Source organism: Zeus faber (assembly GCF_960531495.2).
Source record: "Zeus faber genome assembly, chromosome: 14".
In the NCBI taxonomy this organism is placed as follows: Eukaryota; Metazoa; Chordata; class Actinopteri; order Zeiformes; family Zeidae; genus Zeus; species Zeus faber.
In genome coordinates, this window is record NC_137200.1 from 23,400,297 (window position 1) to 23,544,475 (window position 144,179).

The 144,179-nt window shown below is 43.7% G+C and overlaps 1 protein-coding gene across 1 annotated transcript; it reads left to right on the forward strand.

Annotated features, from left to right (window-relative positions):
* Positions 1 to 43,151: 43,151 nt before the first annotated feature.
* On the forward strand, positions 43,152 to 100,678 carry galnt10 (UDP-N-acetyl-alpha-D-galactosamine:polypeptide N-acetylgalactosaminyltransferase 10 (GalNAc-T10); the record flags this gene model as incomplete). The annotated part of the gene is made up of 12 exons (XM_080013536.1): positions 43,152 to 43,310; positions 77,863 to 77,986; positions 78,233 to 78,371; positions 82,459 to 82,625; positions 92,633 to 92,818; positions 93,291 to 93,474; positions 93,921 to 94,038; positions 94,728 to 94,835; positions 96,726 to 96,947; positions 98,006 to 98,122; positions 99,389 to 99,538; positions 100,514 to 100,678. 12 exons carry the CDS (start codon positions 43,152 to 43,154, stop codon positions 100,676 to 100,678), a joined length of 1,839 nt encoding a protein of 612 aa, XP_079869662.1.
* Positions 100,679 to 144,179: the final 43,501 nt, after the last annotated feature.

Genomic DNA, 144,179 nt, shown 5'->3' on the forward strand with positions numbered 1-144,179 from the left:
AATAAAAATAAAAGCATGTGATGTGGCCTTTGATATGGTACATTCATTTATGTCTAACCTCGAAAAGGCATTTCCAGGACACTGCAGGACTTAAACGACAAAAAATGAAAACATGTGGCATGATTGAAGTTAGAAGACTTTCTTCTTAAAGGTGTTTGCTGTTATCTCATTAGCTAAATTATAGACAATAAATCACATCTAACTATAAAACTATTATTATGAATAATAATTAAACAATAATTATAATAAATGATTTGATCAGATTAAATCTGATCAAAATGAAAAGGGTCTGTGGACCTGATGCTCCTCGATGTGGAAAAAGTCGAGAGTCAATCGACTAGGAGCTAGGAGAGAGTCTAGGAGCTAGGGGACAGTCTAGGAGATAAAGGACATTCTATGAGGGGCGAGGAGACAGTGTAGCCATTAGGAGACCCCCGGGGGTGCAGTAGAGTGTGTGATAGAGCGTGTGAAGGTCGTGTTGGGGGTGAAGGCTCCGGGGTGACAATGGCCATCTGCCCACCGAGCATCCACCACCAGAGGACGGAGGAGATGAAGGTCAATATAGTGGAGCAGAGGTGTAGCTCTTTACTGAACTAAATGAAAAAGTCCAAGGCAAAAACATAAGACATAGCTCATATTGACTCTGATGGATTTACTCTTTGCGTTCCACAAAATTAATTTGTGGTGTTGCAGTGGGATTATTTCATTAACTTCTGTAACGCTGGTCTATAGAACACAGACTAAGTTAAAGGTCTTGTTTGTCATGCGGAAGAACACAACAGCGATCCGTCATCCTAATTGCGCCGCCCTCGATTTGAAATCATTTCGGGCCCCGTAGGGGAAACCCTGCGTCTTGTCTTCAGCCTTGGTCCCTTCTTCCACGTGCTCTAATTACGCTTTTTTCTCCTTCTTCAAACACAGCGTCCCCTAAAACCAACAGAAACCGAAGATAATGACTCTCAATTACTTGTGCATGTTTTTCTTTTCACTGTGAGGAAACCTGCTGACGTGTCATCTGGATCGGAGGTTGAACTGGTGGCTTGTTCAGACGTTTCTCAGCCTTGACCAGAGAGCCGTCTCCAAAGCAACATCTGAGCAGTAACAGAAAGTCTGAAGTACATTCAAATAGCTAAAGACATGACTAGGGAGGGGATCTAGGTCTAGGATACAGTCTAGGAGCTAGGTGACAGTCCAGGAGACAGTCTAGGAGCTGGGACGCTGTCTAGAAGATGTAAGACAGTCTACGATATAGGGGACAGTATGGGATACAGTCTAGGAGCTAGGACGCCGTCGAAAAGATGTGAGACGGTCTAGGATCTAGGGGACAGTATGGCATACAGTATAGGAGCTAGCCGACGGTCCAGGAGACAGTCTAAGAGCTGGGACGCCGTCTAGAAGATGTGAGACAGTCTAGGATATAGAGGACAGTATGGGATACAGTCTAGAAGTTAGGCGACAGTCCAGGAGAAAATCTAGGAGCTGGGACGCCGTCTAGAAGATGTGAGACAGTCTAGGATATAGGGGACAGTATGGGATACAGTCTAGGAGTTAGGCGACTGTCCAGGAGAAAATCTAGGAGCTGGGACGCCGTCTAGAAGATGTGAAACAGTCTACGATATAGGGGACAATATGGGGATACAGTCTAGAAGCTAGGCGACGGTCCAGGAGACAGTCTAGGAGCTGAGACACCGTCAAGAAGATGTGAAACGGTCTAGGATCTAGGAGACTGTATGGGGATACAGTCTAGGAGCTAGACTACAGTCCAGGAGACAGTCTAGGAGCTGGGATGCCATCTAGAAGATGTGGACAGTCTAGGATATAGGGGACAGTATGGGATACAGTCTAGGAGCTAGGCGACAGTCCAGGAGACAGTCTAGGAGCTCGGAATCCGTCTAGAAGATGTGAGACAGTCTCGCATATCGGGGACAGTATGGGATACAGTCTAGGAGCTAGGTGACAGTCCAGGAGACAGTCTAGGAGCTGGGACGCCGTCTAGAAGATGTGAGACAGTCTAGGAGCTAGGGGACACTATTGGATACAGTCTAGGAGCTAGTTGCTAGTTGGCTGAACTGGATTCAACATAAGATCCTGTGGATTATTGATCATTATTGATCATCCTTCACCTTATTGACTGTGGAGGAAATACACACTGGAACACCCGACGCCCAAATGACGGATTTGACTCTAACTCAGCAAGGAACAAAATTCTTTGAAAGATGAACTTTGAGACTGAAGCTGTTTTTTCTGGAGGATATTCTGTTTCCAGGAATGTTGGCAAACTCCAAAGTAGCAGCAGGTATTCATTTCATCATTCAATCATTTCATCATTTCATCATTTCATCACGCCATCCCTCCGCCCGCAGCGCTCCATGTTGTACACGAAGAAACCGTGACACTTCCTGGAAGCTGAGCGGAAGATCATGTGCACATAAAGACAAATAGAAGTCATTCATTATTCACTATTTCCAAGACTTTCCCCAGAATTCCTAGTGCTAAGATCTCATTTCAAACAAATGCCGGTGAGACGGAGAGAGAGAGAGAGAGAGAGTGAGAGAGAGAGAGAGAGAGAGAGAGAGAGCGAGATGGAGAGAGAGAGAGAGAGAGAGAGAGAGAAAGATTCTGCCGCCGTCAGAGGCAGATTAAATCAAATTGTTTTCTGCGGAGAAGGAAGGAAGGAAGGAAGGCAGGAGGGAGGAAAGGAAGCACCGAGGAATGGATGGAAGGAAGTAGGAAAGGGTGGAAGGGAAGGAAGGAAGGAAGGGCGGAAGGATGGAAGCAACTGGTACAGATACTTGGAATGATGTATTTATCAAACTTCTTGTACGGAATTACTTTCGACATGGAACATGCCCTCTTTCTGTACAATCAGTCGCCTGTTTCTCAATGCCGGCTCCATCTCTCCGCTCCTCCAGGTTGCCTAGCAACTCCATAGCTATGCAGGACTCGGAGGTTACTCATCAAAGTAGTGACTCCTCTGCTCTGAGGAACAGGGCGTTTTTTTGGCTGCTGTCTGGAATCTTTCCCTGAAACGCCGCCAGGAGATTGAAGTCCACCAGGAGAGATTGAAGCTCCACCCGGAGGCCGAAGCTCCAGCAGGACCTCCTTCTACTCCGAGTGACTCCCCATATTTAAAAGTTTTGTTCAGTACGGACAAATCGTTCCCCAGTCTTGGGTCACTAGTCTGTCGTCTGAGCGTGCTCAGTAGTTTAGTTCTATGCACTGAAGTCTCTTTGCTTGGTCTGTTTTAGTAACAACATGGATCCAGGTTCTGAGGTTGCCCGAGTAGCGTGCACATGCGGCGGTCTGAGGCCACGCACGATGACGGGTGATGGGGGAAACGGCAGACGGAGGTCCTTTGAAGATCCATTTTGATTCCCCGGTGTCATCAGAGGGAAAGCGCTGGTCATGGAGTGTCGTTGTCGGATCAGCTTTTTTCAACCACTGTGCCACGTAAAGGCATCGCGTTGCAAGATCAAAAGTGCAAGGCAGCACTTATTTATCCAGGCGATCAGTTCCAGCAGAACAGCAGCTCTGGGTTCAGCCAAGCAGGATTCACACTGAAAGTGATGAAAGGTTCCGATTTTATTTTGAGGTTTTGAGACTCAGACTTCTATTCTTTCCGGCTCCGGGTTTGTTTGGTTCGGTCGGTGTAACCCTCGGTGAGCGAGGGAGGACTTCCCGAACGATGAACGCGAGGAGGAAGCGTCGGCTGAGCTCTGAGTTGCGAATGGAGTTCTACGGCAGCAAAAAGTGATGACAATTCAAATGAAAAAGCGAATTAAAGAAAAGAAAATGCAATGACACAAATGCTTTTTCTCATCACTTGACTTGGATTAGATTCAATATCCAATTTGCACTCTCATTTTCATCGCCAAGTATATGCACATTCTATGACATATTTAAAATAGAAAGAAAACACATTTGCTTTATCATTTTCAAAAACTGCCGCGCTAAGTAGTGATCAGAATTCAAACCAACTCGAAAACGAAATAATGTGTGTGTGTGTGTGTGTGTGTGTGTGTGTGTGTGTGTGTGTGTGTGTGTGTGTGTGTGTGTGTGTGTGTGTGCGTGCGTGTGTGCGTGCGTGCACCCAACTGAACATTTTAAGGAGAAATTCCACCCCAAAGCAGCATTAAAATAATTGACTAGATCAAGGCATAACTGATGAAGTCACTCTATGTGGCTGCCAAAAGTCATCTCTGCAGAGGAACAGTCTCAGAGGGGCCTTTCCCTTTAAAGTTGGAGGGGAACGTCTCCCTTAAACAGTGCGAATGCGTATGCAAGAGAGCAACAGCGGGGTGCTGAAACAATCACACTATTCATTTGTAAAAATGAAATCTTGTCCAAAGTTGGTGTGGAGCCTGGCCACCTGCTGTTCTCAGGCTGTGATGGTTCCAGGCGTCCATAAATAAGGTACGTTGCCTCTGGAGTCGAGGCAGAAAACTCCAGCGGAGAGCAAAATGATGAACCTCATCATCGGGATCCGACGTTCCCGCTCTCTCAGGGCCTGGGAAGAGAACACGGAGCAGGTGAAGGACTTGTGTGTACGCGTCCCACCATGCGCGTTCCATCCCACAAAGGCAATGACATTTTGATTAAAAAATAAAAGTGATGGATACTGACAAACATAAAACGTGAAATGAAGCACTCTCAATATGATCCAAAAGCTAGAATGTAAAGTTTAAGAATACACTTTGGTCTGATTGCTTGGCAGTAATGAAAGGTAGTGTGGGGTAGTTAGCAGGAGTGTTTAAAATGTTAGGGCTTTAGAATGTTCAGGCTTTGGAATGGAATGCTCAGTTAGGGCTTTAGAATGGTGTGTCTCACTTAAACTGCTTAGGAGGAGTAGTGTAAACGTAAAACATCTACTATATATCCACGCACCACCTAAGTGGAGTTTCAGGGACCCCCAGCAGACAGACCACAGGGCTTTAGACACTAGTTTATTGGAGAGAGAGGGCTAGTTGGAATTAGGCCAGGGGAAGATGAACATGTGTCTGTGGCGGACAAAGGCACGTGGTCAAACAGCAACAGCACAGTTCCCTTTCCCGTGGCCGCCAAGCTGCCTCTAATCAGCCCAATCAGCGCCTGACTGGCGGTCCGACTCAAGGCAGGGAGAATCCTTAATGTTTGACTGTCTTGCGGAGGGGATAGGCGCAAGAGCTCGTCAGCAGCCCAGCAGCCAAACGCCATTCCTTCCTGCAGCCGGTGCTTGACGGCTGCAGGAAGTGCTTGACGAGGGCTCCTCTCCTGAGTGTGTGTGGGCTGGGAGTTTTACCTGCTGCTCATTAGACAAACCAACGAGCAACAGGTATGCAGCCACTCTGTTCCTGGGTCCCCAATTTCCCCCAGGACAGGTGTGGCTGCTCAAACCACACCATCCCCTCACACTAAACTGAGGCCAGGGAGAATACCTGGCTGAAGCCTACACGATACAGTACAGTGAAAATGTACCGTTGGTGCTGGACACTCCTTCCTGGACATTACATTTAGCAGACGCTTTTATCCAAAGCGACTTACAATTATTCAAACACCGACGGACGCAGCCATCAGGAGCAACTAGGGGTTAAGTGTCTTGCTCAAGGACACTAGAGCATGCCACCAGGAGGAGCCTGGGATCAAACCAGCAACCTTTAGATTACTAGACGACCAGCTCTACCTCCTGAGCTACCATCCTGTAATGTGCGAGTTGCGGTTCCCCCCCCAGTTTTCCACCATGGAATGGTCAACCTCAACGTCCTCACCACCCTGGTCGGAGCGTACACCAGACCCCGTCCCAAAGTGGGCTGACTGCACCCATGGTGCTCTCCATTGCCGCGGAGGCTCGGTTGTTTGTTGCAGCCGACCGATAAACAATCAAACAGCTGGAGCCGTCTATTCCGTCGTGAACGCCAAAATCTCCAGGTAATAGAGAGAAAAAAACAAAACATACACACTACAGATTAGAACTATATATTTCCTAACACAATTACAAGAAGAACACAAATAATATTAGTGTCAAACATGTGTTCAGGCATGTGTAAAGATTTAAAAAGAAGGCGAAGGTCTCCATGATCTGTTCAACTCGGTCAGGGGCAGCGGGTTCAGAAATGGTGTTGTGTTTGTTCCACCAGTTCAGCCGACTATAAGTATGCAGTCCTGAGAACGAACACCATGAGCTCACGATCTAGCCAACCCCTTTGATCTCCTTGATGCATTGTATTGTGTGCTCTGAGCTCTCCTCTCCACTGCTCCTCTCCACCCGTCTCTCCTTTCCTCTCCGCTCCACTCCTCCCCTCCACCCGTCTCTCCTTTACTCTCCGCTCCACTCCCGTACAGTGTCTCCGCTCTCGCCCCTGCTCCATTCCAGTCGAAAAGAGAGAAATGTATTTCTGAACGTGTACACTGCAGGGTGCATGCGCCACACACACACACACACACACACACACACACACACACACACACACACACACACACACACACACACACACACACACACACACACACACACACACACACACACACACACACACACACACAATTTGGTAGTGTAGTCAGTGAAAGTTAACAGTGCCGCTGACCTCCTCCTCTATTCTGACGTCACTTTCCTGCGCGCTCCACCTTGTCAGTTGCATTTTCGTTTTGGAGTGGGTTTGAATTCTGATCACTATTTAGCGCGGCAGTTTTTGAAAGTGAAAAAGCAAATGTCTTTGCTTTTTCATTTTTAAACTGTGCATATTTGGAGACGAAAATGCAAACGCAAATTGCAGGACTGAACTTGAAGTTTATTCATGAGTCAAATGATGCGTTCGTATTCTGAAAAATAAAAGGCATTTGTGTTCTTGCATTTTCATTTTGCTTCCCTAGAATTCCCCCAAGAATCGTTTAAGAATAAATCAGACAAATCAAATCAACCCAAATTATTTTTAGTCCTTTGGAAAAAAAGTTTTTTTGGGATCAAACTCAGTTACAAATACATACATTTTATAATCCTAATAAATAATAATCACATTAATTACATAATGTAAATATACATAAAAATGACCTTTCACTGCATATATGTATGAAAGTATGTATGTGACGAATAAACTTCTTGAATCTTGAATCTCAAATTTAAATATCGACCGACATATAACTTTTGTTTCACTCTATGAAATCATTTATTTGCACATTAGATCAGTCGTCCTCAGGAGTGAAAGAAAGGGGAGTGAGAAAAGAGAGGAGGGAGAGAGAGACGGGAGGGAGGGAGAGAGGAGAGCGATAGGGGAAGAGGAGAGATAGGAGGGAGAGATGAGGGAGAGAGTAGGGGAGGGAGGGGGGGAGAGAGGAGAGAGAGGAGGGAGCGAGGGAGGCGGGGAGGATGTGAAAGGGAGAAAGAGAGAGGAGAGTGTTGGGAGAGGAAGGGTAAGTGGGGGGGGGTAGAGGGAGGGAGAACAGGCCTGGAACAGAATCTCTCTAGAAACTGGGGTCAGAGGCACCTCTTGGTGTCGTGATGCAGGATTCACTGCCAACAAATCTTTCCAATGACTCAGGAGTCTGGAGTCACTCTCCCAAAACTGATCAGACTTTGTGGGTAGCAGCACCATTCATTTTGGATACACAGTCGCCCGCCTCCGCCCCCTGTTGGTTCGTCCTAAATAAAACGCTGCAGGTTCAGAGCGGGTGGGGGCGGAGCCACAGGGTTTTAAAAACATCAGCGGCCAATCAGATTGAAGAGACTTAACCACACTGCCGCGGGAACCCTTGAGTGGAGACGCGTCCTCACACTCTTCTAGCGCTGATGGAGTGATGGAGTAAAGGTGTAATGGAGTGGTGGTGTGATGTTGTGGATTAAGTGATTGTGCGATGGTGTGATGGAGTGGTGGAGCAGTGTAGCCATAGAGTGATGGTGCGATGGAGTGATGGAGCGATGGTGTGACAGAGTGATGGAGTAATGGTGTGGTGGAGTGATGGTGTGATGGTATGAAAAATGATGGTGTTATAGAGTGATGGTGTGATGGTGTGGTGGAGTGATGGTGTGATGGTATGATAAATGATGGTGTTATAGAGTGATGGTGTGATGGTGTGAGGGAGTGACGGTGTGAGAGAGTGATGGTGTGATGGTGTGAGGGAGTGATGAAGTGATGAATTGTGGAGTGATTGGAGACACGCTGGTCCTGCTTCTTCTTGATGGTGTAAATGTGTGATGGCGTGATGGTGTGATGTGTGAGGGAGTGATGGTGTTATGGTGTGATGGTGTTATATAGTGATGGCGTGATGGTGTGAGGGAGTGATGAAGTGATGAATTGTGGAGTGATTGGAGACACGCTGGTCCTGCTTCTTCAAGGAGGGAAACTGAAAATAGACGCTTACACTCCTCAGTGTTCTATTGTTGTCGTTGGCCCACATTTAACTCCTGAAGCATTCTGGGTAATTTACCATCGACCTCTTCTGTTTACTGCACACACCTCATTTCAGGGATTCAGACATAAAAGAGAACGTGAAACAGATTTGGACCAAGCAGCAACCATGACAGCATGAAGTGTTTTAAAACTGCAGTTCTTCTAATGGCCACATGGTCCATGGAGCTTCAGAAATACTCAGACTGGATGGAAGTCTATGGAAAAAGGATAAAACCTCTCGATAGAAATGTATAATACGTCAACAATATCACTTTATTTTTCTAGGGTGTCGAGATCCTAGTTTGCTTCCCCGCGATTTTGAAAGTTATTGTTCCATGAAGAAGATGCGAAGGATCAAATAGAGGTATATTTGGAGGGGTGGTTGCCTTGTCCGACAGCTCGTTTGTTGCCAAGACGGCTGCGAGCGTAAGGCCACACTCGAGGCTTCAAATCGTCTCTTCGGGGAAACCAACGGGTGACATCACAGATGCCGCATCCGTGTTTAAAAAAAACAACAAAAAAAAACGGTTAAAAATCTCTTCTGAAAAAAAACAGGAAGCTCTGGCTAAGCTCGCAGAGAGCTATGAAATGGATGAGAAAAATTGTTGAGCTAAACATAAGAGAGAGAGAGAACAGGTCAGGACCAAGCAGCCACCATGATGGCACAATGTTGAAGCCGCCGTGGCAGTGCTTTCAACCGCAGTTCCTCCAACGGCGACCGGATGGAGCTTCGGAAAACCTCCGACTGAATGGAAGTCAGTGGACGAAGAAAAGAGATTCTTTCCAGAAACACAACACACAGGATTTCTCACAGCAAAGTTTACTTCTTGTAGCGGGTGATTTTGAAAGTTTTTGATGGTGGCGGGCATGAACCAAAACGCAGGGGCTTCAAATTGTCTCTTTTAAAATATATTTTTCTGCGGTCGATTTGGGATCCGCTGGCTCAAATGTGGGAGGAATTAGTTGGCATAGCAGTATACATTTTGGGAGCCAACAACGAGAAGATGTATTTGTGTTATTTCATTTTAATAAGGCCTGGGTGGAAAAAAATAACAAAGCCGGTCCGGGACCACCTTTAGTTCTGAAAGCCTCGGGCCAAGGCGGTGGCAGGATTTTTTTGATCTTTATCAGTGGAAACTACATTTAGGCGACTGGTCGACAACTCATTTTATCCTGGAAGTAAAAAATAACATCTTTGTTTTCTGCAAAAAAGGAGTTTTCCTTGAAGCTCCTTTATCCTCTGAGCCTGCCGGCGAGCAGCACACACGACGCGGTAATATTCACAGATGGAGGCCATAACGGCACCGGAGCGAAGACGCCGATCATCGTAAAATCAAAAAATCGAATTCACCATTCATCCCATGCGGCGCTAGCGCTGCCCCCTGCTGGTGATCTGACCCGCTGCAGGTTCGGGCTCCGTTTAGCTCCACTGATCCCTACACCCTGCTCACGATGTTTCTTCTCCTGGTGAGATTATACACAAAGCGATTCCATGCACAGCATAGAAATAGAACTAATTAAAAAAAAAAAAAAATTGCCTAATCATACAAAAAACAACTAAAATAATCGCCAAATATAACAACAATAGCCCCCCCAAAAAAAACAATGTAGAACAACATACAGAGGACACAAAAGACAGTTCTCGGACAGGATAAAAAAAATTGCCAAGTAAACGACAATAGAAAAAAAACCCTCACAAAATAACATCCGAGGCTGCGGACGGAAAACCAACTGCGAAGGAGAAAAAACAGACGGAGAAAAACAGTCGGAGCCCAAAACAAATGTCGCCGTGATTTAAAAACAGATTTAGTTCTTCTAATTTGTCGTGTCTTCGAATAGTTTTGCAGGTACAGGGGGTCTGATCCGGTTGCCATGGCGACAGAGTGACAGCTCGAGATGCCGTGAATCAGACAGATAGGTGGATGGTAGGATAGATGGATGGATAATTAAACCAGATCGATAGATAAATAGATGGGTGGGTGGATAGATGGTAAAGCGAACTTAATCAAACAAACGAAGAGTCTGAAAATTGGAATAAAGTAGTCTCCTTCCACAGACTAGTGACCACCTGGATTAGTAACCCCACAGATTAATTACTCGGCAGAGTGGAAGCCCCACAGAGTAGTAATTTAACAGATTAGTTCTCACTCAGTGTATGAATGTATATATTTATTTTTCAGTATGATATATGTATATACTCATTACAGTACTCCATTATCTAGGCCTGTTGTCATATAGCAGCAGGACATTAGTGCAAATGTCACAGGGCACAAAATCAAACTTCAGAGGCAGCGTGTCGATCTTGTGGCGCAACGGTAGCGCGTCTGACTCCAGATCAGAAGGCTGCGTGTTCAAATCACGTCAGGATCAGGCTCCGTTTCCTTTGCTGCTTGGAAGAGAATGTTTGGAATAAAGTAGCTGTCACACCTGGGTTTTGGTGCTTTTCCATTATGTTTTTCCCTGTACATGTTTTTGTTTAGTTCTATTTTTATGTTCTTCCATTGTACATGTTGTTTGTGTCTGTGTTTATGTTTTTCCATGTACATGTTATTTGGTTCCATCTTTACATTTTTTCCATGTACATGTTGCTGTTTGGTTCTATGTTTATTTTTCTCACCTGTGGTGATTCTCCCCTCTTGGAGTAGTAATGATGAGTTGTTTAAAGACCAAAACATGGTAAGATAGTTCTCCAAGGAGGGGGATTGGTGGTGGTTCTGTGTTACCAAAAAACTGTGCTCTTGTCCTCTTATATGTCGTCCACAGGACAGAGTTATTGCAGCAGTTGTTGATGATTTAAGAATGAATAAAGAGTTGCATTGCAGGTTGAAAACATTAACTCCACTGGCAGACTAACTCTGTCCTGGATGCAATAGCACAGATGCTCCGTGTTGTATGCCCAACATGCTGACAGCACAGGTTACAAACTAAGAAAGAACAAGTCTGAAAATTTAACAAATCGTTTCACTGAGTCACTTGTAACACAGCTCTGTGTTCATCAGAACAACATTCACTCTGAAAGTGACGACTATTCGCAGTGATTAAAAGTTCGACTAATTTTTCAGATTTTGTTTTTGACGAGTCATTCTGTGACGAGCCGTTCCATTTGAACGATGGACGGAGAGTCAGAAGAGTCGTTTGGCTCTGAGTCATAAATGGAATTCTCACAAGAATCATTGAAGTATGTCACCATTATTTAAAGAGCAAATCGATCACATCGAATTGTCACAAATGCCCTTGGATGAATGGATAGATGGATAGACAGACAGATAGATAGATAGATAGACAGATAGATAGATAGATAGATAGATAGATAGATAGATAGATAGATAGATAGATAGATAGATAGATAGATGGATGGATGGATAGACAGATACTGTAGAGAGGTGGAAGTAACAAGCTCCAGGTCGTCTTTCTCTTCTGAGCTGAAAAGTACTTTTCATTGCAGGCTTCAGCCTGAGACGAAACAGCTTCCGGCTTTACCCAGAATTCCCCGTTTCCCTGCGCCCCCTCCCCTCCGCCCAAACTGATGAAGGTTAAAAACTACCGATGCAAGAATCCTGTCTGGAGTTGACAAACTGATGCTTCACAATTTGCTCCATCTCTCGGTTTTCTGCAGATAAAAGAGCGGCATCGATCCATTTTCCAACCTTCCAACTAGAAGCTTCCGTTTCGTGTTTTATTCATTTCCATTTGAATCGTTATTATATTCTGAAATTTACTGACGGGCTCTATTTGAACAGAATGTTTTTTTGATGAGAGCTTTGGAGGAAAATACAACAGAAATGTTCACAGTTGAAATGTACATGACAAGGGACCGACGGTGTCGGTCAACCGATTTCAGTGTCCTGGACAAACGGGGGAAATTCCGGTCAAATATTATCTGTTTATTGAGCTTAAAAACAATTGATCGGCAGGTTATATAGAAGAATGAATTCATGAAGGCATGTAGATTTATGAGATTTTTTTTAACTTATTGAATATTCAAATAAATATTACGCATATTACTGCTTGAAATTAAACAATCTCCACCCGTGAACAATAATTAATAAGTGCAGATGCTTAATTAACATTTCACTCCGATAAAATTTTGATCAAATAAAAAACGAAATATATTAGGCAAACAGGTCTGACTAAAGAACAAAGTTTGTGGTGTTTTATGTCTGGTTGACATATTTTACCACGCAGAGTATATTTACAGTCTGCTTTGGGTGGAAACATAAATATCCCAAAAAAAGGCAAATTTAGGCAGTAACCCCACAGACTAGTGACCACCCGGATTAGTAACCCCACAGATTAATTACTTGGCAGAGTGGTAGCCCCACAGAGCAGTAATTTAACAGATTTGTAACCCCACAGATTACTATAGTGTTCTTAAGGAAGTTCTCACTGAGTGTATGAATGTATATATTTATTTTTCAGTATGATATATGTATATACTCATTACATACTCCATTATCTAGGCCTGTTGTGCTATAACAGCCGGACATTAGTGCAAATGTCACAGTGCGCAAAATCGAATTTCGGAGCCAGCGTGTCGATCTCGTGGCGCAACGGTAGCGCGTCTGACTCCAGATCAGAAGGCTGCGTGTTCAGATCACGTCGGGATCAGACTCTGTTTCCTTTGCTGCTTGAAAGAGAATGTTTAACTCTGAGAGGACACCTACAAACCTCAGAGATGAGCTGCGTTGTGGGTGTCGTCATACATTACTTACCAGGCCAGCAACAAGCCCCAGCACTCGCCATGATAAGTGTGTGTTGATGACGTCTGCTCTCCCTGGAAGAAGTAATGATGGGAATAGAAACTTTTTATCTGATGTGGATTGAGTCTGTAGCTCAGCTCTTCTTTGATCCACATTATTAATGGATGTATGTGTCCTTGTTGTCACAGTACATCATCTTCCTGCTTCCCCTCAGAGTTCTGGACGCTGCGCTCCGCCTCCGCTCCGTGTGCGTCGACTGTGCTTACAAGCGCAACCTGTCCAAGGGGGAGGGGGCGGGGCTTAGTTCTTTATCAGCGACCGCGATGGGTTCGGTGTGAGGGGTCATCTTTGGATCGTCCAAACTGATTGGCTTGTAACTCGCCGAACGCGGAAATGAACAGATCTGCGGGATTTTTATCGAAATGATCGAGTCCGTTTTATTTTGACGTGGAGGGAAAATATATGGTGATAATTATCGTCATAGTTTTAGCGCCCAGCGCTAATTCAAATGGTGCTTAGAGGGAATTATACAACAGAGTTTCCTGGTTAAACACCGGTAATAACCGCATAACGGAAACTCTATAATATAAAACCCTACTCTACCTCTACCCTACTCTACCCGACATAAAGTATACCTCCACTCTACCCCTACATATAACTCCACTCAAGCTCTACCGCTACTCTCACTCCACTCTACTCCTACTCTCCACTCTACCTCTACTCTCCCTCTGCTCTACATATACTTCCACTCTACCTCTAGTCTAATTCCACTCTACCCCTACTCTACCTCCACTCGACCTCTACTCTACATATACCTCCACTCAACCTCTATTCTACCTCTACTCTACGTCTACGTCTACTCTACATATACCTCCACTCAACCTCTATTCTACCTCTAGTCTAACTCCACTCTATCTTTACTGTTCTATCTCTACTCTACATATACCGCCACTCTACCTCTACTACGTATAACTCCACTCTACTCCTACTCTCCCTCTACTCCTACTGTACCTCTACTCTACCTCTATCTCTACTGTTCTACCGCTACTCTACACACACCTCCGCTCTACCGCTACTCTACATATACCTCCACTCTACCTCTACTATAACTTCAGCAGCATGAAGCCAAGCAACTCTCGTCTCATCGCCAGGTCTCTTTCAATTCTCCGCTTAGAATGTGTTGAGCACAAACATTGACAACCACAGATTTTTTTTATATTTAATAAATGAACTTTTCTCTCTCTCTCTCTCTCTCTCTCTCTCTCTCTCTCTCTCTCTCTCTCTCTCGCTCTTCGCCGGGCGTGTCGGCTTAATATCGACTTGCTGTTGTCAAACATTTCAAACCCCTCTCTTTCCATTTTGAATATACATGATATAGAAAGATGGTGCCATGTGTCCTTTTTTTTTTTTTCTTTTACTCCACCTCTACTCCACCTCCACTCTACCAGTGGAGCCATTGCTGCATCGTTATTGATCCAAGTGATGTATTGGCTGTCAGAGTGATGCTTGCTATCATTCATCCACTAACAAGCTGGAAGTTCAGTTGAATTCTGACAGAGCAGAGAACGATGCTCGAGTGTTGTTTTTGTGCTTCCATTTCAAAACACATTTTTGAACATGATCCACAGCTGATCTCATAATCTGTGATTAATCTCCACCTCCACAGACAATATTCTGTTTATTTGCTGTAATTAATCCATCCTTAGTCGCCGAACAGAGATCAATCATTTGAGAAACATGTGCGCCATGAATCTGCAAAATAAAGTAAAAGTACAAACCAATATGAAATTAAAGCTGCTTGTTTCCCGTGTGATATAATGTCAATTTGTACAAATGTGCTTAGCTGCGTGAATCAAACGTCTCCCTCAGGATCCATCACTTTAAAATTTCAGGGTTCAAGTCCCAAAGCTGCTTCTCAGCCTGAATATTCAAATGAATCAAAATAAAACAATGACTACACTGGGGTTCGTTGTTTTGCATTTTTTTAGAGCAACATCTCAGGGTCTGTCTGGTTTAGAAGGATCCCGCCTCATCCAAGTATCCTTGAAGTAATGAAATGTTTTATTTATTTTGAAAAAAAAAAATCCTCGTATTTGATACTTTATCAGGCACTTTACAAGAAACCTCCATTCAGTGTAGTGTGAGTTATACATGCGCTCCTCTGATGATGTTTCCATTGTTGGTGGCGGGGTCCACCACTCCCGCCAAACAAACAAACATTGGGAAAACCCATAAAAAAAAACCAATGGAATTCGGGACTTGCAGTGACAATGTTATGGATTGACACTACAACTACCACCACTACTTCCACTAGTACTACTAGTACCACTACTACATTTACTACCACTACTACTATTACTAGCACCACTGGTGATAGCCATGACATAATGGTTTTTAAGTACATTTTAAGTATTATTACACTGTATAAATTGCATTTACTGTAGTTGCATAATTAGTAGTACTGAATGATATAATGACAGAGTTGAACTTAAATCAACCTGACCGATATCAGTCACACTCTAAGCTCCGCCTCCTCCTTCGGACCAGGCAAGGACAGAAATCATGGGTTGCCGTGGTAACCAGGATAGCTTCCAGCAACAACTATATCTGAGACGTTAACCAGGCTAGCGGAAATAAGCGGCGCTAACGGCGTTAACAATGTCTGGAAAAAAGCCCCAGGTGACAAAACCTCTCGACCGCAGCGCCATAGAATTGCTGTGCTCGGTAGATAAACACACACACACACACACACACACACACACACATACAGACACACACAATCACAGACAGACAAACACACGCACGCACACACACACGCATGCACGCACGCACACACACACACACACACAAGCTCAGACAGAGGTAGCACTAGCACTAGCAACGTTGAATATGTGTCCCCCTCAATGATCACTGCAGACAGCACCGCAGGGGGCATCACACACTCACACACCGAGCAAGCCATCACTGACCTTAAATGTCAGCGCACAGCAGACAGTGCTGAAGTGGGCTCATGCACACACACACACACACACACTTCAAACAATGCACACACAAACCACACATGCACACACTACGTGCACACACTCCCACGCACAAACACACACACACACACACACACACACACACACACACACACACACACACACACACACACACACACACACTTCTAGCTATCAGAGAGACATTATGCAGACAGAATACAGAGCATTGTGGAAGTAAACACACCGATAGCAATCTCCTCCACGAGGGCAAGGAAGGATGAGATGAAAGCACGAAATGAAAGTATTACATTTACAAAAACATCAAGTCAAATAACACATAAATATAGACGGATGAATTCATGAAATGACTCAATTACTAAATTAAATGAATTGCAAAGTTCATAAATAAACAACAATAAATGAATAAGTCAATGAAAAAAAAGAACTTTCCAGGGTTCCCACAGAGGAACAAACATTTTGAAGGAGCGGGGAAAAAAGACCAAACCTCCCTCCCTCGCTCTCTTCCTCCGCACAGAAACAATACGCTTTTTTTTTTGTGTGTGTTTTTTTAACCAACGCGCTTCAAAAGACGACGCCCGGCTTTTGAAACACGGACGGATTTCATCCGGTCTCTGATTACACTCAATATCAAACAGAATCAGACGGCTGATGCTCATGGTTCATGTTGGAATTTCCATTTGTCGCAGGTTTCCAGCGGACGACTGAAGAAAATAAAAGGAGGGAATAAAAGGAGGGATGACGGAGTGGAAGGAGACCCCACTCCACCTTGACTCAAATCCACCGCCGCCTTCACTCTACTCCTCCTCTATCCTAGATCTACCTCGACTCTACTTCTACTCCACCCCACCTTTACTGTGACTCTGCTCCACCTCTGCTCTGCCGTCGCTCTGCTCTGCATCTATTTGAATCATACCTCTCCTCTCTCCCTTTTCTTTACCTCTACTTTACTTCTACTCAACCTTTACTCCATCTCGACTTTCCCTCCACGCTACTACTCATCATACGATTTAAATATATGAAGATACAGTATATATTAATACCCACATTCTCCTCTCTCTCTACATCTCTCATTCTCTCCCTTTCTTTCGCTTCCTCCACCCTCTCTCTCTCTCCCTTTCTCTCTTCCTCCACCCTCTCTCTTTCTGTCCATCCCTTTCTCTCTTCTGCCACCCTCTCTCTCGCTCTCTCGCTCTCTCTCTCTCTCTCTCTCTCTTTTGCTCCTTTTCTCTCTCTTCCTCCACCCTCTCTCTCTCTCTTTCTCTCTTCCTTTCTCTCTTCCTCCACCCTCTCTCTCTCTCTCTCTTTCTCTCTTCCTTACTCTCTTCCTCCACCCTCTCTCTCTCTCTTTCTCTCTTCCTTACTCTCTTCCTCCACCCTCTCTCTCTTCCTTTCTCTCTTCCTCCACCCTCTCTCTCTCTCTCTCTTTCTCTCTTCCTTTCTCTCTTCCTCCACCCTCTCTCTCTCTCTCTCTTTCTCTCGCTCTCACAGACTGGTGTTTACTCAGTCTGCTGCTCATCTCTGGGGTCCAACTTGTGTCAGCAGAAAGAAGGAGGGATGTGGGGAGGAGAGCGGGATAGAAAGAAGGAGGGATGGAAGGCTAGAAAGACAGAGGGATGGAAGGATAGAAGGAAAGAAAGACAGAGGGATGGAAGGATAGAAGGAAAGAAAGACAGAGGGATGGAAGGATAGAAAGACAGAGGGATTGAAGGATAGAAGGAAAGAAAGATGGAGGGATGGAAGGATAGAAAGACAGAGGGATGGAGGGATAGAAGGAAAGAAAGATGGAGGGATGGAAGGATAGAAGTATAGGAAGATGTGGGGATGGGAGGAGGGTAGCAGGATAGAATGATGGAGGGATGGAACTGTGTGTGTGTGTGTGTGTGTGTGTGTGTGTGTGTGTGTGTGTGTGTGTGTGTGTGTGTGTGTGTGTGTGTGTGTGTGTGTGTGTGTGTGTGTGTGTGTTTTGTAAGCTTTAGCATCAATCAAATCAAACGTTAGCATCAATGTGCTAAATGTTTGTGTTTACACTCAGAAACTCGACAGGAATGACAGTATCATTCATCAGATGCTGGATGCTACGTCAGGCGCAGTTTGTCGAGCTTCAAGGTACATTCCACCCATGGTCTCCTCCTCTGTTAGTACAAAGTTTTCTAGAGAATAAAACAAGCTGGGAGACAATCTAGGTACTAGGGGACAGTGTATGAGCTAGGAGACTGTCTTGGAGCTAGGAGACAGTGTAGGAGTTAGGGGACGGTCGATGAGTCAGGAGACAGTCAAGGAGCAAGGAGACAATCTAGGAGCAAGGAGACAGTGTAGAAGCTAGGGGACAGTCCAGGAGCTCGGAGACAGTCTGGGAGCTATGAGACAGTGTAGGAGCTAGGGGCCAGTCCAGGAGCTAGGAGACATAACTCAGAGGCAAGAGTCGAGGAGCTATGAGACAGTTTAGAAGGAAGCTCAGAGACAGTCCAGCAGACAGTGTAGGTCTCAGATCTGAGGAGACGAGTTCAGCTTCAAACGACGCCTCGGGAGACGATGGGTAATGGAAATGGGTCCAGTCACCGGGACCAGCACAGCCGGGGATAAATCACAGCTAGCTTAAAGCCATCAGAGCTGGTGGTGGTTGCCAGGGGAAATAATTATGGGATTAATGTTTTTGGGGGAAGTGTGTTTTAGCACCATCAGCCAGGGAGATGATTAAAGCCATAAAAACCTACGACTTAGAGGAGACCAGGGGGAGGAGGGGAGAGAAAGAAAGAAAGAAAGAAAGAAAGAAAGAAAGAAAGAAAGAAAGAAAGAAAAGCTGTGGAACAGGCATGTGCAGGGGGCTTGCCCAAACACCTGCCCCCTTTGCCCTTGATGGCCCATGGTGCCCTTTATATCAGGCGCGGTTGCACCCGTGATTGCTCCGTTTCATTATGGAACGAAACAAAACACTGTGCGTCACGGGAACACTTCCTTGCGCACTGTCTCGGGAACACTTCCTCACCCTCGACGTCTCTACACTGGCCTGTTCTGGAACCTTCTGAACCTTCTCCACCGTCTGGCTATAGCTTCACTGGATGGATGTGAAGGACTCTGTGGAATCCCCCTTTAGAAAACTGGATATGGAGCTTCTGAGCTGTACTTTTGAAAACATCCCGTCCCAAAAAGGTTCTTCATGGGTCATGCCGTCTGTCATCTGTCAGCTCTCTACCTCCATGTTCAACCTCATGGAACCTCTCCATGCAAATCAGGGATTTTCTAAGCAACCTGGCTCCACAACTATCGACGGACACTAAAAATGTCAGTGACAGCCAATTATCCGTCCTGTCACACCAGGTAACGGAAAGCATTCAGGGCATCCACTGCGTGGAGGGTGACGGAAGGAAATAAACAGGAAATCCCTTTGGATCTGACCAGGCCTGTCAAGTCCTAGGAGCTTCATCCCTCTGGGAACATTCTCATTTTGTGACAGACCTCTGGACGGGGAATGAGGTTGAACGAGGATGAAAGGTTCAAAGGTTGAGCGTCCCACCATAAATCAAACCACCGGCCTGTGAAACCCAGACACTCATACTGAAATGTGGTGTTGGAAGCAGCCAAATGATATCTGCTAACACTCTGGGAGCTATAGGAGACAGTATAAGAGCTATGAGACAGTCTAAGAGCTAGGGGACAGTCTTTGAGCTAGAAGATAGCATGAGTTAGGAGATAGTGTACAAGTTAGGAGACAGTCTAGGGGCAAGGAGACAGGGTATGAGTTGGGAGACAGTCTAGGAGCTAGGAGACATTGGAGAGGTCAGGAGATAGCCTCGGAGCTAGAAGACCGTCCAGCAGACAATGTAGGACCTGTAGGACTGTCTCAGACCTACTGAGAGAAGTTGAGCATCATAAACGCCTCAGGAGACGGTGGCAGAAGGAAATGGGTCCGGTCACCAGAACCAGCACAGGCATTGTTAAAGCCATCAGAGCTTGTGTGATTGCCAGCGGAAATAATTATGGGTTTAATGTTTTGGGGGAAAGTGTGTGTGGTATGGGGGTGATGTGGTTTCAGTGATTTTTATACCCCTGCCTAGTTAAATAGACCCAAGACAGGTGTGGCAGCTTAAATCACACCACCCCCACACCACAGTGTATTTTAGCACCATTGTTCAGGGAAATGATCAGCCATAAAAACCTTCAACACGAGGAGACAAAAGGCGTTTTCGTGGCACAGGAACTTCTAAGAACTTTTGGAGGAACCTTTTTGTTGTGTCCACACTGCAGGAACTAGGAACGATCAAAGTTCTTAGAAAGCCGTTACTGAGGGATTTTTTAGCTTCTACTTGAGGGCAGGGACTAATCGTCAAAACGGGAACTTTCAGTGACGTAAGTCCACGGTGATCGGTAGAACACATGAGCCAAGGCAGCACCGGCAACCACCATGTTTAAAAACGTGTGTAAAACGTTAAGAAACATCGTAAACCAAAATGAAGATGCTTCATATGAAGTAAACATGTCTTTATTTACACACAATTTATTTCCAAAACATTAACACCTACATTAAAAAAAAAAAACAGCTCCCCTCCACCCGAACTCGCCGCACCCCAACCACTGGGTGTCAGCCGGCCCACGCACACTTGGCGCCAATAAAAAATATAACCAATAAAAATAAAAATAGTATTTTATTGTAGATTTATTGATTTCATTTATTCTATTTTCCGACATTAATTGAATGAAAACAAAATTCCTGTGCGGTGTCCCGATGTGAGCCCTTGCCTTACGAAAGTTGGAGCAAACTTTTAAAATTACGTCTTGTAGATATGAGTGAAGATTGAGCAACTGGATTGCGAATTTCCTCGTCTCAAATTTGTTGAGAAACTGATTTTGGTGGACTGATAAGCTGAAATAAGTTAAAGTTTATGGACAAAATATCATACGGAACACGGAGCTTCTTGTGCTGAAACCCCATTGGCTTATGTCACTTGAGTGTCACTTCAGAGTTCCTTCTGGTGGTGCGAATGCAACCAGAAAAAAAAAGCCCTTGAAGGTATTTAGGGGACCTCCCCAGTTCCTAGTTCCCCTCAGGGAGTCCCCTGAAGTGTTTGGTCCGAAAGGGTGAAGGAAGGAAGTGAAGCTCTGGAATCCTGACCATCACCAGGGAACAAAACCCTTGAGACCTTTTAAACCTTCTGGCTATACCTTCACTGGGCGGATGTGAAGGAATCTGGAATAAAGCAGCAGAGCATTGTTATTGGCCATTTACGGTGGACTAATGCGGTGGGTTTTTAAAGGGAATTTCCAACACAGAGCAACTAATTTAACAGATTGACGGTGATGATGATCTGGTGAGGATCTTTCTTCATGGTTCACTTGCTAGGTAGCTAGCTAGCCGCCCACTTCCTCGGTCGCAGTGCATGGTGGAAGCAAGAAGATGGAGCTAAAGGCTACATCTCAGTCTGAGAGATCCTTTCTATTCCACCATTGTGGAATTTACCTTGAGCAGACTGGTTATGGAGTTTCCGAGCTGTACTTTTTAAAAACACCTTGCCCCAAAAAGTTACCTCTGCTACCTCCATGTCCTACCTCATGGAATCTCTCCATGCAAATCAGGGGTTTTCCAAACAACCTGCCTCCACAACTACCGACAGGCGGTAAAATGTCGCTGACGGGCAATTATCCGTCCTGTCACACCAGGGGAATGGAGAGTGTTCAGGGTTTTCTTACTCTGAGTGAAACAAAGAGGGTGTGAGGAGACCTGTCCAGTCCAAGAGCTTAATCCCACCGGGAACATCCTCATTTTGTGATGGGGAACAAGGCTGAGGATGGAAAGATTCAGGGTTGAGGGTCCCACCATGAATCAGGGAGGATCTGGGGTCATTATACAAAAACGTGCCATTTCTCATTGTTAATGTTTGATTTTCAAAGTACTGTTTTAAAATACTTTATGCCCATTTTTGGATGAAGTAGAGTCTTACCTCTCAGGAAAATGTGCCTTGCCATCTTAGACAAGAAAATTAAAAAAATATAATTAAATTAATATAATTAAATAATAATTTAAAAAAAAATATATTCACATATAATCAACATGTATATGTGTGTTTCGTCAACTCTGTTACCCTGTTTGATAAGGTTTTAAATTCATATTTTGAACAAATCTGATATACTATGAAAGATAGAATCCCCCTTGTTACACTCCTGTACGTGTGTTTGTAAAGTGAGACTATTGAGGGATTTACTTTTTTCCATGGATGAATATGCTCATTTACAATTGACACTTTCACAGCATCTTCTGTTTTCAGAAGAAGTAATGGAAACAAAATAATAGCCCATTTTCTTTAAATGGATTACTGGTCTCTTTTACGTAACATATAAAATGAGTTGACTTTACATTTGACTTTTCATTTTCAAAATTATATTAGAATATTATAAAAGTAACAGGGCTGGCACCTCAGCCAAAGGGTTGACAACAGTTACCGTATTGGTTATTATATTGGTTTCTTAAACTGCTTGTTTGAGTTACAGTTATTAGTGTAATGGAGTTATATTGGGACATTTATTAACATATAATTCAAGATGACTAATCAGAATATTTTGGAGACAAATTTATTGGGGGGTTTTAGCATAGAAGATTATGAAAAATTATGACGACAATGCGGATGTAAATGTAAACCAATTGTTTTATTCAAAACACAAAGAATATTGAAATTACATCCCAATAAATTGTCTGTTGAACCTGTCTGGCCTTAACAGAATAAACAACAGGCTAATATTGAATCTGCTCCTCAAATGCAATCAGTGGTACCTCGGTTATACACACATTTCCCATCCCTGTCATCAATCTTGGTGAGGAACGATGATTCAACAATCTGAAAATAGTTTGCCCAGCCAAAAACTCTGGCTGCCCCGCCAATGGAAACTAAGTTATAAGATGTTTTATTTTTTATTTACAGAGCAGTTTTGTTTGTGGGACACAAAATGGCATGTTTTTGTATAACCACCCAGTAGACAGTCTAAAAGTTAATAGACAGTCTAGGAGTTGGGGGACAGTAAAGGATCTAGGGGACAGTGTCGAAGTTAGGAGACAATCTAGGAGCTAGGAGACAGTCTAGGAGCAAGGGGAGAGTCTAAAATCTAGGGGACCATGTAGGAGCTAGGAGACAGTCTAGAAGCTAGGAGACAGTCTAGGAGCAAGGAGAGAGTCTAGGATCTAGGGGACAGTCTAGGAGGTAGGAAAAGTCTAGGATATAGGGGACAGTGTAGGACAAGGTAGGAGACAGTCTAGGAGCTTGGAGACAGTCTCGGATATAGAGGACAGTGTAGGAGGTAGGAGACAGTCTAGGAGATAGGAGACAGTCTAGGAGCAAAGGGAGACAGTCTAGGAGCTAGGAGACAGTCTAGGAACAAGGGGAGAGTAGGATCTTGGGGACAATCTAGGAGGTAGGCGACAGAATGTTGGAAGGTAAACAGTAAGCTTTACTGTCCATAGAGGATGCAGATCTCAGCCAATCTAGCTCAGTTGTAGTCCATGGGGGAGGCGGACCTCACCCAGATGTCACCAGTGATTTGGAATCATCATTTTCGACGGCAGCTTCCAGGGTGTTCCGGCACACAGAGCAGATGTTCCAGTCTAATCACCTCCATCATCAATATCCAGCAGATTATCTGGGAGTAACGGACATCTGGCCACTGGGACGAGGTACTGAGATGAATGGATGGATAGATGGATATATAGATAATACAACACTTTGTTAATCCCCATGTGGAATTAATAAAGTGAAAACAGCCCTTAAAGTCGTAAAATGGTGGAGTGTGTTTTGCTCATTTGTCAAATATTGATTCTACCTCCCTGCAATCACTTTTCTATGGAAAATGATTTTAGACAGACAGACACACAGACAGACAGACAGACAGATAGACAAATAGATAGATAGATAGATAGATAGATAGATAGATAGATAGATAGATAGATAGATAGATAGATAGACAGATAGACAGATAGATAGATAGATAGATAGATAGATAGATAGATAGATAGATAGATAGATAGATAGATAGATAGATAGATAGATAGATAGATAGATAGATAGACCAAATTCTATAAAATAAGTTATTGTATATTTTTGCCTTTTTGCTCCAGCATGTTGAAACGTTCCTGTCATCAAACTTTGCCTAATTAGCCTCAATATTCTGTGTGCTGTATCTTCTGCATTTTATGATTAATTATTCAGTTTGCAAACATAAAATACCCAGCGACCAGCAAAGTTTGTGGTTACAATATATTCATATTTAATATTTGATATAAATCTCTTGAGGCGCTTGACTCATGTTTAGGTGGTTTACGAATTTATATTATATATAACTATTTGAACATAGATAGATACCTTGATGACACTTAGATAGATAAATAAGATAAATAGATCGATAGATCTGTGGAGGGAGAAGTGGAGGGAAATTGCAGTGTTACAGCAGCTCGCATTAAATACAACGGGCAATAATTGTAAAGTAATAGAAGAAAATAGAAGTAAATGCAATAAACCTACAAAATAACGAAAAAATGCAGTATACATTATTCTACATGTTATACAAACCCAAACCCTAGCCTTACTAGTGGTAGAGCCCTGACGCAGAACTCAAATGATGCAAAATAAAAAAAGACAATTGTAAAGTAAATGTAAATCTATTTCTGAGTTGTCTGTCAGAAATACAAAATAAATAAATAAATAAATAAATATCAAATAAGTCATGCATCTAAAAATTTGCTATTAAAAAAGAAATATTTGGCACTAAACAATTAACCCCAAAGAAATTAACTGTGTTCTGCGTCAGATTATATACAGTGTTGATGGATACTATAATACTCCTTAAATGGTTTGTAAACCAGTTTAACTGAGTGGCATGAGTGATGGAAGCAGTTTAACTTAATTTAGAAGCAGAAAATGCTGCATCCGCTGTTCCTCTTGTCCTTCCCAGAGTACAGTTTTATTCTAAAATAGTATATTTTTTGTTTTGTTTTCCTTCTCCAGTGTGCAGTGTTCATGATGTCTTTATTTCTTTATTCTGCTGTTCTCAATCTCACGCCTGAGGTTGTCGATGGAAACCACGTCTTGGTTTCCAGCAACTCCAATTCACAACTTACATCTTCTGAACTCACAGTGTTTTTTAGGGAGTTTAAAAATTTCCATGATGTTCCATGTATCCACCTTGAGTGTATTTTTCCTCAATGGTCCTCTGGGTTCCTGGAGGTCATCCTACTCACCCTGAGGACCACTGCTGCGATGCTATGCTACAGTATGCTACAGTATGTTACACTACGCGATGAACAGCTTCCTGATGCAACTGTACTGGTTTCCTGAAGACCTATGAAGATCCTGCAGGCCTACAAAGTTCCGGCAGACCTAGGAAGTTCCTGCAGACCTACAATATTCCTGCAGACCTACTACTGTAAGTCCCTACAGACATAAACCAGTTCCTGTAGACCTGGTGTCTCCTGCAGACCCACTTGGCTCCTGCAGACCTTACACATTTCCTGCAGACCTACAATATTTCTGCAGACCTCAGAAGTTCCTGCAGACTTACAATATTCCTGCAGACTTAAAAAGTTCCTGCAGACCTATCTGTCCCTACAGACCTAAAAAGTTCCTGCAGACCTATCTGTCCCTACAGACCTACGAAGTTTCTGCAGACCTAAGAAGTTACTTCAGATCAACCAGTTCCTGGATATCTGTTAAGCTCCTACAGATCTACCAGTTCCTATAGATCTACCAGTTCCTACGGACCTGCAAAGTTACCACAGACCTACCAGTTCCTGCAGATCTAACAGTTCTTACAGATCTACCAGTTTCTGTAGACCTACAAAGTTCCTTCAGACACATAAAATTCCTGCAGACCTACCCGTTCCTGAAGACTGACAAGGTTCCAGCAGACCTACCACTTCCTGGAGACATATCAGTTCCTGCCACCCTACAAAGTTGCTGCAGACCTCAGAATTTACTTCAAATCTACCAGTTCCTGGATAACTGTTAAGTTCCAACAGACCTACAAAGTTCCCACATACCTACCAGTTCCTGCAGACCTGCAAAGTTCCTGCAGACCTGCAAAGTTCCTGCAGACATACCAGTTCCTGCAAGTCTAACAGTTCCTACAGATCTACCAGTTCCTGCAGACCTACAAAATTCCTGCCGAACCATCAGTTTCTGCAGACCTTCAAAGTTCCTGCAGACCCATCGAGTTCTGCAGACCTTCAAAGTTCCTTCAGACATATGAAATTCCTGCAGACCTACCACTTCCTGAAGACCTATGAGGTTAATGCACACCGACCCGTATAACCAATGGCTCCTGTAGACCTATTGGCTCCTCTTACAACACAGTGATGTTAATGTCTTTGTGTAAATTAAACAAGGGTGAAGTTTAACTATTCATTATTTTGCAGCTGGAGACCTCCATGGAACCTCCTGAAGGACCCTATGCTACAGAGGGTCTTCCAATCTCCATTGAGACCCCGCTCTTCCTACACATCCCTTAAATCATCATTTGGTTCAGTGTTGAGGTCTTTAAAACGCTTTAAAACTAACAGATCTCTAAATGGCTGAGGTTGATGAATAGCACAGCTGGGAGCTAAGACTACCATCTAGACCTCCCTCTCTCTCTCTCTCTCTCTCTCTCTCTCTCTCCCTCGTTCTCGCTCTCTCTTTCAGCATCACCTCTGCTCTCTAACCAAACCTCTACTGAGTGGATTAAAGTGAGTCTGGGGAAATCAGAGCCTCGTTTGCAGGATGGTAAAGCTCCGGAAACCTTGTCCCGTTACTCATGACTGATTGTTCGGTTCAGATGGTCAGCTTGCGCTCTGGAAGCCCACTAGCGCCCCCGATGGTCATGGTGAATCATTTTTAAGCCTGATTTAGGGACCAGGAAGACGTACCACCATGATGGAAACATGTGAGCAGGAAATGTACGTATCTACAGCTAACCAAAATGTATTAAAATAAAATTATATTATATATCTAATGTTAATAATATAATATAGATTACCTAACCCTACATAACATCGGATTTATATTATATTATATTCGATTTGATTTGACTAGATGGAAATGACAGATTGAATTGGATTTCCATGAATTGTACTTTATCTTATTTTATAATATTAAATTCTGCCAGAGCACAGACAATGCCAGTTTTCAGATGTCCTCTCCCCCCTGCGAGGCCGCATGCCCCTCATTCAACCCCATGTGAAGATGACCCTGGGATAAAAATACGCTCCCGGCCATACCGCCTGCAAACCCCTTGACCGGTTAGGCACCACTCGATTTTTTACGACACCTTATTTAACCAAAGGCTACTGGCAGATTTCCTTGTCACCAGAGTCCAAGGAAAATAGGCTTTCTCCACTTGTACCAATTTTTAACACTTCTGTCCGAGTTGTTCGGGGCCCCAGGCACCTTTCAGAGACTCATGGGCCGAGTTCTGCATCCACACGCAGCATACGCCGCCGCCTACTTATGTTGATGTAATTATTCACAGTGACACCTGGGAGCAGCACATGCAGCATGTGGGCGCAGTGCTCAAATCCTTAAGGGAGGCGGGGCTCACTGCCAACCCTATGAAGTGTGCAGTTGGGTGGAGGGAGATATGGTCTTTGGGGTACCACATGGGTGGAAGATGCTCCCACCCCAGATAGATAAAACTGCTGCGTTCACGAACAGCCGAGGTCCAAGACAACAAAAGGGGTAAAGCAGTTCTTAGGGCTGGCAGGTTACTATCGGAGGATTGTAGCTGGCTTTTCAGAGCTGACGAGCCGTTTGTCTGACTTAACTCAGAAAGTTGCATCAGATCCGTTACAGTGGATGGAGAAGCGCCGGCAGGTGTTTGTGAAAGTAAAAGCAGCTCTCTGTGGGGATCCAGTGCGGTTGACTCCTAACTTTTCTCCTCCTTTCTACTTGCAGACAGACGCGTCGGACAGAGGGCTGGGGGCAGTGTTGTCCCAGCAGGTGGCCAACTTCCTCTCCGGCTGACGGTTGGACGGCTCTCCGGCTTAAGTCAGGCGGTGGGGATAGGTGGCAAACGGGGGGTCGTGGTTAAGCTGCACTCTGCGGGACCCAGCGCTGGCTCCTTCCCGCAGCGGCACACCTGTATCGAGTCGGCCTAATCGGACCCATGGGCGCCGGTTAGTCGGACTTGCTAGGGGCGAGTTTTCTTATGTGTTGTTTGTCTGTTTCAGTAAGGGGAAAGCATGGTGCCGGAGCTAGACCTGGCAAACCAGATCACCGCCTGACAGATGGACGCTGTTTATCCATTCATTCACTCGTTCTGTGTTTGGGTTTTTGGCCAGCGAGGCATTCTGTTCAGTCACAAATAAAACTACGCCAGCTGAGGCACCTCACTGACAGTCCGACTACATCTCCCTCCTTGGTACCACACCTGTGGCAGGGGAACTGTCACAGATTACATTTATTACTTTAGATCTAAAATGATATCATCAACATCAATTATATTAGGTTAAATTAGATGACATTACATTAGGTAAAGTTAGGGTGGATTAGATTTTATCACATTTGTTAAAGTGAGATTGGGTTAAATTCAGTTCGGATAGATTATATTAGATAAAGTGAGATAAGGTTAGATTAAATAAACATATGTTAAAAAAATATGGGCGCTATTATATTACCTTACATTTTGTAAAGTGTGATTAGATTAGCAACAATTGGGTATAGAAAAATGGCCTTATTTTGTACCCAGCCTGGAGGATTAACCATCCACCATAACAGTAACGCTGAAGAAGGCACATATTCAGTCTAAAAAAACCAAACTTTAATTACAAAGGGTTTCTGGTGTTCTGCCGCTAATTAGCCTGGAAAAATAAGTTGGAGGGGGACGAATCGGACAAAAAAAAAATTACAATGATTAGCCTGATACATTTTGTTTTCCTAGTGGTGCCTGCAATGTGTTCTCCAAGGAGAATGAATGTCTGGACACGTTCCCTTCAATAAAAGGTTTTTAAAGGCGGAGGAGGACACCCCACCACCACCACCTCCGTCTTGAAACATTGATTCCCCCCCGTGTTATAATCCATATTGGGGGGCGCCGTGGAAATGATTCAGAGACAGAACAATGAGCTGAATGGCACAAGTCCAGACTTGAACTGACAGGGATGAGATGAGATTACTACAGTACTTTATTCATTCAACAGCAGCTCAGTGAGGAACTGTTATGCTCACTGACTCAGAACAGATGTGAACCCATAAGCATGGCACAAAAACAATCAGGTAAAAAGTCAAAGTCCACAAGGTTTATTCCAAGAAATGGGCAGGGGTCAAAGCCAGGAGATCATTCAGAAGGCAAACTTATCCGGCAGGAATCAGACAGAGATTTCGAATGGAAGTTACATTGCATTTAGCAGACGCTTTCATCCAAAGCGACTTACAATTACTCAAACACCGACAGACGCAGCCATCAGGAGCAATTAGGGGTTAAGTGTCTTGCTCAAGGACACTACAGCATGCTAGCAGGAGGAGCCTGGGATCGAAGCAGCAATCTTTAGATTACTAGACGACCAGCTCTACCTCCTGAGCTACCATCCCAGTTACGGACTAAGTTACCGGACTCAGGAAGCATTTGCGGGAATGCTGAGCGTAATGCAAGAAACAATGTGGCAGAGAGCAACGGAAAGTGGACAGGTATTAATACTGAGGGACTAACGAGGGAATGAGCTGCAAGCGGGGGAAACCAGGGGAAGGGAAAGGGGGTGACAGCAAAGCAAAAGGGAGCAGGCAGATCTGAAATGACATGGAGGTTAGTGATGTGGCATGAGGAACTCACCAGATGAAAGTGAAACATGACAAGAGCATTCATGACAAGAACAAAAAGTACAGAGTAGGGGCATAGTTATCTTCAGGGACAGACTGGGACTAAAAGATGGCCCTGGACTTTTCTACTCAGACCAGCCCACCACAACCAGCCCGCAGAAACTCCACCACCCCTGCCACATCGACGCACATACAAACACACCAGTCCTTGATAGCACCACTTATAAGCATAATGCATGGATACACGATGCTACTCTAACACTAAAACAGAGCTATTTTAAGAGCAAAGATTTGTTGCCAACGGGCCACCACTTTGATGATACCAAGATAGATGGAGGCAGTCAGTCTTTCATGAATGTCTATATTTGAACAGGCTGTAAAATCAATTTCAAGACATGAAATAAGTTAGATGATAGGTTTGCCAATTTGATCACTTTAACCTTAAAACTTGAAGCCGCAGCCCTTCCCTCCTTATTGTTTCAGAAGGTAGGTCTATAAACAATAAATGATTACAAACGTCGGGTACTGACTGTACACATTTGTACATCCAAATTGCAGTTAAACAATAAATTATATTTAAATAAACAAACAAATTCAAAATAATATCAAAAAATTGAACAAAAATTAAGGACTGTACATTTTTCGCGGGCTGCTAATACACAGACCATTAGTACTGGCCTGGGTATTGCTGATCTGTAAACAAAATAATATAAAAAAAAATAAAACCAGCTTGTATATACAGTATTTGTCGCAATGTTGCTGAATGTTATTCTCCCTTGTAAGTCGCTTTGGATAAAAGCGTCTGCCAAATGACTAAATGTAATGTAAATGTAAATGTATTTGCAATAGTGTTCGCGTATTGCCTCATTAATTATTCATAATATCTAAAATTGATATTTCCGACACTTGAGGGCAGCCCGGTAGTATTTCCAACAGGCCTTGAATGCAGTGGTGCTACTTTTGATTGAACAATATATGTGTATATATATATATCATAATTATATCATATACTGATAACTGTAACTTTAGGATATCAGTATACGATATATCTTATTTATATGTTATTGTTATATTGTAATTACATCTTTATATTTATTTATTTCTTATATTTATATTTTATATAATAATTTATTTATTATCATATGTTATCTGATCCTCTCTTATTTTATTTATCCATCTATCTGTCCAGACACATTTTAGCCTGCTGCTCACGTTCATTAAATTACTTTTTGTCCTTTTACTCTTTAGTTTTTTCCTTTTCAAAGTCAATGGCAGAAAATGGAGAAATTAGTTATTTAAAAAAATAAAACTGCATTGATCGCAGAGGGATCAATATGGAAAAACTCCAAGAGGAGCTTCATCCATGCAGCTGTGGCATTCAGGATATAATAAGATCAGTGACTTCCATGCCACGGACACACTTTGTCAATACTTCATCGACTAAATGAATACTAAAAGATTAGCCAAATAACAGCCTCATAACAGTGTAGTAACTGCTTAATAACAACTTAATTACAGTTGAATGACAGTCTAACATCCGAATAGCCACCTAACAGCTAACAACAATTGATTAGTAATAACAGCCTAATAACAGCTTAAGCGCAGCTTAAAAATGCCTAGCAAAAGCTTCACAGCAGGTTAATAGCAGCCTAATAACCGCCCAGCAAACAGTTTAATAACAGTCTGATAGCAGCCTAACAACAGTGCAATAACAGTGTGAAAACAGCCTGATAACCGTCTGATAAGGGGGTGATAACATTGTGATAACAGTCGGATAACAGCGTCATACCAGCATGCTAAAAGTCTGATAACAGTCTGATAAGAGTGTGATGACAGCCTGATAAGACTCTGATAATAGTCTCATAACAGCCTGATAACAGTGTGCTGACAGTCTGATTTCAGTGTAATAACAGTCGATAACAGCCTGATAATAGTGGGATGACAGTCTGATATCAGTGCAATAACAGCCTGATAACAGTGTAAAAACACTCTTATTTGCAATTGTATAATAGTCTGATAACAGTGTAATAAAAGTGTGATAACAATCTGATAGCGATATGATAACAGTGAAATAATGTCTTAATAACCGCCTAGTAAAAGCTATATACAGCTTCTATCTATCGATCTATCGATCTATCGATCTATCTATCGATCTATCTATCGATCTATCTATCTATCTGTCTATCTATCTGTCTATCTATCTATCTATCTATCTATCTATCTATCTATCTATCTATCTGTCTATCTATCTATCTACCTATCTATCTATCTATCTATCTATCTATCTATCTATCTGTCTATCTATCTATCTACCTATCTATCTATCTATCTATCTATCTATCTATCTATCTATCTATCTATCTATCTATCTATCTATCTATCTATCTATCTATCTGTCTATCTATCTATCTATCTATCTATCTATCTATCTATCTATCTATCTGTCTGTCTGTCTGGATATCTGTCTGACTGTCTGTCTGTCTGTCTGTCTGTCTGTATGTCTGTCTCAGTTCCTCAGGGAGAGGAAGACTCTCCAACATGTGATTGTGTTTAATCAGCTCCATTAAACCTCTGTATTAAGATATGCCCAGTTTGCTTCCTTTATCTATTTATTTCCTTCCTTTATTTCCCCACGTCCTTCCCCCGCCTCTCTCTCTCTCTCCCTCCATCCCTCCCCTGGAAAGTCCACTGTCTTAATCCATTATGTGAGGCTGATCCCTGCGTGCAGCCTCTTGAATACAAATTGAATAAGCCCTCATTTATTTTACACATCGGACAAGTAAGACCTGCGGGCGTGGCTAAAGTGCAGCTACTGTAACACATGTAGTGTTTACATGGTGGACCCCCACGGTGCCTTTATTTTCTTTCCTTTTAGCCCAGCGAGCGGCGAAACTGGCGTAATGTTACATTTCATACCCGCTCAATTTCTGGTGTCCGCCCCCACTTGACCTTTTCACTCACTGCACCGAGGGGATGGTGGAGAATGTGTTTATTGAAGACATGCAGTGGGGAATGCATTTTCTTTGAGGGGCGCTGCCAAATACACATGCATGTGCAGGGTGACATGAATGCGCGCGCTTACATATGAACTCCTAAAAACCGAAAAACTGTCCATGCCAAGTTACAAACAACATCCACTCCCCGTCAGCAGCAAAAAGCACCGTGAGCTCTCAGTCTGGGTAGGCGGCCCTTCTGGCATTTTTCCCAATTTCCAGATGACCAATCCATCACTGAATCCAGGCAAAATTAATGAAGTTATAGCAATGAAAAAAGGAAAATGGTGACAAGCGATAAACGTAAGAATTGAATTGGTGAAAAGTTGACAATATACAAGCAAGATAGAAAACATTTCAAAATACACAAAAAAATTAATAAATAACAATAAACAATTCATAATGATGACCAATAAACAATTATACTATGTGTAAAAATTTACAAAAAACCCCCAAAAGAATGAACCATAAACTAGAAGATAGAAAAATGTATTGCAATACACAATAATAAAAAATAACAATGGATAATACCAATTTGGCAATCCATACAATTAATGATGAACAATGATAAACAATAGAATAAGATTATAAAAAATAAACAATAAAAACTGAACTGAAGAAAAAATAACAATAAATAATGAAAGTAAACCAAAAGAAGAATTTACCAAACAATGAGCAATAACAATGTGGCCATATACTGTAGACCTAATGATAAACAATAAACAGTAACAATGGGAGGTTCATTCTGTAATCTGGTGGAAAAACACTTTCCATGCAGAGCTCTGTATGTATTTATTAAAACCCATTCAATTTCAATTTAGTTGTCATTGTACGAGAGCAACAACAACAACAACAAAAAAAAAAACAATTTAACAAGCTGCTGCTCCCAGAGGCGTGATGCAATAAATCATCACACTCTTCTGCAAAGGATGCAGTGAAGGGATAGAGAATACGTCGATAAAGTGCATAAATAAAGGTAATTAGCAGGCCGCGGGCATACGGCGCTGTTTGAGGTCATGAACATAAAGTTCTGCATCGTTATCACATGTGTACGTACAACAGAGATTTATCTTTCATGTCTCGTCTTGGATGTAAATTGGAGTTAATTGTGCATCAAACTGTATTTTACTGCAGGATACAAACTTGTGCATTATCCTCGGTATCTTATCTATTAAGCGTCACGTCACCGTGCGGCATTCAAGACCGTTGAAGAACAGCTTCACAGCATTTTAATAACGGTTTAATAACTTCCTAATAACGGCTAAATGATGGCTTACATGTCACCTGTTATGCCAAACTCACCCTTTCAGTGCTTGTGCACTTACATTTGGGTCTCTGATGGGCCTACTAACACACAAACTCTGAAATAAGATGACCCACTCCGTTTTTTGTGGGGTCCCTATTTCAGAAAACATGTGATTCAACAGGCTGTTCGGGTTTGTGTCTCACTCCGACGTTGAGTCGAGACACATTAGAAGTTGTACCCGCCACCTCATCTGAGTGACTCCACCCACAGCTGGAGAACTACTGCACCGAGTGCCACTGGGAACTTCTCTGTTGGTTTCACAGACCAGCACAAATCTTTGGAATAAATACCAATCGTCAGTGAAAAAACTCCAGATGAGGGAAGTGTATGTATTTTAAAAAACATTCTGCTATGTGTTTCTTTTGGAAGAAAAAAAAAATATAAATACACAAAAAAAATACACAAAACCATGTATTCATTCCATTTCATTAAACAAAAAAGGCAACAAACTTGAAACCAACTTTTAAAGTAGTCTTTGTGGATCTAATATGAGTGAAGACTAAGCAACTGGATTGCCTGTTTTCTCAAACTTGCTCAGAAACAGATTTTGGTGGACTGATCATTGAAAGTTTACGGAACACTACTACTAATGCTCAAACGTCTTTGGCTCAAAGAACGAGGGGCCTCAGGAGGGAGGTGACACCAGTGTTCGGCAGTAATGCGTTCTAAAATTATTTCCCCCAGTAACGAGTAGTGTAACAAATAACATATAAAATTTCAGGAATTATATTACAGTTACCGCCTGAAAAAACAAACTTGTCACGTTACTTAACTTAATTATTAACTTTCGTCATCGCTGCGCCACATTTTGAGCTCATATCCGTGATCGGAGAAATCTCGATTTTGTAATCGTCTGCTATCATTGGGTGTATCTGCTGTAAGTCACGACAAATACGTGATGTGATCGCGTTCACGTGATAGGACAGCGGCACATGAGGTCCCTCCCCTCAGCTGTGTCGCTCATCAGCGGCCTCCCCGCAAATTCTGACGTCACGGTGCTTCACGTTATCTGCACGCGGGAGCAGGGTGTGAGTGTAAACAAACATGGATGTAGCAACGTGGCCGCTCCGAGAATTGGCTCATCTATCTAACATGTGAATACAAAGACGGTGATAGAAGTGAGATACAAGGTTATATTCATCTGTTGTAATGTATTTCTTCAATTCGCCCTGTCCGATCGTTGTCTCTTAACATGTCATTTAACGGCACATCCCTCACCTGTCAAATAGCGCTGAAGGGTTGAGCTCTTCTTGAGGATCGGCTCTTGATGAGTCACTCAGGAAAAAGGGTCGCTCTTTTTTTTTTCCAACCCCTCATTCATTTCATTCTTGGTGAATGGACTAAATTCTCATTAAATGGGAACTCGCAGTCAGGAGATTGTTGAGCACTTTGCTGGGCTGCCTGGCCTTTGTGCTTGAGACAAATTCAGAGATTCTGATTCTCATTTGAACGCCCGTGTCTTTATCCATCACAGCGTTGTGAACAAAATTAATGACTTTCGCTCGGGGTGATTCTCGAGTCCCGACTCGTTTAAAAGATTCATTTGCAAAAGGGGAAAATCGTTCGCAATCCTCACAATCGCGGCTGTCAAAGCTAAAGATGCCAGAGCCATGGTTTCGAGAAACCATTTTTGTTATGCATAATTGTTATGTTCATCGATATAAAGATGTAAAATGGTGTAAAAAAAAAAGTATCCATTATTTGACATTTATATGCGACGCTCATGAGTTTGTGCAGGAAACGTGGCCAGTAGACAGTAAATCAAATTGGTCAAGTTAATTTCTACAGCCCTTCATCCCAGTCTCACCTCATATTTCACACAGAAATCAACAGCAGCCCCTCATCTGAACCCCCGCCCAGGCAATCCCAGTCCCAGGATCTTGGTTAACCTGGATCAGGGTGTCCGACTACAACTAAACCTGATCTACAATACCATGAAAAAAAGGCCTCAAGCCGGTCTCACCACTTCTTGTGAGACAGGTACCGGTCATGCTGGAAGTGTCACCTGTCGTCCCGCGACTACCTGTCTCCTGCCTGGTCACATCTATGTCCCTGGGACACGCCTCCTTCACAGTACGATTCTGCTTAGCCAGCCTCATTATGTCACGTCCAGTCAGGCCCACCAATAGTGACAGGATATACTGTAAGAGACTGGCCAACGACTCGGTCGCGCCGCGCAAATCTTGTCAATGACTCACGGGTCAGGAGTCACTCCGGCAAAAAGACAACGAGCGAAACGAGTGAATCCTCTACTTGCAAACTGAAAACATCTACCAAGGACAAAATTGAAGTCCAAGGCATAACAAGATCTACCCTACGTGTTTGGTGTCTTACCTTGTGAAGACGATTGATTTACTCTCTGCATTCCACCAAACTAGGTCATTTGGACAGAATTCAGCGGTTCTTGCGCGAATTCTGTTCACAGCTCAGAGCCAAACCGACTGTTCTTTTTTATGGTTCAGGGTGTCCTCCCTCACCGACTGAACCGAACAAACCAAAGAGTCTGAACGAATAGAACGATTCTTTTCACTGAGTGACTCGTCAAAAACTGAATCTCAAAGAAAGAGTCAAACCTTTCATTATTACAAATAGTTGTCACTTTCAGAGTGAAACTTGCATTGTGGAACACTGAGTTACACAAGGGCACCTCAAAGTGCTTTTCAGACATACATTTGGTTTTTGGGATATCAATTTAGTGAGCGAGTGCTGGCGTGTGCTTGTGGTGACTGTGCATTGGCCTTGGTTTCTTCAGTCGTCCAGGCTGATATTTATTTGAAACCGATGAATAAGACAAATTGGAACAGGCTTTCAATTTTGATCTTAAAGCCCAAAGGATCATTTCCATTTTACAGTGGTGCCACAGTGGTTGAAAAGCTCTGACTTCACATTTCAGTGATGTCCCCTCGACTTAACACCCCCAAAAACCCTTGGGGAAGGGAATGGAAGAAATCCTGAGAAGGGTTCTCAGAGAGAGGAATCCCCCTTCCAGGATGTACAGGCTGCAATGGATGCTGAAAGAGCAATGTTATTATCATACATATATATATAACACAAGTCATAAACTGTATAATATGAAATGTTTAATTAGAGTCTCTTGTACCGGTTCATGGCGCCGCAGGAAAACGCCTCCGCTTTTTTTACTTAATTTATTCTTTCTTTGTCATGGACTTTTTGCAGTGCACAAGGATCAGATCATGGGCAGAAAAACGGTCAATTCAGCGTTGGCTCTTTAACTGGCCAGAACACACACCCACACACACACACACACACACACACACACACACACACACACACACACACACACACACACACACACACACACACAGGCGCGCGCCCGCACTGGATTACAGCGCAGAACAGCAGATTAGTTCTTTGTTTCCGTGGCGACAAAGCAGTTGTGATGGCTGGTGTCGCTGTGGTTTCCCATCAGGGATCCATTAGGCCGGCTTCCCAGTGCCACAGGCGTCAGCTCAGCTGTGGCACTGGGACAGATGGAGGATGACGCTGATGCTGCATGGAGCTGGAAACGCTGCTGCTGATTCAGCAGAAATACCTCACGATGGATCCTGTAGCATCATAGCATCCCCTTAGCAATGTAGCATCCTCTTAGTGATGTAGTTTCATACACAAGGGCCACTGTGCTTCACATACATACTTTCAGTTTTGGGATATCCATTTAGAGTGAGTGCTCGGCGGCGTGTGTGGGTGTTGCTCTGTGACTTCTTGGCTTCTCTGGGGTTTCGGGGGTTCTTCTTCTTTCTGCTGCGGTGCTTTGGGCTCTGAATGTTCTTGCGGCCGTTTGGTGTCTGTGTGGCTGCAAGACTGGGGGATGGCCGCAGAGCCTTTCTGCAGCTTGGAGACACGACCATAAATTTCCAAACCTCATACACCAGAACCAAATGGGACCAAGGCGTTATTTTAATAGATGTAGCCAATGCGGTCGCATCGGGCGTGGAGCTCATGGGCCCCCCCTGCGTCCAACGGGGGCCCCGCCGTTGTGTGTGTGCGATGGGGTGCCAATGCTGAAAACCATTGGGACCAAAGTCGCGGCCAGGAGTGGAGGGGCCATCAGGAGTACCGGCCCGCCCGTCAAAGAAACGGTCCGCGGGCCACGCATTTTTCCATCGGGGCCCGGTACCGATTTGTTACGCTAGTCGGCATATCACACACACACACATGCACACACACACTGCCAGCACCTGCCTCATATAACCCCTTGAACACAATCCTGAATTATGGCTCTCTCTTTTCTTCTTCTTCTTTTTGCCATAGATGGTACAGGAGGCCGTGGCCATAATTGCTGTGCCAATTTACAGCGAAGCTATGTTTTTGTTAAATACATGTTGTCATTTCATTCTGTGCTTCACAGTGGGGTGATTATCCCCCTCTTGGAGAAGCAATGATAATTACTTAGTTGTTTGGCTGATCAGAAATGCTGCGCTCTTGCCATTCCACTGGCTTTCCAGAGGACACGGTCGCTATAAGCACTTCTTCATCGTTATTAAAGCTTGGCTTTGCACGTTGAGAATTTTGAACTCCACGTGCAGATTAACTCTGTCTTGGATGCATTGGATGGCCCGTGTCGCACACCTTGCCTGCTGACAGCACCGACTAAAACACTTGAAATAGAAATAAGACGCAGCATGTTCTAAAGCACATTCTAAAAACCAGTGGCGGCCTGGTCAATGGGGGGGGCGCTAGGGCATCATTAGTCTATCTCAAATTAATCGTTAATTATAGGGACTGTGAAATATGTCACTTTTTGAAGAGAGCAGCGGGATGATGATGCTCTCCACGACAAAGGCACCTTTTTTCTTTTTCTCTGGCCCGTTTCAAACGGCTCTCGGATCATTTTTGTTTTTTTACTTGCCACTTCTCACCAATCAGCCCGAGCAGTGTGTTTCCCCATCCCCGCCAGCCTCATCACATCTGCGGGTTGCTCGGCAACAAGGCTGCAAAGTGCAACAGAATGGCTCTGTTGTGTATTATTAATGCATATTGCAAAGTTTATGGCTTCTTTCTAATGCACCTGACAGCTACAGATGTTACACCAGGTTAAACGGATGCTGGTCCTGTAGCTCTATATTGTACACCGCTCTTCCATAAAGTGGATTTTCATGCTCACAGGCTACAGTTAGAAAGTGACTTGGTTGAGAAATGTAGACTTTTGTATCGATTTCTATGTTTATAGATCACGAATACATCGTAAGAGACGTTGGATATTTTGTTTGTTTATAGTGGAGTTTTAGTAATTGATCTAGGAGTAGTTAAAATGTTTAATGTGCTGTTCCAAGCAGGTTCTTTGACAGGATCTTGTTCAGTGTCTTTCAATCACTGTGTGAAAATGTTTTAAATTATTATATTTAAAAAAAAATAATAATAATAATAATAATGGAAATTAGCTCTTGCGTTGCAAGATCAAAATTGCATAGGGTTGAAAGGTTTGACTATTTTTTGAGATTCAAGATCCGGTTGTTAAGGAGTCACTCAGTAAAAAGAGGTTCATCCTGGTTCAGTTGGTGTGAGGCACGGGGAGCGAGGGAGGACTTCCTGAACTGAGGGCGAGAGGAGGAAGAGCTGGTTCAGTGAATGGAATTCGCAATGAAATTCACACATTTCATTCTGTCCAAATTATTTTTGTTTTGGTGGCATGCAAAGAATAAATCAGTCACATGAAATATGAATTTTGACAAATGCAAATTGGAGTTTGGCTCTAGGCATTTGGCAAGTTCATTGACTTCAAGCAACATGTTTCGCTGAACCTATTTTAGTCGCTCAAACTCATTCCCCTGCGGTTCTATTTCAGCCTTCGGTAGCTGATATTTGTTCCCATTTTCTGGATGGAGTCTTGGATCGCCACCCTGCCGGTCAGTCCATGCACTACACCCTTCGCCACGCAGCGAGAGCTGACTATCAGAGCTCAACTTCAACCACAACAATCCGACTTTTCCTACATAGATCAAAAGCACGTGCGCACTCTTCCTGGAGCGGTGTATTTACAGACATATGTCTCATAGGTCTGCTGTGAATAGAAAATAACAGAGCGCTAACGCCGAGATAATCCCTCAAGATATTCCTTCCTTCCTTTCTTCCTTTCTATTCTTGTCTTCTTTTGTGAAGCTTTGCTCAAAGAGAGAATGTGATGGTGTCAGGCACCAGACTTAAGTTTGGCTGTTTTTTTATATGAAAAAAATAAAATAAAATTCACATAAACTCAAACTCTTATCTTGTTGTCACCAAAATTCTTAAATGACATACAAATATGGATGGTGTGTTAAAACAGTCAAGGGAAATATAGTGTTAATGGTATTAAATATACAATAAACTAATTTTGAATGAAAGTACAATCAAATAAATAAAGAGCGAGATTTAAACCATAAAAAATTTGCATTTATATAAAATACATATTTCAATAATATCCTTAAAGGTCAAATGAAATGAAAGTGAAAGTATGATTTTAATAAATAGAGATATTTATATACCACATATTTCTGTAATGAAGTGGCCTTTTCATGTAAAGCACTTTGAGTTAAATGTCTTGTATGAAAGGTGCTCTACAAATAAAGGCTATAATAATAACAATAATGATAATAATAATAATAATAATAATAATAATAATAATAATAGTAATAATAATGTTGATGGTGATGATGATGATGATGATGATGATGATGATGATGATGATGATGATGATTTTTATTATTATTATTATTATTTTTATTATTATTATTATTATTATTATAAATATAGCTGCAGGCAGCAATACACCGGGGTCCAGGTTAGTCGTGTTAGATACAAAACTGATTTTCAAGTTCAAAAACACACCATCACTTCGTCTCGACACCAATTACAAATTTTCGCGTTCTCATGGAAGGTACACAAACCCCTCCTCGAAGTGTATATTATAATGAAAAATGAGTTAATCCAACCAATGTCTCATAGTCGACCAATAGAATGCATTTCAATCAGACGTGGTTATTGTTGTAAAACACAGCGTTTTTCATTATCACAGCCTGCATCACAGCCTGCATTAGATCCAGCCTGTGAAATGTGTTGTGGACGGTGGTGTAGCGGTGATCCACTGTGTTCTTTCTGCTCGGACCGTTAATAAACTGCTTGTATTTCGGGAGTTTGACTCCTACATTCCCTCTTGTGCTGTGTGGGACGACGGTGACGGAGTGATGTAATGACACAGCGACGACTCCCTGTGACTATTTATAGTTTTCCGAGTCCTTGTGACACGCAGAATCTACTTAACTATAAAGGAAGGGATCTCTGTCCGTCTGTCTGTCTGTCTGTCTGTCTGTCTGTATGTCCTTCGATTATCTCGACAACCGCTCATCAGATCTGCTTTACACTTGGTGGGTGTATCGCCAGGGACCCAAGGACATGCGGTGTGTACACCACACGCTCGTCGCTCACGGAAGCGCGCTAAGATTCTCCTACGATCTGGGGCTTTGCTCGGGGATCTCCAAAAACTGGCCAGAATCAAGGGGTCTGTACTGCGCCATTCAAATGCCTTAGAAAGTCCTACATTTTGAATGGATATGCACGAGTCTATCTAACCATAATGGAAGGAATGCCTCTCTGTCTGTCTATCTGTGTGTTCTTCGATTATCTCGACAACCGTTCATCCGATCTAGTTCACACTTGGCGGGTGTATCGCTGGGGACCCAAGGACGTTTGGTGCAGCTGGCACATGCAACACGCGCGCGCGATAATAATCAACTTTCAATAAACAGGGAACAGCGAGGCAGCAGGGGGCAGAGCTTCAGGGCTCTGCGACTTGAGTCACAAAGAGAGTCTTTCCCTGGTGTTTGACTTTAACCGGCAGTTTTATCTTTCCTAGTGGAACACAGGACTGAATCCTTGACATTCTGTTAAACTGTGTCATTGAAATGTCTTAGAAAGTCTTACATTCTGAACGGGCATGCACTAGTTTCTACTAACACAATTTACATTTTTTCGAGTCCCATGGAATACATCATCGGCTCCTAGCCTGTATGTTACGACTGGCTTGAATTAAATAAGGAGAGACGCGACACTGCATCTAACACCGGGTAAGATGCAAATCTTAATGTGTTTATTTACAAAAAGGGCAAAAGAGAAAAAAAATAAATAAAATAAAAAAACATCAAACTAAAAGCAGAGTGTTGTGTCATGTCGTCTCGACCAAGCGCGGATACTGCCTGAAACAACCGCTGCAGAGAAATGGAGTCTACACCAGGCACCTTGCACGATGCAAATGCCCCCCAAGAACCACAACCTGCACATAATATAATGAATTCGATGATGATGTCACAAAACGCCCCGCTCCACAAACTCATCTCACTCACCCACCTGAACGGAAGTTGTAGAACGTTGGCGTATCGGCCATGCACGCATATTCGGCTACTTACGGTAAATTTTCTAACATTTTTCACTAATATCTACTAAAAATTTATATCGATATTTGATCAAACTTCAACCACATCTGAGATGTCCCCGTTCTAACGAGACCTCAGCCATGTCCTTGGGTTTGGCGATTATTGTGGGCCAGACACTTTTCGCCTGAAAGATGCCAAGGAGTAAAATTGTAAAAATCGGAATAAAAACAATTGAGTGTAAATAAAGTTTTATTTTATCTGTTCTGAAGAAAAGGAAAAATAAATAACCGTGAAAGTAAAATGGAGATTTTTGTTTTATTATTTTACAAAAAAAAACAAAAACAACATATTTCAATGATATCCTACGTGAAGGAAAATACAAGTTAAAAAAAATGTTTGCTTTATTTGTTATTTATGTCAGTATTTCCTGACCTCCCCCACCAACCCCCACGGAGCCGCGGTGCTCCGCTCCCCCTAGCGGCAGCCCCGCAGCCTCCAGTCCCCCTCTCCCTCTCTCCTCCCTCCGCCTCAGCTGGCTCCGCCTGGAGAGCGCAGACAACCGGCTCCGGCTCCCGCCCGCCCCCCACCACACACCCCCATACACACGCGTCCCACATCCAACCTCCGACAACCGCGTATCTGCGCAGTTTTTCCGGTGGAGATGCGGCGGAAGGAGAAGCGGCTGCTGCAGCTGGCGGGGCTGCTCATAGCGGCCCTGCTGCTCCTGCCCAACGCGGGGCTCTGGTCCCTCTACCGGGACCGGCTGCTGGACAACCCGCCCGAGGCGGCGGACGGACCGGGCGGCGGTCCCCAGATCCAGGTACGACCCTCCGGTCCCGGCAAGCTGCTCCCTTCTCGGAATACTGTTTTGTGCTGCTTTTGGTTGTATTGTTCGTCTAGATTCTCGACGTTTTCTGACCCATGCCTGTCGCACCCACCGCGGTGAGTTATAGTTTTCTCGCCGGGGATCGGAGCTCCGATCTGGGATGTTCCCTGAACGTCGCACCGCCGCCGCTTGCGCTGCGCACCGCTTCGCGTCAGGGTGATCGCGTGAATATGTGTTTTTGCTGCTTTTCCGGAGAACTACCACGGATCTCTCGGGTTTGGGGGGCGGGGGTTGACGAAGCCACGTAGCGGGGCAGAGGAGCCGGAGCCGGAGCCGGAGGCGGCGTGGCGGAGCCAGAGCGACCCGCAACTTAGTTCAGGAAGTTAATGGTGCGTTCAAGTCGCATGGGAACCACGGTGACGGCATGTTTCACGCTGTTCCGCCGTACATTTCCAACCGTTTCAAATTGTTATTTTTTTTTTTTTTTTTTTTACATTTTACCGAAATACACCAAAGGCATCAAAAACAACAGGGACGGGAATAGTAAACGCGATTCAAGATAATTAAAAAATTATCAAAAAAAAACAACCCAAAAAACACCAATATATTTGTAGGTTTATCCGTCCGTTGATAGGTTATAAACATTATTTTTTTGTTCGGTTTTATCCAGACTGGTCAACTCCAGAAGACGCTAAACTCCCATTTCACAAGTCGTATTTAGGACTTGGAAGCTGACGTGTTCGCTCATTTCCGTCTTGGAAACTTGTTTTTCATCTCTCCCACGTGACATGAACGCTGCATCCTTATCAGAATGAGCCTTGTTGAATGACAGACTTTTCAGATGTTTCTGTGAAGCAGTGTGGACCTTTGTTGTATTTACCACTCAAAGGCAAAACTGACAGTAATAGCTAGTTTTAATTTTATTTTTTTTTGTTTATTTTTTTTTCCCTCTCTTGCTTCCAGCAAGCTGACTGGAAAACAGAGTTTAGGGCGAAATAGTGTGGAATGACTCCCTGGTGCAACAAGCTTTTCTATCAAAGCATTTGTTCTTGGAGAGTCTGAAATATTTACATGTAATGCATAGTTGGATAAGAGCCCTGAACTCTGCATAACAGTAAGATACCTGCAACAACCTTTGCACTGTGCTGTGTGTGTGTGTGTGTGTGTGTGTGTGTGTGTGTGTGTGTGTGTGTGTGTGTGTGTGTGTGTGCGTGTGCGTGTGCGTGTGTGTGCGTGTGCGTGCATGCGCAGAACACACCCTTTGTTCTGCACCGAGCTGATTGGGCGCAGACATGATTGACTACAAAGCGTCCCCATTGTAACACTGAGAGGGCGGTTAATTCAGTATTTCCAGTCACTCATTATGCACCTCCGAACGCAGGTTGTTCAATTTCCCGCTGCCTGCTCCAGCGCTTCGGGGTTACGTGGAGGTAAGGGACGCGGGTGGAGGTGGCAGATGGATCCTGCAGGAGCCGGGGAGGCTGGCTAGATGGACGGCTGGTGGTCCAGATGTTTGGCTTGATGGCTGGTTGTGTCCATCTTTAGTTACCGACTGGTTTACCAAAGGCGGGTTGAGGCTGACGAATGGATCACTGAGCGGACTTTGTAGAATCCTCTCATAACTGTTAACTTTCGGTTTGTGGGAACTTGTTTAAGAGTTGCATCTTAGGGCTGGGTGATATACCGGTATAATATCAATATTGTGACATGAGACTAGAAATCATCATGATATCGATAACGTGATATGAGACTAGGGCTGGGCGATAAAACAGTCTCGATAATTTTCACGATAAAATCTTCCATGGTAACGATGATACATTTATGAGATTTATTTTCGATACATTTTTTTGAGTCAGTTTTCCTCAGCCTACAAAGACACGACGCAACCATGTGACACGAACAGCCAATTGTACAGCAGAGAAACAACCATGTGACACGAACAGCCAATCATACGGCAGGAGCTCTGGCGCTTCCTCCGCTCTACGGTCGGCCAGCGCGCACAGCGGGGAAGAGGCCCCCCGCCGGCGCTTACGCGAGGGGTCTTCCTCAAACAGCAACTTGAACTCAAGCTCGCCCTCCTCCCGCCCCAATTCCAGTACGACCCCCGTCCCCGTAAATGGAGACTGTTCAAAGAAATAATCTGCGATTTTCAGTGACATCTTGTCTGACGCGGTGGGAGAGAGTCCCTCAGTCCACTCCAAACGTCCCTGCATATAATCACAGAGCACAGATTCAGGAACGTTTCAGGCTATTCTCAGATGACAATGATGATTGTATTATATTTAAATGTATATAATACTTATTATTTATTTTTCCCTTTTTTGTTTACATATGTTTTATTTTATTTATTCAGTGTTTAACGTAAAGCCATGAGAATACACTGGAAACTGTTAATTGAGCATAATTATTATTGTTATTATTATTATTATTATTATTATTATTATTAATAATAATAATAATAATAATAATAATAATAATCCTAATAATAATAGTAATAGTAATACATTTATTGTGATAATTATCAACATCGATCAATATAAAAAAACATTGTGATACATTTTTGGCCATATCTTCCAGCCCTATATAAGACTAGATATCGTCTGGGGTTCTGGTGATTGTAATATGCTGGTATGTTAACGGTTGTCTTCCAGGAGTGTTACAGCAAAGTAATGCCAAACCGAAATCTCGGACGCGGATATTGTGATATATGATTGCGATGTTGATTGGAAAAAATCGCTCTCACGATATCAATAAGATATTGTTGTCATTATAGAAGACTCAATATCTTGATAAGACTAGATAGCATCTGGGAGTTTGGTCATCGTAATATCGCAATATAGGTAACTGTGTACAGGAGCGTCAGAGTAAAGTAATGCGGTTTTCTGAACTTCATAGGCTGTTCTCCTGTTCTGATCAGTGGTCATAAATGTGGCCATATTTCTTGTGTGTGAATAACTTGTGAGGGCACCAAAATATGGCCACATTTTTTTTTATATCAATATCAAGTTAATCTGCCAGGAGATTTGATTTAGTCAGTGTTGCCCATAGGGCCGTAGCCAGGGTTTAGAAATGAGTGAGGTCCAGAATTGTTTCTTTTAATCGGTTGTTTCAGGGGAGGACACATAGGGGGGACACATTAAGCCGGAGTGTGGAGGTCCTCCCCCAGGAGATCTTTAGCGTCAAACACTTAATTTTCATGCAAAAATCTGTGCCTTTTCTGCATCGATTGATGGTGGAAATGTCTTTTTAATGGAAATGAAACCACAGGCACCAGGTGACAATTCAAAATATAATGGAATATAATGCGGTAAGGCTCTCAGGTGTTCTGTATGGCTTTCAAATATTTATTTTCCTGTAGATCAAATTTTCTAATTTAATATTATCCCCGCTGAGTCAACACACACACAGAGGCATGATTTACTCTTCTGTCCCTCTTTTGTTTGGGAAGGCAGGCTGTCTGGTCGATGCACACGTCGCTGTTTAAGGTGTGACTCAAAGAAAGGTGTTTAAAGTGTTAATTGAATTAATTGAGGATGGACGGGCATGCTACCATGGTGTGATGTTATTACCAGTGTAGTATCCCAAAGATGGAACGGAGGCCTAATTCTGACCTCACTGATTCTGGTGCGGGAGGGATGAATTCCGGAAGGACAAGTCAGACATTTCTGCGTATTGGTGTACCGCCTGTAAAGTGAGCTGTAGGTATGCTTACCATTTTGCGTTTTTTACTATTCATTTTTCACAAAGTATTCAAACGCACCCTTGCAAATGAAGTTTGATTTATATCCGTTTGAGATTTGCACTTTTTTTTCAGCGAGGTTTAAGATAAACGTGAGAATGGTGGAACCTCATTTTGCACTCCACACTATCGACACAAACGTTTATTATAGACAGGTAAAATGTTCAACCGTTGTCACATCAAGGACCCTCAATTTGATACGCATGAGGCCACGGAGTGGACCCCATTAGATGAGATTCTGTCTCTGGGAGCACCATCAGAGAAGATCTTTATTGGATATTTATCATTAGATATGATTTAGTCCAAACCACTATACCTGTCTATACTATAGTTCGGGGGAGAATATAAGCACTATTGTACATTCTCTAATGGGGTTAAGTCTTGTAAAACGAAATAAGGTTGAAGTTGAACTATTAATAACTTTGCTAGGGACTCCCTGGAACCTCTTTAAGGACTCCTGGTGGGACCCGGGGCCCCGCCTTGAGAACCACCGGGTGCCTCCTCCCTTGGAAAACAGAGAGCTCCTAGAGGTTCTTTGTTGGCCAATGGGGAAGGCGTCTGCTGATGACGTCACACATGTCCGCAGGCCCCGCCCCCATATGGGAGCATGAGGGGGGCAGTGCGGTGACGGGCCACAGCGTTCATATGGGAAGAAAAGTTTAGCAGCAATATGCAGTCACGAGACCAGGAGCATTGTAAACAAAAATAAAACAAAATTACAAATGTTTGCAAGAAAATTATCACTTTTTTGCATTTAAGAATTTTTGGCGTTTGAAAAAAGTTTTTGTGCGTTCCCAAAACCTTTTTTCCTTTGCGGCCTCTTTTTGACACGGGGGCGGGGTTAGTGGAGTGGGCGTGTGAGGCCACCTCCTCTGCTGTCCTCCAATCGGCTCTGTCGGATGTATGCGCCCCCGCCAAAATTTTTCCTGAGGGCGGCCGTATTGGATTTTCTCCAGCGAGCCGCATCTACATCCTACATCTCCGAAAGGTAATAAAAGTGAGATATATATGTGTTAACCGTATTACTTTTATTAAGTTTACGTATCCTACTTGAAAACTGTACCTTGACTTTCATTTTCTGCTTTAGAAAAATGTCATGTCAGAACTCGTTGAAAAAAAAGTTATTATATGTATGAAAGTGTGTGTGTGTGTGTGTGTGTGTGTGTGTGTGTGTGTGTGTGTGTGTGTGTGTGTGTGTGTGTGTGTGTGTGTGTGTGTGTGTGTGTGTGTGTGTGTGTGTGTGTGTGCTGAAGTGCTTGAAAAGTTCTACAAAAGATGTGGTCATGATGGTTGAAAGCGCTTGAGAAGTTGTGTGTGTGTGTGTGTGTGTGTGTGTGTGTGTGTGTGTATATATATATATATATATATATATATATATATATATATATATATATTTATACTGTCAATGTGTGTGTGTGTGTGTGTGTGTGTGTGTATATATATGTGCGTGAGTGTGTGCGCTGAAGTGCTTGAAAAGTTCTACAAAAAACGTGATCATGATGGTTGAAAGTGCTTAAGAAGTTTGTGTGTGTGTGTGTGTGTGATAAAGAGGTACATACTCATATTAATTACTATACTGTATTTGGTTAAGTTGTGTGTGTGCTTCCCAGGACCACCCGCTGGAATGCGAGGAGGCAGTGTCGGGTGGTGGAGGCGGCGGGCGTTGGCAAGGGCAGCGGTGGAAAGTGCATAAGCTGAGGATATGCCAGCTCTGCGGCCCGTCGATGCAGAAGGATTACGGCCACAGCCAGTACAGAGGCAGACATTTTTGCATTCTGTACTCGGCCAAGTCGGTGGACGTGTGGCTGGCCTGAGGACTGAGGGGGTTCGTTGTTTTTATTTTTTATTTTTTGTATTTTTTTGCTTGTGTGATTTAAATTAAAAAAATATATCTGTCTTCCATCTCCTTGCCCGTCCCTCATTGGAGTCATGAGTCAACGGTTTATGTTTTTGAACAAGCACAAACTCTGTGGGTGGGTCCACTTTGAGTGACATGAACGAAACAAAAACATATTGTGTTGTGCAAATAAGCAGCATCTTATTAAAAATTAACGTAGGACCATAGAACTGATGAAACACATTGTGTTGTGCAAATAAACAACAAATAAGCATCTCATTAAAATTAAACCACATTGTAGGGCTGTATCGGTCAATTATTTATATAATTAATAAATTGGGAGCACATGGCTAATTGCACATTCATGTTTTGCGGTTTTGATTGATGCTGGGTGCTTCAGGCGAAATGAGAAGCAACCAAATGCGAGTTGTTCAATTTTTTGGGCCGAGATACTGGGAAGAAATACTGTGGAAGCGCTGTGGGAGACGCGCTTCCGGGGGGGGGGTCCCCGCGTGGGGGCGGGGTCGGAAAGGAGGACAGCCGCGGTGGGCGTGGGGGGCCGTCAGAGAGGAATGCGTCCTTCTGGCTCAAGCTCCTTCTTCAGTTTTGTTTCATGGCGGTTGGCGTCCCAAAGCCCGCCTCTTCCTCTCCGGACACGCCCACTCCACTACCCCCGCCCCCATGTCAAAAAGAGCCCACAAAGGAAAAAACACTCACGTTTACAATGCTCTCTGGCCTCATTTTGACTCCATTACAGCAACACACAAACAAAAAAAACAATAAAAGAAAAAAAAAAAAAAAGTAGAAAACAGGCTGCTACAGACCTGACTTGAAGAATTAGATCCAAATCACCAGCGGGATGGTTGTGCCTGGCTTATTGGGTTTCATGTCACTCAGATGCAGAGAGACCGCTGCCAGGCAAACACTTAAAGGTTAGACCAGACGTTTTCTACTCCTCCTTGTTGTTTAGCGTCAATTTATTTTCTGATTTGTGTATATATATATATATATATATATATATATATATATATATATATATATATATATATATATATATATATATATATATGACACACACACCGAGGAGTTCTTGTGGAGTTCATGCCTCGACGGGTCAGAGCTGTTTTGGCGGCACGAGTAGGAGCTACATAATATTAGTGGTGGTTTTAATGTTGTGGCTGATCGGTGTATATTTATTTTAGGAAATAATCACCCAGGTCCGGACGGCCATGATTGCCCAGTCCTGGTACGTCCGGTGACTATTTCGATTGCTGTTAATATTAAAATATTGGAATCGGTCGTAACAAATCCAGTGAATCCAACAGAAGGATCTGCAGGGTCTGAGATGGAGAGAATTTGCATTTTCTGATGTGGTGGGAAGTTCAACTTCCGCGCAGGAAGTGATGCGGTTCATATAAAGTTTTGACGAGGGATGGAGGGATGAAATGGAAAGGTTATTGAGTTCAGTGTTCACTGTCTGCCAGCACCACGCTGATCTGTGGAAGATGGAACAACATGGACCTCCCTGTCACCCTTGGATGGATAGACACTGTAGATGGATAGATAGATAGATAGACAGATGATTTATTCATTCCCAGGGTGAAATTGCAGTGTCACAGCAGTTCACGTTCAAAACAATAGGCAATAATAATATTAATAATAATAATAATAATAAATATAGCCGAAGCAAGCAATAGGCGGGGCCCAGATTAGTCATGTTAGGTACGTTTTACAGGTTTCCGAGGTTCCATAATCCAAGGTTTCCAAATCTGCGCTCTCGTCTTTCTGGGTGTCGCACTCGCAAGGGACCGGAGGGGAATGTTTTCTGAGAGACGAAGCTTGGACTTATATAAGCTCGGATTTGATGTCACAAACGGAATTACAGCAGCTTATCACTAACTTCTGCTCAAAACGTAGATCAATGTTGAAGGCAGGGCCGGGCCCCTAAAATAATATAGCTGCAGGCGGCAATGCACAGGGTCCACTTTAGTAGCAGCAACTATACCATATATGACATCACCGTCTGTGTATTTATCCAGACCGATTGGCGGTTCTGAACATTCAGAGTCAAACCTCCACATATATAGCATATTGGAACACTTGCGGTCCCTTTGCTCGGCTACTTCCATTACATTCCTACAGAAAAACATTTCGTTTTTTTACAAACTGCTCTGACAGATATACTAACCTGGGGTTGTTCACTTCAAACTGTTGCAAACATTTCAGCGCTTATTTTTGTTTGAAAAGTCACCCAGATAATTGTGAAATTATATGAATTTGCGTTTTAAAAATCGATCCTGGGCCTTCACTGTCTCCCTTTCAAGAGTTTCAAGTCGCCACTGTCATCTCTCTCCGCTGCGCTCCGTCCGCGCTGCCCCAGAGAGATGATTTGTGGGAGCGACCGAGGTTAGCCGTGGTGGGAATGCGTCTTTCGCAAACGGGATCCTGGGGGGGGGGGGGACTCGCAGGATCCGCGCGGAGGTCGGCGCCCGTCCTGGAAAGGCAGCGGCGCCTCCTGCTGTCTCTCGCCTCGACCCAGCGCAGATCCTGCACACAGCGACCGACGCACACCCACGGAGTCTGAAGGAGTCTGCCAAGGCCCCCTCCCCGGAGCCAGAGCCCTCCGCAGATACACCAAATTGGATGATGATGATGATGTCACCAGGCGTCCCGCTCCGCCACCCCCCGGTTCCCTCGACCTTGTACTTCCGCTACGTCGGCTCCGTTTCAAACACTTTCTCATTAACTCCCCCGACGGATTTAACGCGATGTGGATCACCCTCGGACCACATCGGGTGTGGACAGCCCCGAATACAAATCCCATTCGTTTGTGTCCGTGGGTTCAACGGTTTCCGAGCACACTGACGTGATGATGGCCGGAAGAATAAGAAGCCGAGCAAAAATAATAATATGGTTTAATACAGTTTGAAAAATATCTGACCAAGGTTTGGTGATTTTCCAATATTCCACAAGAGGATGACAAGTTGGTTTGGTTTATAATAGGGTCTTAAAATACACAAACAATTACTACAACGTTGCAACGGTGCAATTTCTCACTGACCGGTTTGATTCAAATGAATAATCCCGGAGCGTCTTATCCCCGATTCAGACGATCTGAAATGAACGGCCCGTTGCATAACTGCCCCTTGGTTGTTTCCTCCGCCCTAATCTAAATTCGCCGCCTGTCCGGCTGTGATGAATTTGTCCCAAAGTCCCGCTGAAGGCGATGAAAGTCAGATCAGCGTTCGACCTCCATCCTCAGCCGTCCTCCACGGTGCCCGCGGGGCCCAAAAGTCGTGTGTTTTCAAGGAAAAAAAAATGATTAGGGACTTTATTTTTATTTAATTTTGTTGTTGTAAAAGAACCCAATCCAGAGACCCTGGAAGGATCTTGAATGTTTAAGAAGCGAGTCACCCGAATTTCTGAAATCGGCGCTGGCCAACAAAGGACCTCTCGGAGCTCTCTGTTTTCCAAGGGAGGAGGCACTCGGTGGTTCTCAAGGCGGGGCCCCGGGTCCCACCAGGAGTCCTTAAAGAGGTTCCAGTGAGTCCCCAGCAAAGTTAATAGGATGCTGCAGGCGGGGCGGGCCACATCCGAGCCCTGGGATGGTCGGTAGGGACCTGAGTGGTGATTTGGTTGGTATTAACAACAAATCCACTTTACTGAATCCCCCATAGCAACCCAAATTAAAGGAAAAATCAGTCATATAAACAGATTCCGCTGAACAAATGGACCTTGATTGATCGCACATTGTGCTTTGTAAGTGGGTTTTCAGAGGTGCTATGGAGGTGTATGAATGAAGTTAATATCATCATTGTTGTTATTTGTGCTCGAGCTCCGACCCCTGTACCGACCCGCTTGCTTTAAGACGGTTTGGACAGCGGGACTCGGCACGGATTAACGTGCCTCTGACAGATGACAGGGAACATAAGGAAAATAAATGACAGGGTCCTAACTGCTAAATAATAATTCATGATGTGCCATGTACCAAATGTCAAATTGAAAGTATTCCGCCCAAAAATAGATAAAAAAACATCTTCATTCTTCATCGTTCTGTATCAGGCTGAATAATTCAAAATGTTGAATATTTTGACAGACTGACGAGAGTGTTGTGGTGATAGCGTTCCGTGGAAGTTGATGGCTCTTTCCCCTCACCCTGCCCCTCCGTGGATGGATAGACAAATAGATAGATGGAAAGAAAGGGCTTCAAATAGTCACGTCACTGACTCCCTGACCAGACCAGTATCGGCGTCTCCGTCCAAAGATTTCGACTTTTGCAACGCATCAGGACGTGCGTGCGTTTCCACCGACAATTTACAGAAAAACAAGACTCTTTAAAAAGCAAAACAAAAAAAAACAAAAAACCCTGCACTGACCACAGTAGACAGAGAGTTTACACTTTCTGCTTTCATTTCACTGCTCTTTCCTTGTTACTCAGATCCTCGCAAGCAATACCTCAGGACTCCATTGTAACGTTTGCGGCAGTTCTTTCCGTTGCCAGGGCATCCAAACAGCAACGCCTTGACTATAAACGCTGGTGCTCTCTGGTTGGAGATGTAACGGCATGTAGTTGATCTGTGATCCCTCCCCCCCCCCCCAGCGGTTCGGCTTGCAGGTGAACCACGGATTCGTTGCAAAATTTTCGGATCATGGTGAAACTTGTTGCACTTTAATTTAACAATTTAGTCTTGAATATTTTATATATTTTAGTATTTTATTTAAACATTGGATGTTGTTTTCATTTTAGACCACAGGCAAACGTTTCCCGCTTTAAGTTTTTTCAGAATAAATGGAAAGCAAAGTTATATTTGTCTCCCTTTATTTTCTGATCTCAAAAATGATCCGTGGCTCAAAACCGTGATGTGATCCGAGCCGTGAGTTTTGTGATCCCTTGACCCTACTAGGGCTGTGCTCCAAAAATCGACACGGCAATATATTTGGTGACCTACCCCTTGCCTATGCCGGCATCGATGCAGAGGCCACTGTATCGATATGACCCTCATTAACCGATCACTAACCATTATAAGATAAGATTAGAATGTACTATTTCAAATGGAATGTAAAAAAAAACCCTATCCTGATAATGGCAATACTCTGACTTGCTGGCGACGTCAGGGATGGGGACTGCAACACCCAGCCCCTAACCCCGTCTCTGGTGGCGCGCCCGCCATGAGCACTTGCACCGACTATAAATCACGCTTTATTCATCCACCTCTTTGTGAGTCGCTCTCAGGCTTGCGCCTGCGCCTCCAAGCTCCTGTTCTCGTTGGCTCTCGTTCCCTCTCTTCCTCTGGTGCTGGTCCTGATCAGCGTTTAAGGTTGAATGGGAGTTGTTGTTTTTGGGTTTTTTTCCCGAGTCTCTCCGTGTCCCTCCGAGTCTCCCGGCGTCTTTCTGAGTCTCCCTGTGTCTTTCCAAGTTTGTGTTCTCTCTCGTTCCGTCATTCTCTGCTGCTGTCCTGATAAGCATTGGTGTTGAATGGGAGTTTAGCCTGCGGAGGTGTGGAGAATCTCTCCGTTCTGCTCCGTTGACACCGTGTGGGAAGAGACAGAATAATATTTTCCGTCGATAGACGAGTGTTGTAACCTGGAGGGTGAATCTACAGCGAGACGGAAATAAAATAAAAACACATCGAATTAGGTTAGAAAGCGGATGGTTTGGACGATCCCATCGCCGGACTGATCGCTGACTCCTCGGGGGTGTTTTGAAACGAGCGGGTGATTTCGGCCCCATAGCGAGGAGGACTTTGTGATTCTGTGCAATTAAAGGAATAAAAATCCTGTGAACTCTGCGAATCCTGCGAGATTAAGGCCAATTACCGTGGCAGCGGCACTGGGATTAGCCCATTTACCGAGGATTAACGTTTTAAAGAGAGGAGAGTTAATAAGGTTTTTGGACTTTTTCAGCACTTTGAGTTTCAGTACAAGCAGAGTAACAGCCTCACTCGACCCTTGAACTCGGACTCTAAATGAAATGGGTTTTGCATTTAGAGCCGTCACAGTTATGACATAGTCGCCTGCTCGCAAATGAGTTGAGCCGATCGCGATCTTTTGGGATTCGATGATCATGTGTTTCCATCCAAATTTTCCAAGTTTAGATCAATAGATAGGAGGCTTGGGCGGATTCACAATGAAATCGTCAGTCGGCGATCAACCTCATCCACTGAAATTGACATCCGAGCATTAAAAGGGTCTAAGAGCAGTTTACCGTGTTCTGAAACTGGAGCGGAGGAGAGTGAGGGGGAGACGGGTGGAGGCCGTCGCCCTCTCCGTCGAGTAACCACTTGTGATCGGATCTCACTTCCCCCGCTCTATATGCAAATCTTGTGATTATCACCATGTATAATGATCTCATAGACAAAAGATTTAGATTTATTTCATTTCCTTTAGCTTTAGGTTTCTTACTTGTATAGAATTGAAAATTGTAAACCTAACTCGGAGAATTGGAGCGGAGTTTTTTTTTTTGTTTTTTTTTTTTTGATTTCTCCTCCAGGCGGCGTTGCACCGTGCGCGGGCGGTGCTTTGAAGATCTACTTATTTTTGTTTGTTTCCTACACGTGCAAAATGAAACACAACCGAGTTAGGGGGCTGTCTCGTCCAGTTCCAATGAAAACCCTGTGCGTCCCCACTGTGGCGCGTGGCGCACGTCTCCCCGTTGCTTTTCCGTTTTCCGCTATGGCACTTAGTTCAGTAAAGAAGTGGATGTTTTTGTGTAAATACTTCAGTAGTATATAATAAATCCTGCACTTCTGGAACGGGGGAGACTGCATATGCCACAAGACGTCACGTTCTATGCGCCCCGCCCTCCTGATAAAACCTGATTGGATTTTCGCCCAAGCCTAATAGATAGATGGACCAACTGGATGGATGGATGGACATTTTACACTAAACCGTGGATTTAATTATTAAAATGTAATTTCACCGTTTTCGGTATTGGTTGATAAATTTTTTGAAATTATTGATTCATCCCTAATGCCGAATTATTAGTCGAAGTATAACTGATAAAGTTATTACTCATAATTAACAAGTAATACAGTAATGCAGCCCACAGTATGATGCTTTCCGTTCTGGCCAGTTTGCTCTTTCAGGAAAATCAGTTTTCTGAAGAAATGCTATAAAAATAGTCGTTGAATCGACTTTAAAATAATAGTTTAATTAAAACCACATTTCTTTGGGGGGGTGAGAGAGAGAGAGAGAGAGAGAGAGAGAGAGAGAGAGAGAGAGAGAGAGAGAGAGAGAGAGAGAGAGAGAGAGAGAGAGAGAGAGAGAGAGAGAGAGAGAGAGAGAGAGAGAGAGAGAGAGAGAGAGAGAGAGAGAGAGAGAGAGAGAGAGAGAGAGATGAAAGAGGTATTTGTCATCCGTCGCTTCCTCTCCTCCTCCTCCTCCTCCTCCTCACACAAGGCGTCGTTCAGAGCAGAACCTGCTCAGTATTCTGACCGGGAGCCTTCAGACGGGTCCCAATGGGTTACTCTGGGGGAGGGGAACACTGCATGATGAGATCTAGAAATGATTGATTTATATATTATATAACTTTTATTCATTGGTCAATAATTGACAGGCCGTTTGGGGGCTGTTTGGAGGCTGTTTGGAGGCTGTTTGGAGGCTGTTTGGAGGCTGTTTGGAGGCTGAAGGCTGTCTGGGGGCTGTTTGGAGGCTGTTTGAAGGCTTTTTTCAGGCTGTTTTGGACGGAATTGCTCTATCTCATTGGGTATCATTTTACCAATTCATTTTTTATATATTTTTTGTCTGCTGCTGGCAGACATTCATTCTCTCTCTGTCTCACTCTCTCTCTCACTCACTCACTCACTCACTCACTCACTCACCCACACAGACACACACACACACACACACACACACATTGTAATATCAGACAGTAAAGTGGCTTTACTCCTCAGCATCTTCCTTAATGCTGAGGAGTAAAGAGAGGCTGTGCAAGGAGTGTAGGATGAGAAGGAGGGAGGATAGGAGGAGTGGATGGAGGCAGGAGAGAGGGGGAAGGAGGAGATGAGAGAATCTGTTTCTGAGCAAATTTGAGGCGAGAAATAAGCAATCCAGTTTCTGAATCTTCACTCATATTAGATCTACAAGGCCTCGTTTAAAAGGTGGATCCAACTTTCGGCGCGGCGTCCGGAGCTGCGGGGGATACGCAGGGGCTTTTTTGCCAAACGTCAGGAAACAAAATAAAATAAATAAAATATATTCATCGACAGTTCTGTTTGGAGAAACAGAGCGGATCGGGCACAGCAGCCTACAGTACAGTCAGCCTAACATGGACACGCACACACAGAAAGAAACACACAACAAATACTTACATTTCCCTCGTCTGCAGTTTTGTCACGGATTGTGCTGGTTTTTAAGCCAACAACAGAGCATGCTTAGCTCCAGCCATGGGTGGAGTTACTCAGATGAAGAAGAATCTTTATTTGTCACACGGCACACACACAGCAACACATGCACTCATGCGGTGACGGCGACCCACACACACACACACACACACACACACACACACACGCTTCAAATGGTGGCCGGTGAAATGAGTTCTCTGCTTTTAACCCATCCTGCCTTGTCTTTGCTCCGGGGGGCAGCATACAGTGACGCGCCCGGGGACCAATTACAAGTGTCCGTCGCTGGTCAGACGACGTTCTGCATGTTTTTGGTGGGGGTCCTTACTGATGTTACATGGGGGAAACCCCATGTTTTTTGGTGGGGGTCCTTACTGATGTTACATGGGGGAAACTCCATGTTTTTGGTGGGGGTCCTTACTGAAGTTACATGGAAGAAACCCCATGTTTTTGGTGGGGGTCCTTACTGATGTTACATGGGGGAAACCCCATGTTTTTTGGTGGGGGTCCTTACTGATGTTACATGGGGGAAACTCCATGTTTTTGGTGGGGGTCCTTACTGAAGTTACATGGAGGAAACCCCATATTTTTTGGTGTGGGTCCATGCTGATGTTACATGGAGGAAACCCCCTGTGAGCACAGGGAATACATGCAAATTCCACACAGAAAGGACCCTAATCCGAGGGTAACCCGCCGGAGCACGGTGCCCACAGCTCCCTAGGCAGGAAAAGAACCCAGGACCTTCTTGCTGTGGGGCAGCAGTGCAATTCACCATTCAAAATCACCGTTCATTTCATTTATGTTTTCTGAAATAGACATCTCACCAAAAACGGACTGGGTTGTCTTATTTCAGAGTTGTGTGTTAGTAGGCCCATCAGAGACCCAAATGTATGTGCACAAGCACTGAAAAAGTGAGTTCCGCAACATAGGTCCCCTTTAAACATTGAACCAGAGAAAATAAACAATGAACCACAAAAATTAACATATTAAATTAACTAAAACAATTATACATGTTATTATATTATATATTAAAGTACTATTTTAAATCTATTTATTAAAAATTCGAACCTCGGCTGGCTGCAGCGCTGAGAACCTGCTTCCACTCTTCTGTTTTCAGCTTTTTCACTTTTCCACTTTTTCCGAGTACTGTGCATGCACTTCCTGCATACAAATGACAGAAGCTTTATTTAAACTCTGCTTTCCAACGTTTTCCCCTTTTTTCCTCCTGCAAAATGACGAGCCGGCGGAGGCAGAACAGAGGACGTTTCCCCCGCGTCCAAATTCTATCACGTTTAAAACCCTTTTCTGAAGGTGGAAACACCTGAAGTAATCTTAAAAGGAATAAAAAGTCAAAAAAGTAATAATAATAATAATAAAAATGAAAGAGGAGATGATTTTTGTAAGATGGAAAAAAAAAATCCTGGAAAACTGAATCCAAACTTGGCTCTGGTGGGATCCAAACTTTTAGGTCACTGAGGATCTGCCCGAATTTCCTCATTCTGTTGAAACCTTTGAACAACATATTTTCATTTATTTCTTGTTATTATTGCATATAACAGGCTGAGGCTGTCGTAAGGCTGGTTGGAGGCTGTTTTTAGGCAGTTTAAAGGCTGTTTGGTTTCTGAAGACTGTGTGCGGGGTATTTGAAAAATGTTTGAAAGCTATCGGGGGGCTGTTTGAGGATGTTTGGAGGCCATATGTTGAGTAACGGGGACTGTAGCCGGAGCCGTAATCGGAGCTTACTCCATTTAATCAACACAGTTCACAACCGGTCATGTGAAGCATACACTGCACTGTTGCAATCATTAATGTAATGCAGACACTAAACTGTTGCAAACATTAACATAAAGGGGACACTACACTGTTGCAAACATTAACATAAAGGGGACACTACACTGTTGCAAACATTAACATAAAGGGGACACTACACTGTCGCAAACATTAATATAAAGCGGACACTACACTGTCGCAAACATTAACGTAAAGCGGACACTACAGTGTCGCAAACATTAACGTAAAGCGGACACTACAGTGTCGCAAACATTAACGTAAAGCGGACACTAAAGTGTCGCAAACATTAACGTAAAGCGGACACTATACTGTCGCAATTATGTAAAGTGGGCACTACACTGTCCCAAACATTAACATAAAGCGGACAATCACTGTCGCAAACATTGACGTAAAGCGGACACTACTCTGTCGCAAACATTGATGTAAGGTGGTAAAAGTAAAGCGGACACTACAATGTGGCAAACCTAACGTTAGCAAAACCAAGGAGCTGATTGTGGACTTTAGGAGAGGATAACAACCAAGTATGCACGCACTGTTGGTGAGGTGTAGTAGCGGAGCCCACAGGATCACATTTGTTTGGAGAGGGCTGGTTTAAAGTGGCTTTTTGGAGGCTGTTTGGGGCTGTTTTGGAAGGAGATTGCAGGCAGTTTTGAATCCGTCTGAAGGCCGTTTAAAGGCTGATCAGAGGTTGTCTGGAGACCATTTGTTGGCTGGTTGGAGACTGATTAAGGCTGTTTGAAGGTTGGGCATTATGTGGAGGCTGTTTGAAGGCCTTTTGCAGGCTGTTCTGGACAGAATTGTTGTATTTTATAATTTTACCAAACACTAGGAAACAGAGCAGGTTATGTCACTGCTGCTGTCAGACACTCACACTCACTCTCTCTCTCTCTCTTTCTTTCTCTCTCTCTCTCTCACACACACACACACACACACACACACACACACACACACACACACACACACACACACACACATATTGTAATATAGGTCAGTAAAGTAACTTTTTTCTCAGCATCTTCCTTAATGAGGATGTAAAGTTCTACAGATGCAACAGGAAGGTGACGGAAAGCAGGAGATTGTGCAAGATCAGTTCAGATTCAACTTTATTGTCATTGCACAAAGTACAAGTACTGAGACCACAAAATGTAGTATAGCATCTAACCAGGAGTGTAAAGAAGCAGTAAAATGTAGCGTACATATAAAATATAGGTATATGAAAAATATATAAATAGATTTAAGTAGTGGGTATGGATGTATTAAATATGTACATTATGAACACAATTAACCACCCGGCCCCCCTAACACCCCCGTGGGGCCCCGGGACCCCCCCACAACCACAGCACCAAGCGCCACGGACGTCCCCACAACCGCCGGGCACCCACCCAACCGCAGAGCCTCGAGGAGACCAGGAGGACCCCCACATGCCCCAAAACACCTAGTCATTGCCCCAACTTAGGAAGACTCAAGTATTAAATGACGGAGTTATGTCTGGAATAAAAGTAGCTCATATTTCATTACATGAATCAACCTTGTTTTTGGATATTGTCAAAAGTTTTTCCATTGAGATGTATTCTATTAATAAATGTAACCATTGGGATGTGGTCAGATTATCTCTGTTTTTTCTTATTGAGTAATATTATTTTCCTGGCAATTGTTAAGGAGAGGTCAACTGAGGAGTGGTCACCGAGGAGACATACAGATGTGGAGACTGGAATGCTATGGCCCAGAAGGGTTTATAGCTTCTTGGTGATATTGGTCCAGAACGCTAGAATAGGTGGGCAGAGCCAGTAGTCATCCCTGGTTAATATTGGTGGAAACAGCAATATACAGTCCCTTTCCCATTCCATGGTAGATAAAGATGAAGTGTCATCTGTTTTTAATAAAAGTTTCTATATTCTGGAAAGGGGATTTTTTAAATTACTGATATGAGTGAGATGTTCAATCATCGGAGGTGGTTGTAGGATGTTGTTCGTCAATTTGATTTTAACTTTTAGAAACTGCTTCAACTGTAGTTGAAGGAATTGAAAGAAGCCGTGGCCACCAATATTATACACTTGGCTTAAGGTTGGGAAAGATATAAGCAAATTGTTTTCAAAAATGTGTTCCAGATAAGTAATTCCTTGTCTTTCCCAAGACCTGAAGATGATTGATCTGTTTCAAACCAGAAAATCTGGGTCGTGCAGATTGGAGTGAATTTGTTTGGAAACAGAGTGTGACGAATCTCCACCACGCTGACAGAGTTGTTGAGATGAAGGGGTTTTAAAAGCAATTATGTTTCCTTATTGATTCTGTAAGGAATGGGAGATCAGATATTGATAACGCCTCACATTCTGTTGTTTATAAATTGAAGATGGTTTGCTAGATAGTAGTATCTGAAGTTTGGCGCTGCTAGGCCGCCACAGTTTTTGTTTTTCTGAACTGTTGTTTATTTAGTTTTATACTCAGTTTCTTTTTTTATTTCCAATAAAATGTATTGATTATTGAGTCTAGAGTATTTCACCAATGTACTGTTGGTTGCACTGGGGTCATTTAAAATATTTTGTTTATTTTGGTAGTATATTTATTTTCACTGCTGCTATCCTACCAATTAGTGAGGTGGGTAGGTTGTTCCATCAAATTAGGTCTTCTTCAAAGGATTTGAGCAATGGAGTAAAGTTAAAGGTAAACAAATCTGACAGATTGGTGGAGATATCAAGACCAAGGTATCTAATGTTGCCCGTGGTGATGGTTTTGGAAAATTTCTTTGCTGCAGCATTCCAGTCCTCCCCACTGAGTGGTAAGACCGTGGCCTTAGTCCAATTTATTGAATAGTCTAGGATAGCTGAGAATTTAGATATAAGGTTGAACACTTCTGGGAGGGATGATATTGGGTTCCGTAAGTACAACAAAATATCATCTGCATACAAACAGATTTTGTGAACAGAGTTTCCTGTTTGTATGCTAACGATATAATTGTTTTGATGGATGGCCGCTGCAAGGGGTTCAATAAAGATGGGGAAAAGTAAAGGGGAGAGCGGACATACTTGTCTTGTGCCACGTTGTAGGGTGAACGCTGTGAAGTGTTACCATTGGTGATGATAGAAGCAGATGGAGGGTTGTACAGGATTCTGATCCATTGAATGAGTGACTCTCCAAAGCCAAATTTGTTGAGGGTTAAAAAGAGATTTGTCCAATTAACTCTTTCAAATGCTTTTTCGGCATCTAAAGAGGCCATAATTGTATTTAAGTTGTTCCTTTGAGATGTGCTGATCAGACTGAATAAACGGTGTATATTTCTGGATGAGTGTCTGCCCTTGACAAAGTTTGGTCTTGGTGAATTATGAACGGAATTGGTGGGATGGTGAATAATAAAGTGTATCCTCTATTATGTGGATTATTTGAACGCCAACAATCGCCAAGAGCAAAATAACAAATATATTGTTTTATAGTGTCTGACAAATGCCAGGGCTTGTGATTATTTCTAGTTTGTGAACTGTCTAAACTTGGATCAAGCACTGTGTTGAAGTCTCCTCTCAGTATAATAATTGAGTTAGAGAAATCTAAGAGTTTTGAAAATATATTGTGGAAGAAATGTGGGTTGTCCTCATTGGGGCCATAAATATTAGCTATAGTTAATTTGATCTTACCTAAAATTCCGTTAATCATTATGTTCAACTTCAAGTTCAAAAGATTATTTGTCACTGGGTGTCATGACATTTCACTGCATATATGTATGACCGTATGTATATGTTTGTATCACCCTTCTGTGCATGATATTGTGGTTTTATTCTGTTATGGGATACTTTTACTTATCAATATAGAAACACCTCTTTTTTTGTTGTATGATGCAGAAAACATCTGATTTACCCATTTAGCTGAGAGTTTGAGGTGCTCAGATGCAGTGAGGTGAATTTCTTGCAGTTGACAGAAGCTGGGATTCACCCTGGTGAGTTGACTTAGGATTTTGCTACGTTTAGCTGGTGAGCCCAAGCCTCTCACATTCCAAGTAAAACATTTAATGGGTGTCATTGAGGTTAGTTAGGGGGTGATAGCACAGTGCGTTCAAGGCAATAGCTATACTACAGTGCCCATGTTTTCCCATAGATAAGTCTGAGTTTTCCTCCTTTACATTCCTTTTTACTGTCCTAGTATTGCAGGAAGTTTGTAGGGATACTTATCTACACAAACAAATGACAAATAGACAAAGATATACATTGAACATTGCAGAGACAGACATACATGTAGAAGTAGGGAGGGGGAATTAGGAAGGTGAGAGGATGATCGAAGTAGGGTGAGAGGGATTAGGAAGGTGAGATGGTGAGAGTGAGCAACATTTGAGCAACAAGTCTTTCAGAATTTTTCCTGGTGACTCGGTGTTGTTCTCTGGGATCCCAGAAAAGATGAGGTTGTCCCACATACTTCTGGATTAGATATGGAGGATAGTCTCTTTCATTATTTAATTAAACATTTTCAAAACCTCCTACTCCGTTGTGAGAGGCTTCGGAGGTTTTGAGCAGGAAGTCAAGGCTGGCTTTTATCTCGGAAATGTCATGGAGGAGTGAACCAAACTTCTCCAGCTTCTCGTTGATATTATCTAAGACACTAACCTCTTCAGCGTTGGGAATCAGACCATCTGTATCAGTAGCTAAGTCTGCCTTATTTCATTTAGCTGGATTGTTGCAGTCCTGGTCCTCTTCCATCACATACTCGTTATATTAAAAATCAATATAATCCTCCATGTCCTCCACTTTGGATTTGTGCAGTGTTTTATTTATATATATACAGTATATATCTAGGTATATATATATATATATATATATATATATATATATATATATATATATATACAGTATATATATATATACAGTATATATATATATATATATATATATAGTAATTTGCTTTGTTATTTGTCTGAGTTGGAGCTGATTGCCGGTGTTTTAGACCGCGTAGCAGGGCGCCGCCATGTTCGATCTGTACTCTCTCCCGTCTTCTCGTGAGATCACAGCTTTTTTACTTTTCCACTTTTTCTGACCGCTGTGCGTGCACTTCCTGCATACAAATCACAGAAGCTTTATTCAAACTCTGCTTTTCAACGTTTTCCCCCTTTTTCCACCTGCAAAGTGACGAGCCGGCGGAGGCAAAACAGAGGACGTCCCCCCCCCCCCCCCCCCCCCCCCCCCCGGAGGCTGTTCGGAGGCTGTTTGGTGGTTGTTTACAGGGTGTTTGGAGGTTGTTTGCAGGCTGTTTGCAGGCTGTTTGGAGGCTGTTCTCAGGCTGTTTGCAGGCTGTTTGCAGACTGTTTGGAGGCTGTTCTGAGGCTGTTTGCAGACTGTTTGCAGGCTGTTTGGAGGCTATTCTGAGGATGTTCAGAGTTTGTTCTGAGGCTGTTTGGACACTATTCGGCGGCTGTTTGGAGGCTGTTTTGAGGATGTTCAGAGGTTGTTCTGAGGCTGTTCGGAGGTCGTTTGGATGTTATTTTTAGCAATGATAAACAGGGACAAAGGGAACAAAAGGATAAAGGATCCAGTCAAAACTAAGTATTCCTCAGACCGGTGTTATTCTCTGGTTATGGCTCTGGCGTTTCTCTGCGTCGTCGTTAAAATACCTTGTCAGGATCAATGCTGTGCAGGCTTGGAGTGTTGTTGTGGAGGATTTGAGCAGCGACCGCTCTGCCCAGAGGGTTTTAATTGGTCCCAAAAACCCAGTAGCGACGGGGATCAGACAGACCTCCCAGTTCCAACCAGGGCTACTGGGAGCCAGCTTGGCCATTTGACGTTCAGCTTATGACCTTTTTCCCGCACAGGACAACTGAGTGAAAACGGCCAAATCGTTCTTTCAGGAAGAATACGCACATCGAGGTTCAAAACCAAGAATAAAGAAAAAACAGATAATAAACATGAAAATTGGCAACAGACTATACCTATTTATCTATCTGTCTGTCTGTCTGTCCATCTGTACATCTGTCCGTCCATCCGTCTGTCTATCCTCATAATTTATTTTGTTCTGTCAATCCTCCATGAGTCCATTGATTTTTCTTTTTCTTTCTTTCTCTTTTTTTCTTCATTATCTGAGTTTGGCTTACCCCCTGCAGCATGGGAAGCCGGGTCAGATGCTTAGGAGTGATAGAACGGAGTGAAAGAAGTGGAAAAAGAGAAATTCAAGCACCATTCCAACACTTTTTAGCACACGTAACACGTTGTATTCAACCTCGAGTCCAATACAACACGAGTTGTATACAACACGAGTTGTATTGGACGCAGAAAATAAAGGATTTCTAATGAGGAGAGTTAGTAGATGTGGGTTGTTATAATTTGCATAAGTTCATCTGATTGGAGAGGAGGTGTCCAGGATAGTGGGTAATTCAAATACAATTTTTCGTTAATATTATTTTCCTTGATTGATTGCACTCTCTACAAAACAATTTCTAGGTAGTTTTATTTTGTGTTTCTATTGAAAAGGCGGCGTAGCCACGCACAGTTGAAAAAAAATATATACGGCTCGCAAAAATTTCAAAACGGTGGAGCCGCAGCAGTGGATTCAATAGGAAGCAGCACTGACTGCACGCCGTGCCGAACGATAATATACAGTGTACTGTTGCATCCCTAATAGATAGATAGTTCAATTAACTGCCTTTCCCACATAGAACGCATATCATTGCTGGATAAAAAAATATCCGGCAAAGGCAGAAGGTAGTTGTGGGAGTCTATCCTGCGGTGCGTTGCCGACATGGCGAGTGTTTTATTATACAAACTGAACAAAAAGACTTGCTGGCAAAAAGGGTAAATAGTAAAGAACAATGAGTTTGGGCGCAGGCGGAATGACGCTCCTGGTGACTCCTGGTCTTCTGACGTGGCTGTGTGCCGATCCCCTCTGCAAGACGGACACTTAGAAAGCACCCTTCCCCCAGATCGGACCAATCAGTGCTTGCGTGTCGCTGATTTGGCCAACTCGGGGCAGCTGTGCAGTCGCAGGGAAGGAAGCCATCTGCAGCTCTCTTAACCACGCCCCTTGGTCCGCCACAGAAGCAATTCCCACGTAGTCTCCTTTACGGAAAAGTTGCATATGGAGTCTGTTCCCACATAGATAACTGTCACGGATGCATTTCTTAATAGGACTGAATGATTGATCAAATTCCAACCGACATCGCAATTAATAAAACGCAATTTGCAAATCGCGAAGGCTGCAATTAAAAATATATCTATGTTACACAATCTAACCGATATGGCTGTCCAGGACGGGCTCTTCCACAAGGTGAGATCAGGGGCCGCCCAGCGCTGTCTCCCTCTCCGACGGTACCGAAGAAGCGTGTGACAGCGTGCCACAACAGTCTGTTTTTATTTTACGTTTCCTCCTCCTCCATGGACCAAAACAAGTGCGTATGGAACGAAACCCTGCATAATGGGGACGCTTTCTCAGTGACTCTCTTACTATCCCCGCAATTGTTTTAAGCGAACCTCTGTGCTGCCCCCCGCGGAGGTTGATCTCGGGTGCACGGCGTGTGCTGCTGGCAGAGCCCTGAACACCTGTAGAGTCCAGACGGAGCCTCTTCCAGAACTGTCTTTTTCTATTTTTACCTTTTCTTTTAATTAATGAGCATAAGGTTGTCCCTGAGCACACAGAGTGGCGCTCCGTGTATGTGAACGTATGCACGCAACATTTTAACAAAAAAGAATACATTTCTGCCGAAACACTGCGTATTTTTAAATGTTCATTTTCAGATTCGGACAATTTCAAGGCTTGAAGTTAAATCAATCTGTTAATATTGTACTGTGAATGAAGGTTTTTCTTTTTACAATTCAATAGTTAAATAAAGATATGTTATCCATATCAATTCATGCATCAATTCATCTCATTTCATCATAACGTGGCCTAGAGGAAAGAACAGTTTCGATGTTGACTGTATCCAATGTTGTGCTGGTAATACTATTGAATGATTTATTGCTTGTGTTTAATGAATGATACAGAAGATAAGAAGCTTAAAAAAAATTGCATACTGAAATGCAATCGCAATATTGGTCGCAATTCGATTATTTTCCAAAATCGTTCAGCCCTAGTACGTAATGCTCGCATGAGAGATGTCTAATATCATGCAAGACTAAGCAACAGAATCGTTTTTAGACCAGCGCTTCGCTCCCCGTCTCCCCGCCCCTCCCGGGCAGTCTCGGTTCCCTCTGCTGATGGAGATGGGACAGAGCCCTCATCTCTGGACACAATAACCCTAAACCAAAGTTGTTAAATCAGTGTGATCATTTTCAACCTGTCCTACACCCTCTGCCTCTGGAGAATGCACGATCTCCACCTGTTCCCCCTCTCCCTGTCCACTCGCTCTCTCCGGCTCCATGCAACGGGCTTGCCGGGCAAGCCAAGCACTTGAGCCCAATGTCAGCGCACTGTATCCCTAACTGTAAAAGACACTAGTGGTCGACCGATATTGGTTTTTCAAATGCCGATATTTAGAGAGCTGATTTATAATGCATGTTATCATATATGTTTTGATTGTTTTGCATCTGATAAAATACAACAATTTATTATTATTAATAATAATATTAATAATAATAATGAATGAGACACAAAATTGCTGAAGTTAAATGAACATTTATTTAACATTAATGCTATTGTCTGCATTGTCTCTGCAGTGCACTTATTTTAAATAAAAAATGTATCAACAAAATAAATGTCCACACAGGTAGTCAAAAAACTAAACTTTGTAAAAAAAACAACTTATGAATGAAAAATAAATAACTATAAACAATAAAATAAAGTTTAAAGTCTGATTGGGAAATACAGTCTCCCCATTCAAGAAATGCAGGATTTATTATATACTACTAAAGTATTTACACAAAAACCTCCACTTTTTACTCAAATCCCATTGCAATGGAAAGCAATGGGGAGACGTGCGTCCCAGTCCCATACAGTCCTTTATTTCAGTTGTGTTTAAACATTTAGTTTCATATATGAAGGAAACAGACAAAAATAAATAGATCTACAATAATAAGACAGGAAAATTGCCACGGGACACACAGTGCGGAGCTGTCTGGACGAGAAAGAAAAACTCCACTCTGATTCTCTGAGTTAGGTTTACGTTTTGCCTCAAATGTGAAGAAGTAACAGCAGGAGTGCTATTTGGATATATCTCGCATAAACGTTGCATTTCAAAACGGGTCGCGGAGGCTCTGCACTTGCCATCTTTATTGAGTAACACCATAACAAATGAATGAGACTAGTGAAGACAGCAAGTGAGTGACAGCAGGCAGGGCTATGTTGGCGCTGCAGTGGTGTGTGTGACTCGTTGTGGGAGAGTGAGACAGTGCTGCTGCTACCGGTATATCGATAGTGTGGAAAATGATTATTGAAACTGTTTCAAATATTCAGAATAGATATATATATAGGAAAATCAATATTTTTGACAATACTAGTCTGTAGACATTTTATGTTTATCGGCCTCGTGAGCGCAGGCATAGGCCGATGCGGATTATCTGAAAATGTGCCAATATCGGCCCATTAAATCGGCCTACCGATTAATCGGTCGACCACTAAAAGACAAAAACAAAACACTAAAAGACTAAAAAAGAATACATTTAAGAATATAAAGGCCTGTCTCCGTAGAGACTGGACGTGTTTAAGTTTCTCGTCTCTGCAGCCGAGGTCCGCTGTTGAAATCGGACTCGGTTTTTTTTTTCGAATGGTTTTTCTTACCGAAAAAAAACCCCATTTTTTTTATATTTGTACGAAATAAATATTCATCAAAACCCCCTATTTGTGCTTTACAGGCACTCCTCACTTAACGACCGAGTTCCGTTCCTACGACCAGGTTTTTAAGCGTATTGGTTGATAAGGGAGGACCCGCTCCCTTACTGTTATTTTAATCTTGGAGATTGCGAACGCTATTGTAGTGAATACTGACCGACTGCGGCAACAAGGCTGAGGCTGAAAACGGTGATCCACAATGAGATGCTTGACGGTGAGACGCCGCGCTGCCATTTCCAAACCAAAGTTCTCGTGCAGCGTTCAATGTAGCTGTAGCTTGAATGTTATTCTCCCTTGTAAGTCGCTTTGGATAAAAGCGTCTGCTAAATGACTAAATGTACGATAGCGACTGGTCAGAGAGCTGGTCGTAAGTCTGTGCTGTCATTAAACAGGTCGTTAAGTGAGGAGTACCTGTATTTTGATTCGGCTCCACCCCTACTTTACAGCACTGTTACTGCTTTCATTCCCACACACTTCCATTCACAGCCGTTCCTGCATTTTCCGGGAAATTATACTAGGTCGATAGTGGGAAAATTTACGGAACGACTTTTACGGAAAATCGACACAGAAAAATAAAACAAAATACAATAATCATTAAGTTATTTCCAACATTTTCAGCCCCGAAAAACACATCCTAAACATAAATAAAGAAATAAACAAAAAAACAGACCACATTCACAACTTTGAAGACTGCTGCTCGGATGGAGAGATTAGGGAGAATAATCCACATCTGTTCATCCTCTGGATTCTCACTCAGACCATGTAGGATTATCCATCTATCCTTCTATTTTTAGCTAACTGAGTTAGCTCAATGCAGGGCTGCAGGGTGGGATCAACTAGCTTAACAGCTAACCCCAAAAACCAGAGTATCCCTTTAAAACACTATGATGCTCAATATATTATTGACTCCGCAAATTTTCTGGTATGATATTAGAACAGTTTGACTCTACTTGAGTGAAGTAGCAGTACTTTTACTGCAGCATTCCTTCTCAGTGTCTGTGTTTGGATTTCGACCGTCGTCTCCCAGCCACAGCATCTGGAATAACCGCATAAATCCGGAATAAAACGCTATAAAAGTGAGGTTGTTTCCACCGCTGAACCGCTGACGCTGTAATCCGGTCCAGATTAACAGATTAACCACCCCTCACCACAGCAGTGTGGCAATCAATTAGGCAGCAGCTAACGTAGCAGCTAGCGCTGTGCTGGCCGCCCCTAATCCACAAATCCCCCATCTGCAGCCCCGGGGTCAGAGGGATGGAGAGAGAGAATGACTAAATTCTGGGGAAAGGGTATATTACGCAACACAGTAAAACCTGTTGAATAATATGAGTTCTAATGTCAACAAAATCCCCGCCAAAATATCATATCTGTGCAGAAGAATAATCCTGATACACACATCTGAGACAAAGAACCATGTCAGACATTTCAGATACTAAAGATAAATTACCTTTTTCTGTAAAAGTCAAGTATCAGATGAGATTTGCACCAGAGGTCAGTGTTGTTGGGTGAGGGAGCACATGGCTTCACTCCACCGCCCTTCTCGGATTCCTTCAGGGTGACCAGAGGGGGGCGCTGTGTCCGGTTGCCGATGACTGTGTTGCCCGGTGTAACGACAAATTCCTCGTTCTAGATGTCTTGAAAACCCTGCAGATGATTATTGACTTGAGAAATTCTAAATCATCATTAAAGGCGTTAAAGGTATTGGGGGAGAGGGGGGGTGGTGTGTTGCTCTAGGTACAGTACTTTGGATCCTGGTAGCGGCAACTGTCTTAGCTTGGTCAAAAGTAGAGAGATAATAATCTGTAAAAAAAAAAAAGCCCCAACGTTCTTGTCACAAGAACATTGGTGACGTGTGACACATGGTGACACCCTGCAATTGAATGAATGGGCGTGTTTACATTTGAAACTTAACACGCCCTGTCTGCACACATGAGAAGGAGGGGGACTCCCAGTCGGCTGGTGGCCGCATGGAAGTCCGCTGGAAACTGGCTGCTGAGCGGCTCCCGGCTGGGAGAGCCCTTTCCTACTGGCTCCGACTCTATGCTAACTTAATTGTAATAATGTGTGTGGCAAATGTATCAATTACTCTTTTAATGCAGTTTTTACCGAAAGATTTTTTTACCATGTCTTTGCCCAGTATTTCACCCTGGGTGTAAATGCTCCCAGCTACCAGTGATTTTAATCTGAGTTTAAAGGGGACCTATTATGAAAAACAGTCCGTTTTTTGTGAGCTGTCTATTTCAGAAAACGTGGTGAAATGTTCAGATATACGATCCCTTCCTATGTCATTTAGGGCAGGGGTTCCTAACAACCGGCCTCTGGACCGGTGCCGGGCCGCGGGACATTTGCCACTGGGCCCTGAGAAGGTGGGCGGGGGTGCCCTGTGAGGCCTGTGCTTATTTTGTTTTATTTTTTTGCAAATAATCCAAATAAAAACAGTGTGTTTTTATTGTAGATGTATTTATCTATTATCAGTTTATTTATCTGTTATTTATTTTCCCTTCCCATGCTGTACCGTCCGCAGCTTAACGGTGGCGGGCGGCCGTGGTGCAGGCGGGGGTGCCCCTCGCCAGGTCATTGCACCTCACTCTGCTCGCTGGTCCCAAAATCGGGGGCGGAATTCTGAGGTTATTCTCAAAACATGGCGGTACTTTGTTTTTGCGTGACCCTAAGACTACTCTATTGTAGATGTATTCAATTTATTTATTTAACTCTGTGCGTAACGTGGAGACACTCTCTTTAACCTCTCTTTCCTCCGCTGCACATCCCGGATCCCAGTTTCTCAAAAAAAACCTAAACAATAAAACACACAGTTATTTGCATTTACATTATTGTAGATTTAATCAACCTATTTTCTACCGCGAGTGATGGGGAGACACTCAGCCATGACACTCAGTCACTCTGTTACTTTTAGGGAATATTTTAAATTGTTTTAGCCATTTTGTGTGTTTTCTGTGTATTAGACGCTGTTTCTTTTTTAATCCGCATCGTACAGCTGTTGTGAGACGCGTACTCTGCCAGCCAAACAAACTTCCCCCTTGGGGACAATGAGGTGTTGATTGATTGACTTGATTGATCGTTTGGCCTGAGGGATCACCAGCTTCTGTTAGCACTTTGATGCTAACGCTGCTAATGCCCAGAGCTTGGCCGCTCTGAGCAGAATGAAGGTTTTTCTGCAGAGCAACGTCCCTGAGCAAACAGCCTCATTAATCAACGTCAGATGTTGACAAAAAACCCAACATGAACTTTAAATAACAAACGTCTGATATAATTTTGGTGTCAAACGAATGAGTATATACATCAAGATATTGATGAAAATTATAGATAAGGGGGCAGGTGTATTCTATCTGAATGGAAGACCCCATGTTTTGTAATAACCTACGATGTACAAATATGATGCAGATGACATCCTATTATTACCTAATGTAATAACCTAATACCTAATGTAATAACCTTATACATAATATAACAACCTATTACCGTATGTAATAACCTAATACCTAATGTAATAACCTAATACCTAATGTAATAACCTTTTACATAATGTAGTAACCTAATGTAATATCCTATTACATAACCTATTACCTTGTAATAACGTATGACTTAATGTAATAAAAATTTAATTACATTATGTGGTGGTTGCTATGTATTGCGGGTGGTTACAGCAAAGTGAAATCTTATCAAGTTCTACAGTGTGACACAGCAACTTTGTTGTGTAATTAGATAGTTATTACATAATGTGTTATGCATAACATGTCAAACAGTTTTCCACAGTAATATGTAACAGAATGTGTTGTTTACGACCCCGTCAATGTCATTTTACAGTGTGGAAATTTTACACAGTTGCCCTTACAACGTGTCATGTTGTCATGGCAACAAGCCACAACAGAGTAGTTAGTTAAGTTAATTAATGATCGCTCAGCTATATCTCTGTCCCTCTCTCTCTCCCTCTCTCCCTCTCCCTCCTGTATGTGTTGATCGAGACAAAACAGAGCTGGTGCATCTGAATATTAATAGAGAGATGAGGGGGGCGAGAGATAGAGGAAGGGAAAGGGGGTCAGAGAGGGAGGGACAGAGAGGGAGATGGAGATAGAGGGGGAGAGGGAGATGTAGAAGGTGAGAGAGAGGTGGAGAAAGGAAGGGAGAGGGGAAGATGGAGACTGAGAGGAGGGAGAGAGAGAAAAAGACAGAAGAAAGTGGGGGGAGGAGGAGAGGAAGAAGAAGAGAAAGGGAGAGATGGAAGGGAAAGATGAGGAGAGGGAGAGCGGGATGGGGAGACTGGGAGAGAGGCAGAGAGGGAGAGAGAGACACAGGGAGGGGGAGGAGAAGGGTGGCGATGGAGAGGGGAAAAGAGAGAGCGAGACAGGGATGGAGAGAGAAGAGTGTAATGAGTTTGCTTGGGCCCTGTGATGAAGATCATGAGGAAGATGATGATGAGGAAGAGAAGATAATGGGGAAGATTAATTCCTCATTATCATATTATTATATTGTTAATGGTGAAAGATGGAGATGAGGAAGACAATGATGAGGAAGATTATGAAGATGAAGATCAGGGAGATGCTGACTATGATGAGGATGATGATGAGGAAGAGGAGAATGAGACAGGTGCTGACAATGGCGATGGAGATGAGGAAGATCAACATAAATAGGAGGAGGATGAAGAAGATGATGATGATGTGGACGATTAAGATGAGGGAGATGCTGACGATGATGAAGATGAGGTAGAGGAGGATGATGAAGATGATGATGTGGAAGATGAAGATGAGGTAGAGGAGGAGGATGAAGATGATGATGTGGAAGATGAAGATGAGGGAGATGCTGATGATGAAGTAGAAGATGAGGAAGAGGAGCAGGATTAAGAAGATGATGATGATATGAAGATGAGGGAGATGCTGACGATGAAGAAGATGATGATGTGGAAGACGATGAAGTTGATGATCTGGAAGATGAAGACGCTGACGATGAACAAGAAGATGAGGAGGAGGAGGAGGAGGTTGAAAAGATGACGCTGTGGAAGATGAAGATGAAGGAAATGCTGACGATGGAGAAGGAGATGAGGAAGACGAGGAGGATGAAGAAGATTGTGATGTGGAAGATGAAGAGGAGCGAGATGCTGACGATGGAGAAGAGGATGAGGAAGAGGAGGAGGAGGAGGATGATGATGATGTGGAAGATGAAGACGAGGGAGATGCTGACGGTGAAGAAGGAGACGAGGAAGAGGAGGAGGCTCGTGGCAGATGGCGAAGGTCGCCGGTGGCGGTTTTCCATCTTTAATGGATGGAATACGACTCAATGTGGTTCAGCACATTCCATCCCTCGCTCCTCTTCTGTCTGCCAGGAAGGGAGAGAGGGACGAAAAAGAGAGACGGGTGGGCTTCTGCTAACGAGCTGCCTTTTCACTTTCTCCGTCCTCGCCCTCCCTTCCCCACACATGGCGCACGCAGCCCCTCGAAAATATCCTCTGAAGATGTTCACGTCACACTTCAGGACAGCTTGACACGAGGCGGTCAAGGTGGCGTCCAGTAAAAGGGTTCTAGTATCCATCACATGTGGTTCTAGTTTAGTTTGCGTTTTGGGCGTGTCTGTGTGTGTGTGTTAGTGCAGGGAGTGGGGATGCTGGGTAGGACTGTGTGTTTGTTTTACTCTGTGTGTGTGTGTGTGTGTGTGTGTGTGTGTGTGTGTGTGTGTGTGTGTGTGTGTGTGTGTGTGTGTGTGTGTGTGTGTGTGTGTGTGTGTGTGTGTGTGTCGCTGCAGTGTTATTACAGTTCTACTCGCTTCCAACCAATCACAACGCAGTGTGTCCGAGGAATGCACTAGTGTTGATTACTGTATCAGATATCAGTCCAATAACAGCATTTCCTGGAGGACTGGGTGTCAAACCGGCAGTTAGATGAGGATCCTTGTTCATGAAGATCCCGGTTAATCTGGATCCTGGTTCACCAAGATCCTGGTCCACTAGGATCCTGGTTCATCAAGATCCTGGTACCCCAGGATCCTGGTTCACCAAGATCCTGTTCCACAGGGTCCTGGTTCATCAAGATCCTGGTTCATCAAGATCCTGTTCCACCAGGATCCTGGTTCATCAAGTTCCTGGTTCATCAAGATCCTGTTCCACCAGGATCCTGGTTCATCAAGTTCCTGGTTCATCAAGATCCTGTTCCACCAGGATCCTGGTTCATCAAGATCCTAGTTCATCAAGATCCTGTTCCACCAGGATCCTGGTTCATCAAGATCCTGGTTCATCAAGATCCTGTTCCACCAGGATCCTGGTTCATCAAGATCCTGGTTCATCAAGATCCTGTTCCACCAGGATCCTGGTTCATCAAGATTCTGGTTCATCAAGATCCTGCTTCATCAAGATCCTGGTCCACCAGGATCCTGGTTCATCAAGATCCTGGTCCACCAGGATCCTGGTTCCTCAAGATCCTGTTCCACCAGGATCCTGGTTCATCAAGATCCTGGTCCCCCAGGATCCTGGTTCACCAAAATCCTGTTCCACCAGGATCCTGGTTCATCAAGATCCTGGTTCATCAAGATCCTGGTCCACCCGGATCCTGGTTCATCAAGATCCTGTTCCAGCAGGATCCTGGTTCATCAAGAGCCTGGTTCATCAAGATCCTCATTCATCAAGATCCTGGTCCACCAGGATCCTGGTTCATCAAGATCCTGCTACAGTATCAGTATCCTGGTCCAGATGAACAGGGTGTTTTATGGGATGCAGAAGGAGCAGAAGTTCAGTGCCCATGTGGGTCAGCTAACATCTGGCCGGTCGGGGACGCTTGTCTTGCTCCACTTGGCAGCGCTCCTTCAGCCCCCGGTGGACGCGCACGTGTTTGTGGAACATTCTGACACAACAACAAGTGTGTGTTCTGTTGGAGGGGCGGGTGGTGTCGTTGTGGAATGGAATTTCATATTGTATCATCGTTAGTACAATAGACTCCTACATTGTCTAGTTGAACACAGGAAGAGGGGTTCCTCCTTCTGGGACCCCTCTCTAGTGGATTTCAGTAGACATAGAGTAGACATAGAGTAGACATAGAGTAGATGTCGGTAGAGTAGACTTACAGTAGACATAGAGTAGATGTAGGTAGAGTAGACTTACAGTAGACAGAGTAGATGTAGGTGGAGTAGAGGTTGAGTAGATGTAGGTAGCATAGATGGAGGTAGAGTAGATGTATGTAGAGTAGACGTACAGTAGACAGAGTAGATGTAGGTGGAGTAGAGGTTGAGTAGATGTAGGTAGCATAGATGGAGGTAGAGTAGATGTATGTAGAGTAGACGTACAGTAGACAGAGTAGATGTATGTAGAGTAGACTTACAGTAGACAGTAGTACAGTAGTAGATGGAGGTAGATGAGAGGAAGCCTTGATGAGGTAGAGGTGACGTAGACAGAGGTTGAGTAGAGGTAGAGTAAACGGACGTATAGACGTAAGTAGAGGTAGAGCAGACGTGGGTAGGGTAGAGGTAGAGTAGATGTCGGTAGAGGTAGAGTAGATGGAGGTAGAGGTAGAGTAGATGTAGGTACAGGTGGAGTAGAGGTAGAGTATATGTAGGTACAGGTAGAGTAGAGGTAGATGTAGGTACAGGTAGAGTAGATGTAGCGTAGATGTAGGTACAAGTAGAGTAGATGTAGCGTAGACAGAGGTAGAGTAGACAGAGTTATAGACGTAGGTAGAGTAGAGGTAGAGCAGACGTAGGTAGGGTAGACGTAGAGTAGATGTTGGTGGGGTGGAGGTAGAGTAGATGTAGGTACAGGTAGAGTAGATGTAGGTAGAGGTAGATGTAGGTAGAGTAGATGGAGGTAGAGGTAGAGGAGATGAGGTAGAGTAGAGGTAGAGTAGATGGAGGTAGAGTAGACGTAGAGTAGATGGAGGTAGAGTAGACGTAGAGTAAAGGTAGCGTAGATAAGGTGGAGTAGAGGTAGAGCAGACGTAGGTGGAGTAGAGGGAGGTGGAGGTATCTATCTACCACCTCTTCAGCTTGTTAAATCCTGTGTGGAGATCGTTTATTAATCCACCGGAAACAGAGCCATCTCATTGGTGCAGAGCTGACAGGAAGCCGTTCTCCTGGTCGCACATTGGCCTCAGTTCCATGAAATGTTCATTCTCAGTGTAAACTTTACCAAAACACTCAATGACGTCGACTGACTGACTTAATCACAGGCAGCGTTTTATTGGAACAATGTTCCACTAATTACTCTCACTAGACCATTATCTGCCATTGTTCTGCTAATCTTCCCTCGGAGTGTGTGTGTGTGTGTGTGTGTCTGTGTCTGTGTCTGTGTGTGTGTGTGTGTGTGTGTGTGTGTGTGTGTGTGTGTGTGTGTGTGTGTGTGTGCGTGTGCGTGCGTGCGTGCGTGCGTCTGTGTTTGAAAGAGTGTGTGTTCGTGTGTTCATGCTGTATGTATAATGTATGTTAGTGTGTGTGAACGTTATCAACGACAGTGTTTTGGGCGCCACCATATCCACTGTTGATATTCTATTATATCACAATAATGACTCACTGATTGATATTCATACATAATATATATTTTTATAGATTTGGCAATTTCTGTTTTTTAATTTTGGGCTATTTGTGTATATCTGTCTTTTTTTAATTTAACTTAATTTCATTATTAATTTATTATTATTATTATTATTATTGAATTTTAATGTGTTTTCTTTCATTCATTATAGACTGGGATTGTGGCGCAGTGCACCAATCTTCATCACAACAAATTGTGTACATTCCGTAAATGAAAATTGACCTGGCAAAATAAACACATTCTGATTAATTTTGTGTATATTAATTATTTTCCAGAACTTTATAAACACTATTTAAGGTACGATTTTAACTGTAATTCATTCATGTTAAATTGTAAATATCCGGCAGAGATAAATGACCCCATCACTCTGTTATTATGAATGGCCTATTATGTGACGTGAAATACAGACACATGCAATACCATAATTTGTTCCGAATATCTGATAGTTTTTGCGGATTCAGTGTAAAGCCGCTTTGTTTCTGAAACGCTTCAGCCTCGTCTCGAACGTCACCATCCCATTCCGTTCTGCACCAAAATTTGATATTTAATGTATATAATATCTAATGTGTATTTAATACACATTCCAGGGTGTGAACCGCGTGGGGAAGGAGTTCCAGGCTGGAGGAGGAGGACCAGCAGCAGGAGGAGGAGGAGTGAGCAGGAAGGACTGGCATGACTACGAGGCCATTCGGAGAGACTCTGCTCGATCTGGTAAGGCTAACAACCTGTCTGTCTGTGTCTGTTTGTGTGTCTGCCTGTCTGCCTGCCTGGCTGTCCACCAAGAATAAAGGAAGGAGAAAAAAATCTATCGAAAGTAGGCAAACTTTGGAGAAAAGAGACCTGGCTGGATGGGCACGGGGGCGGGTTAGAATTTTGGGAAATATAGTGTAATTCACCAAACACAGGCCATCTGATGGATTCTCACTTTAATTAGCTTCTCTGTGGTGCGTTTCCTAGGTAACGGGGAGCAGGGCAAGGCCTTTCCACTGTCCGACGCCGACCGGGTGGAGCAGGCCTACAGGGAGAACGGGTTCAACATCTACGTTAGCGACCGTATCTCGCTGAACAGATCCCTGCCCGACATCAGACACAGCAAGTTAGTGCACACACACACACACACACACACACACGCTGCCAGCATCTGCCTCACACACTCCCGCGAACACTCTCTTGATCGTGTCAGTCTCATTTCTTCTCCTTTATTTATTGCTGTAGTTCTTACGTGAAGAGGCCACACGCCGTAACTGTTGTTACTGTTGTTGATTAAATCTGTCATTTTAAACGTGTTTCGTCAAATCTTGTTATTTTCAGACAGAAATATACTTTATAAATCCCCAGAGGTTTCTACGTTTCACTTGTGGTTATTTTCCTGGAAAAGCAATGATCGCTTAGTTGTTCCGTCGATCAAAAGATGATGTGGTTGTCCTTCCAAAGGATTAATCTGTCTTGCATGCAATGATATACAAATACCTTGACAGCACAGGTTAAAGATAATGATGGCGATAATAAAAAGTGAGAGAGACACAAGGATATGGGAACATTTGATGCTGCCATAAAACCTTTCTTTTTTTTTTTTCTTTCTTTTTTTTGTTACAGTGCAGCCTGTGTTCAGTGTGTATCTCAGAGGTCGTTCTTTAGTGGTTTGGCCTATCGGGGGGAATAAAACCCTTTTGACCCTTTTGATCCGGCTTGTGTTGTTTGACCTCCTCCAGCAACCAGGACGCCGTGTCCTTCCCTTTCGTTCTGTTCCGAATTAATCAAACTGATAAAGGTCCGTCCTTGATCTGATTACATTTAATTGTGATTTATGACGGAGCCGCGAGGACAGGATCTCCTCCTCCTCCTCCTCCCCCACCGCCAGCTGCCGGTTCTGCATCATTTACTGTAATACACCGCTAAATGAATCTTGTGAAAAAATAAACAATCCTGTTCCCCCTTTCCTTTCGAAAGCCGCTTCATATTTTCTTCCACAGTTTTGTGGGTGGACGGATCAGTTCTCTTGCCGAAGTAGGAACGTTTTGGTGCTGAATGATTGCTCGGACGCAAACGACTCGTTTGTAGCGAACAAATCTTAAATGGCTCTGGAGTCTGGAGTCACTCCAGCAAAATGGTGAATATTCGACTCACAAACTGAAAATAATTGCTGAACTGAATACCAAGTCCAAGGCAAAAAAGAAAAAAGTCAAAGCATTTGTCATAAATCAGATGAGAGTCGAACCTTTCATCAGTACTAATAGTTCTCACTTTCAAAGTGAACCTTGTACTTATTGAATTATTGTACAGAAGCTTCTTCTATATGATTAAATTATATAGAGTAACTTCAACGTCCCATCAAAGATATTTAATCGTATCTCTTTATCCCTAATTAAAACGATGAGTATGTGTGCATCATGAAGTGGCAATTTTACAACGATATTTTACCGCTGAAAGTCGATGAAGGACGGTATTTACGGGTGGAGTGATGGTGTCAGATAGCGGGAGGGAGGTCTGGAGCCGTCACTCCGCTGTCACTTCCTCCAATCAGACGCCGGCGGTCGCTGCAGGGATGATTGACGGGTTGCCATGACCCTGTTGCTTCCTTTATGTTGCCGCGGTGACAGGCTGTTTATTTGTGCACTCGGCTGGCTGGAGGTTTGAGTGAAAATGTAAAACAAACACACTCTGAGTTAATATTGCTACGTTATAGTTATAGCACAACAATGTCTGTTATGTCATTTCACTGCATATAAGTATGCTCGTATGTATATGTATGTGACAAACATATATTTATATCTCAAACGTCTTTAATCACAGAAAACATTTTGACAAATCCTTGAGAGACATGAGATGTGTATGAGATTTTTTTTTTAGTGGAAGTTAAGTTAACATTTCAATTTTTTCATTCACGCTTCTGTCCAAAGTGACTTACGACTTACACAGGATGGGCTAGAAACGATCAAAGCATGCATTGACCATTGGAGCAGACTCAAATTGAGTCTGAGCACCTGTTCCTAAATTCAACCAGATACGAGTGCAAGATGGCTGTAAGGAATCAGAATACTTAAAAAAAAATATATATATATGATATGTGCAGTATGATAAGTAATCATGTTGTAAGTGCATTACATCAATACGAAAACTTAATGCTAGTCAACATCAACTAAAACAAGAACAGTTAGGATCAGGTATTTAGGTGACCCAAAAGAGCAGGGTCTTCAGGTGTTTCTTGAAGGTTGTGAGCGTCTCTGCAGAGTGACATGAGCTGGGTAGCTCCTACCTTCGTTGGGGGCAATACGCATGAGAAGCGTCTGTATTGAGAAACTCATTCCATGCAGCGGAGGCGCCACCAGCCGCTGCTCAGTTGCAGACCTCAGCGAGCGGGTTTGGGCGTATGGCCTGATCCGCCAGGCAGCGTGTGTGGGTGAAGATCCAGTGGTTCTTGATCCAGGGTTTTGAACCTGATGCTGGCAGCTACAGGAAGCCGATGGGGAGAAATGAGGAGAGACGTGACATGTGCACGCCTGGGTGGTTGGTAAGCAGGCACGCCGCTGCATTCTGAATCATCTGCAGAGGGTTAACAGTGCACATTGGTAGACCAGCCAGTAGTGCGTTGCAGTAGTCTAGAGGTGAGATGACAAGCGCCTGGACAAGGAGCTGTGCCGACAAGTGCCGTCTGGTCTTCCTGATGCCTCACAGAGTGAATCTGCAGGATCGGGAGACAGGAAATTTGGTCAGAAAAAGTTAGCGGGTCGTCAATCACTACCCCAAGATTTCCAGCAGCCTTGGATGGTATGAACGACGACGAGTCCAGTCGAACATTTATGTGGTGTTTTATTGGACTTACCGGGATGATGAGGAGTTCTGTCTTGGAGAGATTCAGTCGGAGGTGTTGTCCTTCATCCGGACAGAGATGCCTGCGAGGCATGCCGAGATCCACACTGAGATAGTGGTATCCCCCTGGAGGAAGGAGAGGTGGAGCTGGTTGTCATCGGCGTAGCAGTGGTAGCAAAAAACCATGCCACTGGATGACCAATCCCAGTGAGGATGTGTACAGTGAGAAGAGAGAAGTTAAGTGGAACCTGATTGGCTAATTGGCAGTGGTTCTGATTGGCAGAACATGTCATTGGCGGAAAACCGCTCCCCGGCATTCAACTATGTTATAATAAACATCCAGGGAACAGCAAGGACTGTCTTCGAACCACCTCATAAGGGTTTAATGACCAGTGGTTCTCAACATGGAGTCCAGAGACCCAGAGGGGTCCTCCAAGAGGTTCCAGGGGGTCCCCAGCAGCAAAATGATTACAAGTTAAACTAACATCATTCATTTCCAAGATGTTAGCACCGTTAGAAGATGACCAATAACGACTGTTTGGATCTTAGTTTCACTGTTATCTCCCTAACTACAGTATATACACTACATCATATCCAACAATAAAAATATTGATCTCAGATTTGATCATTGACCTTGATATGGAACATGTAAGAAACATGATAAGAAACCTCATACGGGCGAGAGCTGCAATGAAATGGTGCAGAACCCAAGAGTTAAGCTCCCCCTATAAAACCTTCTCCAAGTTCTATGTTTTATCCATATATCATGAATCAGTTCAATCAGGAGAGACGAGATGGAAGGAAAATAACATTTAATGAACAATAGTCAAAGTTTGCCATTAGGACTCCATTGAATGATACAATAAGAGGTGTGACCTGATATTGATGGAGATGGGACCTGATGGCACCTGATACTGGAGGAGGGGGGACCTGATGCTGGTGGATATGGGGCCTCATGGGACCCGATGCTGGAGAAGGTGGGACCCGATGCTGGTGGAGCTGGGACCCGATGCTGGTGGAGCTGGGACCCGATGCTGGTGGAGCTGGGACCCTATGCTGGTAGAGATGGGACCTGATACTGGTGGAGGTGGGACCCAATGCTGGTGGAACTTGGACCTGATGCTGGTGGTGCTGGGACTCTATGCGGGTGGAGATGGAACCTGATACTGGTGGAGATGGGACCTGATACTGTTGGAGATGTGAATTGATGGGGCCTGGTACTGGTAGAGATGGGCAGGAGATGGGAGCGAGGGACTATTATCATTCTGTTTATAGCAGCAGGCTTAGCTAACTCTTCTCAACTGTGTGTGTGTGTGTGTGTGTGTGCGCGTGCGCGTGCATGTGTGTGTGTGCGTGTGTGTGTGTGTGTGTAGCTGCAGGCAGAAGCTCTATGCGGAGAAGCTCCCCAACACCAGCGTGATCATCCCGTTCCACAACGAGGGCTGGTCCTCACTCCTGAGGACCGTGCACAGCGTCCTCAACCGCTCTCCCCCACAGCTCATCACCGAGGTCATCCTGGTGGACGACTTCAGCGACAAGGGTACGTGCATGCACGCACTGCGTATCAGTTTGTGAGGACCGATGTGGCACAGAGGTCAGAAACTTTCCAGTAAATGTATTTAACACAAAATAAATAAAAAATATTCAATTAGTTCAAATTAAAATAAGTATAAAATAAATAATTAATTAAATGTATTGAAATTGAAATATATTAAAATTGAAATAAGTAAATTAAATGTATTAAAATGAAATAAATTAAAATTGAAATAATTAAATTTAATACATTCAAATTAAATACATTCAAATTAAATACTGTTCATTCAAATCGAAATGTGTAAATTAAATCAATTTGAATAAAATACATTTTAATTGGCATAGGTAAATTCAATAATTTAAAATTTAATACATTCAAATTGTATGTATTTCTTTTTGAAGGGGGTCTTAGGGAACATTTTTTTTTGTCAATGGAAGAAAACAACATATTTCTTTTAAAATAATTTGCAATCTACCTGCATAATCTATTCTGTGGAAATAACTCCAATATTCCCATAAATTCCTGTTGGTTCCTGTGCAAAGTTTCCAGCTGTCAATATTCCAAAAATGTTGGTTTACATCTGAATTTACACACATGGGAGATTTTTCACTGGGATGTATTCCCAGAGAGCTGCTCCTAGTGTGTGTGTGTGTGTGTGTGTGTGTGTGTGTGTGTGTGTGTGTGTGTGTGTGTACCGCCATTTAAAATGTACTGTGAGGTATTCTTGCACGATATATGAGGAAAATCTGCAATGTGCGATAACATTGTTCAATATTGCGATGGTGATATGACTTGCGATAAACACATTTTGCAGTGTGGATATTAACAATACAATTCCTATGTCTTTCTACTTTAATAGGCAGACTGCTAACATAGACCCCAGAATAGCCTCTGCCCACTGAATTAAGAAATGAAATCAATTATTGCGAACATGCTTTTATTGAACAAGTTGCACATGGATACCCAACCAATGAAATAGAATATTAACATGAATAAGACATTCTAACTAGAAGAAATTCAAGTTAAAACTGAAATTATTAAATGAATATAAATGCATTACGTTGACCCGTCTCGCTCACTCAGTGTTATTGTCCTGGTTCCCACGTGACTTCTCTTTCGGGAACATCGCTCCATGTTGATGCAGCTTTACGTACATCCCATCATCAGCTGGTAAACATGGGATGGATACATCCCTGGTTGTTATAGACCTTTTTGTTGAAAAGACTTATAGAGGCAAATGTTTTTTTCTTATTCATCGCAGTCTTCTGGGGTTTGTTTATGGCGCACGTCCGCATCGCCATGACGATAAACATAGGATTGAGCGGTCAGCACTACTGTCGAGTACAGTTACAAAGTACCACGTTTCTTTGAAGTATTTTCCATTTTGTGAGAACTATTTGCTCCGAGCTTCTCTTCAATTGAAATCTGTGTGAAGACGTCTGAAGTCATAACACACACACACACACACACACACACACACACACACACACACACACACACACACACACACACACACACACACACATACACACACACCCCGACTTGGACCGAGCAAAGAGTCAGGGAAGAAAACGATCGACTCTGTTTACCGAGTCAAGAACCAAATCTCAAAAAGAGTCGAACATTTCATCCCTGAACGGTTCTCACTTTCAGAGGGAAACTTGTTTTGATGAACACAGAGCTGGCATTCCGCTGGAACTGATGAATTACACGAGTTAGCGCCGCCTTGCAATTTTGATCTTGCAACACAAGAGCTAGTTTTCATTTTTTCTGATTGTCGGTGGTTGTAAAGCGCCGCCCTAGAAGCAGACTGATGGATGAGGCTGCAGCAGCCGCTCCTCCACCGTCGTTAGGAGCGTTTACTCTGGTGCTTTGTCAGTCTTGGCAACCGACGGCTGAGTCACGGTTGTCGTGGCAACCCCTTCTGAAAGTTAGTGTCGGGCCCTGACCGTCATCATCACATCATCGTCATCATCATCATTATCATCATCATTATTATACTATCGATGATAAATTTGATTTCTTTAATCAGATCGACTCATTAGGATTTCAAATCTGTTTTGCAAGAGACACCTGAGAGCAAATAGCACACACACACATATTCACACACACAAACACGCACACACACACACAGACACACACACGCACACACACACACACACACACACACACACACAGACACACACACACACACACACACACACACACACACACATACATACACATACACACGTACATACACACACACGCACACACATATTCACACACACATACACACACATATTCACACACACACACACACATACACAAACACACACGTACATACACACACACGCACACACATATTCACACACACATACACACACATATTCACACACACACACACACACACACACACACACACACACACACGTACATACACACATACACGTACATACACACACATACACAGACACACACACACACACACACGTACATACACACACGTAGACACACACACACACACGTACATACACACACATACACGTACATACACACACATACACAGACACACACATACACACACACGTACATACACACACGTACACACACACACACGTACACACACACACACACACACACATAAACCAGTTAGACAGGTTCTGGAAGTGGTAACCGAGGGTTACGAGGATAGCTGGACTCTGTCTCCTTAATGTCATTTCAGTCCATAAGATAAAAGCATACTCAGCCGCTCTTTTTATTTCCCATTTTCCGGTTTGTTTTTCTAAATATATAAATATATCTGCGCAATGATTGGGGTTTATTTTGGGGATGGCGGCTCCCCCCTCAAGGGGGAGGGGGGAGTGTGTGTGTGTGTGGAGGGGTGGGCAGGGGGGAGGGTTCATTAGCGTCTGGAACGTGAAAAATAAACTGCGGCCGAGCTTCGCGCCGACTGAACGAGGCCATCGCTAATATGCTCTTCATCGCCATCGTCGTCATCATCGTCGTAAGTGAAGCCCTTCCACTCCAGCAGGAGGAATGATAAACATCCGTCGCCAAAAACAACGTCCAGAGGTGCGGTATGGGAGCACACTTTAGGAAAAGGGTACAGGGACAGTGCCTCTGTTTCACCAGTTTTGACCCTCAAACAACACATGCTCAGGTTTGGGCCTCGTCGGCCCTTCATCGGAACATGGATGTAGTAGTAGTGTCAAGTGATCGATGTCGGACTTTATCGTGACTGGGAGCGGCGCTCGCTCAGTGCGTAAATCGAACCAACTCCTCAAGTCTTCTCAAGGAGACAGTGGCTGGTAAAGGTCACGTGGTGCAGATCAGCAAACTCACAGTCAGCCTGGACCTGGATGATGATAATAATAATAATAATAATAATGGAGGAGGGGACCTTGAGTGGAACAATGATGGAGATGGAGGGTTTTGTAGAAATTGCCCAATAAAAAAAGGCTTTTCTCAGAACTGTGGGTTTTCAAAGTAGGGCTCGTGGTCCCTCGAGGGGCCGCAAGTTGGCAGTACAGCGGGCCGGTGCCGGGACCTCGTGTGGACCTCGCCACCCTGTGGACCTTCTAAGCGACTGTTTGGCCAAAAACCCGGAATGCGAATGTTCCCTCAGAACGGTGATGTCCAAAGTAGGGCTCGTGGTGCCTCGAGGGGCCGCACGTTGGCAGTGCGCCGGCCGGTGCCCTGGCTTCGTGTGGACCCCGCCACCCTGTGGACCTTCTGAGCGGCTGGCCAAAAGCCTGAAATTCAAACGTTCCCTCAGAACCGTGCTGTTCAAAGTAGGGCCCGCGGTCCCTACAGAGGCCACCCGGTGACCTCGTAAAGACCCCTCCACCCTGTGGACTTTCTCAGCGATTATTTGGTAAGAAGCCCGTCTGCATTTCAATGCCAGGTATTCTACAGTATGTCTGGGGAACAGCATGTCCCAATAATGTCCGTAGCTGTACACCAGTCATTGTTAACATAATGGCTGGCTCGATGGCCCTGTTAGGAATGGTGCTATCCAGCCAAGTGTCTGTAATGATGGTTACGCAGCCATCTACTGTGGTGTGAGGTAATCCTCTTATTCCCTCCATCTTGTTGATGAGTGGGCAGGGCTGGTCCGTGTGGGGCGGCCGGCGGCCTCGCTCGTCGGCCGCCTCTCTTGCCCCCGTCCATTTGGCTTTCTTTAACTTGGGCTCGGACTAAGTTTGATTCGGATGGGTCCATTAATGTGGAATACTTTAGTAAAAAACTATTCTTGTAAAACTATTACTAGTATTTTTTTTTATCATCGGCGCAACGCGCGAGCATGCGGAAATTACGCCGTGCACAGGTCACTTGATAGCATTGCAGTCTAGTGATTGGTCAACAATTGGGATCTCCCCAAGATGGCGGCACGTGCAGATGTACGTATGCTGCAACGGAGAAATCCTTGCACGCATGCGCAAGTTGATGTTGGCATTTACAGTCTTACTGAATTGCGGTTTGTTGTAACAAGAACCGTCATAAAATTACACATTGACAGGTATTACTTTATTACTAATAAACTTTATTATGTTTGAAAATAATTACTTTAAGAATTACCTGAAGGCAATTGAATTAGGCAAAGCGCAGCGGCACGCAGCTGGGGTTGCCCCCGTCCCTTATAATACGGGATCATCCTGTATTGGAAAATAAAATGCACCGTCCCTTACTGAATCAATAAGGGACGCGATTTGCCTGAATTTTTGTGCGCGCCCTACTCGCATACAATGCATACACTACGTTTTCACATGCTTGGAATGACATGAGAAATAATAAGACATAGCAGGGAAGTATTAAATCAGAACAACAGGCAAGTTGTCTGTCACTCCACGTCACCGTTTCCCTGGTTACGGAGACTCAGACGGGCGGTATTTAAAAAACGCCGGTTAATTCCTCCAGCTCAAGTCCGCCCATACAAAGAAAGAGGCTGTCCAAATGCACATCTGAACCACGGGACCACGAGTGGGTCAGTCCTGTCAGTGGAAATGAATACAAGGCAAACTGCACAGTTTGCCATAGAGTATTTTCTGTCGCCCATGATGGAGTGTCTGACCTGGAGCTACATTCAGCTGGGGACTACCACGTCCAAGTACCGCAAGGGCAGAGGACGAGTGGAATCGTGCCACTGTGCTTTACTCTTATTGACTCTTTATTTCCTTTACATTCATGTTGAGAGCAGCAGAGGCGACTTTGAAATTGATGCATAAAAAGCACAAATTAGTACATAAAAGGACCCCCAGACCCCCACTTGATTTGTGTCCCGCGGGCATGGGGAAGGGCATGGGCCCTTTGTTTTTCCACATTGAAGGTGGCAACCCTACGCACAGTGGCTCAGACCTCACCAAGCTAGAATGAATGTACTAATGCAGTCACAATTTAATGAAGGGCTGACTACCCTGGATCCCGTGGATTGCCGCCTGTGCTATTATTATTATTATTATTATTATTATTATTATTATTAATAGTAATAATAATAATAGCCCTATTGTTATTTTTCCGGGAAAATTCTCAGAATTTTGAAATCTAAAACTAACTGGAACACAAAACTAGCAGAACCTATAAACACAGTTGAGGTCTTGTTTGAACTGGTATCTCACAAATATCTAGTGGTTTAAGTTTAATCCAAATCCATTCAGATACGAAGCAGAAATTTGCGAAAAACCAAGCAGATTTGATCGATATCACAGACACGGCCCAATGCATTTCACGTCAAAATATGTCCGACCCAGCTAAAAGTAATGAATGAATAAAAATAATGACAATATCTACGAACACGGTTGAGGTGTTGTTTAAACCGGTATCTCCTGAGGATCCCGTGGTTCAAATTTCATACAAATCGATCCACGTTGGTCTTGCTTAATTGACACGCCACTATTCGTAAAGAAAATGAACAAGATGACATTTACAGTAAGACACTTTATGATGTAATCGGTCACTCTGTAGTGTTTCGATGTTACCAGTTATTGGTTTACGTATATATTTATGTACCCTCTTACCTGGTAGATGACTGTAGATCTGTTTAATTGATATTTAATCTCCGTGGTGCCCATTAATGAAAAATACAAAAAAAAAGTTATCCACAAAAACTCGTGACCACGTCGAGGAGAACCCACTGAAATGTGCAACTGAGTGATGCGTTCAAGATCCAGTGAGGCATCGCAAAAATAGAAGCTGTGAAATGGTAACTACTCACAGAAATACCACAATGTTTTTGGTATTTAATTGAAACATACCTTCCTGAAAATGTACTCCAAGGAAGAAAAAGTAAACAATTAAATTACATAAAATCGACTGCTATCATAAATATATGTAAATATGTCATAATTGACGTATACGACACACGTCACCTACCGTCACCGAGACTCCAGATTGACCTATATACAACAAGGTAAGTTATAATAATGAAAATTTTTGGTTTAAAGTAAAAAATAAACTACTACTTAATAAACGTCATGTATAAACATTTTCCTACACCTAAACTTAACAAACTTGAATGAAAAGGCAGAGTGTGACAAATTCTTCCATCATAATTCTTATTCCAAATGAATGTTGAAGTTCCATAAATGTTGTCTGCATTACAATAGAAAGAGTAAATCTATTAAACTGAAATTTCCAATTGTCGATTATTAACAGAAAACATACAATAAAGTAGTAATTACAACTAACATGTATTTGTTATATTTATCAAATGAAATGTATTTATTTTTCTTGTTATGAAAAGTGATTATCATAACTATCTCAGCTATTTAGAACTGTTATTTAGAACTGATCTCATAAAACACTTCAAAATCACATTAGAACTTCAAATCAATGGCTGACGTGTGGTTGAAATGGAACTGCTTCATACGTAATGCCATGAAAGTTGGATTTGTGTCATTTCATGGACGTAACTACTAGCATTACACAAAAATCTAAAATTGTAACACGTGCCTAAAACTAATTAACTGGACCCGCTGCTGCCTGCTGCTATATGTATTATTATTATAATTATTGTTATTATTATTATTACAGCATTAGAGGTAGTAGTTTATTATTATAGGTAGCATCTTCATGGTGTCTGATTTCTTCCTGAGTCAGCAGGATCTCCACCTCCATCTTTTTATCCGTCTTGTTTTATTTTAACCCTGTTTGTCGCACACCTGAGGTTAAACAGTGAAGGAAAAAACACCCCACCTACGGTTTGATGAATTGTTTCCCCCACGTCTCCATCCATCTCCATCCGGGCGTAGGTGACCCCCCCCCCCCCACACACACATACACACACACACACACACACTCCCACCCCCCATCGATGATGTCACGGCCCCCCAATCATCTACCGGGTCACGGGAATCTAATCATGACTAATGTGTTTGTCGACGGCAGGCGGCTTCTCATTACAGAGATTTATCGCCATCGCACTTTTTTTTCCCCCTGAACCACAAAGGATTCATACTTTCCAATTTATCCGGGTCAAATTAGCCGCTCGTAATTAGCCGCCGTCACCTCTTTGTCTCGGGCGAACACGCCATGCAAATGTTCGCCGTTTAATCTGGCCGCCTGTCGTTAAGGAGAGGTGATGGAGAGGAGAGAAAAACCTTCCAATTAGTCGGAGGCGTCTTAATGGGCGGATTTATTACAGCGGGCGTATGGGGCGCTGGGATCCGACCTTTTCGAACAATAATGACGCCGACCTTACGGAGCCATATGCTGGAGCTCAATTTAAATTTTTTTATTCATTATTTTTTTTTTTTTCTCCACAATGAGATAATCCCACTGCTACATGCCTATGCTGTTAACCACTAAAAATGCCACGAACACATAGAACTGTGAGCTATAGTGAGCGATGCAAGATGATTTGGTCGGAGCAGACAAATCTTTGAAACGACTCTGGAGATGAGATTCACTCCGTCCAAAGAATGAATCTTCAGCTCTCGAACTGAACATAATTACTGAGGGCTGAATTAAAGTCAAAGGCAAAAACAAGGTCAAGGGGTTTCACATCATTCATGGATAGATGTATGGATGGCTGGAGAGATAGATGAGACAAGATTAAAAAATATTGGCAGTGTAAATACACTTAAACACAGGCGATAGATACATAAGACATTTGCCATGTACAATAAACCATAATGAACCTAAAGTTATGGTAATGTGTGTGGTAATGTACAATAACCCTAATGATAAACAATAAATATTAACCAACAATTTTAAACAAACACATAAATGTTCAAAAATGCTCATGTTGCTCATGTTTCATATATACATCACACATACTTCACATAAATATATATATATATAAAATGTATTTATGTGAAGCCTCACTATATGTTATATGTGATATTATAATTATTATATAAATGTCTTGTTTAATGTAAGAATTACTGTCCCAATAACAGAAAATTGAACTGAATTGAGAGAGACTCGGAGCCAGGGAGAGAGGGGCGGGGAGAGCAAGAGAAAGAAAGACAGGCAGAAAGCGACAGAGCGCTGTCTGACGGAGGGCAGACGGATGGAGGGGGACGGGCAGTAAAACATGGCGGCGACGCTCTGCCAGCTTTATTGACCTGTCACAGCCACTTTGGTGTCGGGCCGGAAAAGAAAGGGATTTGCAGGCTGCGTTTGGGGAGGAGTGAATGGATGGATGGATGGTTCTCCTCTGGATGGAGGTGTTATTGATTGCTGATTGGAGGGGGGCTGGGGGTTGACAGAAGTCTGGAGGTATAAATCTTTCCTTCTTCAGGCTGGTCTTCGGGGGATCTGTATCTGACCTTGTGAATGAGCTTTAAAACCACTTTTTCGCTGGATCCGAAAACGCAAAACCGTCGCCAGTAGTGCATGCGTCTGGATTTTGCAAAATCTCAGAATGTGTCGTAGAAAAGAGCAGGGTCTCTCCAGAACAACAGAGTGACAGGGTAGTTTTCTCAGCTGCACATTTAGCGTTTGCCATGAACGAGCGATAGATGGTTGGATGGAAAAACTGACGGATGGATGGATGGATGGATGGATGGATGGATGGATGATGGATGTACAGACAGGCAGATGGTTGAATGGGTTGATGTACAGACAGATGGATGGACGGACAGATAGACAGATGGATGGATGGATGGACAGATGGATAGATAGACATTTATAGACAGATGGATGGATGGATGGACAGATTGATGGATAGACAGATAGAAACCTAAAATAATAATTAATAATAATAATAAGTGAGTCATTAATATAAAATTAGATTTCTTGAAAGTGGATATGAGGACGTTAATAACATCATCATTATACATATCTGATTAACTTAGTTTTAAATTCCAATAAACCAAATATTAAAATTTGTTGTAACATTTTTGGCACATTCCAGAGCCTCGATTGTCACGGGGGTGGGGCTTATCACATAGGGGGAAGGGATTATCACAGAGGGGCGGGGTTTATCACATCAGGGTGAGGGATTATCACAGGGGTGCGGGGCTTATCAGATGCGGAATCCGACTTTTCCATAGAAGTGAAAGAAACTCCCGGTGAGTTTTTGGCTTTAGGAGCTTAAAACAGCAAGGGACAGTTTTAGACGTGGAAGATGAGACTCCTACATCCTTGGGTTTTTTTTCTTTCATCCTCTGTTAATTATAAGCAGAAAACAGATTTTTTAATAAGCTTTACTGGTAATGGTAAAATAAATCACTTTCCTCCTTTTATATTTATATCATACCCACCAGGCTGAATGCAAAATTATTTTTAATTTTAGTATATACAGCAATTATTTTTCTCATAGATAATGAACAGAAAATCTCAATATTTATTCAGAAATTTGCTATTCCTATCTGTGAGGGTGCATTTAAAATTGTATTAATAACACAATATTTTTTGGTTTATTGTTCATCATTATTGCGTATTGCCAATTTTATCAGTCTGTCTGTCCGTCTTAACACAAAAATCAATTACTGCAGTCTCTAATCTTTTTGGCGGCCAACTTGCCATTGCGCAAAGGTTGAAAAAAAGTGTGTAAGAAAAATGACTAATTATAGTATTTGTGTGTGCAGAGCACCTGAAGGGGTCCCTGGAGGAGTACATGACCCGGCTGCCCAAGGTCCGGATCCTGCGCACCAAGAAGAGGGAGGGTCTTATCAGGACCCGCCTCCTGGGTGCGGCCGCTGCCCGCGGCGAGGTCATCACCTTTCTGGACTCCCATTGCGAGGCCAACGTCAACTGGCTGCCCCCCCTGCTGGGTGAGCATGGAACTAGATGCAAAGACAGTTACACACTGAATACAAACACACACATGGCCTCTCAAAATATAATATGACCAACAAGCAAAATGCATTAAATAGAAATAAAGTGAATGTTTTGCTCAATTTCGGTTTTTGGTCATTGATTTCGACCAAGGCCTTAAGGATCCAGATTATTCCTCAGCAAGTGATGTTCAGTTATTGTTTCTCTTCGTTTCCAATTACTCACCATAGATGATATTTTATTATTATCTTCATAATAATAATAATAATAATAATATATTTATACAAATTTATACAATATACAAAAAAATAAACAATGTACAATCCCAAAGTAAGCACTACTCAAAACAATTCTAGAATCGTTCACTCAATAATTCTCAAAATAGTCCCCACAATAATTTTTCAGCGATTTCAGATTTTGATAGATTTATTCAATGTATTGATTAATGGATCATCCCTCCACCCTCAGACCGCATCGCCCAGAACAGGAAGTCCATCGTGTGTCCGATGATCGACGTGATCGACCACGACAACTTCGGCTACGAGACGCAGGCGGGGGACGCCATGCGCGGCGCATTCGACTGGGAGATGTACTACAAGAGGATCCCCATCCCCCCCGAGCTGCAGCAGCAGGACCCCAGCGAGCCCTTCCAGTGAGTGCCGGTCCACATAAATGGTGTCGAAATTCTTCATTTGTCGGGTTTGTTTTATCACCACCGGGTGGCGTCTTTGTAGATGAAGCTATTTTTACTGTCTTTCCTATTAACTCTTTCACTATTTAAGGCCTCCAGTTTGGTCACATCTAACCCTTTCAGTGAGTGTCGGCCCGCAGTGCAAATGGGGAACCTCCGAATACTATTATCACAGGGTTTTTCCAGCTCCACCCCTTGGACGCATGAATAGTGTCAAATGTTTTGTTTTTTTGGTTTTATTTATCACCCTCTTTTCACATTATGTTTGTTTGTGTGTGTCTGTCTGTGTCTGTCTGTGTGTGTGTGTGTGTGTGCGTGTGTGTGTGTGTGTGTGTGTGTGTGTGTGTGTGTGTGTGCGTGTGCGTGTGTGTGCGTGTGTGTGTGTGTGTGTGTGCGTGCACATGCAGGTCTCCCGTCATGGCCGGCGGCCTTTTCGCCGTGGACAGGAAGTGGTTCTGGGAGCTTGGAGGGTACGACACGGGTCTGGAGATCTGGGGAGGGGAGCAGTACGAGATCTCCTTCAAGGTAAAAGCGCGGCTTTTAAAGTGCAAATCCGTGACATTTTGTTTAAAAATAAATGTTTGAATAATAATAATATTTCATAATAATGATAAATAACATATATATATATATTTATATATAAATAATTACAATTAATTACAATTAAAGTATTTATAAATAAATAGATAAATAACTCAATAGATGAATTAAATTAGATAAAAGAGGAATTTAAATTGAACTCAGACAGATCAAGCAGATTTCAAAGAGTTTTAAAATTTGTTTCTGGAAAGCAAGTGTGTGTCTGAATGGATCCTCCACCTGTTGCCGTGGTTTCTGGGAAAGATGGTGGAGGTCTCACCGTGTCAGAGTAATCCCATAAGTAACCCGGCCCCTCCCCATCCCCCATCTGAAATGCCTGGGAGAGATGAAGGATTAGTTCTGCAAACACAGTGTTTAATCTCTCATCTCTGGAAACGCACCTCGCTGCCAGAGAATCAGCGCAAGACTATATAAATTGAATTTGCAGCTGATGCGCAGCGGGAACGCTGGATGGACGGATGTGTGAACGGAGAACTGGAATATTCAGATAAAACGCCCAGTCCCTCCCTCTCCGGGTGAAGCATGGTGGAAAACAATAATCATAATACGGGTGTATGCAATTACAGTCAAGGAAAATGTTCTCTTCCTCCGTCTTCCTCCCTCCCTCCCTCCAGGTGTGGATGTGTGGAGGAAGGATGGAGGACATCCCTTGTTCCAGGGTGGGTCACATCTACAGGAAGTACGTTCCTTATAAGGTCCCTGGAGGCGTCAGTCTGGCCCGGGTGAGTCTCACCACTCAATACGGTGCTGCTGCTGCTGCTGCCGCGGCCCAGTCTCAATACTCTGTACTAATTTATTTTTTATTTTTTTTAAGTGAGGACCGGCCAAAATGTCCTCGCTTCCCAAGTTGTCCCCACTTCCCAAAATGGCCCTACTTCTGTGAATCTGAAAATATGTTGTGCATTTGCTTGCGTGTTTCTGTGTGTTCTTGTGTGTGTGTGTGTGTGTGTGTGCGCGCGCGCTGTGGGCAAAGTACGTTTCCAGTGAATTCTTAATGCATGTCTTCCGGGCAGAATCTGTAAATCTTAATTTATTTTTACCGATGAACTGAGTTACACACACAGACACAGACACAGACACACACACACACACACACACACACACACACACACACACACACACTGTGTTGAACTGATTCAATGTTCCTTACATTCGTAAATAAATAGGGGAAAAGTAAATTGTTTTTTGATTTTCACTCTCAGCATGGTGACAGTGTGGTTTCTAGTATTGGCCGTGGGTATAAATATAAAAATCAATATAGATGGGATACTTCTATACGGATGAGTAAATATGTGTACTGTGACACAGGCATGGGTAACTATTATTGATGATTTTATTTATAAGTAATTTTATAATATAATTTATAAGTTTTTTCAGTGTCTAAAGTGGATGCATATTATTGCAGTGTTATTACAATACTGCATTACTTACTTTCACGATGAGTACAGTACTATTGCAGTGTTTAGTACTAAAACTACTACAATATCATTACAATGTTTATGATTACGATACAATTACATTGCATACTATTACAATGTTCTTTACATGCTATTACAATCGCAGGTAAATCACTACCATTATGTCATGCAGCCAGAAAGCCAGTCAGCCGCTGTGTGATGTCATAGCGCCTCATTGGAGGCACTCTGACACGCTGGAGTGTTCCTCCGTGAAATTAGTTCCATCAGGCTTTGTTTAAGTGTTTCTATGGATTAAAGGGAGCTTCCACCCAATTACCGCCGAGTAGCGAGCTGGAAGAACAGAGCAGGCTCCAACAGCGCACGACAAACCCCACGTGGCGGAGTCTCACACAGACTCAAACAGAAACACAGTCAAAAGTATACACACACCCTCAGGCACAATCAGAAACACACGCACACTCACGCACACACACACACACACACACACACACACAAAGACATTGAAATGCACACAAATCCGAACATGCACTTGTGGGTGCAGATATGCACACACAAGTCACACGCACGCACACACACACGCACGCACGCACGCACGCACACACACACACACACACACACACACACACACACAGACACACACACACACACACACACACACACACACACACACACACACACACACACACACACACACACACACACACAGCTAGATAAACATAACACACTCGTAAATAAACACACACCTAGATCAAGACACACAGGAAAACACCCACGTAGAGACAGAAACGGCCAATATAAACACACAAACAAACACACACAATATTTACTGATGGAGTGGGAACAGATTTGGTGGGTGGACAGTTGGGGGTGTGTGTGTGTGTGTGTGTGTGTGTGTGTGTGTGTGTGTGTGTGTGTTTTGAACATTCTGCATGAGGACATTTGGGAAGTGAGGACATTTGGGAAGTGAGGACATTTTGGGAAGTGAGGACATTTTTTAAATAAAACCACACGCACACACACACACAAATATACACATATAGACATAGAATGATAATGTCACTTGCTACACGTGGTATTACAGGTATTATTTGATTTAAAAAAAAAAAGTAAACAAGCCAAATGCAATAGATAAAACCAGTAAATACTGTATTCAGTTTATTGAACGTGACTTCCTGTCTCTCCGTGTCCTCCCAGAACCTGAAGCGCGTGGCGGAGGTGTGGATGGACGAGTACGCTGAGTACATCTACCAGCGGCGTCCGGAATACCGCCACCTGTCTGCCGGAGACATGACGGTGCAGAAGGAGCTGAGGAACCGGCTCAACTGCAAGAGCTTCAAGTGGTTCATGAGCGACGTGGCCTGGGACCTGCCCAAGCACTACCCCCCAGTGGAGCCCCCTGCTGCCGCCTGGGGAGAGGTGCGAGGAGACTGTTTAGGAGCTAGGAGACAGTCTAGGAGCTAGGAGACTGTTTAGGAGCCAGGAGACAGTCTGGGAGCTAGGAGATAGTCTAGGAGCTATGAGACAGTCTGGGACCTGCCCAATCACTACCCCCCAGTGGAGCCCCCTGCTGTCGCCTGGGGAGAGGTGCTAGGAGATCGTCTAGGAGCTAGGAGACAGTCTAGGAGACTGTCTAGAGCTAGGAGATCGTTTAGGAGCCAGTCTCAGAGCTAGGAGACAGTCTAGGAGCTGGGAGATAGTGTAGGAACTAGGAGACCGTCTAGGAGTTAGGAGACAGTCTAGAAGACTGTCTCGGAGCTAGGACACCATTTAGGAGCTAGGAGACAGTCTCAGAGCTAGGAGACAGTCAAGGAGACAGTCTAGGATCGAGGAGACAGTCTAGAAGACTGTCTCAGAGCTAGGAGACCATTTAGGAGCTAGGCGACAGTCTCAGAGCTAGGAGACGGCTGCTGCCCGGGGAGAGGTACAAGGAGACAGTTGGGGAGACAGTCTAGGAGACAGTCTAGGATACAATGTAGGAGACAGTCTAGGTGGTCTGGTGGTCTTTTTCATGTGAAAAGTTTGACTCTTTTCTGAGATTCGGTTTTTTAACGAGTCACTGAGTTTAGTGTTTTGTGTTGCCACGGCAGAAAACATGTTTGGGAAAACATTGCTCGAGAGGAATTACCAAATATGACAGCAAGAACAACTTGACATCAGGGCGTATTTGGTTGGACCCCTTTTATATCCGATATGAACTATGTGATACGAGAAAATACATCCAGTTAATGTGTTACCCTTCTCCAATGGAACTGCTGTGACTAGTAACAAGCCTTCTGTGTGTGTGTGTCTGTCTGTGTGTGTGTGTTTGTGTGTGTGTGTGTCTGTGTGTGTGTGTGTGTCTGTGTGTGTGTGTGTCTGTGTGTGTGTGTGTGTGTGTGTGTGTGTGTGTGTGTGTCTGTGTGTGTGTGTGTGTGTGTGTGTGTGTGTGTGTGTGTGTGTGTGTGTGTGTGTGTGTGTGTGCGCGCACGTTGCAGCTTCGTAACGCCGGCAGCGGGATGTGCATGGAGAGCAAGCACTTTGTGTCTGGGAGTCCCATCCGCCTGGAGAGCTGCCTGAAGGGACGAGGGGACGTGGGCTGGAGCCACGGTCAGGTGGGTCCCCCTCGGCCAATCAGAAACCCATACTGATTATTTCTGTATTAATTATTAGCCCAGGAGCTGATTGAATTCACAATGACTTACTCTACCGATACTCTACTTCTAATCTACACTTTCTCTCTGCTCCACCTCTAATCTGTACCTACTCTCTGCTCCACCTCTACTTTTCCTCGACTCTACCTGGAATCTACACCTTCTCTCTGCTCTATCTCTACTCTACCTGTTATCTACCCCTACTCCTACTCCCTCTGCTTTACCTCTGCTCTACCTTCACTCTGCCTCTACCTCCCGCTACTCTACTTCTACTCTACCTCTTCCAGAATAGCTTAAGGACCATAAACATAACTTGTTACAGTGAGTATACGTATTCAGTAGTGACAAGGACACACATAGACCACATACTCTGGATGAAACATAACCCTTAAACCAGGCTACTCAATTTCTCAACCCTACATATGGACTAGCGCCCCCCTCCCTCTCTGGGTCTGACATTAAAATGCTGTTGCTTCGAGCTTTGACAGTTTAATTACTGTAGTCTGGAGAGTCACTGCAGCTTAAAAAAAAAAACCTTCTGTCAGTGTTCCAATGTCTACGAGCTCCAGAGGGAACAGCCATCAGCTCTGGCAGCCGTCCTGGAGTCCTGGAGCCGCTCTATCAGAAACTTCCTCCTGGGGCCCGACTGGAGAGCGGTGTTCCACCAAGACCAGAGAGGATTGGCCAAATGTGTCCGTTTGTAGAGTGTGCTGCGTCCAGGTCCATCCCGTAGAGCAGTGATTCTGAACCCTCTTCCAAATCAAGGACCCTCAGTTTGAGCCTCATCAGACCGCGGACCCTTTCATTTGATCAATATTTAGTCTCTGGTTTGATCCCAATCTGAGATCTAGATGTTTTATTGTTGGATATGGGTTAGTGTCTGTACTCCAGTTAGGAAGATAACAGTGAAACTAGGTTCCATACCTCTTGAAGAACCCCCCTGGAGGGGTCCTAGACCCCGACGTTCAGAACCACTCCTGTGGAGGCCACTACTTTTCAACGAGTGAGGCACAATAAATCTGTTCTTGGACTAGATACACTAGCTTAGCCACTAGCTTAATACCACAACATGTACATAGCTTCGTTCAATCGGGTTCTCTGGTTGGGACCTGAGCTGTCATGAGTTTTACGACATCTCGAGATCTTGATTCTTGAAGAGTGGAACGGAGCAGAAACAGTCCCGTCGATGCCCCGTTGACCCACACCGGGCTTGTCCTCCTTCTCCAGGTCTTCACGTTGGGCTGGAGGGAGGACATCCGCATGGGCGACCCCATGCACACCAAGAAGGTCTGCTTCGACGCCATCTCCCACAACAGCCCCGTCACGCTCTACGACTGCCACGGCATGAAGGGCAACCAGCTGTGGCGCTACCGTGAGGTACGTAGATGGTCGTTGTTGGGCTTCCTTAGCTTCCTCCTGAATTCCACATTGTGTGCTTCAATGAAGCATCGCTAATGTTCCCACTCGGTTCTGCAGAGCTTACGGTTTATCTGAACTTGTCCCGAAATCAAACCACCTTCCCCCAAGCCATGTTATATATTGACGCTTGGGCACCTCTGGGACGCAGAAGAACTGAAGACTTTGGTCTGGGAAATGTAAAGCCTGTCTGACAGTCTGGCTGACGAAGATACTCAATGTACATAATATATTCACGAGAATGAGAATCTTCTTATTCGGCTAAGTTCATTTTCTTATACAAGGAAATCTGTCGTGGCAAGAATTGGTGCATGGCTGTACAGAGAGTAAGCATGGAGGAAGTTTAGACATAATGTGGTTTCATGCACAGGATAAATTACGTTAAAAGCCAGCAGCAGTATGGCTGCTTGTATGGCAGTGGGTATAAAATATAAATAAAGATGAATGTACTGTACAGGATCAATAATTTTCTATTTAATATTACGGCCATGTATAGCAATGAATAAGTACGTCTAATGGATTGCTATGTTATTACTAAGATATTACAGTTACTATTACAAAACAATACTATTACAGTATATTGCACAGCTTGTTGACTTTACCTCTACTACCACAACCTCTACTCTACCTGTAACCTACACTAGAATAAAAAAAATGTTAAAATACTTTCCAAAAATCGTCCATGTTATTACCTATCATTAAATGCGCATTCCCATCAAACAGTGAAAACGAATATGGCCGCTATTTGATGTAATTTGTCCAACGAACCCTCGTCCTTCCGGACACCTCGGGCGCCGGTTAAAAAGCCTCGCGCCAAGTCTGGTCCCTCCCCGTCGGAGACCCCGAGATCATTCCTTTTTAGTGGATTCCTCCCTCCTGCTTCCTCTCCTCATTTCCTCTCCCTCGTTTCCCTCCTTCCTTCCTTCCCTCCCTCAGGACCAGAGCTTGTACCACCCGGTCAGTAACAGCTGCGTGGACAGCAGCGCCGCCGAGCGTCGTATCTTCATGGGCCTGTGTGACCCGAGCTCGCCCAGCCAGCGCTGGCTGTTCGAGAGGACCAACAGCACCGTGCTGCAGCAGTTCAACCGCAGGACAAAATGAGGCTCGGGGCCCCGGCGGGGGGCCGCACGACGCCCTCGGATCACTGGGCCACGGACTGGCCGGCCACAAAGGGGGCAGTTCTGTGGAGTTCCGGAGGTCTTTGGGGTCTTTTGGGGGGCCCTGGTTGGAGGACGATCATGGGATGGCTGCTTTTTGTTTGTCTTTGTTTTATTTTTGTGTGTGTGTGTGTGTGTGTGTGTGTGTGTGTGTGTGTTCGGTGGGAGTCGATGTCGACGGCAGAGCCAGGGGAGATCTTCACACGCCAGCAGGTCAGAGATTTAGGGACGACTCGCTGCATCTGATTCCCCCGAGAAGTGGTTGAAAGCACTCCTTTTAGGGTTTGTTTGTCCTTATTTCAGGTCTTTGTTTTTTTTTTTTGCCGTACCTCTCTCTCTCTCCCTCCCTCGCTCTGTGGTGTCCGCCCTCCCACCCCCCACTGATCTAAACTCCTCCTGACAACCTGAGAGAAGCCAGGCACAACCACTTTGAACACCAGCCACAATTGATTTTCCCTCCACCCAGCCCCACTACCCCCTCTGTGCTGTTTGAGGGCGTGCGCTTGCAGGCTGCCTGGGGTGGTGGTGGTGGAGGTGGTGGTGGTGGTTGGGGGGGGGGGTTGTCAGACAGATTTAGGAAAATCCTTCTTGGGGGACGAGATCAGTCAGCCAGCCAAACCATCTATTACAACCAGTCGCACACTGGTCACCGCGCAGCCTGATTGGCTGACCGGCTCGTCGGCTGGCAGGCTGGCTGTATGATTGGTTGATTGGCTGGTTGATTGGCTGGCTGGTTGAATGGGTAGTTGACTGGCTGGATAATTGATTAGTTGGCTGAGTGATTGTGTGGCTGGCTGGATGATTAGCTGAATGATTGGATGGCTGGTTGAATGGCTGGCTCGCCTATCGCCTATTGGTTTTCCTGCTGGTTCTTGTGTATATTTCGGTTTCATGCATACAGCACTTGTTCTAATGAGAAACTTAACTAAAACTTTGTGCCTTACATGCAGGTGGCCGCGCCGCCCCCCACCCCCACCCCCATCCCCCCCCCCCCCCACGGGCGCCGTTTACTCCGTTTTTTTTTGTTTTTTTTTACAGATGAGAAAAAAATATAATATTTTGCTGTAAAGTTCATCATAAAGTCATTGGATTTTCTCTGTTCAATATCCAGCGTGAAAGCTTTGACGTCGTCAAAATCTGCGTTGTAATTTACACGTCGGTTCGGTGGCGAGTGCGACCCCTGATCCCGGCGCGGGGTTAAAACGCTGCTTTCTACCTGATTTCTGTTTCCAACCGTTTCATGTCTGGGAATGGTGACACATAATATGGGGGATGCACTGGTACCAGTCTGGAGAGACAGGATGTAGGTCTGGAAGACGTCAGATGTCAAAGAAAGTGTTGATCATGAAGCTGATATCTATAATAATAACTAACAACGAGAGTGCGACTTGACTTCAGCGAACAAATATTTTTGGTATTTCATTGTTATTAGTCTCCAAAATAGAGAGCCACTCTACCAAATTTTTCTTCCTATTTTGTCCCTAATTTGGAAGAATTTTGTTCATCTCACTTCCTGCCCATGCTGGCGTTCAATGGAGGGGCGTGGCTAAGTTGTCAGGCGACGTATTTGCTCCGCTCTGATTGGCCGCTGCAAGGGGCGTAGATCTGTGAGAATGTCCCAAATATCAAACTCTTGATTCTGAAAACCGTCAAAATATGTCAGATGGCAGGAAATTTTGGACTTTTTTTTTTTTGTTGTCTTTTTTTTGGACAAATCGCAGCGTTTTAGATGTCCCGAAGAGAGACAAATCATTGTGTCAAAGTAATGGATTACTTAAAGTTTAGGATTCGGGATTGATTGTGAGTAGTATCGGTGCATCCTTTCATGCTATTTCAACACAAAGTTCCTTCCTGCCTTGAAAGGTTAATCGCTGCCCGACTTAAAAACCCTTGTTTTTTGTTCCTCGTGCCATAGGATGTCTGCAGAGTCTTTGTTTTCTCTTTCTTCCAACAATAAAACCCCGTCCAAAAGCTATGATGAAAGTAAAACGGGCATTTTAACCAACGGACTTGCATGGTAACCCCGCCCGTGGTGTTTTTTTCTTTCTTTACAACGTATGGGTCGATTTGAGTCCCGTCTTTGTTCTGTTTCGCCGACGATCTGTTTCCGTTCCCACTGTGATGTTCTGTTCAACGAGCGCAAGGGACGTTCCTGCTTCTCGGCGCCCAAAAAACTCCAACCCCAAAACTCCGATCCCGTCTCCAGTTCCGCGAAGCGTGAAACTGCACCGCGGGCTCATCATCCGCCGGCACACGGCAAAGATAAAAACAAAATCGATTATTTACCAGTGATAGAAAAGAGATGAGAATCGGAGCGAGAAGGGGCTTGCCGGGGGACGGCGGTTCGGACGCAGCAGAGCCGGAGATCGGAGATTTGAGGTTCACAAATCCAAAGAAAACAAACATATCTTGCTCCTCCCTTTGGTTCCCTGACTCTGGGGGTTGAAACGTCCGGTTTTTTTCTGGTTTTCTGTCTAATTCCGAATCAAACCTGTCGGCGTCGAGGATCTGATCGATTTGTAAATCGGTTCCGAATCGACCGAATCGACCAGAATTGGTCACCAAAGTGCCGTTTCCCGTCGGTGGAGGGATAGGGCAGGAGATCTCACGATTCTGATTTGAATTCCAAACAAAGAGTCGCGATTAGATTCAAAGTCGATATATTGACATTTTCCACATAATGAGAGGTAATACCGACTTTCTCTCTGTCTGACAAAAGCATACGTATTTCAATAAATTTGTGACTATGGTGACATTTCAACCTAAGTGGAAAACAGTCGCGTAACTTCCAAAAAAAAGTATCAATGTCACCGTCAGAACAATTCAGCCGTTTACCAAAACCCAACTTCCAAGCCAGGCTCTGCATCGCAGCTCCAAGGTCAGGGGAGGGGGGATGGTTTCGAGAAAAAAACCCAAGTGGAGCCTTTCTGCGTCTTCTACCTTCTCCGATGTCCGTGTTCATGTGTTGATTTCCCTGGGTTGGTCCCACACCAAAAACACATGCATGTCAGTGTGAGACACACCTGCCGTTGCCCTTGAGAAAGGCACTGGCTGGAGGACTGGAGCCGGTCCCCGGTGCTGCTTCCTAACAGTTAGGACGTTCAAAATGCAAAGTTTTATGCAAAAAAAAAAAAAAGCTGCACTCCAGCTGTTTCTTGAGTAAATTTGTAATAAATTACTACTTCATTTACTACTAAGTAAAGTACGAAAGCTGTTAATTTTCTTATTCTGGGAAATTGATCCAGTAGGAATCAATAAGGGAACAATCGATAAGGGACTTAGATCGATGAGAAGACTTAGAGTCTGAATTAGTAAAATCCAAACAGCAAATCTTTAGACCTAGTAGTGTCGCTTAGTATCACCGATCGCTGTTCTTCAAAGGTAGCCACATATTGCTAACTAGTGGCAGCAACCAGAACTTCAGATCTTAATAGAACCTTTAATTTGCCTCCATTTCAGTAGACGATAGACATATTGGACATATTGTGTCTGAGGGATGCAGATCTTTGCACTATTTCTTTTTTTTTTTTTTGCAGATGTTTTAGTTATAATTTACGTGCATAATGTTAATTAACGCTGCGATGGTATGAGATGATAACGGAGCACTTAAATCTGAGTTAGATAAGGGAGATATTAGTTTGTCAATCATATGCAATAATAATGTATCTTTAAAGGGGAATTGTAAATGCACAAAGGTAGTGCACGTGGCCTGTTTGCAGAGCGAGGTTTAAAGGATCACAATGGGTCTGTAATGTCATTTTCCATTTCCATAACAATTTATTAACCTCTATAATAAAGTGAGTACTAAGTCATTTAACACCTCCCCTAGTGTGGTATTGACATTTATTTTAATAGACTACTACTGTACATCCAGTACCTTTTCCAAGATGAATTCTCTAAATAACTGTAGTTTAAAGTCTTTCACCCCGTTGGAAAATGGGATTAAAATGGGCTCGAAGGGTTCCCTTTACTGGGTGATTTTTACTTTTCCATGATTCTGTGATGATTCAAATGAGTTATTTCTAATGTTTTCCTGTGTACATATGTGCAACCCTGTCCCGTAGGAACGTGTACATTTTTGTATGTGTATGTATGATAAAAAATATAGTTGATATTTTTTTCTACTGACCCTGGGACTGTAAAAGTGTATTTAGGTATTACAACATGCTGTACAACTAAACTGGGATTGTATGATATTTTTTGCTGAGGTTGTAAATAAAAAGGTTTCTATATTTGGACGCGACCTGCGAGTCTTGCTTTTTGTACGGAGGAGGATTCGAATGTACCCATTGGATCTGAGGGTCCAATATTAATAGTTCCGATGCCGACACAATACTGTTGAAATAAATTTTGTAATATCTACAATCCCGTGTTTTTCAAGACAAAAGATTGTTAGGAAAAAATGAAAAACGTGCATTTTCTGAGCTGGATTTTGAACATTCAGACCCCTGGTTGAGCGCTAAGTATGGCAGGAGCCTGTTGGAGTCATTTAATGAGGTGTAGTCGGGCTTTCTGAACATCCTCCATTGAGTGAGTTCATTAGAGACGGGTGTGTTTTGGGCGGTTTTGGACCTTCGTAGGATGCCAGAGAGACACAGTTGTGTCATTGATTTTACTTATTTACCTTTCAGGTTTGAATTCTGAAATAATTTACTGAAGCTCACTTGTTAATTAGGTCCATTTTATTATAGAAGGAGCCCTTGCCACGATAAATCAATCCACATATCCATTCATACAACACTCTGATCCACAGACAAGCTGCAAGCAAGACAACCGAGGTAAGGAGACAACGACACAGCAGGTTGGAAACGGTGTGTATTGGTAATAGCTTTTTGTCTTTACAAAGGCTTTGATGGCCATAAGAAAACTATAAAAATGACAGCAGTCTTATCCCGTTAAAGTTGAAGGATCATCTCGACCAGTTCCGTTATGGCCTGCTAAAAGCTTTCATCCCAAACCAGCCCGACGCTCAGAGATCATACAATAAACCAGAAAACTCCTGAACCGGAGAATAACAGAATTAAAGCTCCCGACAAGCCTGGGATAAAATATATTTCATGAAGGAAAATAAAAAATAAAAAACAATTCTGGGAAAAAACAGGGACGCTCGAACGCTCTTCGTTCCTCCCTGCCGTTGTGGAATGTCACTGACAGGCAATTATCCGGCCTGTCAGTGGCATTTTCTGCGTTTAGCGGTTTGAAAACCCCTGATTTGCACGTAGAGCTTCCAGGAGGTAGAACATGGAGGTAGAGGAGGTGACAGAGTGAAGCATAAAGGGAGGGGATGTTTAAAAAGAAAATTTAAAAAATTAAAAAATAAGTACAGCCGAGAAGCTCCATATCCAGTCTGCTGAAGGAAATTTACGAGGGGGGAAGATTTCCTACAAAAGCCACATCTCTGACAGAGCTGTAGCTTCTAAGTCATCACATGCTCCGGCTCCTTGCTTCCACCGTGGCCTATGCACCGACCAACTAACGACCCATTGTAGCCCTTCCTAACTCAGCAATCAGAGAGGGACCCTTCGCTTTGACCGATACCTTTTTAATATCGCTGCTGCTTGTCACGCTGGGCTGCTGCGTGGGAAGAACTGCAGCATTTCATCATCACCTTCGATCTGTTCAGTGAGTAGATTGATATTTGAATGTGCTTTTAAAACCCCACCACGAGTCCACTGCGGATGGATGATAACACCGCTCTGCTGCTTTATTCCAGATTCCTACACATCCGTCCAGTGAAGCGGTAGCCAGAAGGGATGGAAGGTCTAGAGCAGGGGTTTCAAACTACAGGCCTAGGGGCCACATCTGTACCCCGAGACAATTTAATGTTGCCCGCTACACGGTGATAATATATAGATTTGGCTGGCCCGCAAATAATTTCTTCAAATCACAATGCTTAATTAATCCACTCAAATGTTTACTGTTTTCAAAATGTGAAACAGAATTAAAAAGCTCATTGGAGAGCTATTTCTAACAGGACTATGAGGATACTAACCAACGTGCGGGAGCACGTGCGGGAACCCCCCTGGAAGAAGAGAACCTGGCCAGTGGCCCCCAGGTCATTGGAGTTTGAGACCACTGCTCGAGAAGGACCAGAAGGTTCTATTTTTGTGGGATGGTCGGTTGGTTCCTTCCTCCCAAGTTCCCTCTAAGTCTTAGAGGGAACTTGGCAACATCACTCATCTTCCTGAGTGATGTTGCTAACCCCCCCCCCCCCCCCCCCCTCAAAAAAAAATCATGAATCCATCCCATAATTCTTTTCCCCTCCCAGCCACTCTGATGGCTTTGAGGAGGCTGTGTTTATACCTGACCGTGCTGGTTCTGGTGACTGGACCCCTTTCGTCTCCTGAGCGAGGTCGTATGACGGCTGACGGGGCGACCACGCCCCAAAAACACACCTCCCTTTAATACTTGTTACTGTAATTATTGAACAATAATTTTCAAAATCACAACATTAAAAGAAGTAAAATGAGCTCAGTCAGTCCCTCGGGTTTTAAAGTGGTAGCCCACTCCGGACAGAGCAGCGGAAACCCTCCGATGTGTATTATGATGAACAGCGGCACTGTGTTCATCACAAGTTTCACTCTGAAAGTGACAACTACTAGTAGTGACGAGAGGTTCAGCTCTTTTTTTGAGATTCGGTTCTTGACGAATCACGAAAAGTGTTTTTTTTTTGGGGGGGGGGTTTTCCCAACCCTTGGTTAGCTTGGTTCATTCAGCCGGCTTTGGCACAGTGTTTTTTTGTTGATTTTATGGCACTTTATTTTTTGTTTTCAGCGTTTTGTGTTGTTTTACGTCTGTTCTTTTAACGTGAACATACATTGCTGCTGTGGACTTCAAACGCTTCATGACTTTTACCAACCTTTTCAACTCAGTGAGCCATGAATGCACACAAACAGTTTTTTCGATTTTATGCTGCTTGTCACTCGACTGCACTACTTGCCTCCTCTGGCTGTGGAACTAAGGACAATCTACTCGACGGCGGCCGACAGCCCGGATAGTCGAGGGAATTCTTATTAAACCCGCGGGATGTGCAGACCAGAATATTCCGGTGGAGCGACTCTCCCAAACTCCAAACAACGAGCAAGGTGAGACGCCTCGGAGGAGTGGAAGCAGGAAGCAGGGTGGTAAAGCCGGTCTCACAACTAAACTCAAACTGGAAAATAAACACAGAGTGCTACCTTCGGTCATCCTCAGCAACGTCCGCTCCTTGTGAAATAAGGTAGATGAACTTCCAGCAAATGTTAACGACCCGCACAAAATATCGAAATGCTTCCATCCTGCCGTTAACAGAAACATGGCTTGACAGTCGCATCGATAATCATGCACTCTTTAGTGACAGTGTTGGCACTCCCATTAAGACTTGATGAAGACAAAGTACCGGTAAAGAACACGGAGCACTGGTGCTCCACAGCCATCATTCGTGAGAGCCTGTATAAGCCTGATAGCGCTCCTGGCTTTGTCACTCCGTCCTTTTTATCCACCAAGAGAATTCCCCCGGCTGTTTTTCTTTTTTATCGTTTGCATCCATCCCAGTCAACGTGAACACTGCCTCTTAACACATCATGAACACTGTAAATAGACTGGAACTGATTTCACCTGATTCCTCAAAATTTATTTTGGGAGATTTCAACCACTGCTCCGTGGAAAAATCACTGGACGGATTCCAGCAACACCATCACCTGTGCCGCACGTTTTAACAGGGCTCTTGACAAGTGCCATGGTTCAGCCGTAGAATACAGACCAGTACAGAAAACAGAGAAAGTGGTCAAGTCTATTAAATAGTGTTCAAGGCTTTGACGCGCTACGGGGGAACTTTGAGTGAACAACCTGGGACGTGGTTTTTTTTAACCAGATCATACACTAAACGAACAAGTCAGCACTGTCTCCTCCTACATATCCTTCTGTGTAGACAATATCACACCCACCAAAACAATCACCATGTTTCCCTACAGTAAACCACGGGTCACTAAAGACCTCAAAACTATTCTCAACAAAAAGAAAACATTGTCCTGCTTCATCTGTTTTTGTTCTCCAAAATAAATGCATTTATTTTGGAGAACAAAAACAGATGAAGCAGGCCATCAAAAAGGCTGAAGTAGCTTACAAGAACTACATTTTAATTCTACAGAAATTCAAACAGGGTAACCTCCAGGGGGCCTGGTAGGGGACTAAGTCCAGGGCAGCTGTTAACGCCGTGATAGACTCGAAAACTGTCCGTGGGGCTGGGAGTACTGATGAATCCCTTCCCAATGATCTCAACTCCTTCTACGCAAGGTTTGAGTAAGACCACCAATCCCAAATGGCTGACCATAAGCAGCCTGACCCCAGGTGACCCCATCATTATCAACGCCAACACTGTGGTAAGGTGCCTGACAAGGAGACAGGCCAAGAAAGCTCCTGGCCCAGATAATACCTCCTGCCATACAGTACATTGAAACACTGTACTGAGCAGCTAGGAGGAGTTTTCCAGCTCCAGAGCTCTCTAGCTACTGGCACAGTCCCACAGGCATGGAAACACTCCACAATCATTACAATCCCCAAAAGAGAAACCCCAAAGTCCTGAATGACCTCAGGCCAAAAACCACATCACCAATGCTACAGCCGCACGGATGGACCCTCATCAGTTTGCATATCGTGCCGAGAGAGAGGTCGACAATGCCAAACACTACATACTGGATGCTGTTCATAAACACCTAGAAGGAAAAAGTCCTTTTCTTCTCGTCCGCCTTGAAACCCGACAACCCCACACCCTGGCCAAATTACTCATGAACTGCTTCCACCTGGAACACCAGCTAATTCTGGTGATCATGGACTTGCTCACCCGAAAAACACAGAAGGTGCTGATCAACAAAAGGCTCCCTGACCTCTGGCACACGTCCACTGGCTCCCCCCTGGCCTGTGTCCTCTCGCTCCTGCTGTTTATCAGGGGAAGTTTGCGGAAAATACCGTGCTCCTTTTCCTGCTCTCAGGCTCTGCTGAACATCACCGGCCCGTCCTTAGTGAGTTTGTGGAAAGGTGTGACGGCTCTTGTTCGGAACCCAAGACCGGGAGATGTTTGTGGACTTCGCCCATCGTGGAGTGTGGAGGAATGCAACCGTAATTCATGGGGAACCAGTGGAAGCTGTGCACCAGTAAAAATACCTGGACACTGCCATCAATGACACTCTGATCACAGGGGTGATCATCAAGAAGCGCCAACGGTGTCAGTATTTCTTGAGGAAGCTAAACTCCTTTGGAGTAAGCAGGAACATCTTCACTACATTTCACAACTCACTCATTGAAAAGCATCATCACCCTCTCATTCATTTGCTGTTTCCATTCTCTCGCAATCCAAAACAAGAAGTGCCTCCAGAGCGCAGTGGACACCTGCTCCAAAATCATAGTCCACCCCCTTCTGTCTCTGATCTCACTGCATGATCAGAAAACACTCCGGAAAGCCCACTCCGTCCTACAGGACCCCACCCATGTCGTACACAGGGACTGGCTGAGCTCTGGTAGGCGTCTGCTCTGCCCTGCAGCTACGACTAACTGGAAGGAGGCAACCTTCACATATGACGCTGTTCGTCTCCTAAACTCCAGTCTGCTCCTGGACCCTTCCTCCTCTCTTCCCCTGGGAATAACCTCCACACACACAAGCACACACACACACCTAGGTCTGCCACCCGTCCCCACCACCACCGACCCGTTATGCCGGCGACCACTCTCTTGCATTTTAAGACTCTTCATCAGGATGATCGCTATAGGTATGGACCCCGTTGAGGCATCGTTAGAACGGGGATGTCACAGACATCCCGTGGTTCAAGTTTCATCCAAATCGATAGGGTCCATCACTCTGTAGTGGTTAGAGGTTTCAAACTAGGTGTGTGTGTGTGTGTGTGTGTGTGTGTGTGTGTGTGTGTGTGTGTGTGTGTGTGTGTGTGTGTGTGTGTGTGTGTGTGTGTGTGTGCGTGTGCGCGTGTGCGTGTGCTTGCACCCGTTTTTATGTACCATCTGACCTGGTTGATGTCTGCGGTGCTTGATATTTTATCCCGTTGGTCTTTTTGTAAATTTGTAAATCAAAAGACATTGTATTCTGATACACCCCGCGTTAGATGCAGCGTCGTGTTCCTCCTCACTTTGCCGCATCCGCGACAGAAGTAAGATACAAAATCGGAGTACATGATGAGTTCATATTCCCGGAAACACATCGGAAAATGAGTGCCCTGAAAACTGTAAAAATCACGTGAAAACGTTCACCTTTTCCAGTATCATAAAATCGTAACCTATCGAAGAACTTGGGCACGAAAAAAGATGAATCCACGGAAACATGTGAGTCCAATGCGCTGGAAAACTAGAAGCCGTGAAATTGCAATTAGTCACAGAAAGACGCCAACACTTTACAGATTTCATGGAATCGTAACCAACCAGAAATTGAATCCGCAGAGAGGCGTCATCACTAAAATTACGTAACTTTGCTTCGCTTTGTAAGCCTCCCTAAATACGTCATTATTGCCCCACGCGAGAGCAAACGTCAACTTCCGTCACTGTGACGGCAGATCTTTTCACAAGCAATAAGGTGAGTTATAACAACGACAAGGTTTGGTTTAAAGGCAAACGTAGATGGTTGATTTAAAAAAAAAAAAAATCATGTACATGGAGCTCCCAACAGTTAAAAGTAATGAAATGAAAAGGGAGAAGGGGCTAATAGTGACGAGCCCTTCCATAATAAGTCAAATTCCAAATTAATGTTGGATTATGTTCAATAACTGATGTCTGTATTATAATAATTTGCAATAGCTGTAACGTACAAATAATTTGCCTTTTGTCCCAGAAATCACCGAATTTGACAAGACAAAGATGACTATGGCCGAACTTTAACTCTGCTTCATGGTCACTGCTGTTTGTATGATCTTTTTAAATAAGCCTGCCTCAAGAATTGGGATAAATAAAGTTTTTTGAATAAATTGAATTAAATTGAGCTGTGAATGGAATTCTCACAATAATCATTTCATTCTGTCACGGTTATTTATTTTGGGGGACAGTGACCCAAGTGAAAAGTAATCCAATAAACTGATCCAATATGAATTATGACTAAAATGCCTTTCCTTATGCCTTGGAATTTGTGACTTATCCCGAATCCTGTAATTGTTAAAATGTTGTTCAAGTTCAAGTTCAAGTTCAAGAGATTATTTGTCACATACATATACATACGGTCATACATATATGCAGTGAAATGTCATGACACCCGGTGATGACGCACAATAAGCTCTATAAGCTCTAAAAATACAAAAATATACCAAAATGTGCGTAATCGACACAAGGTGCTCGCGCAGGCAGCCGCAAGGGGAGGCGCCACAATCACGATTCTGGGTTCTATAATTATATAATAGAATAAGTTGTTGTTTAGTTATCGCTGTAATCGTTTGTTCGCTGCAACCAAATAGTTTGCGAGTCATGCATCACTAACTATTAGTAGGGCATAATAATAATAATAATAATAATAATAATCTATTTTATTTGTGTTGGTGCGGATTACATTTAGCTGATTTTTCCATAATCCGGGATTTAACTACACAAATTCAGCTTGATTCTGACCCGACTAATAACACAATATTCTAATTTTCTGGCAATAAAAGTCATCTTCAATCCTGTGTAGTGCCACATATTCTGCGACAAATGGGCAATTATTTCTACATCGTAGCTATTACTAGTTCTTGATGTTCTTGAGGTTCTGTAAAACATATATTTTTATATTTATACAAATTATAACATTTCTAATTCTTTAATTGTAAATGTTAGACCAGTTGAACATATGTGAGTCAAATCCTTTATTAATTGTAAAATAGAGTGCATTGGGAAATTGGGAGAAGAGATGGCAAGACAGGTCAGACAATTTTATAAGACATTTCACCAAAAAAATCAAACAAAATGTCACAGTTTTTATGAAGATCACACGACATGTAATAATTGTGTATGATTAAAAATGGCAATCTTCAGCAATTACGAAAAAAAGGAATACAACGTTGCATCTAAAACGGAGTTCGATCCGAACAGTATGTCCTCATTATAGATAGAAAATGGCCAAAGAGACAAAATATCAACCGAACAACCCCGCCGTATCAACCAAACAACACACACACACACACACACGCACACACACACACACACATACACACACACACACACACACACGTAGTTTGTAACCTCTAACAACTACAGAGTGATTGACTCGACACCATGCAAAGTGCATGACACAAATGGATATAGGGAGACGTCCCGGTTCTAACAAGACCTCAACCGTGTCTGTAGCTGCAGAAGTCGTCCTGTTCTAGACACTTTTAGCTCGAAAAGTGCCAAGGAGAATGAAAATAATAAAAATCCAAAGAATAACAATAGGGGTCCCATCAAGCCTAATAAATAAAGCTGCGGGAGTTATTAGGTTAGTTGTGTTAAATACAAATTACAGTTTTCAGAGTTACCATAAAACACACAATCACTTTGTATCAATACCAATAACAAACTATATATATATATATATATATATATATATATATATATAAATATAAATTGCAAATATATATAGCATCAGTTTGTGCTGTAGCTCGTCCTTACATTAACATTACTACTAAAACTATTTTCTGAGTTTTCAGTGAACGTAGCATTGGCTACATCTGTCTGTCGTCTCGACCAGTGCGAACCCTGCGCGAAGCAACCACCACAAACCAACGTCCACACCAAGCGCCGCGCCGCAAGCGACCCCTAGAGACACAACCTGCACACAAATTGGATGATGATGTCACAAAGCCCCGCTCCACAAACTAATATTGTTCTGCGACATCTGGTGAATTGGCAACGTTTTTTCACTTATTTCTGCTCCTAACGTAGATCAATGTGGATCAACTTGAGCCACAAGATGTCTGAAACGCCCCGGTTCCAACGAGACCTCAACCATGTCCAACCAACCCAGCGGTTGCCGTACATCAGACCGAAATCCAAACAACTTATACAATTCAACATGACATATAACCAAATGAATGTTCTGTAATTGAAAACAATCTTCTGTAATAATATCAATAAATCTGGCTTTGACTTTGAAATATAACGTTTGTTGCAGACTACCATTACTTTGGAATTTGATTTACAATGGAAAGACGAATATAAATGTATGTAACTGCCTTCAGACGTCTGTTTTAACATGGTGTTCCCTTCCTGTCGCCTTCCTCAAGACAAAGCCCTCTGCGTTGAGCTGCAGGCGGCTGAATGTAGATGAAATGCCTCCAAAAAAAACCTCCTGCTTTGCCTGCAAACCAGCACTTGTCATTGTTATAACTCACGGTGGTGCGTACGGGAAAAAGTTGTACTCTAGGAGGCTGATAATATACGACGCCGCGGTGTCGGTGATCGAGAACGCGGCGCGCGTTGTGGACGGCGTTGTGTCCACGGGAACGCGTTATCGGCTCCTGCAGACTGTAGCGGCCGGCTCGAATGGCACAAAATAAGGAAGGACACGGCACCGGCTTCGATGCCAAACAGCGCGCGTTCGTTTACAAAAGGGCGAGAGAGATAAAAAAATATCAAACGAAAAGCTGGGCGCTGCTTCAGGCCGTCTCGACCCCGTGCAAATCCTGCGCGAAGCCACCGCTACAGACTGACGGAGTCTCCGCCGCAACTGGCAGCATATTAATGCAACCCCCCCCCCCGAGCCACACCCTGCACATATGTAATGAATTGGATGATGATCACAAAGCGGCCCCACAAACGCATCCTGCTCCAGCGCCGGGCCGGAAGTTGTAGAACGTCCGCGTGTCGGCGATGCGGGAAACATCGCAACGTGCGAAGGTTCACCGCGGGTGAACCAAGATAACAGACACCTGGGGACGGCCCACGCAAATTACAGTTCTCCGAGTTCCCACGGAGCGCGGCACCACTTCCGGCTGTCTCTCGTCTCGACGCGATAAAAACTCTGAGTGCTTTCTTAACTTTTGATTGTGTGGGCAAGAGCACACACACTCTTCTGAAACGCACAACTTTTGTAAACACACGACTTTTGCGGCGCGGACCCCCCACGGTTATCAGTGCAGATCCTGCGCAGGGCAACCAATACACACCAATACACACCACCGTGCACGTATACCAATTTGGATAATGATGTCACAAAGCACTCTGCTCCACTACTTCCAGACACGCACTACTTAAAAAAAAAAAAAAAAAAAAAAGAAGTAAAATCCAAAATTTAAATCTCGAGTTTGTATTAAAAGGATTTTTTTTCTCCCACGAGCAACAGATCGTGTGAGAAACGCCGAATGGACCGATTTTAATTTGTTTTGTTTAAACACATAAAACTGAAATACGACCTGTGGGCAGCAGCTACACTCTTTCTTCTCCTCTTTTATTATGCCTCTATCCTCTCATCCCTCCATCTTTCCACCTCTCTATCCTCCTCCCTCCTCCCCATCCCTTATTCTTTCTGCTGGAGAGAGAGAGAGAGAGGGAGGGAGAGAGAGGGAGTGAGAGAGAAATCTTTCTATCTATTATTCATCTAAGCCATGTGATGCACACATACCTACAGTGACACAATTGTGTGTGTGTGTGTGTGTGTGTGTGTGTGTGTGTGTGTGTGTGTGTGTGTGTGTGTGTGTGTGTGTGTGTGTGTGTGTGTTCGTGTGTGTGTGTGTGTGTTACTCCCGAGGAGCAGAGAGAAGCGAACGTGGGTGTAAATTTTTTACACAATTTTAAAATAGAACTCTCTTCCAAGAGAGTTGTTGCCAAGTTGCCAACCATGCGGCAGCTGCTGGTTGCTAAAATACTTTCCGAATCGAAATGTATTCATTTTTCAATTCATTTTTTTGAATAGGTTTTTCAATCATCGATCATTAGTTCAGATTGGCGTGGGTTAGTAGGACCCCAATTCAACTTTTAGAAGTGGTTGCCAAGTCGGACTTCCACGCATCAGCTGACTAAAATGGTTGCCGACTTGCGACCGACTGCTCCAAGATACGACCGTGGAAATTTGCGGTTGGCGCGTCGGCGGCCAGTCAGCAGTCAGTCAGCGGCCAGTCAGCAGTCAGTCAGCAGCCAGTCAGCGGCCAGTCAGCAGTCAGTCAGCAGCCAGTCAGCAGTCAGTCAGCGGCCAGTCAGCAGTCAGTCAGCAGCCAGTCAGCGGCCAGTCAGCAGTCAGTCAGCGGCCAGTCAGCAGTCAGTCAGCAGCCAGTCAGCAGTCAGTCAGCGGTCAGTCAGCGGTCAGTCAGTGGACAGTCAGCAGTCAGTCAGCGGTCAGTCAGCGGTCAGTCAGTGGACAGTCAGCGGTCAGTCAGCGGTGAGTCAGCAGTCAGTCAGCGGTCAGTCAGCGGTCAGTCAGTGGACAGTCAGCAGTCAGTCAGCGGTCAGTCAGCGGTCAGTCAGCGGTCAGTCAGCGGACAGTCAGCAGTCAGTCAGTGGTCAGTCAGCGGTCAGTCAGCGATCAGTCAGCGGTCAGTCAGCGGTCAGTCAGCGGTGAGTCAGCAGTCAGTCAGCAGTCGGTCAGCGGTCATTCAGCGGTCAGTCAGCGGTGAGTCAGCAGTCAGTCAGCAGTCTGACTGACCACAATGTTGCGGGCGGCCTACATCGTGTGTGCACGTAGTTCGTGGCTTATCGATATTTTTTTCATATTTTCATTCCCTCTGAAACTAAGAAGGAAATCGTATGAGCGCGGTGTGCGCGTGGCTGGACTTGCTCGTGAATATGGCCGCACGGCTTCCACCATCGCAAACCGTCCTTAAGAAGAAGGAAGGGTTCAAGAAGGTTGACATTGCGTAAGCACCCGGAGGAAGCTGCAGCCAAAACTGCTGGATGAAGTTGAGAAGTTGCTGCTGACTTGGGTGAATGAAAAGCAGTTGGTAGGAGATCCGGTCACCCAAGACATTCTTCGTGAAGAGGCGACTGAACAACGATGTACGGCAACAAAACTATCTGAAGAGGAGACGTTCAAGGCTAGTCGCGGCCGGTTTGTTAAGTTCAAAAAGACGACGGGAATTCACAGTGTTGCTGGTCACGGAGAGAGGCCGCCAGTTCAGATCAGGCGGCAGCAGAAGAACACCTTAAGGAATTAGAGGAATTCATTGACGAAAATCGCCCTTGGCAGGTATTTAACTGCGATGGAACTGGATTATTGTGGAAAAAGCTTCCAAATTGGACTTACATCAATGCCGACGAGTCAACGACGCCCGGCCATAAGCCCATGAAAGACCGCCTCACGCTTTGTGTTCGTGCGAATGCGAGTGGTGACCTGATGATTAAGCCTTTGTCGGTTCATCATTCCGAAAATCCACGGCCATTCAAAAAGTACAAGGTGCAGAGGAATAAACTCGACCGTTTATTGGAAATCCAATCCCCAAGCCTGGGTCACTCGCATTATTCTTAAGGAGTGGGTGAATGAGGTTGTTTGTCCAGCAATCAAAACGTACCTTCTGGAAAATAATCTGCCTCTCAATGCTGCAGTTTTCATGGATAATGCATCCTGTCATCCCCCGGAGCTTGGGCTTGAGTTGTGTGAGGAATTGCGCTTCATGAAAATAAAGTTCCTTCCTCCCGACACCACACCATTACTGCAGCCTATGTTCCAGCAGGTTATTTCCAACTTCGAAAAACATTTCACCAAAGCCCTCCTTGAAAGATGTTTTGACATCACGGGAAGCACCAACCTAAGACTTGGGGAGTTTTGGAGGGACCACTGCAGCATCTTTGTCGGCGTAACTTTGATTGGCAAGGCTTGGCAAAGGGTTTCAAAGAGGACCTTGAGGGCTGCACGGAGGAAACTCTGGCCTGGAGTCGTTCTCGAACGTGACTTTGAGGGATTTGAGCCGGCACAGGAGGTACCGGAGGTTACGGAGGGCATTGTCTCTATAAGCAAGGACCCGGGCCTTAAAATGGATGAAGGCGACATAGAAGACCTGGTAAAGGAGCACGACGACGAACTAACGACGGAGGAACTCCAACAGCTGCAAGGAGAGCAAGTGAGGCAGCTGGAGAAAGAGGTCTCTCCGGAGGAAAAGGTGGAGGAAGTGATCTCAAATGCCGATTTACGATCGTTCTTTCAGGATTGGGAGAAATTTCTGGAGCTTGCTGGAAAACACCACCCAAATAAAGAAGTGGTAAATCGTCAACTTAATTTGTGTAATGATAATGTTGTTGCATATTTTAAAGCCATTCAAAAGTGTAGGCAAAAGCAAGTGTTGATTGAACGCTACCTAAAAAGAAAGTGAGGTTCAAAGTGGTGTAGAAAGGCCAAATGAAGACGTGATGGAAGAAAATAAGAAATCTAAAAGGGAAAAATCGCAAAATGTTAATGAGGGGGCTTCAACCTCCTCCTCCTCCATGCACTAACCCCTCCTCCACACTCTTCGTCTCCAGTACGCCATCGGTCGCCACAAAAAAAGGTAAGGTGCCTATTTAAATGAGTGTACACTGTTATTTATTATTTTTCATAATGCTTACTTATTGTTTATAACTTCCAGTATGGTTTCATGTGAAAAAGGTTAAAATCGAGTGTAAATGTATTATGTTTAGGTGCACGGAACGAATTAGATGAGTTACCACAAATTTTTATGGGAAAAATTGCTTCGACATACGACTGTTTTAACATACGACCGTTCTTATAGAAGGAATTGCAGTCGTAAGTCAAGGTACCACTGTATAACATAATGGATGAAAGGATGGTAATGATCCTCTATGATTCTAACCCGTATCTGTTATGTTGATGTGGAACCGGGCAACGCTATTGCCAGGCCCCTTTTAGTTCAGGTTGGTTCAGCTTAGTTCAGGTTACTAAGACCAGACACAAACTTTTAGAACTGGAAGCCAAGTTGCCAACCACGCATTGGCTGTTGGTTGCCAAATTGTATTCATTTTAATGATGTACACAATTAATTGATAATAATCCTATATGATTATTATCTGTTTGTTAATGTGAAACTGGGCAGCTGCTACTGTTGGGCCCTGGTTAGTTGTGGTTAGTTGTGGTTAGTTGTGTCCCACCAGAGGGAGCTCCAGAGCAGTCCTCCACCAGGGGGCGACCAACAGGTTTAAAACCTGGGCATCCGGTCCGGTTCAGTCTCATGATGCCAATGTCAGAGCAAAGTTCAGCGACTCGCAGCGCTCGACAGGAAGTGATGCGTTCTGCAGACGCGGGAATTTGCCGTCGAGCCGTAATACAGCTCACACCTCGGCGTTCTTTCGCTCGGTTTCTCCTTTATCTCAGCTTGACGTCGGCGAAACCAAAATGGGTGACCTGTGGAATTCCGCTGCTCTACAGAGTGTTTTTTGTCATTTAAGAATATAATCAAATTAATTAAGACTCTAAGACAAAAAATGTATTCACATTTTAATATTGCAGAACTTCCATGTATTTAATGTGAATTCCCATTTGTTTCCTCTCAAAATGTTTATTTTGGTTAGTTGTGGTTAGTTCACACTTAACTTTACATGTGAAATCCATATCTATCTATCTTTCTATTTATCTCTCTCTCTCTCTCTCTCTCTCTCTCTCTCTCTTATAAACTATGCGTCCATGCACAGAACTGAATAAAATGAACTCATGAATAAGACATTTTTCTGTTTTTTTTCTTTATTTTTATTTCCCCTGGTGTCTTCTCTCCCTCAGCTGGAGAAATATGAAAAATTATAATCAGAGAAATGATAATCACAGGGCTGCTGAGAGAGAGACAGAGAGAGAGAGAGAGAGAGTTTTTGATTTTTACTCTGCACTTTATTTTTATATATTTTACTTAATTTAATAATATAATTTAAAGAAAGATATATAGATACATATTATTATTATTATTATTATTATATTAATATTTAATATTAATAAAATGGGTTATTAAATTAGTTTTAATAACCAAAATATTGACACAGACACACACACAAGTAAATAAAGCAGACGTTCAAAAATCCACAATTACATAATAATCACAAACAAACAGAAAAAGATTAAATCAAAATATGCAACAGACAAACAAACACACACTACACACACTAGGGCTCAGCTCTCAGCCATGACTTCATAGAGCTGCTCTTCTCCTAAAACAGAGCACAGAGCTCCACCATAACACAAGATGCTGGTGAAAGCCTCTAGATCCTGCATGCCCCTGTAGTACCTGAAACCCACCATAATCCTGGACTTCAATATTCTTGTGAACTTTTATTTTTTGCTGTATTTAAAACAAAAATAAAAATCTGTCGAGAGAGAACCTCCCCAAAAGACATAGTCTTTCTGATAACGAAAAAAAAGGGGGAGAATCTGGAACATAAAAAAAGGTGGAAGACAAGTACTGTTAACATTTCTTAAACGGGTCTCGGGCAGAGACAGGAAAAAATAAAGGTGAGGAGGTCAAACCAGGAAATCAGTCCTTAAGGCTAACAGTTCAAAAGGGGCAGGCGAGGGGTAAATCCAGTATCCAGAAGGCGGGAGCATGGTCAGAACCGGGCAGGCAAGGATACAGAATATGACACTGGTTAGCTGGATGGAAGGTACTGAAAAATCTGGCACCGCGTGAAGGAACAGGACCGGTATACTGTATAGACAGGCAGAGACATGTCACAATGCTATGATGTCACAGTGCTGACTGTGGGGGGCGGTGATTGGGAGGGGCAGAACTCTAGGAGAGACCGAATCTGAAATGACCAGGGTGATAAACAGGATAAGTGACAAACTAACACATGGCAATCCAAATTGTGACAGAACCCACCCCTGGTCCAGGTGGTTCCATTAAAAATCCCTGATAGGGGGCAGATCGAGGATGCTACGGGGACCCAAGAGCGTGCTTGCATCAAGGTGCGCTGACACCAGCGGATGAAAGCATGAACCGATGGAACACGGGCCTCCCACTCCTGCTAAGGTGTGGAAGAGCAGAGTTTGGTAACCCCTGGAACACTGGAACAGGGAAAAACCAGTGGTAGAGCTAGTAAGCGTGTAATGCTCATAGAGAACCTAGATGAGCTGTTTTGATCAGGAGGACAGGTTGCGAGACGAGGCAGCGTAGCGTGGTCTCCATCTCCTGCTTCATGCATTCGACTTGGCCAGCTTTGGCAGCGAGAAGAGCTGAACCCTGGGAGGTGAGGAGCCTGGAACAAGGTCAATAGCGTATTCATAGGGCGACAGGGGCGGCCAACAGCCCAGGAACAGGAGTCCGCTGCGCTTCGGCCAGGGAGACTGGTGTGACAGGCTTGGGAGTCAGTGACTTTGCCCTCCCTTGTAGAGATTGAAAAGACCCCGAGCCGCCTCTCTATTGGGAGTAGTGTGGTTAAAAACCTTTCAGAGCTCCATGGAGAAGGCAGGAAGGGTATTCATTCTCCTACTCAGCCATTCCCAATTCCTTTGCTGGGCCGGAGAGGAGTGAATTAATATATGTTCGGTGGGGAAAGAAGAGGGCTGAAGCTTGAAGAATGATGGAACACTGGACCAGGAAGGACCGACAAGCTTCCGGAGACCCTGATTAATGTTCCAGGGGTGGCAATCATTTCCACATTTTTAAACATCCTATTTTTTCGACAAAATGATCTGTTTTTCCTATGAAATCCTAATTGCCCACAAAGACCCCAGGATATTCTACCCCACCTGTCTTCAGCCATCGTGGAAACCTGATCCTCCCACCTAGCCTATCCCCAACTACAAGAGCTTGGCTCTTTTCCCAATTTACTCTAGCTGAAGAGATGGAAGTAAAATCACCAAAACATTTTCTAAAACATCTGTATCTCTTTGGTTTTTTAATGAAGGCATTAACATCATCGGCAGAGGCCGATAACTTAAAGCACCCATCGCACCGTGGAACCCTTATTCCCACCAGTTCCCTTCTTGACTTGTGTAAGAGAGGTTCTATGGCCAAGGAGTATAGCATTCACAATAGGAAACATCCTTACCGTACCCCTCTGTACTTTTAAAGGGCCACCGTTCATCTTTACCACACTCTTAATGTCTCTATACAGAACCTGGATCATGGATATACTCTAAACCTTGGGTTGAAACCAAATACCTGGAGTGTGTGCCACAAGTAGTGATGTTCAATGTGATCGAAAGCCTTTTCCTCTTCTATGGAAATACAGAGACACAGAAGACATTTGTAGACATCAGTTTATTTTAGAGAGGAGGCTAGATGGAATTAGCCAGGAGCAGATCGAACATCATGACGTCATGACAGGGCTCCAATCCTGAGTGAGTGTGAGGATGGGGGTTTTAACCTGTTGCTCATAAGACCAACCAACGAGCAACAGGTTGAAGCCACCTTGACCCATCATTTAGATCCAGGTCATGTGTGGCTGCTTAAACCATCCCATCCCCACATATCCCGGACACCAAACTAAGCCAGGAAGAATTCCTGGCCAAAGCTTACTCCCCACCACCACCACCACCACCAAGCAGAGAACAAAAATGAAAAAAAACGTTTAAAGCAGACTCTGACACAGGGTTCCATCACCTTCAAATATAAAAACACCAGACTCTGAAACAGGCTTCCCGTAACTTATAAAAACAAATGTCCAAAATATATTTACAGGTCCCCTTCCAGAGGACCTGGTTCCCCCGGAGCAGTTCTTGTCGACCGGCCTCCTTCCCCCAGAGTGATGACAGACTGCCCCCTCCTCCCTTCCGGAATGTGGGGCCTCGGGCTGCTGCACTGGCTAGGGAAGGCGGGGCCGGACTTGGCTGTTACGTGGGCTTCTCTGGAGGGATGGCCTGGCTGCTGGGCTGCTGGATAGTCCAGGTAGCAGCTGCTGGGCAGAGGAGCTAGCCCCAGACAGTTACCCCTCGTGGTTGCTGCAGCTGCTTCTCCCCTGGTCTTTGGTCGGACCCCTAGGTGCTGCTGCTGCCAGCCAGGAGAGGGTTGGTGCTGGGGCCACCCACGGACCTGCTGGTGGCTACAGGGAATCTTCGGACGGCCCCTCTGTGTCCCTTGCCCATGCCGGAGAGTCCCTGTTCAGGTGCCACTGTGGCAGTTTCTCCCTGCCACACGCCACCCAAGTGGTGTTTACAGGGCTCTCCCGCACAGAGACACAGAAGACGATGGGTTGTAGACATCAGTTTATTTTAGAGAGGAGGCTAGGTGGAATTAGCCAGGAGCCGATCGAACATATCATGGCAGGACTCCTATCCCGAGTAAATGTGAGGATGGAGGTTTTAACATGTTACTCATTAGATCAACCGACGAGAATCAGTTGTGCAGCCACCCTGACCCAATTACCTAGATCCAGGTCAGGTGTGGCTCCTCAAACCATCCAATCTCCACACGACCAAAATATTCTGAATTAAAGTAATAGTATCAGTATCAGTGATCAGTCTGCCAGGCACACAGTTGGTCTGATCAACATGGATGAGCGCCTCCATCACTTTGCCCAGCCTGGTAGCTAGGTTTGTTTTTACATTTTTTATAAAAACAGAAGACGGTACCAGACTATGGTCAGTAAAACCTATGAAACAACAGTCTTTGACGACATTAAAATTATATTTAAACAATAAAATCGACCAAGTCTAGCCAGGGATAAAACATTGTCTCTATTGTGTACCCAGGTGTACTGCCTCTGAGATTTGTTAAAACCTCTCCAAATATCAGTTCGTTCTGAAGAAGCTAAAAGACGCGACAGTCATCTCATAGAGGCAGAGTGGGGTTCAAGGTGATTCCTGTCCATTTTGTCATTTGCTGTGGAATTAAAATCCCCTCCAAGAAATAAATACTCGTCAATATTGCAGTTGTTTATGGCCCTACTCAGAATGTCTAAAAACAGCATTCTTTCAACCCCCTTTGTGGGTACATAAATATTCATAAAAATCATTTTTACATTTTCATAGTGTGCTCTGATTTTTAACAACCGGCCTTCTCACCTCTACTTCACAGGACCATGGTTTAAAATGCCTTGCAAATAAAATACCTACTCCACCACTGTTTCTAGACATGTGACTTAAAAAAATCTCTCCACCCCATTCCTTCCATTCAGGTCACTTTCTGTAGTGCTGTGCGTTTCTTGTACGAACAAAACATGTAGTCTCTTCATTTCGGCTAAATGAAAAGAGAGGCTCTTTTCATGCCGTCCCTCGCTCCATTTTTATTTCAACTGCCTATATTTCAATTACATATAGAGAGCTAAGGTGTGCAAGAAGAAATACGCTAACAAAATAAAAGGAAAAAACAATCAATCTTCATCTTCTTTATTAGCAAGCTGTGTTTATACCTTGTTTTTCACCGAGACTCTGAGTGGGTGAGGTGGGGGGGGGTGGCGACATAGTGACGGATCCATCAGAATCCTCTTCCACCGCAGAGGACTACCTCTGAGTTCCTTAGAAACTTTTATTTGCCTTTGAACTGTCTTTTCTACCATATGTGACCCACCGCAGACTTTAGGGTCATTTAGCATTTTCTGACACCATTTGAAAGTGGAGAATCAGAGCTTCCAAACAAGGTGTCACTTGTGCAAATCAAACAAATATTTTTAAAGCTATGACTTGTTGATGACAATGGTGTGGCAAACTGTGTTTCTGAGATAATCACCCTCAAAGTTTTGCCCAGACTTGGCTTCATTCAGCCAGCTCCCAGAATGCAAATGGGGGTTGGCGGACAAACAAAGCCTCATGGCTAATAAACATAATGCTGAATGGGCCAATCACCAACAGCATCAACAACACACAACTAATTTTGTTTTTAAAAAAGCTTTTATTTAACAGTAAGAATATACATGTTTAAAAGTGGAATTATTTTGGAGTTTAAAAGTACGGAGAACACAACAAAATGTAGAGTCTATCAATAATGAGTCTCAGAAAATCTGAAATCTGAAAATCTGTCACCAACCTCAATGGACTTCATCACATCATCATCTTCTTCCATCGTAACAACAACGGGCCTATCGTCGGTCTCCTCCGGTGGTTCTCGAAAATATTCCGTTTCATCGTCACATTATGGTTGAAATGCGCTGTTTGAAATGTTCTCCAAGTCCAGAGTAATATCAGATTCAGCGTCGCTGTCAATCTCTGTGTCACTGTGGGAGAACTGACTCTTATCGCAGAAATGTAGTCCAGAACTAGCTCCTTACACTGACTTGGATCTATCGCACTGGTCTGATTAAGGTCCGGAATATGTTTCCAAGTTTCCACCACCCGCTTCGCGTAATCCATAACGATACGGAGAAGAAAGTTTTCACAGATAAGTGAGACCAAAACACCACCGTGCTGCGCTTTAACCGTCTGTTTAGGGAAGTGACGTAGGTGCGTGAAGCGTTTCTTCTTCTTCTTCTACGCCGTTTCACAGCAGTGGCTCCGTGTGTGTAAAAGTAGTACGCTTTAAAGGTTGAACTCTATCAAAACGGTTTCACATTGCGACTTCACATCACATGGAATACGGATGAATGATCTTCACCTGGACTCTCGCTTTAAAGGAAACGATCGAGCGGAATTATTCAGCGTTATTCAGCGTCTCGCTAAGTGAACTACGTTTCCCCATGTAATCTAACGGGAATATTTAATGGTTTAACATTTTTCTACTATTTATAAATCAAACTCGATTTTGAAAAAACCCCACAAAGGAACACGAATCTGGAAAAATCACATTTTCCTTCAAGAAAGGTTTTTTCAACTTATTTGGCTGCTCCTGGCAATTTTAGTAATGCGCAAGATAGTGGGTTTTGCTGTGGTGGGTCACATATACAGTTTATCTTTTAGAAGACATTTTTACGAGCTCATCATCCATCACCATGTCCTCCTCCTCCTCCTCTACCCTAGCAGCAGTCTGACTAGGCTGCTGCCTCAGACCAGTTCTTCTGCTCTAACCATCATGCTCGCCCTTGGACACCACCTGAGCCTTCTCCACCCCCTGCTCACTTTGCATTTCATTAAATAGATAAAATTAAATCTCCTGAACCTCTTTTGCCATTACTTTCTGTACCATCTCCTACCTCATATGGGATGACACCACTGGTGCTGGGCTCAGCCTCCATGGGGGATCAGGGGAGACTGAGGGGTTCAGTGGGGGCTGGGGGTTCAGTGAGGGCTGGGGGTTCAGGGGGGGCTGGGGGTTCAGTGAGGGCTGGGGGTTCAGGGGGGACTCGGGGTTCAGGGGGGACTCGGGTTCAGTGGGGACTGGGGGTTCAGTGAGGGCTGGGGCTTCAGGGGGGACTCGGGGTTCAGGGGGGACTCGGGGTTCAGTGGGGACCGGTGGTTTAGGGGGATGAAGGCTCAGGGTCTGTCCTGCTGACATTCTCCTCTGGGCAGGTTTTGTTCAAATGACCCTCCCTGTTCCACACCCGAAGCATTTCATCATGATAGATGTGTTGTGAACAGAATAATCTCCCCGATTCTGTATTTCAATGAGATTTTCAGTTTTTGTTGCATTGTTTTTCAAAACCATAAAGACCTGTTCTCAATGAAAAAAATGTGTTTAAGCTGAGGATCTTTTTTGCAACCTAAGAAAATCGATTTAATGGGGGGAACAATCTGCCCAAACCTGGCCAGCTCCTTTTCTAACGTTTCATTCGTGATGGATGGGGGACATTGGAAATGGTCATTCTTTTGGCAGGGTTCGTCGGAGGGAGAACGGGAAAAATCCCCACCACGCGGCTCATTCTGGAAGCGAATTTGACAGAGGTGGAGCCCACCGTCTCCCCCTGCCAAACCGAGCAGATGATCGCCAGGGCGAGCTTCACTGCATGCCGGCGAGTGAGCTCTGCCGCCCTGCAGGAGCTGCCGACCTCAGCACCAGCAGCGACCACGACAGATGAACTAAACTAGAACAACGATCACAAAACAAAGGAAACGTTCGTGAGGGACGCCCCAAAAAAGAGGAGAGAGTTAGAAGAAAGAGAGAGAGAGAGAGAGAGAGAGAGAGAGAGAGAGAGAGGAGATGGACAGAAGGAACAAACAACCAGATGAAGGAAGGAACGAACAGACGAACAAACACAAGAAGCAAGGAATGAACAAACAAATGAAGGAGGAGAGGGAGGAACAAACAAGCAAAGAAGGAAGGAAGGAACGAACAAACAAACGAGAAGGGAAGGAATGACGGAACAGAGAAACGGAGGACGGACGGACACCACTGAGCGTGGCCCCGACTCCCCTCTCTCTATCTTTCCAGCCTTGATGTCGATCACCATCTGTTGGATTTTTAGGACACTCTACATGAGAATCACATGGAATAAAATAATTAGAATAAATATAAACTCTAAAGTCCAGTCTCACTGGTGCACATTTAATATTTTATAATCCTTCCTGAAAGTTTGAATCCGTTTCCTGTGGATTTACTCGGTGTCGTGAGCCCCGGAACATGAATATTTATATGCTGCAGCTAAACCCAAACAAACGAAACAGGAAGTTCCCCCCAAAACGTGTGGTTTTGGAGGAAAATGACAGAGTTCCTACATCCCTTCCTACATTGGAGGTAAGCCACGCGCACACACAGCAGTTACCACCATCAGGTATAAATCCAACCCAGCGTGTGTTTGTGCGCAACATGGCCGCTCCTCCGCTTCCTAAAAACTCAGAACATCGATTAGCGTCTACCTCACAGGTGCAGATCTGTCGCTTTAACCACCCCCGTGGGAAGTCACGACACAATACTTCCTGCTCCGTGGACGTGAGGACGAGGGCCCCCGACATTCATCAGCAGGATGAGACGCTAAGCATACTAGCCTCTAAGGGGACTAGAAGTGGAAGCAAGACTAGAAACTGGAAGTAGGAGCCTAGAAACAGGACGTAGGAGACTAGGAACGGGAAGAAGGAGACTAAAAACTGGAAATAAGGGACTAGAACTGGAAAGTAGGAGACTACAAACATGAGTAAGGGACTAGAAATGGGAATTGAGAGACTAGAAACAAGAAGTAGGAGACTATAAACAGGAAGTGGGAGATTAAAAACGGGAAGCAAGAATAGAAACGGGACACGAGACTAAAAACAGGAAATAGGAGACTAGAAACGGGAAGATATAGACTAAAAACAAGAAGTGAGACTAGAAACAGGAAGTAGTAGAGGTAGTAGTAAAGTAGTAGAGGACTAGAAACAGGAAGCAAGACAAGAAACGGGAAGTAGGGTACTAGAAGCGGGAAGCAAGACTAGAAACAGGAAGTAGGAGACTAGAACCAGGAAGTAGGAGACTAGAAACAGGAAGAAGGAGACTAAAAATGGGAAATAAGGGTCTAGAAATGGAAAGTAGGAGACTACAAACAGGAGTAATAGAAACGGGACGCAAGACTAAAAACAGGAAATAGGAAACTAGAAGCAGGAAGTTAGAGACTAAAAACGTGAAGTGAGACTAGAAACAGGAAGTAGAGGACTAGAAAAGGGAAGCAGGACAAGAAACGGTAAGTAGGAGACCAGAAATAGCAAGTGAGAGACTAGGAACGGGAATCAGTAGATGAGAAACGGGATGTCACCAACCTTTGGAAGTGGTTGCCCAAGTTCGCAACCATGCATCAGCTGATTGGTTGCCATGACAGACAAAGTGGTTGCCGAATTGTAATCATTTTCTAAGTGAGTGAGATCAATAGATAGACAGCTAGGGATACCGCACTGGTTGTCAACGAGGCAACCAGACCGCGCAAGATGGTTGACAATAGCCCGAATCTGGTTGCTTGGGGGAACTGGGCAACTGTTATTGTGCCTTGGGATGGTAGAAAATAGGTGTTTCAAATTTTGGCCCAACATCTAAATCTCCGGTTTTGGGAACAATGACGTGGAGTTGCCAACTGTGTTGATGTTGTGGAAGCTCCCAGCAGGATATCGCCTATTCTATCACATATGGATTGTATTTTAATGAATACATCCAAATATAACTGATCTTACCTTTAACTTCATGTTCAGAGAAAGTGGAATTTTAGTTTTTAATCTAATAAAAAACATTTATCAGCAGATCAGCACCCGGCGAGCGGCAGGTCTCACTTCCCTCGTTTCATCATCTTCTTGCCTGCAGCCCTGCATGTCGTACACGAGGAGCGTGCAGGAGATTAGGGAGAGAGTGTGTGTGTGTGTGTGTGTGTGTGTGTGTGTGTGTGTGTGTGTGTGTGTGTGTGTGTGTGTGTGTGTGTGTGTGTGTGTGTGTGTGTGTGTATGTGTGTGTGTGTGTGTGTGTGAAATACACAGCGTTTGGGAGAAATGGGGACGGCACCTCAAGATGTTCTGCACAGGAAACTCTTTGAAGATTATCCCAATCTACTTGTTTGGTTGTGTTTATTGATGTGTGTGTGTGAGTGTGTGTATTGATGTGTGTGTGTATTGGAGTGGATGTGTGCTGTGTGTATGTGTGTGTGTGTGTGTGTGTGTGTGTGATACAGTATCTCAAAAGTTAAAAGGTCAAAATATGAAACTCGGAAAATGTTCAGAAAATGAAAACAAGGAGTTTGCGTCAGTATAGCACGGGGATGAGTAGTGGGAGGTCATGTTGGGGATAAAAACATGGGAAATATAAAATATATGCTGATAAAAAGTTTACTTATTCCAAGGCTCCGAGAATACTCGATTCTGATTGGTCAATAGCTGCAATCAAAAGTCCATTATTTCTAAATAAGGACCTCTGATCTGTTAATAATAATGACCGTTGCCACAGGCAACCACTTCTCCACCTCGTTTCACGTCCCTCTATCACCCGAGGGACGTGAAACGAGAGAGAGAGAAGGAGAGAGAGAGAGAGAGAGAGAGAGAGAGAGAGAGAGAGAGAGAGAGAGAGAGAGAGAGAGAGAGAGAGAGAGAGAGAGAGAGAGAGTCCTTCCCACCTCCTCTGTTGTGTGGAATCACAATCAACGTTTTGGGGTTTTCCAGCAGTTGACGTTTAATGAAGTAGAAAGACCAACGAGAGAAAGCAGCTCTCTCTGTTTCTTCTTCATCTCTCTCTCTCTCTCTCTCTCTCTTCATCTCTCTCTCTCACTTTCTCTCTCTCTGTCTTCATCGCTCTCTCTCTCTTCATCTCTCTCGCTCTCTCTCTCTGTTTTCATCTCTCTCTCCTTCATAATCAAGCTTCTGCTGTTGTGACATGACCTACTGCAAATAAAAGAACCTTAATATTCAAAGTCTCTCACTCCCTCTTTCTTCATCACGCTCTCTCTCTCTCTCTCTCTCTCTCTCTCTCTCTCTCCGATCGCTCTCTCTCTCTCTCTATACAGTATATCTTATGATAAATAAATCACTATGGCAACCCTGTCTCTTATACTCATTACCAAGGTCTGGAAGTGAGTGAAGAAACACATGCGCTGCCAACGCTGGAGAGAGGTTGAATGACAAGACCTTGATGTCCGTGCACAGCAATCAGTCCATCCCTCCAGGTGCAATTCCATGTACGAGGACTTTGTGGTGGTGAGGATTGATGCCTTTCTCAACAGACAATTAGAATAAAAGAGTCCGATTTTTTTATATATATATGTACTGGAAATATACATGATGGATGGATGGCCAAATATGCAGAAATAGCCTCAGTAAAGGAGAAATAGCCAAAGGTACAAAAATGTCCCCATAAAAATAAAAAATAAAAAGAAATGCAGAAACATTGGAAGTACTACTGGACTCCAACAGCACATTTAAATGGACGTCATATGGACCGAAAAACAGAGGACAAAATGGCCCAGGCCTTCAGGGTTAAATAAACAAGACTTGGAAGGTGAGATAATATTAAAAATCTCAGAGCAAAAGTATAGCTTCCAAGCCAGCTTACACGCTGACAGCTACAGAGGAGGCATTTTCCAAAACTTAAACTGTTAAGCCGGGTGACTGAGCGATAAGCTGTCCTGATGACGTCACAAGCGAAGCAGGAAGAAAGAAGCACAGACAGCGGTTACTGAGAGAGGTCAGAGACCCTGAGGGCTGACCACCAGCAGCTGGAAAACAGAGAGGTCAGAGGTCAGAGCAGACCTGCTGTTCTACACACAGCACCCAGAGGCGTTGCACGCTGCTGTCCATGCAGAGCCCACCAGCCTCAAGATGGGAGGGAACAAGTTCGTCAGGCAGCTCTACACAGATACTGTTCCAAAATCCAATAGTAACTTCGACAACAATGGCAATGTCATGATTCGAGGATCTCAGGTGAAATTAGAAGTGTTTGAAAGAGACTTTGTCAAACTTAAAGCTCTCCCCGAAAAATAATGTCCGATATACGTCCTGAAACCATATCTGACCAGTCCGACACTCAACCCAGTACCACTGCCGTACTGCGCCCAGCAGCCACAGCACCTACTACCCCCCTTCCAGCCTCCAAGACCCCTGGCAGGACCCCCGGCAGGACCCCCACACCCAGGACACCAGTGTTTCTTCAACACATCCAGGATTGTTTGTCCTTCCTAGAAATGGAAATCATAAGAGAACAGACACTCAGAGGAGGACGCTGTCCACCAGCTGAGAGCTGTACAAACTGAGAGACACAGACCTCCTCCACCTCAGAGAGAGAGAGACAGCAACAGAACAGCCCCGACAGCCCCCACACCAGACCACTGGCTCCCAGACTGAGACCAGCAACCAGGGAGAGACACAGATCAGCGGCATGGTGAGTCAGTTACTGCACCTCATCTGCAAGATGATTGGTTAATATTAATAATAATAATAATTAAAAAAAATAAAAAATAAAAACCTACACACCCACACTCACTCACTCACTCACACACACACAGACAACACACACACACACACACACACACACACACACACACACACACACACGTCGACTAACACCCACACCCACAGACACACACACGCACACCCCGACTTTTGCACAAACACACACACATCCACACTCCCGGACACACACACACACACACACACACACACACACACACACAACACCACCCAATAAGGTATACCTTATTGCCTGATCCTAATTTCAACTCAATTGTTTACTTGTCATTGTACATACAGTAGATCTATGTAATACGATATTATATTATACAATATCAAATATATCATATATGAAGGGAATTAAATCTTTCTTGATGATCTCATGGAACATTAAAGGGTTACACTCTTGAGTTTTTGGAGCAAAGAGTACAAACCCAGAGTTTATGGCATGTTTGGGTGGACATGACGTTGTGATACTGCTAAAAACAGGGTGTCGGCAGGACACAGACACCCACTGTCCCCCAGGGTACGTAGAGATCATACGACCAGCCCTCAAACAGAAAAGACCAAACACGGGAGAGATTCAGGTGGGGTTATTGTATGGTACAAAGAGGACATGTCAAGCCAATTAAAACAAATGAAAAAAGCACCAACACATATCTGGCTTCAATGAAATAAAATCACCATCAAATGTGATAATGCTTTATATACAGTATATAGGAGTCTCCCTATTTTAACGAAAACTTTTTTGATGATCTCCAAGTAGAGATCAACCACTCCCAGGCCCAAGGCAGCGTTCTGTTGATGGGAGACCTGAACGCCAGAACAGGATGTGAGCCTGATCTGGATGCTACTGGCAACAGTCCCATCTTCAGACAGCCTTCACCGTCCCTCAAGCCCATCGCTCCCCAGAGAAACAACCCTGACCATGTGGTCAACAAAACAGGCAAACAGTTAGTGCATCTCTGTCGCTCCTTAGGCCTGTACATGCTTAATGGTAGGATCAGAGGGGACTCTCTAAGGAGGTTCACGTACTGTTCAGCTCTTGTAACTAGTGTCGTTGACGATGCGATCACTGACGTGGACCCCTCCTCCATCAGCGCGTTCACTGTCAGACCACAGACACCACTAACAGGCCACTGTCAGATACATTTCCATCTGAAAACCATTGGACAACAAACAAAAAAAGAATCTGAGCCCTGCAAAATGTCCAAACTACACACATCATACAGATGGGCTCCTGACAGTGACGTCACCTTCAAAAGTATCATCACCTCTCCTGAAATTACCAACATGATTAATAACTTCCTCTCAGCCAAATTTCAAACCAATCAATCTGGAATAAATAATGTCATAACACAAATTAATACTATTTTTCACAAATCAGCCAATAAAGCAGGTCTTACTAAAAATAGCTCCACAATAAAATATTGGCCCAAAAAGGTAGAGTGGTTTGGTGAAGAGTGGAAAAATGTCAGAAAAAAAATGAAGAAGCCTGTTCAACCAAAAACACCATCAACCATTAAACACGGACCTGCGTCAGAATTCTGCTGAAACCCTGAGAGAATACAAACAGACCCTAAAAAAAAAAAAGAAAACATTACAATCAAAAAATAAAAATTGGCTGGTTTTGATTGGTTTTGATTGATTGGTTTTGGTCGATGGAGTCTTCAATTTATTTAATAAATTGGTATTTATTTAATCGATTGAAGACTCCATCTACCAAAACCAATTTTGGAGAAAGATGGAACAACCTCAACAACAAATAAAAGAAACATTTGGAGATACAAATGGTTATGTTTGGAAAAAACATTTTGAAAAGCTGTATGAAGAAATATCACAAAGTCTGACCTCCAATCAGGAAAAAAAAAAACAAGAAAAATTAAGAATACTTGAAACAATTATCAAGAAACAATCAGAACCAAATAGATTACCAAATTATAAAAAAAAAAAAGAATTAGAAGACAACATTAAAAAGCTAAAATCAGGAAAATGATGCGGTCCTGACAGTATCAGGACGGAGATGCTGAAGAACAGCAGTCCTGAGCTGCGGCTTCAACTACTCAACCTGGTCCTTCAAGCTGCTTCCCAGGGATCTGGAGTCGGGGGCTTATTTCCCCAATACACAAGAGTGGAGATAAACTGGACCCTTATAACTACCGAGGCATCTGTCTGAGCAGTGATCTGGGGAAGGTTTTCTGCAGCTTTATCAATGCCCGAACACTGGCCTTCCTTGTGGAACACAATGTCTTGAGTAAAGGACAAACTGGCTTCCAACCAAATCGCCGTAAGACTGATCATGTTTACACCCTACACGCCCTAACTGATCAACACATACAACAAAAAAAATTTAAAATATTTTTGCATGATTTATTGATTTTAAGGAAGCGTTTGATTCAAAGCGGTATAGGGGGTAAAGTTGATGACATCAAATCAATCTATGTAAAAAAAAAGTGTGGAATAAAAATTGGCAAAAAAAAGAACGGACTTCTTTACCGAAGGGCAAGGTGTTCGCCCCGGGATGCAACTTATCTCCAACCCTCTTTAATGTCTACATTAATGAGCTAGCTTGTTGGTTGGCTTGTTGTTGGAACAATCTGCAGCCCCTGGCCTCAGCCTAAACAACAAGGAAGTGAAATTCTTGCTCTATGCAGCGACTGGTGCTGCTGTCACCCACAGAGCAGGGTCTGCAGCAGCATCTGGATCTGCTGGAGCAAAACTGTCACAACTGGGCCCTGACAGTAAACTTGAAAAAATCCCAAATAATGATCTTCCAGAAAAAGCCCAGATCTCAGGAAAACAGACACATGTTCACCCTAGGAAACACTGCATTAGAACTGCACCCTCCTATGATTACCTGGGGCTCAAAATCATTGCCTCTGGAAACTTTGGTCTGGCAGTGAATGCACTAAAAGAGGAGGCCTGTAGAGCCATTTACGCAATTAGAAAATAATTTCACCAAATAGACATACCAATCAGAATGTGGACCAATATTTGATAGAATAATGATACTAATAGCCCTATATAGAAGTGAAGTGTGGGGTCCACTCAGACACACTAGATGGGACAAGCATCCTAAAGAGGCCCTCCATGCCATATTCTGCAGAAGTATATTGAACATACAAAGAAAAACACCCACCAATGCATGCAGGGCAGAATAAGATTGATATCCGTTAATATTAAACATTCAGAAAAGAACAATACAAATTTGGATGCATCTTAAATCAAGTCCCCAAGATACACAGCACTTTGAAGCACTGCAAACACAAGAACTGAACCCCAAAAAGAATCCCCTCAGTCAGCTGGTCATGAGACTTACTGAGCAACCAACACCCAACATGGTTCCATCTCAGACCAGCTCTGCTTAACAATCCCAAATCAGAGTCAACCAAACAGTTAAAGAAACCAAAAAGGCCGATCTGGAACATTGGAGCAATCAAACCAAAACACAAAACAAACTCCAGTGCTATCTGACCCCAAAAAGAGAATATAAATTGGCAGAATATCTCTTTACTGTCAGAGATGACCAAGTACAGGCTCAGTGACCACAGTCTAGATATTGAAAAAGGCAGACACAAAAAACTATCTAAATCTATCTAAAGAGCAAAGATTATGTGGTCAGTGTAAGACAGGTGTGGTCAGTGTAGGACAGGTGTTGTCAGTGTAGGACAGGTGTGGTCAGTCTAAGACTGGTGTTGTCAGTGTAGGACAGGTGTGGTCAGTGTAAGACAGGTGGGGTCATTGTAAGACAGGTGGGGTCATTGTAAGACAGGTGGGGTCAGTGTAAGACAGGTGGGGTCAGTGTATGTCAGGTGTGGTCAGTGTAAGACAGGTGTGGTCAGTGTATGTCAGGTGTGGTCAGTGTAAGACAGGTGTGGTCAGTGTAGGACAGGTGTGGTCAGTGAAGGACAGGTGTGGTCAGTGTGTACATTATTCATGAGGTCATTGCTGGTTCACCTCCTCGTCTCCTTCAAATTACAAGTCCTTGGTAGACGTAATGTTGATGTAGGACGAGCAACAGCACAAACAGTTCCATGGGAACTCGAAAATTTGTAATTGGTGTCGATAATGGACCACATGTATTGTTTCCTGCAGGTATCTTATTAACTTTTTTTAATAAAATGGAATGACATACCATGTAGCACGCCAAATGAGTGCTTCATAGACTTGACAATATCGTAGATAGATTCATAATAAATAATTGATTAATATAGTATGCATAATTATATAATATTAATTATGTAACATAAAAAAAACACAAAAATATATAAAATAAAAATACCAGCGATTGTTTTCTTCTTAAAACCAATGTTATATCAGTGTTATATAAAATCTGGCACACAATTAGCATAAAATAGCTGAACTGTCTGAAAAAGTAAAAATCAAAATAGTAAATAAATAAACCAAAGAATAACAATAACAAAAATAAAGGAAATATAACTTACAAATCATCAATAAACCATGAAATAACCAAAAAATAAACAATACAAATTTGGCAATGTACAATATACCAAAAATGTACAATAAAATGTGTAAATATTTGGTCCACTTAGTTGTTTTTCCACTATGATATTATTTAAGTGTTTTTTTTCAGTGCTTTTTTTTATCAAAAAAAAATTATTACAGCAAAAATACATTGTTACGGTAACGTAGCTTACCGCTCTACTCTACCTCCCCATACCTCTACTCTCTACTCGACGTCCCCCTGCCTATACCTCTACTTCACCTCTACTTTACTCCACTCTACCTCTACTCTACCTCCCTCTTACTCTACTCTACCTCTACTATGTATATGTATGTGACAAATAATCTCTTGAATTTGAACTCTACTCGACCTCCCCCTGCCTATACCTCTACTTCACCTCTAGTTCAAGTTCAAGAGATTATTTGTCACATACATATTCATATGGTCATACATATATTCAGTGAAATTTCATGACACCCAGTGATGACGCACAATAAGCTCTATAAGCTCCAAAAAGACTAAAAAACACCAAAATGTGTGTAGTCGACACAAGGTGCTCGCGCAGGCAGCCGCAAGGGGAGGCGCCACAATCGCGATTCTGGGTTCTATAATTATATAATAGAATTAATTGACTGTGTTGTATTAAATATACATTTAAATCCTCCTAAATGAAACTTACCTGAACTTACGTACCTCCAGCACTTACCTCACAGAGTAGAAGTCCTGGCTATTAAAATTGCCAACCTTCTGTCCTGCCTGCACTCTACTCCACTCTACCTCTACTCTACTTTACTGTACCTCTATATATAAACAAACAGAGGAAAATGGGTCACTAACGAGTTTCTACGAAGGGAGATTCAAACATTATTTATTTGACACGCACATTATATTCAGTGCATTTTCATATATGCACTCTGTGACTGTAATCATTTCCCGCTTGTCTTGTTTTATTTATGCACTTTGCAAATAATAAAATAAATGTGAACAACGGCGTCAAGAGAGTTGAAGACAAACACAGATATTGTAGAATTACAGATATTGATAAATGGGAAGAGGGGGAATACAATGAGAGATAGAGACAGAGATTGATTCTTTTGAATATTTCTAATATCTGAATAAAGAATAAAGGCCGGAGCATGTTCCCATCAACAGACCAATATTATTCCATCATATTTGCTTAACTGTGGCATGTAGACACCTTAATAAACCTAAATGAATATTCAATCTGCAGTTCACCCGACAGCGTGTTTGCATGGAGAGTGATAGCAAGACAGAGTGATGATGAAATGATATTCACGCTCCATCAGATGAAAGAAATGAATATTTAACATTTATTGGACGGATTCCAAGTTCTCTGCCCTCGTCGTTCATGTTCATTAAACATAATTTACATTCTGTTTAATAAACAGAGGACATGTAAGTGTTGTGTATTCATTAACAATTCATTTAATCAATTCCCCATTTACTTCAGTGTTTGTCAAGATTACGTGAACATTGTAAAGCTGTAATAATTATTAAATATTATTGTACTTTGTACAATATTATCTAAAAAATATTATATTACTATGATAAAAATATTCCTATAAATATTACGAGAATATATACAACATAATATGATATTATATATATCATTATATTGATTATAATTAGGGGTCCACAGATTTTATTATTATTAATTTTCTTGGCATTTTTCAGGCTAAAAGTACACGCCAAATGGTAAACACGGCTATCGCAGTATGCACAGACTTGATAGAGGTGTTTTTGGACCGGGGATGTATCAGACATCTTGTGGTTCAAGTTTGATCCATATCGGTCTACGTTTGGAGCAGGAATTCGTCACAACTGTTGCAAATTTAATGGAAGTTGAAGAACACTGGCGCACCTTGATTCATTTGTGGAACGGGGCACCTTGTGACATCGTCGTCCAATTTCTTACATGTGACAGCGACTGGTGTTTTCGGTCTCAAGTAGGCCAAGGTCATTTGTCTTTTTTGGGGGAGGGGGTTTACGAAAGTGCAGATTGTAAGCTTTCAAATGATGTGTCATACATTGAAATCTGAAAACATTTGAAGAAGATATGTTTAGTTGATTGTTGGTACACCTAAACTCCTCTAGCAGAGAAAATGCCCCTAAAAAGATCCTGACGCTTTTCACACCTCAAGTTCAAGTTCAGAGGCAGGTAATGGACGGGAACAATAGCTGGTTAACTTCGCCCCCAACCACTTCCCCACTAGACTACCTGTCATGGTCAGTGGGTTAAAGTGTGTAAAGTGTGTAGAGTGTAAAAAATAACATGTGAAAATATACAAGACTGTCCCTAAGTATGTTATTTATCTATTTTTCGTTCATATTTATTTGAATCATTCATTTATAAAAAAAAAGGTAGAGGCAATTTATAATTGCAGTTAATCATTTTATTTTATTTTCCCCCTTTCAAAGTTTATTGTCACTATAGTAGCATGACCCCTCTGTTATTCTGTAACTTCTAAACATTTGTGTTTCTTGCATTTATTGTTTTATTTTCATTTAAAAAAAAATTTTAATCTTTTTTTTTTTTTTTTTTACCTGTTGACCTGTTGTTTACCTGAGTTGTGTTTTTTTAGTTTTTTATTTTTAGTTCTTGAGTAAGCATACTTTTCAGCATTCCTACCTGTGTCTCCATGTGTCCTACAGTTGGGCTCACCTGACGGCCTGGCACTGTGACTTTACGATCCGACCAAACCAGGAACCCAGCAGACATGTACCTGCTCAGCCTGATCCTGATCTGAGAGCAGCCAGAAGATTAATCCGCTAGCGTGGGGCCTGCTAGCAGCCAACCTTCTAGCTTCAGGCCTGCTGGCCGCCAGCCTACTAGGCACCAGTCCGATATCTTTGGGCCTGCTAGCCGCCAGTCTGCTAGCTTTGGGACTGCTAGCCGCCAGCAGTCTTGGCCTGAATATTTCCTGACAGCACCCTGGAATACTTGTCCCCACCTGCACATCTGTCAATTTGAATTGGGTTTGTGAGCCTGGATTCCCGTCCCAACCTTATTCTAGCCCCCAGTCCTAAGCAGGCTAGCCCGCTGCTCACCTTTCCTGTTCCTGGCCTTGAAGACTGCCCCCAGCAGTCCTTTTTCTGGGGGTCAGGGTTGCCATTTTCTGCAGGTGCCCCCAGAAAAGGTCCTTCGGGAGAAAGCAGGGTCTCAACTCTAGTCTCATGGTCCCAGAGGCCGTAGGCTGTCTCCACTGCCCAGCACTCCAGAGTCCCCACTGTCCAGTGCTCCAGTTTCCGCTGCCCAGTGCCCCAGTTGTCCGTTGCACAGGGACTCCGCCTCCCGTTTCTCCCGAGCCTGTCACTCCAGCCTCCCTGGCTGAAGCACAGCCACCTCCTGTTCCAGAGACATCGGCCACCACTGCCCAGGCTCAGCCCGTTCCTGGTCCAGAGCCGTTGGTCGCTCTCGCTGACATCCAGCCTGTGCCTGTCTGTCTGCTGTCACTACAGTATGTGAGCAAACTGTTCCATGTTTATCCGCTGTCACTACAGCATGTAAGTCCACTCTTCCGTGTTTGTCCGGTGTCACTACAGTATGTGAGTCCACTGGTCCCTGTTTGTCCGCTGTTTCTACAGTACAGCATGTTTGTCTCCAGCCCCTCGACTGGGGGGAGGTGTAAGGGTGGGGGGACTGTTACGGTTTTGCCAAGTTTGGTTTGTCATGCTGTTCCTTGTTATCCTTCTCTCCCTGTGCTCTGTCGCACTTTCTGTTTTCCTCAGGTCCTGTGTTCCCTTGTTTGTCCAGCAGGTGTCCTCAGTGTGTTCCCCTTGTGCATTCCTAGCGTTTTCTTCTCAGCTGTGTCTCTTGACTTTTCATTACCCCAGTGTATTTAGTTTTGTAAAGTTTTCGTAAATTCCCTGTTAGTCACTGTTACCTATATGTGACCCACCGCAGCAAAACCCGATTTGTCGCGCATTTCGAAAATCGCCACAACCTGGCAAATAAGCTGAAAAAAAACGTTCTAGAAGGAAAATTCGATTTTTTTTTTTCCATATTCATCTTCCTTTGTGGGTTTTTTTTTAAATCTCTCATCTCTCATCAAAATGTATTTTGAGTTCTTGAGTAAACATACATTTTGTTTGAGCATTTTTAGATTAAACAAATTGTCATTGCGCAGAGTACAAGTACTGTAGCAACGAAATGCATTTCTCTGCAGTTTACCATCCAGTAACTGATGTATCTAGGAGCAGTGGGCTGCCATATACCGGCACCTGGGGAGCAGTTACGGGGTTAAGTGTCTTGCTCAAGGACACATCAGCACACTACCACGAGGAGCCAGGGATCAAATTGGCAATCTTCCGATTACTAGACAACCCTCTACCTCCTGAGCCACTGCCCCCCTGCAGCATTACTGCCTGTGTCTCCATGTGTCCTGCATTTGGGTTCACCTGACATTATCATGATAGTTATTAGTATGTAAATGATTGAAATTAATTACTATATTAAATAGATATGATATATTTAACTTGTACTCAGTACAATGATGATTCTGTCATCCAGCTACACATCTAACAAATACTTAATGTAATCAATACCACTGGTATAATGACCTATTTGTAAATTACTAAATGATTACCAGTTTATTTCTATGTAATATTTTTCTGTGTGTATAACTCAGTGATTATATATAGAGAGCATTGATTGATACTTTAGTCACCCTCAGAGAGAAATTGCAGTCTCACAGCAGCTCACATAAAAGATATGCAATAATAAAGTAATGGCAATAAATATAGAAAAATGAAAATATGTATATGCAATAAACCTAAAAATGTACGATATATAGTAAATAAACTAGAGGATAGAAACCCTCAGAGAAAAGTAATTGGCTCAACCTAAACTGTTTAAAATTGATGAATCTATATTCTTGATGTTTTTGGGTTTTCTTTACTTCAAATTTGGACATTGAAGTGTATATTTTAAGTTAAGGAAACCATATATATACACACACACAGTATATACGTTTAAAAATTGGAAGCAATTCATTTTAGGTGACCCAACCACTCCACTCTAATATATTGTTTTTCCGTCTCTTTCTAACACAGATGAATGTGTTCCGCAGCAGACGCCGTCTCCTATTGACGTTGGTCTCCTTCTGCCCTTCTCTCGCTGCTGATATGCCTGTTTGCAGATGACATGACGTATACCAATATGCGTCTCCATGCCACGTATTGACAGGCTGACCGCAGCTCCAAATAAGGATTTATCTGACTTCCACCTGCCGCCGGCTTTTTAAGTTCACTGGTTCTCAACGTGGGGTCCGGGGTCCCCCAGGGGTCCTTCCACAGGTCCCAGGGTGGTTCCCAGCGGACTTAACACCGCTATTTAATTTCCAAGATGTCAGCACTGTTGGAGAATGTGCCATAACGACTTCACTTTTTTTCTCCCAAACTGAGGCTCCTTGATGTGGACTTTGGGACTTTGTCTTTGGGAAGAAGTTTAATGTAATACAATACGTACAAGTAACAGTCTTGCAGAATTACAGTATATAAGGGAACAGTGGATCAGTAATCGGAAGATTGCCCGTTCGATTCCCTGGTTCCTCCTGGTAGCCGGGACACTTAACCCCCTACGTGCCCCCGATGAGCCTTGTACGGCCGCCTCCATCTGTAGGCGCTTTGGACAAAAGGCCGTGCTAACTGATGTGATGTGATGTAATGTAATATTACTAATTAAAGTACCCTCTCACTAGATAGATGGATAGATGGATGACAGACAAGAATTGATGCTGGATCTCTTCGGAGGAATCAATATGGAGACAATGTTCCCTTTGGAAAGACGGAGTGCAGTGATGAAGAGGAGGACCCTATAGCGACAGATATTAGCCAGAGAGATTCAATCTGCACAAAAGAATGGTTCCCATTGAAGGCAGGATTAGAAAAAAGGTCTGCTTTGACGCACACAAAAAAAACATGAAGGATGATAGTTCGATGAAATTAAGAGATTGCAGTAGTGCTTGAAATGACAGGCTGGTAACTGTAATTGTTAATTACAACAAAATAATAAACTAACGCTCCCCCAGCAGTATACCAGAAGCTAATTATGAGTGTAATCAATTTGCCACTGGTTAAATTACCTAGTTTACAAATGTATTACTGGGTGATTACACAACAGTTCCATGTCATTTCAGATATGTTTTCTTTGTTACACGGATATTGCAGCGTAATTAAATGGTTTAATGGATATTTAGATAGGTCCAATTCTAGAAACCCCCACACCCCAAAACATGGTAAGCGGTGCCTCCAGGGAAGCTCTTGTGTTAATAGGTGGAGCCAAGAGGGTGTTTTTGTATTGGGAGTTGTATTTGTGTTCATTTTGCGATATCGTTCCAAACATTAGTGGTGACTTTAATTCACCGGTGTATTTTTTTTCCCAGCAGACGGCATCCGACAACAACATCCCCGTCTCACGCGGGGTTGCGGTTACGTGTGGCTCGGCACCAGGAGAAGGTATCAGAGGGAATCTAAATGCTTGTCATGGGAATGAATGGGCTTGGCTGTCAAAACATGTCATTTGTAACATCAAAGGAGGATGGAAACGCGTCCCCGGCTGGGGGAAGGCCAACGTTCTGCTTGTCGCCCTCCCATTAGCGGCGCCGCGCCACATCAAAGCTCCGCTGACAAGACTCTGATCCGTCGAGATACGAACAATGGCCGCCAACCTGGGAATCACAGCCGCCCCCCCCACCCTCTGATGGAGGAGGAGGGGAGAAGAGGGAGCCATCAATTCACCAACAGATTTACATAGGGATTTATTTTTTTCTATGCACCTCCGGGCGGGCTTCATGTTCAGATCGGCTAACCAGGTGGGGCCCAACCTTTTTTGAACCAAGATATTCTTTTAAAGTTGCCGGTCTGCCGAGGCCTACCTGACACGAGTCAGCTAGACACGAAGGTGGAACCAAGATGCGGACACGGGGGCCCAGGCAAGCTTTGGTAGGCTGAGTAATCTTACACTTGGACAGCAAAAACAGAGGAGCCGAGAATACAGAAACTTTGCAACAGGGGTACTCAAAGGAGCCGGGTAACATCACAAATAGTAGGAATGACAAACTAGCAACGAGACACATAGTAAATACGAGGAACGAGGAACAGAATGAATACAAACGGAGGTGATTACAAACAGCTGGGTGGCACAGGAACCAGGGAGACCAGGAAGGTGACATCCCCTCCCAAAGACGAACTGCAACCGGTCCAAATAGGGAGCCGCAGCCATTAGTGATAGTCTACCTATGTGCACACAACAAACAGAAAAACAATCCAGATATGATAAAAAGTAACTCTCTAAGTTTGAAAAGTGGAAATAAAGGGACCGCTGGCACCGAGAGGAGGCGGCTAGTTTCTCGTAGTCGGATCTGGTTGCAAGCCTTAGGCAGGCCACAAGGTCCGTCGTTGTGGATCTGTCCTCTGACTTGACGATTTTGTGTGAGAGAAAGCAGACTCGCACAAATGGGCTTGATCGAAGGAGTGTTCAAGGCGCATCTTCTGAGGCCTGGGATACTTTCGTTCCAGCACTCGGTTCCAGAACTCTCCATTCATGGCAGGTGTTGCCCTGGATTTGATCTCAATGTCATTTTTCAGTGTGAGAACCTCATTCCCAACAGCAGAGCTATCCAGGTGGAACGGTGATACTACCTTGGAGCCAATGGAATCCACATCAATACTTGAACCAAATTGAAAACACAGCTGGCAACAGGCTCGATGGATGCAGAGTCAGTGAAGCGCGTCTCATATTCTGACAAGATGCTCTGAACTTGCTCCTCATAACGTGCGCTGTCAAGATCCACCAAGTCTTTGCCCCGACGTCGAAGTTCTGCCTGCATGTCGCACAATGCTTGCTGAATTTTACAATGATAATTAAGGAAGTCCGGGAAAGATGCACTTTGTTTGCACAATGCAATGAACCCTCTAGTGTGACCTACCATCGCCGGAGCACAATCAGTTGTGATGGAGATGAGCTTGAAGAGGGGGCAATTGGCTCTTGTTAACAAAATCCATGAAAGCGTGGAAAATATCTTTGACTCTAGTGTGTCCTTTTAACGGCAAAATCGTGAGTAACCCTTCTTTTGCAGCGCAAACACATAACTGTGCGACATCCACCATATCAGTCGACTCATCAAACTGGAAGGAAAAACACTCACATGCCTCGATGTCCTCCTTCAGTTGCTCCTCGGCATCCTCTGCCATTTCCTCGCATCACCCTCAGGCGGGTTTCACCTTCAGAGCGGGCTACACTTTCAGACCAGCTACACTTTCAATACACCTTTGGGCCGGCTACACCTTCAGACCGGCTACACCAGGTGGTCTACAACTTTTTCTTTTTTCTGTGCCGTCCGCATGCTGGGCATACAACACAGAGTATTTGTGCCATTGCACCAAGGACAGAGTTAGTCTACAAGTGGAGTTCAACTTCTCAACCTGCAACGCCACTAAGTC